Source organism: Diceros bicornis, chromosome 1, assembly GCF_020826845.1.
Source record: "Diceros bicornis minor isolate mBicDic1 chromosome 1, mDicBic1.mat.cur, whole genome shotgun sequence".
In the NCBI taxonomy this organism is placed as follows: domain Eukaryota; kingdom Metazoa; phylum Chordata; class Mammalia; order Perissodactyla; family Rhinocerotidae; genus Diceros; species Diceros bicornis.
This window is the reverse complement of record NC_080740.1, coordinates 60326664-60470842: the sequence shown is the minus strand read 5'-3', so window position 1 is coordinate 60470842 and position 144179 is coordinate 60326664. Positions and strand designations below refer to the sequence as shown.

The 144179-nt window shown below is 46.2% G+C and overlaps 1 protein-coding gene and 1 long non-coding RNA gene across 6 annotated transcripts; one reads left to right on the top strand and one right to left on the bottom strand.

Annotated features, from left to right (window-relative positions):
* Positions 1-25307: 25307 nt before the first annotated feature.
* On the bottom strand, positions 25308-112683 carry LOC131407022 (uncharacterized). Of its 3 annotated transcripts, XR_009220437.1 has the most exons (8): positions 112602-112683; positions 97147-97314; positions 94186-94269; positions 91867-92106; positions 90185-90287; positions 64871-64966; positions 60098-60419; positions 25308-25435 (listed from the first exon to the last, which is right to left on the bottom strand). It is a non-coding gene; the product is annotated as an uncharacterized LOC131407022 (long non-coding RNA). The 3 variants fall into 3 exon arrangements; XR_009220435.1 differs by lacking the exon at positions 60098-60419; XR_009220436.1 differs by lacking the exons at positions 60098-60419; positions 94186-94269.
* Positions 112684-112831: 148 nt separating this feature from the next.
* SPRY4 (sprouty RTK signaling antagonist 4) lies at positions 112832-126977 on the top strand. Of its 3 annotated transcripts, XM_058542981.1 has the most exons (3): positions 112832-113123; positions 115027-115176; positions 122400-126977. In XM_058542981.1, the coding sequence occupies exon 3, from the start codon at positions 122447-122449 to the stop codon at positions 123344-123346; it is 900 nt and encodes a 299-aa protein (XP_058398964.1). In that variant the 5' UTR covers positions 112832-113123; positions 115027-115176; positions 122400-122446; the 3' UTR covers positions 123347-126977. The 3 variants fall into 3 exon arrangements, with proteins under 3 accessions (XP_058398964.1, XP_058398957.1, XP_058398974.1); XM_058542974.1 differs by lacking the exon at positions 115027-115176 and having other exon boundaries at positions 112833-113123; XM_058542991.1 differs by lacking the exons at positions 112832-113123; positions 115027-115176 and adding an exon at positions 120820-121923.
* Positions 126978-144179: the final 17202 nt, after the last annotated feature.

The following is a 144179-nucleotide window of genomic DNA, read 5'->3' as shown; positions in this document are numbered from 1 at the left end:
CCCAGCCCTGCTAATAGGACTATCTGGTCAACCAGGCCTGAACCCTAGGGTTCTTCCCCTTTATCCCACATTCTTGCTGAATCCTCCTGATATCTGCCATTGCAATATCTCTGGCATCTGAATCTGTCCTCTCTTTTTCAATCCCACTGCTCCTCGTTGAGGCTCATCTCCTTTCACCTGGAATTTCATCAAAGCTCCTGGAATGTTCTCCCTACTTACTTTCTTCTGAACTGGGACTAAAATCAGAGATCAGGCTGCACATTTCATAGGGCACCTGCAACAATGTAGTCCAAGAAGTGGGCAGTCAAATTCTGTCACATATATATACAGAGAGAGCGTCCCTGAGGTCATGGGCCTTCGGTCAGGCAGAATGAAGCCTGTGCTGGATTTGTGACCCCGCCTATTTGCTGAGTTTAATTCTTCTGTCATTGCTACACTCACTCTGCTGATCACGCCAACATGTACTGTGAAGACCACGTGAACGGGGGCCAACCCATCTATCTCCATGTAATTCCACATCAAATGAGGCACACTACACATAGTGGGTACTTTACCCAGGCTGGTGACAATCTGGGTAACAGGAATATAAAATTCACTCTTTTTCTTGTTTTCTGCCTTTCAATCCTCCCATACATGTTACTCAATTCCCTCTCCTGACTTGATAAACACATCTGCCATAGCTCCAGCACTCTCCTCTGCTCCCTTTGGTGCGACTTTGGCCAAAATCCATTTGATGGCATCTGTGTTCTCTTTATTTCCTTCTCCACGTGTCTATTCTTTCTGGCTTGAGAAACTGAAGCAAAAATGTCCTGCCTTATCATAAGGACACAAATAGTATTGCTTAACTGGTCATTATAGCTAACATTTGCTACGCATTTACCACGCACTAAGCCTTTTCCAGGCATTTCCCTGTTTAGTCTTTTCAACAGCCCTAATAGGTAGGTACTATTTTTATCCACCTTTACAGGTGAGGAAACTGAGGCTTGGAGAGATTCTAACTTGCCTATAGAAAATGCCGGAGCTTGTCTGATCACAAGCTCTAGGATCTTGGCCATTCTGGTACCTTCTTTCCACACTGTTTGATGACTCCCGGTGATTTTCCCCACCACAGCTACCCGACATGAACTCCTCATGCTGAACGACTGTCCCCAATTCCACATTCATGGCTGAGGAAGGTCGACCCACCCTGACAGCAGGTTACCAGCTTCCCAGTCCTGGTCCTCAATCAACCCTCCGGTCTTTGTAGATCTCACTCTGCAGTCCCATTTGCCACGTGGTTCTGCCACATCAAGCAGACACTTCCTTTCTGAACAATACACCCAGTCTTCATTGGCTTGCCTAACAAGCATTCTTGCCACACCAAGCCAGGAGATAATTTCCCCCCAATATTTCTTCCATAAACATCATCTACTCCATCCCCCCCTAAAACCCTGCATCTTACTTTCACTCTAGCATCTGAACCAGTACAGACATGTCCCAGGGCCATCCCCAGTGACTCACAGTCCCCAAGACAGAATCTCTGTGGGCACTTAACAGTTTCTTCTTTGAAATCGCCTTCCGAAGACTAATTAGCCCTCAACCTCCTAGTGAACTGTTCTCTCTTCTCAGTAACTCTGTGTTGACTGTCTATTTCCTTCCCTTGCTTCTGTCTTTGTCCTTCTGAGCCTTTAAAACTGACCAACACTTGAGCCGAGGGATGAGGCTAATTATTTGGCTCTAGCATGCCACTTGTTTTGTTAAGGTATATGGTTAGCCACCCATTTTTCACAGGCCCGAGGCATCCCATGATGGTACTCTTCCCCCTGCTCGGAACCTTAGGTGATAGTAGCTGTCCTCCAACCCAAGCTTAATTTAACTTTTAATTTTAAGCTTGGCTTTCTAGCTATCTCGCTTTCCCCAAGCCTGCACATCTGGAACCATTCACAAAGTGGTGGTTGAAATTTCTACTAATTCAAATGGAATGCTAGGGACGGAGGCCATTGGGAGGCCCTCAGCTTCCCCCAAGTCCCAGAGCAAGTAGTTCTACTCTAAGAGATGCAGGCGTCAACAAACATCTGAGAGTGTGCTCTCACTCTCAGAGCAGAGCAGGGGTACTGGAGCAGCCCAGCTTTGTATCTGGTAGCCCTGAGGCATGTACAGACACCATGGACAGTGACGGACTGTGGACTGAATTGTGCCCTCTGCTAAAATCGCCATGTTGAAATCCTAACCCCCAATGTGACTGTATCTGGAGATAGGGTCTTTAGGAGGCAATGAAGGATAAATGAGACCATAAGGGTAGAGCCCTAACCCAATAAGACTGTGGCCTTAAAAGAAGAGAGATCTCCCTCTCGCTCCCTCCCCCCTCCCTGACCCTTCCCACTCCCTGTCCCCTTTCTCTGCCTCTCTCCCTTTCCACTATGTGCAGACACAACCAAAAGGTAGCCCTCTGCAAGCCAGGAGGAGAGTTCTCACCAGAAACCAACCAAGCTGGCACCTTGATCTTAGACTTCCCAGTCTTCAGAACTGTGAGAAATACATTTCTGTTGTTTAAGCCACCCAACCTGTGGTATTTTGTTACAGCAGCCTGAGCTGATTACCACAGATAGCAATCTCCTATGTCCACTTCCAGTCAATGTGGTTCACAAGGAAAACCAGGAATCCCAAGCCTTTACTCTCCTCATCTGCCTAGGCACTTTGCCTGGGAAGGGGACAGAAATAGGGAGGGCAGCAAGGAAACTGGGGAGAAACATGGGAAAACTGAGCCATCCATCCATTCATCCACCAGTAAGCATTTATTGAATAACAATTGTACAACTATAAACACTTGCAAATACAATATATTCATATTTGTTTATAAATGCATGGAAAGAACAAACTGATGAAAATCAAAATAAAAATCTTGTTCTTTGAAATGATCAAAAAAAAATGATTGGAAGAAAGATCTGGAAAGATATGCACTTAATGGTTAAGGGTCACATTTGAGGTAGAGAGTGGGAGTGGGGAAGGGAGGAAAGGGGTAAGGATAATGATGAAGAGGGGCTTTTTTGTTTTAATGTGTGCACTCGTAAAAAGAGAAACACACACACTTGCAAATATCTGCTGAATGAGGAAGAAAGGCAGTATGCAAGGCGTAGTGGGTCCACTTTGCTGTTCGACAGGCAATCCTACCCCCCAGGCCTTTTCTCTGGGACCTGGAATGTAATGGCTTTGAAGGTGCCGAAAGCTTGTCTATCCTGTTAATGGTTGTATCCCTGGTACCTAGCAAGGTGCCTGGCACACAGTAAATGCTCACACATTGGGTGCTTGGATGCATGAATGAATGAAAGGGAGAGGGGGCCCAGAGCCCAATAGGAAAGATCTGTGGGAAGGTCTAACCCTGGCTAGGAGACTTAGATGAAGCCTCAGAAAACAAATCTGGGAGAGTTTCTGTGGACTAAGGCCTGAGTATGGGGCAAACGGGGAAACTGTATGACTCAGAAGTTGAGATGGTTCAAGGGACTCTGGGTGGCATATGCCCCAGGAGAAGGGCTAGAGGGACTGCAGCTCTGGAAGTAGAGTCTAAGGTTCCAGCACTTACAAGAGATACATGTCTCCAACAAGAGAGTATGCTCCTGGGGGCTGGCCCCGTGGCTTAGCGGTTAAGTGCACACGCTCCACTACTGACAGCCTGGGTTCGGATCCGGGCAAGCACCGATGCACTGCTTGTCCAGCCATGCTGAGGCGGCATCCCACATACAGCAACTAGAAAGATGTGCAGCTATGACATACAACTATCTACTGGGGCTTTGGGGGGGAAAAAGGAGGAGGATTGGCAACAGATGTTAGCTCACGGCCGGTCTTCCTCAGCAAAAAGAGGAGGATTGGCATGGATGTTAGCTCAGGGCTGATCTTCCTCACAAAAAAAATAAATAAATAAAATAAAATAAAATAGCTTGAGTCCCACAAAGCTACTTAAATCAAAAGGAAGGACCTCCCCATTAAAAAAAAAAGAGAGAGAGTATGCTCCTCTGCTACCAGACAAGCAAGGCCCACAAGATCTCATGTGGTCCCTGTACAGACCCTGCCCTCCCCAACTTGTAGGAACTGGAATAGAAACGACTTGCTGCAAAGCCACATCGAGACTCAGCACAGCATAAAGGTTAAGAGCACAGGCTCTGGATCCAGATTGCCTGGGTTCCAACCCTGGCTCCATCCCTTAAATGAGTCAGTGCACTTCCCTGTGCTCCAGTATCCCCAGAGGAGTAAAATGAGGATGGTCAAAGTACTTTCTCTATAGAAGACACTTAGGATGGTGCCTGGTCCCAGGAGAGAAGTGGGAGTTTAATGAAACTCAGATTGATTTGAAGATAGCCAAGTGAAATCATGTGACTTCACTCATGCAGAACTCATCATTCCAACACCTAGAAATAAAGTCAAGTTGCATTTAAACCTGCATTTGATGCATCGTTGGGATGGTCTTTGGATGCATCAACTTGGCTAAACTAAACGACAAGGACAGAAGATGGCAGAAATCAATTTGTAGCATACACACACCTTTCCTCAAACACTAATGTAAGTGTCCTGGTGAAGGGGTTTTACAGATGTGATTAAAGCCTCTAATCAGTTGACATCAAGGAGCAACGGATTATCCTCAGGGGGTCCAACCTAATCAGGTGATCCCTTAAAAGGGACTGAGCTTTTCCTGGTGAAAGAGGATCTACCACTGTTTTCCCTTCCCTGGATTTTCCCTTTCTGACTGCCTTGGACAACATCTTCAGCCATGCCCATGGGTTCCAGCTGGCTTGAGATCTTCCCTTCCTGAGAGTTTGCCCTACAGAGTTTGGGCTCACTTAGCCAACCTCCACAGTTACATAAGCCAATTCCTTGTAATACATCTATTAGAATAAATATCTCCTACTGGTTTTGCTTCTCTGGTAAAATCCTGACTAATATAATTATTTCCCAGAAGGGTTAATTTGGGGGTGCAATGAAGCCACTTCCTTTTCCATATTAAGCACTGTTAAGGATCAAGGGGCTAAACGTAAGCACCAGAATACAGCTGGTTCTTGTCATTCACAGGAGGTTTGTTCTATAATGTCCCTGCAAACACTGAATTAACAAATACTAAACCATTGCTCCTAGGGGAAATACAGGGTTAGGTTCCTATGAGCCGTTGGTCACAATATTTTCATCAACTGATCAATACATTACCTTGTTTTATGTGTGTTTCTGTTTAAAGACACCTTATTTAATACACAATGTTGATTCATTAACATTGAACTCATGGTCAACAGGACTGTAACTCATGCCTGAAGGAAGCTTATCTGACACATGTTATTTTCTCCATAAGGCACATCACAGCTTTCCTGCGTTTAAGAACACTAGACCGCACTTCCACACTATGCTTGGGGGCCATTTTAAGCAGTGAAATCATGAAAAAAAACCCATGGAATATGTGATACAAAACAGACTGCAAAAAGGACATTTGTTTACAGTATGGGAGCTGAAAAAAAAGGGCAGAGCATTGCCCTATTCCACCTCAGCTGGGAATGTGCACAGCAGGTGACACAAATTTTTTGCCACTCTGAGCATGTCCATGAATGACCACAAAAGCATCACCAGTATTGATTTTGGGGTTACAAATAAATTTTAGCAAGTAGGTGAAATAGCAACTACAGAATCTGAGAATAATGACAATCCACTGTATTTTGTACTCTTTCCCCTTTTAACCCTTAAAGAAAGTTTTTTCTCTCCCATCCCAGGCATGAATTTCTGAGGTTTGGATCCACCCTCATCCACCTGCCTTTCTCCTGTGTTTTGTCCTCATCTTCAGCCCTTACAAGCCATGCTGGATATTCTCTGCTTTCTGCCCTGAGAATGGCAGAAAGAAGACTAGATCTGAGGCTGTGCCATGATCGAGGCAAGAAGCAACAGAACCTGAGTGAAGAGACTGGAGAGAAGACTGAGAGGAAAAACTAGAGGAGGCAGACTCTTCTTTGGTAAATGCTGAGAGGGCTGGAGCTTTAGGAAGGAGTTGAAGGTGACTCTGTGGTTTCTAATTTCATAAACCCAGTAAGTACTGAGAAACCGTGCTTGAGATTAAGAGTAAAATGATGCAGGTCTCTGAGGGAAAGTAATGAGTTCTATTTGGGACCCATTAAGTTTGAAGTGCCCACAACATCCAGATGGTATATGTATCAATCAGCGCTCACAGGTGCAGAGAAAAGAAAGCAACTCCAGCTAATTCAAGCAGATAAGGAAATTACTAAAGGATATCTGGCAATTCACAGAATTTCCAGAACAGCCAGAGAACTAAGGTTGGCACTTCTGCAGCCAGGAGCAAGCACCAAATTCACTCCAGACCTAGTCCAGTGAGGAACACCTTGTTAATATCACTGGAAACAGATTTGTAGTTCACACGTCTGACTCAGGCCTCTGCTTCCAGAATATTGCTACTGCCCCAAAAGCCTGGACGTGGCCACCACTGCCATCCTCTTGAGGATGGATTTTGCATGGGCCCTGCTTCTGATCAGAGTCAGGCCACATGCCTGTGCTCTGGTGGCCAGAGCAGGGGGACAGGCAGGGGGAGGTGAGTAACTGGCACTGGCTGTCTCTGAAGTGGGAAACAGGTCCTGCCTTATAAGGCAGGAGATTTCCCACACAGAGTAATGATGCTCAGACTTTGGGCAGCCAAACGGAAAAACAAATGTCTTACAATATATTTAGAAGGATTGAAAATGGGACCAGTAATAACAGTTCCCACTTTTAAGCACGTACTATGTGTCAGGTGCCATACAAAATGGTTAACATGCTTTTACAGAGTTTAAACCACCCAAAAACTATTAAGTGAGTATAGAGAAGAGATCCAGGGAGAGCAGAGCAATTTACTAGGGTGGCCAACCACACTGGTTTGCCCAGGACTGAGGGGTTTCCTAGTAAGCAGGACTTTCAGGGCTAACACCAGGGAAATCTCAGGGAAACCAGAGTAGTTGGTCAGTCTAGCCTGGTCAGACAGACCTGGGTCCAAATTCTGGCTTGTCCACTTGGGAAAAGTGATTTAACTTCTTGGAACCTCAGTTTCCCCATTTATAAAATGGGTTTAACAAAAGTATCCCCCTCATAGAATTGTTGTGGAGGGATTAGAGATGACATTTATAAAGTACTTAGCACATCACCAGGTATATATTAACAGCATTAAAAATATTAGAAATTATTCTTAACTCCCAGAAAACTTGAGTTTGCCAACAGCACAAATGGTAGAGCTGAGATTTCAATCTAGGACTGAACAACTCCAAGCTGTACTTTAAATCCCTAAGCATTTATAGCATCCCCATCCAGATGGTAGTTGAAGCTACAGGAAGATGGAGGAAAGGGGACAAACCAGGATTAGCACTACCAGCTATCCTAATATTTAAGGCAAGCAAAAGAGTTAGAATCAACAAAGAACAGAAGAAATCAATCACGGATGGAGGAGATATTATTGTGAAAGTGGAATAATTATAAAAAGTCAAGAGTGGTAAATCAGATCCAATGCTGCAGAGAAACCAGTAGGTTAGAAACACATTACTTTTGCATTTAGGAGGGGGAAAAAGTTAAAAAGAAAGAATTGAGGGATGTCAGCTTCCAGCCATGATGGAACAACAGAGACTGACTTACTCTCTGACCTTAAACAACTAGAAAAACACACAAAATTTATGAGACAACCATTTCAGACATTGGACAATAGAAAGCACAAGTTAATGATCCCCTGAGAGAAGGGAAGCGAATGAGGTAAGCCCTAAGAGTGCCCCAGCTTACCACCTGGAGAGAGTTTCCAGGCCGCAGTGCAGGGAGGGATAACAAAGTAGGTGGAACAATCCCCAGAAGCTCACATGGGGCCAAGAGTAGTTCATGTTCCAACCAACAAGAATGGAAAGACCTAATACACAGAGCATCAGGCAGGTCCCTCAGGAGGGTATTGCTTCAATACTGAGCCCAAATTGGATTAAACCAGATGTTGGCAAACTTTCTCTTAAAGGATCAGATACCAAATGTTTTAGGCTTGTGGGCCATACAGCCTCTGCCACAACTACTCACTTCTGCTGCTGGAGCACAAAAGCAGCCACAGACAATATGAAAACAAATGAGTGTGGCTGTGTCCCAATAACACTTTATTTCCCCAAACAGGCGGCTGGCCTGTGGGCCATAGTTTGCCAACTCCTGGCTTACACTAAAGGTTGTTCTGGACTCACCCTAACAAAGCTGAAAGGCAAGCCTCAAAACAATCAAACTAATTCCAAGGACCTTAACTGCATCCCAGAATAACAAAGCCCTACAGTATTTACAGGAATGCAAAAGACTCCAGCACTCAACAATATGAAATTCACAATATCTGGAATCCAATCAAAAATTACTAGTCATGCAAAGAAGTGAAAATATACCCCATCACAAGGAGGAAAAAAAAAATCAAAAGGAATAGGCCCCAAAATGTCACAGATGATGGAAACAGTATATAAAACATTAAAACAGTATTATTACTATACTTTCAGTTTAAGAAAATTAAAGGAAAGCATGAGCATGTTAAGGAGAAACATGGAAGATAGAAAAAAAGTTATAAGTCAAACTTGCAGAGATGATAAATATAATGTCTAAGACCTAAAATATACTGGATGCGATTAAGAGCAGATTATAGACACTGCAGGAAAAAAAAAAAAGATTAATGAACTTAAAGACATAGCAGTAGACACCATCCAAAATGAAACAGAAAGAAAAACCACAGGAAAAAATGAACAGAGCATCACTGAGCTGTGGAACAACATGAAGCATGCTAATATACTTGTAACTGGAGTCCAAGAAAAAGAGGACAGGAGTAGGGGGCATAAAAATATATTTGAAAAAAAAATAGATGAAAATTTTCCAAATTTGATGAAACCCATAAACCCACAGATGCAATAATCTCAACAAATCTCAAACAGATTGCTTATAACCAGTGATAAAGAGAAAATTTTTAAAGTAGCTAGAGGAAAAAGACAAAGAGGAATAAAGATTGACAGCAGACTTCATGTCAGAAACAATGCAATCCAGAAGACAGTGACATCTTTAAAGTACTGAAAGAAAACAGAAACTGTTAACCTAGAATTCTATGCCCAACAAAAATATTTTTCAAAAACAAAGGTAAAACAAAGACATTTTTGAACATAGAATGGAAGAATTCACCATGAATAGACCACCACTAGGAGAAATGTTAAGGAAGTCTTTCAGGCAGAAGGTTAATGATAGCAAATGGAAATTTGGGTCTACACAAAGGAATGAAGAGCACCAGATGTGAAAAATATGTGGGTAAATATAAAAATATTTTTTCGTACTTTTAAAAATCTCCTTAAAAGAGAAGCAACTGTTTAAAGGAAAAATAGCAATAATGCTTTGAGGGGTTCATAGCACATGCAGGAACAAAATGAATGACAACCATAGCACAAAGTGAGGATACTGTTGCAAGGTTCTTATACTAAATGTGAAATGGCATAATATTACTTGAAGAAAGACTATGGTAAGTTAAAGATGTACACTGTAAACCCTACAGGAACCTCTAAAAAAATACAAAGAGGTTAGCTAATTAAACCAACAAAGGAGATGAAATGGAATCATATTGACTGCAAATGGGCACAAGGAATCTTTTTAGGGTGTTAGAAATAGTCTAAAACTAGATTGTGGTGATGGTTGTACAACTCTGCAAATTTACTAAAAATCATTGAGTTGTATACCTAAAATGGGTAATTTTATGGTATGTAAATTCTACCTCAATAAAGTTGCTAAAAAAGGAAATCATAAGAAAAACACTTAATCCAAAAGAATGTAGAAAGATGAAAAAACAACAAAAAACAGATGGGATGGATAAAAAATAAATAGCAAAATGGCAGATTTAAACACATATTTAAAAAGTAGAGAGGTCTAAATAATTTTGATAAGGAGAAAGTTAAAGGATGATACTACCTGATTTCAAGCCATATAAAGCTAGAGTAATCATGACACAGTGGTATTGGCATAAAGACAGCCATTCAATGAATGAAACAGAATAGAATCCAGAAATAGATACATGTATTTACAGTCAATTGCTTTTCAACTAAATGGTCAAGACAATTCAACGGGGAAAGGACCATCTCTTCACCAAATGGTGCTGAAGCCTTTGGGTACTCACATGCAAAAAACAAACAAAAGACTTTGCTTCACAGCACAAAAAAAAATTTAACAAAAACTTAATCAAAGACTTCAATGTAAAAGCTAAAATTATTAAACTTCTAGAGGTAAACATAGGAGAAAATCTAAGTGAATTTGGGTGGGACAAATTTTTTTAAATACGATATAAACCATAAAAGAAAAAATTAAACATTGTATTTCATCAAAGTTAAACACTTTTGCTTTTCAAAAGACACTGTTACAAAAACAAAAAAGCAAGCTACATATCGGCAAAAAATATTTGCAAAACATATATCTAATAAAAGACATGTTAACAGAATATATAAAGAACTCTTATAACTCAATAAGAAAGAACTTGATAAAAATAAAACGGGCAAAATAGACATTTCATCAAAGAGCAGATAACGATGGCAAATAAGCATAATGAGATACCACTACATATCCACTTGAATGGCTAAAATTTAAAAGACTGACAATATTCAATGTTGACACTGATTTGGGAGCAACTGGAAGTCTAATACATTGTTGAGGGGGATGAAAATGGTACAGCCCCTTTACAAAACAGTTTGGCAGTTTCTTATAAAGTTAAATACACTTACCATATGACCCAAAAATCTCACTCCTAGGTATTTACCCAAGAGGAATCAAAACATATATCCACACAAAGACTTATATGTCAATTCTCATAGCAACTTTAGTCATAATAGCCAAACACTGGAGATCACTTAAGTGTCCATCAGTGGGTAAATGAATAAACATATCGTGGTATATTCCTACAGTGGATAACTACTTAGCCATTAAAGAATGAACTAATGATACATTCAACAGCATGGATGAATCTCAAAAGCATTATGGAAGTGAAAAAAGCCAGACACACAAAAAACTACATACAGTAGTCCCCCACTTATCTTGGAACACCTGATATGTTCCAAGACCCCCAGTGGATGCCTGAAACTGCAGATAGTACCAAACCCTATACATACTATGTTTTTCCCTATACATACACACCTATGACAAAGTTTAATTTGCAAAATAGGCACAATAAGAGGTTAACCATAACTAAAAAAAATAGAACAATTATAATGATATACTCTAATAAAAGTTACCTTAGATCTTAGCAACCTCAGCATACCATTTTGTTTCTTTCCTCATTAAGTCGAGAACTTTCACCTTTTCACTTAAAGGAAGCCCTTTATGGCTTCTCTTTGGCATATCCAAATTGCCAGCGTCACTCCTCTTGCACTTTGGAGTTATCATTAAGTAAAGGGTTACTTGACCACAAGCACTGTGATACCATGACAGTCAATTTGATAACCAAGACAGCTGAGTGACTAACGGGTGGGCAGCGCATACAGTGTGGATTGGCTGGAGAAAGGGATGATTCACACCCCAGGCAGGACAGAGCAGGACAGCAAAAGATTTCATCATGCTACTCAGAATGGCAATTTAAAACTTATGAATTGTTTATTTCTGGAATTTGCCATTTAATATTTTTGGACCACAGTTGAGCGCAGGTAACTAAAACCACAGAAAGTGAAACCGCAGATAAGGGGAGACTACAGTACCATGCGATTTACTTTATAGGAAATTCTAGAAAAGGCAAAATTACAGCGACAAGAAGCAGGTCAGTGGTCGCCAGAGGCCAGTGTGGAGGTAAGAGATTAACTGCAACGGGGGTGAGGGATCTCTTGGGGGTGACAGGAATGTTTTATACTGTGATTTGCGTAGTAGTTATGAGACCTTACACATTTGTCTAAACTCATTGACTTATACACTTAAAATTGACTTTATTGTACTAAATTATGTCCCAGTAAAGCTGACAAAAAATAGGGGCCGGCCCCGTGGCTTAGCGGTTAGGTGCTTCTCTGGCCGCTTCTCCAGCCATGCTGAGGCCGCATCCCACATACAGCAACTAGAAGGATGTGCAGCTATGACATACAACTATCTACTGGGGCTTTGGGGGAAAAAAATAAATAAATAAAAAATTTAAAAAAAAAAAAGCTGACAAAAAATAAAATTAAATATATTGGAATCAGTAATTAGACCAAAACATGCAGGAGACTATCCACTAGGGAAAATATTCAAAATTCTATATTTAAATCATCTTTTAAAATGTTTATTTTGGTTTATATTTTATAATATACATAATATATTTGTACATTAGCATATGTATATAATTTATAAATGATTATTCATATATTGAGACACATACTCAGTTTTTTTTCACTGACAGGATGAACCATTTAACAACATCTGAGTTGGCTGTTGTAAGCCTAGAAGGGCAGTCTCACTGGTGTGGGAGAAGCAGAAACCAGATTGTAATAGTTGTTGAGAAGTGGGGATAACAAGCAAACTTCTCTTTCAAGACGTTTGATGTAGAGAAAGGGTATAGCTACAGGCATAGTAGAGAGTTGAGGGAAGGTCATTATTTTTAGGATGGATCATTTTAATATAGGTTTAAAGTTAGGAGTTAGAAAAGATAGGTCAATAATATACTGGGGAGAGAGAGAGAAGGAAATATTGTGGATGAAGTACTGAGAGTTTGCAGGAGGAAATGGTTCTGGGGCCTCAGTGAAGAACAGAGAGAGAGAGACAGAGAAAGTTGTGAGGTTGACTGTTTCATTCTTTAACGAATTATTAAGCAAGATTATCAGTGCAAGGAAGAAGATAAGGTAAGGTAGGATAGGGAAAGAAGTCTTTTAAATAACCACCATGGGCAATGATATGCAGAACTGACAAGACCTCCCCACAACACCCCCCCCCCACATACACACACACATAAACAAGCAGTAGTGAAAAAGCAGCTGAGCTTCTATCATCGAGTTATTTTTATGGTGATGGTACCCACCACAAACACATTTCCATTCTAACCTTGAGATGGCTGACAGGAGTTAGCAGCTCAGACTTAGCCACTGAAGGAAATGTCTCTGCCTACGCTAGCAATAGATGGCCCTGTAAGTGGAAGGTGGTAGGGACTTAAGTGGAAACTGGTGAACTGATATCTGTACCTCTGGGCCCCTTTGTAATTCATCCACCACCCACAGAACCTTGGACCAAGATTCCATTTTGCCTCAGATGCTAATTTTGGTCCCACTGGTCAGTGCTAACCTGGGTGTGGTGGTTGTGTGGGTGGAGACCACCAGGAAGTGGAGGAAGTGGGACTGGTGAATCAGGCGGGGCCCCCACTTCAGCACTGCCTGACTCACCCAGAACCATGGGAATGGGCACTTTGGGGCTGGTGGCACCATCTCTGAGCAGCGCCAGGGCCTTAAGGGGCATCATTAGTGGTTGCGAATGCTTGCCCAGCACTTCTCACAAGGTGGCCTCGGGGCCTGCCCACATGCCATCTGGGTAATTACATCCTATGTACCTTCCGGCAGATCCAGATGAACTAGCACTTGAGCTCCTGACTTAACCTCTCTGACTGCTGCCTTGAGTGATACAGTGAGTTGAGCCTTAAAGATGGCGCTTCTTTCCAAACCTGTTCAACCTTCTCCCTCACTACTCCACGCTGGAGGATTCAGCAGGATTTAGAGGTACGGCCTCTGACCGCCTTCTCATTTCATTCATCAGCTGCAATGCTCTTCTCCCGAAGAAATCCAGACAGCTTCTATTCCCAGTGTAGACACTTGATATAGGGGCCTCTCTTATTTCTCTATTTACTTCTAGTAACTCTGCTTTTTTGCTCTAAAGAAACAACCCTCCTTTACTTTTCAGTCAATGTGGTTCAGGTAGTGCCAACTCTACCCCCAGCCACAGGGTGGGCATATGAACCAGTCTAGATTGTCAGAACATTGCAATCTCTTGGCCATATGATTGGTTCAACCATGAATATGTGACCCAAAAAGAGTTAACAAGACCCAGTTCTGAGAGTTTTGTGGAACTCTTAGGAAGAGAGAATCGCTCTTCTCTGCTGAGGCTACTGAGAGCACAGAATGTAGGTCAGAAGTTACTGGCAGCTTTTTTTCTTTTTAAAGATGAAATTAAATGAACCTTATGTGCCAAGAACTGACTAAAGTGTCTTTACATATATTATCTCATTTAATTCCCACATGAACCCCGTGGGTTGCAAGTTCTATCATATGAGGTGGTGTAGTTTGGAGGTCAAATAGTATTGACTCTGGCTCCATCATTTAGTAGTTGTGTAACAGGCAAGTTATTTAGGCTTTCTGTACCTCAGTTTCCTCATCATATAAAATGGGGCTAATAATAGTACCCACCTCATAGACTGTTGTAAAGATTAGTGAATTTATACATGTAGAGTGCTTGGAAGAACACCAGGTACACAGCAAGTGCTCAATAAATTTTAGCTTTGATTATCACCATCATCATCATTTCCAATTTAAAGAAAAGGAAACTGAGGCACAGAGATGTTAAGAAACATGTGTAAGCTCGTACAGCTAGTAAGCGATGGACTGGGGATTTGAATCAAGGCTGTTTCTGGCTCCAGGGAATGTGTTCTTAACTGCCAAACAACACTTCCTGTGCCCTGGCACCCCAGGGGAGAGTCTGCCTGAAACAGAAAGTTAACACACACAAAGCAGAGCTGAGTGGAGAGGGTAAAACAGAGTCATGAGGACATTGTCAGAGCCCCTTGAACCAGTTGTCTTAGTCCGTGAGGGCTGCTATAAAAAGAGACCATAGACTGAGTGGCACATAAACAACAGAAATTTATTTCTCACAGTTCTGGAGGCTGGAGAGTTCAACATCGAGGTGCTGGCAGATTTCAGTGTCCAGTGGAGACCCGCTTCCTGGTTTATAGAAGGCCTTCTCACTGTGTCCTCATATGGCAGGAGGGGCAAGAGCGCTCTCTGGGGCCTCTTTTATAAGGGCACTAATCCCATTCATAAGGGCTCCACCCTCATGACCTAATCACCTCCAAATACCACCGCTTTAGGTGTTAGGGGAGTTGTAAGATATAAATTCTGTGGAGACACGAATATACAGTCTATTGCACCAGTCAGTCCAGAAGTTAAATCCACCTTTGGAGTTCTCAATAATACTAATCAACAAAATCCTTCTACCTCAATCCAGTTTGAGTTGGGGGTATCTGACCCTTGCAGTTGGAATCCCTTGCAGACTTGACTAATACAGTAATTCAAATCTCATCCTCAAGACTGTCCTTGTATCCTGGGCCTCAATGGCCCAAGAATAGGAAACATCCCCATGAAAGAATCCACCCAAGGGTTACAAAAACAAAGCTGTTCATTCATTCATGTCATTCACACATCCTCCATGTGCCAGGCACTATGTTGGTTGCCAAAACGTTCTTGGTGGATTGGGTATAAGGCATTTCTGCATCAAAATATCAACAGTGTTCCCACGAGTGTATCAGTCAGGGCCAGCTTCAGCCTCAAGTGTGATCTCAGTTCTCCTCTTTCAGAACAGAAGTCTCTGAGATCTTATGATCTGTGCCAGATCTTTTCTGAGCTCTGCATATCCACTGCTACAGCTGGACTCCTAGCTTGTCTTTAAATGGAAAAGGTAATGGGGAATTTCTCCACAGACTAAATTATTCATCTCCATCGAACCACGTAAGCACCATTCAATCTCCCTCTCTGGACACATTTTTCCCAGATCAAAATATTCAATTGAGGTCCAAACAGGAAACGCAGATGCAGAATAGGTGAGCGAGAATGCCAGGGTAAAGCCCTCCACCAGCAAAGTGAGTTGTTTCCTTCTTTGCATCAGATCTACACACAGAGAACCCTTGAGGCCAGGGATTACTTTTGATTTTTACATCACAAGCGTCATAGAAAATATACAATGAAAAACTCAATCATTCCTTGGAGAGTTCATTGCTCTCCCCCATCTTCTTTGATTCCCCTGCCTCCTCTCCACATCCTTTGAACTTCTAAAGAGACACTTTGAAGGCACGACATAAAGCACTTTTTCATTCATGCTCCTCTCTTTGATGATCTTGCTGTCTGTCTGAACTGCAGCGTCCACAGGATGTCGGGCCAACACTGATGAGGAAGGGCTGAGCAAGGAAGAACCTGTGCTGCGCTTGTCAATAAGAAGGAAAAGAAGGAAAGAGCGAGACCAGAGGAGCCCAAGCAGAATTTCTGGTCTCCTTTACATGGCTTATCCTTCAGAGTGGCCACGGGTACCAGAGCCCAGCAACAGTTCACAGCCTGCAAAATGTTTTGTTCAGACCCTTCCCTCCTGTCTGGCCTCAAACACGAGAGCCCTCTGGTCACCCCCAGACTGCAGTAACCCATCTCCTACTGGATGAAAGTACTGGTTTTGATTTTCCCCAACTTCTCCTATTTTCTCTAGTGAATGATTCATTCATTTCAATGCTAACAAGACACCACAAGGTGGGGAAAGGAAAGAGAGAGAGAGAGAAAGTGCTAAGTAGGCAGGCCGGGCTGCAGACACACACCTTTTTTCATCTTGCCTACTGAATAAACGGTTGAGAACTAAGAATCTTTCTATATGACCCTCAAGAACCCTAAAAGGCTCAGGAAATAGCCAGTGACCCTCAGAGCAGGAGCCTGGCTCCCCTGGCCCGGGGATGGGTAACAATGGTGAGGGCAGAGGAGAGCCTTCCGTGAACCTGAGTGCTCTCAGATCCAAGGGGAAAATAAACCACTCCCTTCCGTGATGCAGTGGGTCTGCTTCATGCTAATGAAGTGGATGTGAGTGTCAAGGGTGGGAAGAAAAGCCTTCATCCAGTTATAAATATTAAATACATTAGAACCTATCACTCCAGAGGATTGTGGTGTCAGTGGGGAGGGTGACGAACTCACTCATTCATTCACAAGTGTTTAAGGAGTGTCTACTGAGCCCTGGGAGGACAACAGTGAGCAGAACAGACAGAGTCTCTGCCCTCATGGAGCTAACAGTTAGTGAGAGGTCAGACGTTCAACAGTTCCACTCATATGTGTGTAATTAGAAATTGAGACAGATGCCTTGAAGGAAAAGTATAGGGTGTTATGAGAGCATTTAACACAGAGACACCTTTTGGTCATGGGGGGCGGGGTGCTGTTCCTTGGAGATCCAATACGGCCCATCTAAAGGCGTGACATTTAAGTTGAGACCTGAAGGGGAAAGGGAGCTAGGCAGACAATGAGTGGGGAACAGTATGTTATGCAGAGGGAACAGCATTTTATACAAAAGGGACAGCATATGAGACGGTCTGGCTGAGGGGAAGACAGATGGGGGGGGTCAACAGTGGAAGCAGCGGACCAGTTAGGAGTAAAGATTCAACAAATGCGTGCGAAGCCCCATAACATGTCAGGCGTTGTTCTGAGTACCAAGAACACAGCAATGAACACAATTCACAAAGTCCCTGTCCTCCTGGAGTTTACTTCCCAGATGTTATCTCGTCAGAAACCAGACTCCAGCAGAGCTGCCCACAATTCAGGCTGCATGGCCGTGTTGAGGGAAAGGACAGAGCTCCTTCATACACTCAAGGGTTTTCTCGTCTGAAGGGCTCACAGCATGTGCCTCCAAACTTCAAGTGAGCAGCTACTCTCATTCCCTACCTTCCTTGATACACACCAGACCCAGACCGCCTGTGGGAATGCAGCAAGTGACAGGGCATCCGAATCAGATGAGGAGGTCATCTACCCTCTGTGCTGACAATTCTGGCCCACCAAGGGGTCTAGAAGGATCCCCAGCTCCTCCATCAACCTGTTCCAACTTCTGAACATCGTCTGGCACGGAGCATAGTGGTTGACAGCATGGGATTTTTGAGTCAAACAATCCTGGCTTCTTATCTCAACTCTGCCACTTGCCAGCTGGGCCCAGAACTTAACCTCTCCGATCCTCTGTTTCTTAGCCTATAAAAGAGGGTTAATAGGACCTTGACTACAAGGTAGTTGTTGGGATTAAAAGAGTTCGGGTGTGTAAAGTGCTTAGCCCTCTGCATGGCACACAGCAGATGCCCACTCAGCATCAGCTACGATGACTATTATGATGGCGATATATCCCGTTCTCCTGACTGGAGGCGCCTGGCTTAATGTAATTTTCATAAATCACAGATTACAACTCAAGCAATTAAGTTCAACACACAGCCCTCTCCCCTTTATTCACGCACTGCCAGGGAAACCAAGGCAGAGTTCAGCATCTCGCCCAGCGTAACCCCGGGACTTCAAAGTCAAGAATGTTCGTTTCTGACAACAGTGAAGCAACCACAGGAAGCATGCTGCAGAAGGAACAACTGGCTGAATTAGTCCCACGGGAATTACTCGGAAATATCTTCCATTCAAAAAGACTTTGTAAATTTTCCATTGCAAATATTTAATATCAAATTGGGTTCTCTCTTCCGCCTTTGTCAGTAGAGTGCTCAAAATAATTTTAATATTAGCCTAAGCCAAGTAAAATTAGGAAGATAAATCTGCAACATTTCCTTCCCCTTCCTCTCTCTCTCTGCCCACAGTGTATCCCAAAGCCAAACTTCAATGATTTGAAGTCTTCAACGGCTAAGCAGCACAGCAGCTAAGCAGCTGCTTTTACAACAGATAACATGACTCAAACGTTGGCCCTGCCATGATGAACTTTACGACTTGAGGCTCTTTAAGCCTCAGTTTCCTCCTCTATAAAGTGGGGACAGTAAGAGTACTTATCTCATTGAGTGACTGAGCACACGGGAAAAGTCCCACAGACAAATGTTAGTTGCTATTATTTCTACTACTTGTTCAAGTCCCACCCTATGATCTAGGTCATCCAGAGATGACCCAGGTACAGCTGGGCCAGCAGGCTCTGAGTGGGCACCAGCTGATCAAGGAGAAAAACATCACTGGAATGAGGTGAGAAGGCTTTGCATCCTCCTTGGAGATTGACAGGCCACACAGAAGGAAAGATCTGTGTGAAATTAAGAGAATCCACCAGCGACCAAGTCACACTGCGTTGATGAGGACAGAGCTGCCTTCCTCTGCTTCCTATAGTTTCCAACCCTCAAATCAGAGTTGACAGCAGATTAAAGGCCTAGACTTTTAAAATCTATTCAAGGACCTCTACAGGGTTTTCTTTTCTTCCCTCCCTCCCTTTGTCTTTCCTCCCTGCTCTGACCTCATGGAACTCGCAGTCTAGGAAGGAAGAAGACAGACCATAATGTCATGAATCAGGAAAACTCTATGAAGGAAATAAATGGGGCGATGAGATGGAGAGAAACTAGGGGATAGAACCTCGGATGAGATGGTCAAGGGAAGGCAGCCCCAGGAGGCAGCAGATGGCCCGAGGCTACACCAGTCACAAAAAACAGGTTATCTTGCTAATTCCTTGTTTTCAAGGTAAAACACAGGCCCAAGGAAAAAGTGCCTAGGCCAGGTGAAAGGAGAAGTCCAGACTGAGGGTCTTTCCATTTAATCCTCTCTTCCCTCCCACTAAACCAGGGGAAGGTTAGTGCAGGAGAATGTAATTCACCTCCCACAGACGGCCCTAAAGCATTACCAGAAATGCAGGTTGCTCTAAGCTGTGCCAGAACCTCCACTAGACTAATAACAACCAGAACAGCAATAACTATTTACCGAGCAGTGCTCCACGCCGGGCACCAGGTCACGTACTTCCTGTGCATTCCTTCATCTCACCCTCCCAGTGACGGGAATGATGATACTATCAACACTATCCATATTTTACTACTGGGGAAACCCAAGCACAGGGAGGAACAGAGAGCCAATATAAGGTGGGACAGGGATGCTGTGAGGTAGGTACTCTCACCAGCCCCATTTTACAGTTGAAAAAACTAAGACACACAGAGGTAAAGTGACCTGTCTGACACAGTACAGCCTGTGATGGATAAAGGGCAGACTTAAGCGTAGGGAGACAATGCCAGAGTTCGTGCATTTAAAGACTCTAACGTGTGTGCAGGGAACAACAGGTCATTCCATTTCTCTGCAAGAGTAGGTGTAGGAAGAGACATGAAGGAGAATCTACATTCATTCAATGAACACGAGAGAGACACAGAAGAACAGCTAGGCCTAGTACTGCCCTCCCAGATCTCCAGTCTAATAAGAAAGCTGGAGATGGACGAGTTTATACACAAATAATTCATTACCGCTGGGATGAGAGCCAAGGCGGAGTTTAGGGTATGATGAGAGCAGATAAGGGGAAGACTAGAGAAATCTTATCTGAGGCAGAAATATTTATGGGTAGCCGAGTGAACAGAAGGGAGACCAACAGGCCAAGTGTCAGGACCCTGGAAAGACCATGGCAAACGAGGAACTGAAAGAAAGCGGAGGGACCAGGGTGCACTGAGTGAGGTGAGGGGGGCAGGGGATGGCAGGAGATGATTCTGGAGAGGTTGGCAGCAGAGAAGACGGAGAAAGTGATGGGAGGCCAGGCTGTGGGGAGCTCATAAGGCCAGGCTGGGACACCTCCACCAGTAAGTCTGGGGGATCCAAACGTTGCCACAAGCAGAATTGCACCTTGGGAAGGTAGACCATAGATGGGTGTCAGGCGATTTGGGAGGAAGCAGGGCTGGTGGTATGGAAACAATTAACATAATCCAGGTAAAAGGTAATGAGGATCCTGGAGGATGGTGGCAAGAGGAGTAAAGACGAGGGACAGAATTCAAGAGAGACAGCAGAGAGAGGCAGGACAGGACCCGGACAAGGCCCAGGGGTCAAGGGAGAAAGCTGAGCCACACCTGGGGACTGGGAGCCTGGGGCTGTTTAACAACCAGCAAGAAGACCTGGGGGCTGTGACAAGTTTGGTTTGTGCCTGGTGAAGGTGAGGCCTGCTGGAGTGACAGCTCCTGAGCACTGCCCAGGGCACCTCAATGGGCTCGAAGAAACAATCGCGCTCTTCCCATTTCACACACTGGAGGGCTGAGGCTCAGGGAGGTGGAGTGATTGCACCATTCACACACTCATGCACGGGGCCTTTCCGGGCCAAAGCCCATGCCCCAGCACCACCCCAGGTAGCTTCCCTGCAGCTCTTCTTCGGGTTTGAATCCTTCTCTCATTGACACCCATTTGCTTGTGTTCTGCCATCTGAAGGAATGGAGCCTTTCAGACGACCCACGCTGCACTGGCTCAGGGATTGCTTACTCTCGGGCAAAATGTAAGTTACAGATAAGTTTTCTTTGACCCACACAGAGTTTTTCAAAACATGGGTTTGTTGTTGACATTTGAAGATTTTATATGTAAATCCAGACATCTGGCTTTTCTTGGAAACCCAAATTATCTGGTGACATTGGGTCCACATACTCACATGGCAATGACTGTCTTAAGTTGAGAAGCAGCTGCCCTCTTAGATGCCTACGAGCTCTCTGGTTCACCATAGTCCCCATCCCAAACATCTAACAATCAAGATGTGTGATCACCTTGGGGACAAAATGGAGGGGTGGAGACTGGGGCTAACTAGAGAATATAGCCTTCAACTATAGGAGAGCTCCACCTTGCTAGTCTTTGTAGACATTTGAGTCTCTGACCTCTGACTGTGCACTGTTGATATTTTATTGTTATTGGAAGGTAAAGGAGAAGGGCTAGTTAGGTACTAATGCTTGGATCTCAGTTTGGGACTATCTAAGAATAGCCCCTTCCTCCATGTTGCAACTACCATCTCTCTACCCAGCTCCTGAGTTATTCACCCACTGCCCCACAGATTCTAAGATTTAATTCAAAAGGATGTTCAGCGGTACATCCCAGGGAAGCGGGGACAGAGAAGTGTATTTGCCCAGCACCGTTTGGGAATAAATAGAACCCAAGTGAAATAGAGGCTCATGCTGAGGCTGGCTCAGGTCTTCAATAAAATGGGCCATTCTTTCAGATCAGTGTCCTAGCAAAGGAGCCAAGGAGAAAAACAATTCTGATTACAGAGCTTCCTCTCCCTGGCTGAGACTTGGCATAGAACAGAAAAATGAAACACACCTCTGCTCCTTTCTAGAAAATCCCAACATGGGGAATGGGAGCGAGGATGTAAAAGGGGGGGGGGGGATCAGTGAGATAAAGAGGGAGATGCCTTGTGGCCTGCTCTGAGAGTAAATGGGTGACTATTATTTCAGGTGTCCTGGGTTCTTGCTGTTTAGAAGGACAGGAAGTGCCCAGGATCTCCAAACCCTCTCTAATGCTCAGCATTCCAGCTCTCTCTCATTTCCATCTCACTGGATTCTCTGAGGTCTGCGGAGGATGTGTCAACAACAGACCACCGTGCCCACGGGAGAATGAGCCTTGCCTCCTAGCCTTCAGGAGCCGCCCGCTAGGCACCACGCTTCCTAAGCTTCAATCTGTAACTAGTGGTTCTCTGGAAAATCTAACTACTAAAGGGTTAAGCATAGGGTACATTGGGGTTACACGATGAGCAACCACAGACAAGTTCGTGCCCCTCGCAGAGTTTACAGCCAAGTAGGGGAGACAAACAGTAATCAAATAATCACACACGTACATACACACATTATTCAGAACAGAACTGTGTGCTCTGAAGGGAAGACACAGTCCTGTGCATGCCTGTAATAAGGTTATCAGGCATGGCCAGGGTGGTCAGGAGAGGAAGGTTTCCCAGGGTAGCAGTTGGCTGGTCAAGGGGCTGGAGCAGGAAAAGCAAAGCATTCTAGCAGAGGGAACAGCAGGTGCCAAGACTCTAAATAAGTAGGGAGCATGACATGTTCCAGGACCTGAGAGGCGGCTGCTGCAGCCAAGTGTGGACTGCAAGGGCTGGGCCCTAATCTGAGAAGCACCTCCCTGCATGTAGCGCTGCTTCATGGCTGTTCTAGCCACCCCTCGACTCTGGGTTGGGCATGCTCTTCTTTGGTGACCTCCCCCAGCTCCCAACCCAGTTCTCAGCATGTAGCCAGCACTCAGCAAGGACAGGCTGAATGAGTTTAGAAGAACAATGATGAGACAGACCTCGTGGAGGGCTCGTATGTGAATAAATTAATGCAAGTCTATGAATTAAATATATAACAACCAGCGTAAGGTTGGAGCAGACTAGCAAAGGTAACTTGAACTTCAGTGCTGCTAAAGCCTGCAAATGGGAATTCTTTCCTCTCCGTCTCTGGTTCTGACTGCTTCTGAAGCTTTGAGCTCATTGCAGTGTCCTTGTGGCTCTTCCGCACCCAGAGGACATGCTCCCTGGTGACTGGCACCACTAACAGTGCCTCCAGCTGCACCGGTCCTGCCCAGAACAGGCAGGTGCCTCGTTGTGCTGCTGTTCTGTTTCCTCTTAAGCTTTGGTTTGGTTCCAGTGAGGCTGACTTGAAGGACCTGAAGCAAAGGTGGGCGGGCTCTGGGAAGGGACATGGGGAGAGAGCAGGTGGGGCAGGAGCCCCACAGCCAGGGGTGGCAGGATTCCCCAGGCGCGCTAGCCCACAACCAAGTGGGCTGCCTGAGAGGCAACGGGACCACCGGGCTGCTTCTAGGTTGTGACAATGTCAGCTCCAATCACTGACAAACCAAAGACAAGAGGAGGAAACAAGACACGTCCCCACCAACCTCTCTGGAAGCCCAAGTCTACGCCCCAGAAATTACTCAGGTATAATATCAAATACAGAAACAAATCAGAATTTTTAAATCATCTTTTGTGATGCTTTTAAGTTCTCGCAAACAACACCATGAATTTATAACGTCCTCTTCAATTTGTGGATGAGATTTCATTCCCACCGGGCAACCACCCTCAGAGGTGCTTCTTTTTAAAATATACTTTCTAAAGTATACAGCAGCCGGTGATCTTTTTAAAGTATACCTCTGTTCATGAGGCTCCCCTCTTATCAGCTCCCCAAGGGCTTCCCACCGTATCTAGAGTTAGATTGAAAAGCCACACCATGCTCTGGCCCCTACCCACGGTTCAACCTCATCTCATACCTCCTGCTCCCTGCTCACCACCACTCTGCAGCCATAATGCCCTTCTCTCAGTTCCTCAACCAGGCCAAACACTTCCCAGCCTCCTGGCCTTTGCACATGCTGTTCCCTCTACCAGGAACACTATCACCACCACTCCACACTTGTGTCCAGTATCTTTGCTGTAAGCATCTTTGCCATAGACATCTCTGCCGCAAGCATTTTTGCTCCATAACTAATTAGCCATAAGGCAATTTTGCTATAAAAGATAAAATAACTAGTTGACAGTTTGGTTTCAACTGGCTGACAGTTTGACAATTTTGCCATAAAAGAAAAAATAACTGGTTGACAGTTTCATTAAGATAAAATAACTGGTTAACAGTTCACGTTCAACTGGTTGACAGTTTGGTTTCATTCCTCTATTGACGCAGTACTCCCATTTTTATATTATGTAAATCTTAGCTTCACATTTCCCATAGAACTTTGGAACACCTATCAACGGACATGTGACAATATACCAAGAACAGACAACAGTGTAGAAGGCTCTTCACGATGCAATATAAAGCTCAGTTATAAATACGCATCCTAGTATTTGGAAACTGATACCTCTCTCAATGAAGGAAGAGATTTTAGCAAAAAAGAAAAAGTGCAATGGATGCAGAACAAGGAGAGGAATCAGCGAGAAAAAAAAAAATGTATAATACTATGAACGAAAGACTTTGAAGAAAAGTGCTTAGGTGCAACCCACAAAATAAAATCAGTTATCTGCACAGTATTGTCATGAATCTACACACATTTTAAATATATTCAAATATTTTGTATTTATGTCGCAATAGACTTTTTAATTTTGTTATTCATTTGTCATGTTTCATTACGTCCTTTTTTTTCCCCCCAAAGCCCCAGTAGATAGTTGTACGTCATAGTTGGACATCCTTCTAGTTGCTGTATGTGGGACGCGGCCTCAGCATGGCCGGAGAAGCGGTGCGTCGGTGCGCGCCTGGGATCCGAACCTGGGCCGCCAGTAGCGGAGCGCGCGCACTTAACCACTAAGCCATGGGGCCGACCCTCATTACGTCCTTTTTAATGTCCCTCTTTTTCATTATTTTATCTTTCACAGCAAAATTGCCTTGCAGCCAATTAGTTAATGAGGCAAAAGTATCTAGAACCCGCGGCACCTGCCTCCTCATTGGCACTTTCTCATCCTCTGGATCTCAAATGTCACCACCTCCAAGAGAGGCCTGCCTCAGTCACCCCAACAAAAGCAACACTCTCCCCACTCTGTCTTATCTCAGGCCTATTTTATTTATTTTTTTAGAGCAGATACATGTCCAATCAGGAACTCTCTTTAGTCCCTCACAGCATTTTTCACCTTCTTGTAACTTGCTTATTTATCATCAGGCTCTCTCAACTAGACTGTGAATTCCAAAAGGAAGACGACCACGCTTGCCTTGATGACGACGTTCTCCTCTCACCAGCACCGTGCCCGGCACACGGGAGGTGTTGACTGCTAACTATTGAACAAATAAGCCTCGTAATCTGCAAAACGACTGTCCTGGACTCCTCACAAATGTCAACTTCTGAAAGAAAGGGGAAAAAATGGCCAGGGAGCCATTTTTGATTAAAGGACATCAAAGAGACATGATAGCTTAATGCATGATGTGTCCTTGATTGGACTTGATCATAAGGAAAAATTACTAATAATAAAGGACATGACTGAGACAATAAGCGAAATTTGAATATGGACCATACGTTGGAGAAGAGTATTATATCTTTTTTGTGTGTGTGTGAGGAAGACTGGCTCTGAGCTAACATCCATTCCCAATCCTCCTCTTTTTGCTGAGGAAGATTACCTCTGAGCTAACATCTGTGCCCATCTTCCTCTATTTTGTATACGGGACGCCGACATAGCATGGCTTGACGCGCCGTGCATAGGTCCGCGCCTGGGATCCAAACCTGCAAACCCCAGGCCGCCGAAGCGGAGCATGCAAACTTAACTGCTATGCCACCGGGCCGGCCCCAAGAGTATTATATCAATGTTAAATTTCCTGAGTTTGATAATCCCACCATTGCTAGGGAGGAGAATACAAAGAGGCATGCTGCAGTACCTTAGAGGGAAATGTCATGATGTCAGCAACTTACTTTCAAATCGTTCAGCAAAAATAAATATATTTGTGTACGTCTACACACATTCACATACTGCACTGTTTTCTTACAATTTTTCTGTAGGTTTTAGATTTCTCACAGTAAAAAGTTAAGGGGAAATAAACTAACAGTGGGATAAATAAATAAAAAGTCAGAGCTCTATTTGTCATTTTTGGTTGAAGTGATGTGATTTATCCAAAATCATAATGGATAGCCTCTGGCAGAGTCAAGATTATAACTGAAATATCCAAACTCCCAGACTTTTTGAATTTCCACTGCATGAAACAACTCACTTGGACACGTGACAGTCTCAAACAGGTAACTTTTAGGGCCCTGAATTGAATTACTGGTTGGATATGCACCGGCTTAAAAAAATCAAAACAACGTTGGGTGATTTTAATCTGGGACTCTTGCTTCCAGGATTTTGCTTGATAAGATAAAAGCCTTCTCATCTGCATATATATAGCCCAGAGACAGTCAAATAGCTGCCCTTTCTACCTGCACCCCCATGCTATGTAAATTTTACCTCTAATAGTAGTGAGCTAGAGAATTGGAGGGCTAAGGGGGGGACTAGCCTAGCACTAAAGTCTTAATTTTCTATTTTTATTAAAATTCTTAAGTTTAAGCTTTCCTTTTTCTTTTCAATCTTTTTTTTTTTTTTTTTTTTTTTTTTTTTTGTGAGGAGATCAGCCCTGAGCTAACATCCGCCAATCCTCCTCTTTTTTTTTTTTTTTTTGCTGAGGAAGACGGCCCTGGGCTAACATCGGTGCCTATCTTCCTCCACTTTATATGGGACGCCACCACAGCATGGCTTACCAAGCAGTACTTCGGTGCGCGCCCGGGATCCGAACCAGCGAACCCCGGGCCGCCGCAGCGGAGCGCGCGCACCTAACCGCTTGCGCCACCGGGCCGGCCCCTTCTTTTCAATCTTTTCAACCTCTGAAGCCTGTGCAACTGTGCATGGTCAAACTCCTATTCATCCTTCAAGTCACAGCCTAGGCTCCTCTTCCTCCAGGAAGCCTTCCCTGACTTTTCTAGGATAGTTTAGGAGCACTTCACCTGAGCTCCCACAACCCTTCTCCTTTCTCTATAAAAAATTAAACTTCATCACACTAATTTTCATTGCCTATGTTACCGAACCAAGTGGGCTCACCTCCTGGTGAGTTAAATAAGACTCGACACCAGTGGAAGTTGTCTCACAAAGTAAAGTGTATTTGCAGCAAATAGGAGGCCATGAGGAATCATTTCCAAAGTCACGGTGTCCTCGAACAAAGGGAAGCAGGAACTTTTATTTCAGTTGGGGAATGAATATTCAAAAGGGAGAGGCAAATACACTCAGATTATGGTAATGAGGCTTAATCTCCTCTTGAAGAGATCTTTGCATTAAAAATAAGACTAGGTCATGGGCGTAGCTCTTGTAGGGAGGCTTGGTTAGCTTCAGGGTGGTTGCTGGTTGTGTCTCCCTAACATAAAAAAACAACTTGGAAAAACAGTTAAATGCTTCCAAACCCACCCTGGGGTTCCTTGGAGTGGCACTAGTCGGTGACACCTACTTGCTTATTGGTCTCCATCACTGGATCACACCCTTCATGAGGGCAGGAGCTGGGATGTCAGTGCCAAGCCTGTGCCCAGGCCATAGAGGACTTGCAGTAATCCACTGAGCTGAACTTCCCTGCAACAGCTGGCCCAGCCCCGCTCCCTACCAGATCTGTGACGACTCGTGGAGGACAGGCTGAGGCCAGCTCTCCAGAAGCAGCTCCAGTGAGGCTTTTCTCCTGCCTGTTGTTTCAGGTGTCCTGTATCATACCCCCTTTGGGACAGGAAGTGTCCTGTGTCACTGTTTTCTTCTCTTGTTCTCATATCAAAGGCTGGACCAGGGAGTTCCTGAGCAAAGATAGGGGGCTTGGGTCCAGTTACCCACCAGCTGCTAGAACAGCGACTTGGCCGCATTGCCAAGTGGGAACAACACACGCTTTATTAAATAATAACAACATAATACATACTGCTCACTCCATCCGGTCATTTCAGCTCAGGGATCAGCTTTAAAGTCTCACCAGGGTGGGACAAACAGAATGGGCTTCACAGGCAGCAGGAGGGACAGGAGACTTGCAGGATGCGAGTGTTCTGGATTCTGTGGATTTGACTGTGGAACGGTTTTTCGCGTGTTCTGCCCCTTCCCAAGAAGACTCCAAACAGAAACTGTACCCTACTGGTATCCATGACAGTAACTGCAGCTCCATGTGGCAGGAAACACGTCGGTTTAACAGTCAGACAATGCAGGTTAGATTCCCAGCACCTCCCCTCCACTAGTCTGTGGGCCAGGCGGGTTATTTAACCTCCTGGAGCCACAGCCCCATTCTCTATGAATATTGGTCAACATCTTCCTCATGGGACTGTGAGTAGAACCAAAGAAGCCGAGCATGTTGCAAACCACATATTACATATCGCACAAAGTACTATCAAGTATGATAGGATTCATGACAACCGCTCCCTTGAATGGATCAGCAGCAGAAATTGGGAGAGGACGACAGAGCAGACTTGCCAGGGGGTTCCTGCACATAGACACCCGCCAGAAGTTCCTAACATAGTCAAGGACATCAAATCTTCTGGGGGCCAAGTGGATACATGGGGTAGGGGTAGGGGCAGAGGCTACATGTCTCTTTCTCATCTCCCCCTCACTTCTGGGCCCCAGGTTTCCAAAAGGCGAGCAGTTGACATGGTGACACTCTTCCTTGAAGGGTCCCACCAGAGTTGAGAAGACTGAATTTTTATACATCGCTGTCTATACATATTTTGCATATGTCAGCAACCTAGAAGAATTTAGCCCAAAATTCCATGTGTTTCTGTTTAAGGAAATGTTTACCAACATGGAGATCTCCTAGTCTTTGAACCAAACTCAACACTCAAGATACATCATCACCTGGGGGGGAGGGTAGAAAGCCAAGTCAGTGCCCACGTCCCTGAGCAATACCTTTGTCCCCGGTGTCCCAACATCCCTGAAAACCCATCTCCCATGGGATCTGTCTTCCATGGAGCCTTTCTCCACCAAGGCCTGCCCATATCACCTTCTAATTTTTCTCTAATCCATCCCCTCCTCTCCATACCAACTAATATAGCCCTGCTTTTGCCCTCATTCTCTCTCACCTGGGCTAAAGCTACAGCCTCCCAACGGTCTTCCTTGCTGCAGCATGCTACTGCCCCACCCATCCCCAAATCTATCCTCCACTCTGCAATCAGAGAGGTCCATCTAAAATGTTCATCGGACCACAGAACTCCCTTCCTAGGATCCTTCAGTGGCCCCGTGGCCTACAGGCTCCATCCCACACTCCCCAGGAAGGCACACAAGCCCTGTCTCTTTCTGTAGCTTCAGCCTCCACACTGTACTTTCCTCTCTTGTCTTATCAAATTGCTTGCAGGTCCCCCTCACTCTCCACATTGTTCCCCCCACCACACAGACACAAGCCTTTGCTAACTCTTGCTACCTCCTGGAAAGCTTTTCCCATCTTTGGCTAATGCTTATTCTTCATGACTCAATCAGAGATGTTCTCTCTGAAGCTCCAGTTTGGGCCAAAGACACTTCATCTGGTCCCACAGTCTCCAGTTTCACTAGTTTAAACTGGAATTATGTGTACATGAGCTTGGCTCCCCAACTAGATAGTACCTTCCTCCAGGTAATGGATGGGCTTAATCCTGTACCATATCCCAGCACCTAGTACTGTGTGTGAACACTGTGGATGATCAGTAAATGTTTGCTGAGTTGAAATGAACTTCAAACCCCCACACAAAATTGCCATGGGCAGTTCAACCCAGAGCCCCTACATCTGAGGAAGGGAAGAAAGAGAAGGCTTCCAGGTTGATGGAGCCCACACTTGGCCCCGCGGGACCCAGGACCTAGATGATCAGAGCAACAGGAGGACATCCAAGCATTGCCTAAGGAGGGAACCAGTGTTACTCCTGAGGCTGCCTCAGGCCTCGTCAGCTATGCCAGCCAAGCCAGTCTCAGGACTGTCCATCTCAAAATGGGATTTGCACATCTCTGAGGGCACGTGCACATGCTAACGGATGCACAAAGCCATAGGATAAAAAAGGACACTCTCCTGGAGAATCACTACTTTAAAGCTTCTCTTCAATAGCTAATGTTTACTGAGCACTTACTATCCTTAGGCCTTGTGTCGGCTCATTTAATCTTCCAAATGGTCCCATGAAGTGGCTGCTATTAGTTGCCTCCACTTTCAGATGTAGAAACTAAGGCCCAGAAAGGTTAAATAAGTTGCCTAAGGTTATGCAAACAGCGAGTAGTAGCAGTGGAATTCAGATTCAGGTATCTAGCTCCCGAGTCTGCTATTAACCATTACACTACACTGTCTTTCTTAAAACTACTTTACAGAAAAAGAGAGAGCTATGTTATGGAGTTAGCTGCACAGTTCATATGCTTTTTTTTTTTTTTTTGTGAGGAGATCAGCCCTGAGCTAACATCCGCCAATCCTCCTCTTTTTTTGCTGAGGAAGACGGCCCTGGGCTAACATCGGTGCCTATCTTCCTCCACTTTATATGGGACGCCGCCACAGCATGGCTTACCAAGCAGTACTTCGGTGCGCGCCCGGGATCCGAACCAGCGAACCCCGGGCCGCCGCAGCGGAGCGCGCGCACCCAACCGCTTGCGCCACCGGGCCGGCCCCAGTTCATATGCTTTTTTGAAAATAAAATACAAGACTCAATACTTGGGCCTTGCTTACCGCTCCAAGCTCATTTCTCTACCTCCCTCTCTCCCCTCCAGCCACTCAGGCCTCTTCTCAGTTTTGGAAAAGTGTCAAGTTCATTTCTGCCAAGGAATCTCCACACATGTGGACCCTCTGCTGAGAATACTCCGCAGACCCTGCCAGCTCTCCACCCAGCCGGCTCCTTATCCTTCACATCTGGGCTCAAATACCACCATCTCAGGTGGGTCTTGCCTGACAACCCTCTCCAGGTCTCTCTGCTTCTCCATCACAGCACCCCGGCCATTCACTCCGTGGCAGGATTCTCAGTAGGTGGGCATGTGATCGCTTTCTACACCTTTACTGTCTGTCTCCCCCACTGCACCGTAAACATCACGAGGGCAGGGATCTTTCTGTTTTGTTCACCTGGCACCTGGCAACGAAGTGCTTGACAAACACTTACTAAATGAACAAGCAAATGGATGAACTAATGAATGAACCAATTAATCAAAGGAAGAAAGGGTTGAGGGAAGGGAGGAATTGCTACTTCAGGCTTTTCAACTCTGGGAGATAACACATTCACTAAAAGTAGTGGTATTTTGGAGGAAAAATTTGAGACTAAACTTCAGGATTACGCACCCATGTCTTTGAAGAAAGTGACACACAGAGAACTCTAACCAATTCATCTGTTCTGGTGGTTCGTATGAATGTGAACTTTGCCTTCTAAAGAGGCAGTCCTTGAAGACGACCATGGAATTGCCCAAGGCTCCAAGGATGAGCCTGCGTGGCCTCAGGCAAGGCTGTACAGGCAAGCACCCTCATCACTGCTGGAAACCTTTAACCCAACTCCACAGGCCTGGAAGGACCTAGGATTCATAGAGCAACTCCCGTGGGAATGAACTCACAGAATTACTATGACCCTCAAATGCAAGAGCCAAACCTCTGAGTCCGTACCATCCAAACTCAAGGCTGCAGTTCACTGTGCAAAAGGGAGGTCATGGTGCAGAAATCTGGATGCTACAGCCCCTGGGAGAGGGCGGAAATCAGGCCTCAAACACAGCTAAGCTTGGCAGGACATAATGGCACACCTGAAGCTCTCCCACTCAGCCTTAGGAAAACGTTTATGAAGAGCAGCAGAGGGGAAGGGGGTGGGGTGGAGATTGTTATTAAAAAGACAACCAGAGTCAGGGAGAGGAAATGTCTCTGCTATTACTCCCAGCAGGTCACTATTGTTCAAGAGAAGTAATACCATTTTAAAAGTGCCAAACAGGAAGGAAGGGCAGGGGTGGAGGGGGGAATAAAGGAGATCAGAGCAGGTAAAAAAAAATTTAAAGCAACGAACATTCTTCTTGAAGCAAAATTGCTCTGTAGGGAGACACCTCACAGCAAGTTTCTCTCTCTCTGTTTTAGAACATTTTTTTCCTGGTATACTTTTTTTTTTTTTTTTTTTGGCAGAGAGGAGCAGGTCTTCTCTGCTTCTTCCCCTCTTTCTTTTTCCGCTTTTCTTTTTGGCCCCCTTACCAGGCCTCCTACACTTTCTGGGTTCCCAGAACATCCTGAGGATATTTACTAACAGGAAGCCAGGCGAGGAGGGAATTGACACAGTCATCAGGTGACATAAGCCTGCTGACAAGCTGCCAACTTGGCCTATTGAAGATATAACTGAAAAGCCAGCATTTCACTCAAACTAGGTCACCTCCAAGAGCTGTGCATGTCAGCTGGGAATGCACCACAGACCGAGAACTGAGGAGCCAAGAGGTTAGTGGTTTCCCCTGGGGACAAGCGGAGGTCATGGGGACAAGGGAAAGATGAAGACCAAGAGGGGCATTTGTGAGAATGGATGACGTGGAAGAGTGGGAGGGAGACATCAACGGGCAAGCAGGTTTCTAGAAGCAAGCTGTAGACATCTGGCTGTCAAGGCCTGAGCCGGCCACTCGGGTGGCATTTGGCAAACTATTTTCATGCTTTCACTTCTATTTGCTTGGTAAGCATTCTCTTCATTGAACTACAAAGTCCCCCTGAATAAAGCGTCAGGCCCTTAAGGGCAAAGACTGTGCCTATTTTGTTGGTGTCTTCAATTTCACCAAATACCACACCAGACGCAAAGTCAACATTTAATAAATGCCTGTGGACTACGTAACTGTGAAAAAAACAACACAGTGAATTGTTGAGCCTGTGGGCTCTGGGGTCAATCAAATTTGGGTTTGATACCTGGCCCCATCTCTTGTTAGCTGTGTCCCCTTGAGTAACTTGTCCAAGCTCTTAATGGGTCAGCTCTTCATTCATAAAATAAGGACACGAGTATTTCCCAATTCATATGGTTCCTGTGAGAGTGAGGTGTTACCTATGAAGCACAGAGGGATGTGCCTAGCACAGTAAACATTCAATAACTGACTTCTTATTAGAGTATTTCAATTACTATTATTGTTGTGAATGATGATGGGCTATCCCCCAGCTTACAGTTTTCCTGAGAGCCTCCTAATATGTCTGGGTTCTGCTCTTAACAGAACACCTGAAAAACACCCATGCAGAGTACCCAAGCTTCACCCGGCAGACTGAGGATGAGAACAGCCCCAGGAAAACAGTGTTCAGCTGACAACAGTCTCCCTTCTGAACAGATGATAGGCTAGCAAGATACTCTGGCTTTCAGCAAGGCATTTTACAACAGCCCTCCTTTTACCTTTGTGGTCAAAAATGGAAGAATTTGGGCCAGATGATAAGACAATTAAATGACTGATAACTGGTTAAACATCTACATGAGCATTTCTCACTCTATGCTCTCTGGAATATTTGTTTACAGATTATTATTAGGTGTTACATAACAGGGTAGTGGAGGAGAATTTAATGATCAAATATATTTGGAAAACTATGTCTAATAATCTCTTTTATCAGATTTTTTAATATACTCATAAGCATCAAGAGTCTTCGAGAAAGGGTTATGGTGTGAAGCACTATCCAAATATATTTGATTATAGGGTTCCATTTTTGAGGACCATCCTGCAGATTAGTGTCCTTCAGAAGGCACTTTGAGAAGTGAGCATCCATGTTCAAAAGGTATGTGACATTAACCCTGGCAGGAGTCTCTCAGTGGCATGCTGTGACTCTGTCCTAATGTTCAACAACATTAATTTGCTGGCATGCTGATCAGATTTGAAGATGACCCTAAGTTGGACAGGGAGGCTGATAGGGAAGATGGTATAATCAGGACTATAGTCTAACAAGATACTTCATAGGGATAAATATCAGGTCCTGCATACATGGTCCAAAAACCAAGACAAAGGATTCAGGATGGTGGAAGATGAGGCTCAATGTAGTGCATGTGAAAAAGACTTGGGACTCTGTTGACCGTGAAGAGAGAGAACAGGAAGCTGGGTCCTTGGTGAAAGTGTCTGAGCCTCTGGATCAAGCCTCACCTGAAGGCAGTACCACTGCCCCCCCAGGCCCTGTTATACATCCCAACAAATTCCCTGGAAATGTTAAGTTTTCTTCTTTTTTGATCTGCAACATAAACATTCCAAATTGATAGTACTGCCAAGTATACTAAGGTTTTCAAAGAAGATATTGCACTTTTAAGAAGAACTGAAAGAAGTCTCAGGTCAAATCAAGGAGAGATGTCTCACACTTCCTGGTCAGATGACTCCTGGAGTTTAGCTTGTTCATGGTTCTGGGGGCCAACCTTAGAGGGACATGGACAAACTAGGAAAAACTGGCAGGATGAACAAAGTGTCTGATACCATGTTACATGAAGAATTACACAAAAGAAAGGAAAAAAGACGCAGACAGACAAGAGACAGAGACTAGGAAGGGTCTGCCTCTTCCAGATAGATTTGTGAGGGACACAACATTCCATGAAGAAGAATCCAATGCTTCTTAATCTTCTAGAGAGAATAGACACCCTTGAAAAACTGTTGAAAGCTATGGAAACTCTCCCCAAGAAAATGTACATGCAAACAAAATTCTACAAACATTTTCAGGGGATTGCTACCCCCGCCATCACCACAGGGAAGCCCATCCATGGACTTTCCCCATAGAAGACCCCACAGAAAACCAGGTTAAAAGCCTCATCAGGATTCGGCATCACCTCTGTGATGTCCCAGGATCAATGGATGGTTATTACAAGGAGGCAGGCACCCCCTCAGTAAAAGACACACATTCCCATCCTGCCTGCCATCCAGAAACAGAAAGGGCTATCTGGCAAGTAGGGAGCTTGTGATCATTGGAAGTATTCAAGCAAAAATGGATGAGCATTTTCAGGGAAGTTGTAGAGAGGTTTCAACCATGCCACTGGACTCAATGACCCAAGGCCTTTTAGGACTTTGCCACTTAAAGTGCAGTCTGAGCACCAGTAGCATCATCTGGGAGCTTGTTAGAAGTGCAGAATCTCAGCGATTCACAGGCATGTCAGTGTTTAAGAAGCACTGCTCTAAGATATCTAAGATTCTCCAAGGGGAGAGAAATAAAGATATTCTGGTCCCTCAGCACCAGTCTTCTGCCTATGCCTTCAGAGAGCTGCCCTTTTAGTTTTAAGTAAGTTTGGGTTTTGAGGGTATAGCAGCGAGGGCCTTTCTCTAAATCCTCATCCCACCCCCTGCCCGTTGCATGAATTACTTCATCTTCTCAAAGGCTGTAGACGGAGAACTAAGAGGGAAGAACGGAATAATTCCCACTTTGTCTCTAATCTAGGTTCAGAATTTATAGAAAGAAAAAGTAATTTAGAATATTTATCTTCATGATCATCTCCTTTAATAATAATAGATTTAATTTATTGTGTACTCACATGTGCCATATATACTGCTAAGTGCTTTTGCATCCCCTATTCTTACTTAATCTTCACAATAACCCCATATTATTTTTTTCCTCCTGTTTTACAGATGATGATTTCTGAGGCTCAGAAAGGGTAAGTGACTTGGTCAAGGCCACACAGCTAGTAAATAGGGGAGCCAGGTCTTGATGCCAAAGTTCAAGCTCTTAACCACTAGGCCACATGCGTACCTCCTTTAGAGGAAATCTCTTGCCGCCTTCTCTTCTCAGCAGGAAGTAAAGGTAGCCTGTCAAGTTCCCACAGAGCTCATCCACGCTATCCAGGGACTCAGCCAGGCTGCTGGCCGGGTAGCTAGAGACCCAGGTGCGCCAGGGTCTCAGATCTCAGCCCTCCATTATATTCTGTTCATTACACAGGAAGACTTAGAGGTCATGCTTTCAAATCCTGGCCCCCTCCTCATTATCAGCTCCAGCATCAGAGCTCTCCCAGTCCTGTATTGACTTGTTTTATCTCCTGGCTGCTGTCCCATCTCCATTAGATCCTAGGCATTTGAGCAAGTACACAGCTATCCAGTTCTGGCTGAATGGAATTGACTCGCCATTCCTTCTCTATAATTTTGGGCATAATCTGAGAGGATTTAGAAGGTGTCATTGACTTGGAATTACAGTTCTTTGTTACAGAATGAATTTCCGGACTGCGCTGGAGAGACTAGCATTCCCCCTCGCACTTACACAAGCAGCTTTGTTCCTCTTCAAAGTGTCCCTCTAATTGCACTGTGCACATTCATTCTGGACTTTGCTGCTTCTCAAGGAGGAACTTTATCAAAGAGAACTCACACTTCCTCTAGGACTTAACATCTGCAGCCTTCATTTGGAAATTAATCACAGGATGCATATTCTCTCTTCTACTTATTATTAACTTTTTTATTTCCTATAGCTATCATACTTTTTGTATGCTTTTGTCTTATATGCCCTAACCAGGTCCCTCAAGGCAGGAACTACATTTCAGTCATCTTTGTTTCCACCCCAGCAGTCTAGCACACTGCCGTGCCTGTATTAAATGTTCTATGACCACATAATTGATTGATAACTAACCGATTGCATTTTACATATTACCATGCACATCTGTTGCTATGTCCAAAGTGAATTCACTCTTCCAGATACTGAACTTATTTGGAGGGAGGGACTCAGTGGGGAAAAAACTCTAAGTAAGCATGTTGAGATTCTGAAGCAGATGGTGCTATGTAAAAAAACCCTAGCATTATGGTTTCCGCCTTACAAGAGGTAACAGTAAGACTTGCTCCCATGAGGTAGGACTAAGCCACTAATCCTCCTGGTACAGCTGGAAACACAAAAGCTTCTTAAATAAAGTTCAAGGACCCTAATCCACCTGGTTAGACAACAACTAGGCCAAAACCTCATGTCTCAGCTGCTCTTGTTATCACTTGCTCCAACTCTCAAACCACTTAAAGAGAATTCTGGGAATTTTAAAATAAACTTGCCTGAGAAATGGGCCAGAATTGTATCATTTTCTTACCAAAAAAAAAATTCTTGGTGATACTGGCTAGAAAAAGCTGGGCATTTCTTCCAATAATAAAGGGGAAAAAAAGGTTCAGTAAATAAAATATTTTAAAACTTATACTAGGTGCCAACTGACTTTTTGAAATGTTGTCATATTTCTCTCCAAGAATAATTCTTTCTGGTCTACTTTTCATTCAACAAATAGTTCTAGAGAGCAGATTATTCTCTCTAGCTGTCTGCTCTGTGCACAGGCGAAAACAGAGATGGCTGGGAGGCTGACTTGGTCACACTTGCTTCCTTCAGTACGGCAATTTCTTCTGCTCTAATTATCAACTTTATCAGAGAATCTCTTATAGGGTTGGAGGAACCCCCAGATCCTAAGGGGAGGAGTAATAATACAGTAACCAAAGCATAGACCCTGGGGCGAGGCAAAGCTCAAATCTGTCTGTGTTATTCCACGTGAGTATTGGCCTTCTCCATGCCACAATGGCCTCACTCGGAAAATGGGGATGAAGATACTCCCAGCTTGGAGGAAAAGTGCCTGACATTTTTATAAATATTCATATCTATAAATATCACACAACCTTAACCCACAAGTTGAATATGGAAACGTCTGCAGGTATAAATAGGTATGGGAACTGAGTCAAGTGAGCAGGGACTCAGAGTCAGGAATGAGAGGGCCGGGAGGGGACGGGGTGAAGCCAAGACCACTGCTCCACCGCGGGGGGGCTGGTCTGACTGGGCGTCAGCCAATGGTTACCACAAGGGGATGCAGCCCCATGTCCCCGGTTCTTCTGATCCATCAAGAGAAGCCAGCTCTCTGGATTTTGATATGAAATCTCCCCGTTTTTACATATTGGCTCAAAACAATAATCAAGACACAATGTAGTGCAACAGTTCTGGCTCCGGAACCAGATGGGCTGGGTTTCTGAACCCCAGTTCTGCCCTTTACCTGCATGCGACCTTGAACAACTTAACCTCTTCATGTCTCATTTTCCTCATCTGAAAAACAGATAATATTAGAGCCTATTTCATAGGGCTAATGTGAGGAAAAAAAGATTCATATAAATTGTAATATATAATTTGATATATAGAGATCTATATTTATATATAATATATATTTATACACATAATTTGATATATTGATATACATATACACATAAATACAAATGATTAGAACAGCGCCTGGCACATAGTAAACACTACATAAGTTTTAGTTATTACCATTATTACTTTTGTAAACACCATGTAGAACAAACAAAGCATTTCTCCTAAGAGGGTCCTGTATAAGCCAACACTGAGATCTTCGTTCTGACACATTGGCTCCTAATGCACGCATGGGTCCACACACCTCAGCCTTGTACAGTTGTGAAGATTGGGTGAGAAAGCCCTCTCTGCTTCCACCTGCCAGTTGTCCCCAGAGACCCAGGGACGCTATGCAGCTAGACCCAAGGAGGGTTCTGGGTATTGCCATGTTAATGGCACATCCTTACCCCTCCTTGCTTATCCCCTCTCACCACACAGGTGAGAGTGGGCTGGGATGGCTCTGCCAGGCAGACAGACAGGGCAGCTCAGGATGCCTTCTCAGAAGCACTTTTAGTCACAGAGATGTTCTGGGCACAAGGAGACCACTGGAAAGCTTGACCCTGTTTGGGAATTCATGGAGCTTTTAGCCCCAGGGCTAGTGCATTGGTCCTACCACCACGTTTTCCTGACGAATTGCCCGCCCCCTTGGGAGCTACCAGGCGCATATGAGAAGGCCTGGCTTCCTGAATCACTGCAGTATCGCAAAGAGGTTTTCCAAGCCCCTTGCCGGTAAATGTTTTTCACCAGTCCATGCAATTCTCTTATCCTTCCTTACACTGCAAAATATTTTCTCCAGTCCTTCCTCCAATTCCTACTGAGCTAGCAATGATGCATCTGCTAGCACTTAGCAACAGAAGGCTTTAAAAAAAAAAAAAGGAGGAGTAGCTGGGAAATGGAGTTGTATCTTCCACTCATGTTAAAAATCATCCTTTTCCTCATTCGATCTCCTGTAATCTGGCCTCATTTCTTGCAGGTGCTGGGTTTTCCTTCACAACAGCAACAAGAATAACAAAAGCTAACGTTTATCAAGCACTACATTCATTACAGACCCTTTACATCCAAGCCTCATAACAACCCTAAGACACAGATACTACCAGGACCCTAATGTTACAGATGAGGAAACCTAACTCAGAGCTGTTAAGAATCTTGGCCAAGATCACACAGCTAGTAGGTGGTAAAGCCAGAGGTCAAAACGGGCCTCTGACTGCCAAGTGCGTGTGCTTACCCATCTGAAGGAACGAGAGCATCCTATTTCGGTCAGGTGGTAGCCGAGCTTCCCTAACGAGTACACGGGGCTAGGAGTAGGAGAACAAAAGCGCAGTCTACACATGGACACTGACTTGGACACAGCACCCACCCTGCCTGGACTTGAGTTCCGTGCCCACTCCAAAACATATCTGAAGGTGACGATAAGATCATAGGGTAAGAGCGGCTCGCATTTTAGGAAGATGCTACATAAATCTAAAATGTTAAAATTAACCTAAGAATTAATTTCATAACAATACATCTTAACACTAAGTCATAACAATAAATCTTACTGGTGAGGTATATATTTTTAATCTGTGTGGGTTTTTCAATTACTAAAGCAAAATATGCCGATAAATTCAATTACTGAAGCATACAAAGTTAAAAAAAGAGAGAGAAAGACAAGAACGTTTCCCCATCATGTTCCAACTCCCTGAGTGAATATCTTTCCAGATTTCCCTAAGAACATACTGACATAGTGTATATACAGATCTATAGGCATATACAGTTTTAAATCACGATCAGATTCTGCAATTTTGAAACTTCTCTTTTTACTCAATATTGTATTTATTTACATATTTCCACATCAGTTTGTACAGAACTCAGTCTTTTTAACCAACACAGAGAACACATTATAAGCATGAACTGAGATTTATTTAATCAGTGCTTTGTTGAAGAACATTTGGGCTATTACTATTTTTGGTGCCACAATGGTTATGTCTATTATAAGAATCTCTAGATGACAATATGTGTCCCAGTGACCCATCAGATGATTAGAGTTACAGCTGTTGATATTGTTGCTGAAATGGAGCATGTCTTCAGTCGAATAGAAGATCCAACTCACATACAAAACCATCCCAGCTGCTGAGATCACTAGCTTTTTAATAGTAAAACATATGACTGAACACCAATTCATTCTTTCACTCATTCATTCATCTATTCATTCAACTACTTGTGGTCTACCAAGCTCTACGCTAACCCCAAAGGATTTAAAATGAAACAAAAGGGGCTGGCCTGCTGGCGTAGTGGTTAAGTTCACATGCTCCACTTTGGTGGCTCGGAGTTCACAGGTTCGGATCCTGGGCGTGGACCTACACACTGCTTATCAAGCCATGCTGTGGCAGGTGTCCCACATAAAAAGTAGAGGAAGATGGGCACGGATGTTAGCCCAGGGCTAATCTTCCTCAGCAAAAAGAGGAGGATTGGCAACGGCTGTTAGCTCAGGGCTAATCTTCCTCACCAAAAAATAAATGAAACTGAAGATCAAGCTTCATTTTCTGCCTTTGAGGAACTGACAACTCAGTGGGCAGACATACCATCAGTGAATTCTGTATCATGTTGAAGAGCTCTGCTAGGTTAAAGCGAAGGAGCATCTAACTCTGGAGGAGATGGAGGTGCCTGAGAAGAAATATGTAAGCAGTGCCCTCAGCAGGAGGTTGACAGGATAAGAAAGCGTAAGAGGGACCGGGCAGCCGAGGCATAGTAACTGCAGTTGCAAAGCTTCGTCTTGTAAAAGCCCCAGACTATTCACGGAACTCAGAGCGCTCAATGTAGAGAGCATCTAGAAGGGAAACATCAGGAGGGAACGATGGAAAGAGAAATCGGAATTGATGTTGAACGGCCTTGAATATGAAGTTCAGAAATTTGGACTTCAGGTTCTCAGAAGGGAAATACCATGCCAGGGTCATTTTGGTTATGCCACAGTTTGTTTACCCACTCATCTGTAAATGCACATTTGTGTTGTTTCTGGGTTTTGACTGTTACAAATAAAGCTGCTATGAATATTTGTGTATGAGTCAGCTTGCTGCTTTCTTTTCTCTTGGGTAAACACCTAGGAGTGGAATGACTAGATCACATAGGAGGTGTATGCTTAACTTTTTTTTTTTTTTTGGTGAGGAAGATCAGCCCTGAGCTAACATCCGACACCAATCCTCCTCTTTTTTTTTTTTTTTTTTGCTGAGGAAGATTGGCCCTGGGCTAACATCTGTGCCCATCCTCCTCTACTTTATATGGGATGCTGCCATAGCATGGCTTGACAAGCGGTGCATTGGTGTGCACCTGGGACCTGAACCTGTGAACCCCAGGCCCCCACAGCAGAGCGCGCCCACTTAACCACTTGCGCCACCGGGCTGGGCCCTGCTTAACTTTTTAAGAAACTGCCAAACTGTTTTCCAAAGTGGCTGTACCATTTTACATTCTCACTAGCAGTGTATCAGAGTTCCAGTACCCACATCTTTGCCAACACTTAGTATGGTTGGTCTTTCTGATTTCAGCCATTCCAACAGGTACTAGTGGTATCTCATTGTGGTTTTAATATGCATTTCCCTAATGACCAATGATGTTGACCATCTTTTCATGTGTTTATTTGCTATCCACATACCTTCTTTAACGAAGCACCTTTTCACATCATTTCATTTTTTAAATTGGGTTGTTTTCTTATTATTCAGTTTTAAGAGTTCTTTACATAATCTAGATACAAGCCCCTTCTCAGACATACGCTTTACAAATATTTTCTCCCAGTCTGTAGTTTGTCTTTTCATTCCTTAACAGTGTCTTTTGAAGAGCAAAAGTTTTCGGTTTTGATGAAGTCCAATTTATCCATTTTTTGTTTTGTGGATCATGGTTTTAGTGTTGTATCTAAGAAATCTTTGCCTAAGCAAAGGTTACAGAGATTTTTTTTCCTATGTTTTTTTCTAGAAGTGTTATAGTTTTAGGTTTTAGATTTAGATCTACAATCCAGCTCCAGGAAGCATTTTGGACACCTGTGGGAGCATTTTTGTTTGTCACAGTGACTGGGGGAAGGGGTTCAACCAGCAATTGGTGGGTAGGGAAGGAATACTAGAAGTCCCACAATGCACAGGAAACACACACACCATGCCCCACATGTCCTGCCAAGCATTCATGTGGGCAAATGTTTATAATCACACAGATAGCTGTTTAGCTCTTATTTCAAAATACCAAAAACCCTGGTAAGGAAAAGTTTCAACAACAGAAGTGGAATCTTTCCTTAAATCCAGAGTTTTTCCTTAAAAACGTCTATTTCATTATGTCGTCTAGTATATTTGTGCCTGTGCATTTGCATATCAAATTACATATTTTATTATAAACTAATTTCCTTTCATTTCTCCTTTTTAATTCATTTATGGCATTAAATTAATTTTTTATCCTCTGTGTGTAGCTAGTTTATTACCATACATTAGCAACATGACGAGATTAAAAACATTGAGCTGAGTGAAAAAAGAATCAGAATGGCATCTATAACAATACTACTTTTATATTAAAATATTACAATTATATTATTAAGGTTTAGGTACTTGCACGCAAATTAACTATACAAATTTTCTAAGAATGCATAGAACACATCAGAGCAGTTGCCTAAAGGGAAGGAGGAAATGGGAAATCATAAGGAACATCGCAGGAGAGATGTCTGCACAGAGCGATGAGGATGGTACGCCTTACACTGAGGGATACACTCAACCCAGTGTCCTGTCCCTGAGGACCAGCTAAAACACAAAGTAGTATTTTTAAAAATTAAGTTGCCAGGGCCCCTGCCTACCCTAAAGCTCATTTAAAGTTACATACCTAGGAAGGTAAAAGACGCAGATAGCCTCAGGGATGCTCAGTGGTCAACAGCCAGCGCAGAAGGAGGTCCAGGCACTGCTCCTGCAACATTCCCAGTATCGTCAAAGGCCAGGGGTCCAAACCACTAAAATAAGACCTGACTCTGGAGTGAGGACCCTCAGAGACAGTGTACAGGAGACGGTAAAACGGCTAAAGAGAAATAGATCCGTGCAGAGAGAGAGAGGAAAACTGCCTATGTACAGAAATAAGGCAAAATGGTCCACTCATCGCTTCTGTTCTACATTGTACTGGAGTCCTGGCCACGGCAATAAAGCCAGAAAAAAAAAATAAATAAAAAGCATAAAAATTGGAAAAGAAGTAGTAAAACTGTTTTCATTTGCAAGCAACATGATTGTATATGCAGAAAATCCTAAGGAATCTACAGAAAAAATGACTAATACTAATAAGTAAATTTAGCAAAGCTGCAGGACACAAAGCCAAAAGAATTAATATACAATAATCAATTGTATTTCTATATACCAGCAATAAGCAATTGGAATGTGAAATTTGAATACTATTTACAATGGCATTTTTAAAAACCTAATATACTTACACATAAATTTAACAAAAGACATGCATGGCTTGTCCACTGAAAATTACAAATCACTACTGGGAGAAATTAACGAAGACCTAACTCAATGGAGAGGCGTGTCATGTTCACAGATTTCAAGATTCATTATTCTTAAGTTGAATCTACAAATGATTCGTCTATATGAATTTATTAATTCATTTGAAAATATATCTTAGCATCTCCTACGTACCAGACTCTGTTCTAAATACCAAGGATACAGCAGCGAAGAAGATAAAAATGCCAGAGTTTACATTTTAATCAGGAAAGACAAACAAAATAAACAAGCAAAATATGATGTCCTATGGTGATAAGTGTTGGGGAGGAAAACAATGCAGGGGAGGGGCTAAGGAATGAGCCAGAAGAAAGGAATGAAAATTCAGATGGGGTAGAGACACCTTAACAAAGACCTGATAAGATGTGGAAGTGAGGCTTACAGATACCCAGGGGGAAAGGACTCCAGGTGGAGGGAACAACAAAAATTCTCTGAGGTGGGAATAAGCCTAGAATGTTCTAAGAACAAGGAGGGCAGTACAGCTAGGCAGAGTGAGTGAGCAAGGGGAGGGTACAAGGGATGAGCTCAGAGAGGCAGCACACGGCCAGTTCAGATAGGGCTTTGGAGGCCACTGTCAAGACTTTGGCTTTTATTCTGAATGACATGTGCAGCCATAGAAGAATTTTGAGCAGAGTGACATGACACAACCTGGTTAAACTTTGGAAGGATCCTTCTGGCTGCCATGTTGAGAATGGCAGGGTCGGCTGCAGAAGCACAGTTAGGAGTTCAACACCATAATGTAGACAAGAGACGATGGTGGCTTGGGCCAAGGGCAGCAGTGGAGGTGTTGAGAAGTGAGAAGATCCCAGATAGACTCTGAAGGTAGAGTCAACAGGATCTGCTGATGCACTGAATGTGAGTGGGTTAGGGGAGAGGGGTCAAGGATGACTCCAAGGTTTGCGGCTTGAATACATGGTGGATTATTACATACTAGGGTGGGGGAAGAATGGAAAGGACAAATTTGTAGGGGAGAAGCAGACAGATTTGGCGTGGGTCTTGTCAATTTTAAGATGCCTACTGAATATTCAAGTGGGGATGTTGAATAGGTAGTTGGATATATGAGTCTGACATTTAGGAGCCAGGTCAGGGCTGGAGATGATAAATTGAGAGATGGTATTTAAAGCTAGAGTTGAGGATCAAGAGAGTAAGGGTAGATAGAAGAAATCCAAGGACAAAACCCTGGGACTCTTCGACATGGAAGGCCAGAAGGAAGAAGAGGAACAAGAAAGGAGTCTGAGGCGTTGCTAGGGAGGCAGGAAGAAAACCAGGAGAGGGTGGTGTCCTGGGAGCCAAGGAAGAAACCTTCTCAAGGAGAAGGAATGATCAATTGTGCCAAACGCTGCTGACGGGTCAAATAAGACGAGCTTTGAGAAGTGATCGTTGGATTTAACAACAGAGGTCCGAAAGATGGACAGCAGCCAGGGTATCTGGGGAGCTGGAAGGCACAGAGAAGGGATGCGGGGATCTCTCACTGCTCCCAGGAGGCCTTGACCCCTTCCCTCCCCAGGTTCTTTCACCACCCTGCCTTTGCACATGCTGTTCCCTCTGCCCCTCTTTACTGAGTTGAAGTCTACTCAGCATCTTGACCTCAGTTCCTCGGGGAAGCGTTCCAACCAGGCCAGATCCCCTCACTGTAGACTCTCATGGTACCAGGTACTTGTCTCCTTCCAGGATGGGTCCTGCAGGAATTGTCCTTTGGTGTGTGTGACAGTGTGAACAGCATCTTAGTCTAGTTGCCTGCACTCCAGGGGCAGGGACCATGTCCTTTCACTCATGGACTTACTAGCACAGGGACTGGCACAGAGCAGGCACTCAACAACCAACAAGTAGGCGGTCAGGGCAGGAGAAGAATTGCAGGTGCTAGAGTGATCAGGTACAGCTGTAAAGATGGTGAGATGAGACATGCATCAACTCAGATGGGGGAATGGGATCTGGATTTCAAGGGAAGACAAAAGGCAATGTCAGGAGAGGGAAAGAAGTCCTTCCTCCAAGGCATACAGCTGGACCAAGTCAGGCACTGAGGACCACTCCAAGAGAGAGCTGATTATAGGGACTGGAGGAGAGAGCAGAGGGCTCTGAAATCCCATCTGCCTAGTTTAGACTCTAGTTTTAGGCGGAGAAGACAGCATAGGGTTGGACTCTGTGATCAGAGGTTGGGAAACCCATCTGACCTGCACTGTGGTAAGACAAATATTAGATGCCCTAAACATACCAAGGAAAGAAAGGTTTTGTTTTGGGGGAAAAATCCATCATCCACTGCTGCAAATTAAAAACCAGGAGAGAGGAGATAAAATGCTCATCCTTGAAGGAAGAATAACAACCTTATCAAGTGCCTATCACGTGTGGGGTGCTGTCCGAGAGTTATCTCATTTAATCCTCAACTCCTGGACTGCCCTATGTAAGATCACTCTCTCCTATCGCCTGTTCATTCCCTTCAAAGCATTTTATCACTAGAGGTAGTTATCTTATTTGTATGTTTCTTTACTGCTTATCATCTGCCTTCCCTTACAATTTAAGCTCCTCAGGGCAGGAGCTTATCTGACCTGGTGCTACACTCCTCTGCTAGCTCAGCACCAGGCACACAGGAGGCAGCAAATATTTATCAAGAGAATGAGAAAGCTTTGTATATGTCCCACTACCTACCTCTTCTACAGATGAGGAGCCTTGTCACCTTTAACTTTTCCTACCTTAGTGTTTAAGGCATTTGTTTGTACCGAGCAGCTCTGTGCAATCTCGCTGCTCTGCTGCTGCTGCTGTTCTAGCAGAAAGGCTGGACTCGGCCCCAGATCAATCTGTCCCCTTCCTGTTTAAAATCCAAGCACCCACCACCTGACCATTTTAACAAGCCCATGCACTCTCCCCTCCCTGCCTCTGCTCATGCTGTTTCTGCAGAGATGACCTCCCCTTGGGGGTGCCCAGCAAACCACTCGACTGCCCTCCTTTGTCAAGTCTTCCATGGCTCCTGTATTAGATTTCTAAGGCTGCTGTAACAAAGTACTGCAAACTAGGGGGCTTAAAACACCAGAAATGTATTCTCTCACAGCTCTGGAGGCTAGAATTCCAAGTCCAGGTGTCGGCAGAGGCATGCTCTCCCTGAAGGATCTAGGGAAGAATTCATTCTATGCCTCTCTCTTAACTTCTGGCATTTGCCAACAATGCTTGACGTTTCTCGGCTTGCAGCTACCTAACTCCAATCTCTGCTCCCATCTTTACGTGGTGTTCTTCCTGTCCCTCTCCATCTCCTCTTATAAGGACACCAGTCACACGGGATTGGGGCCCACCCTACTCCAGTATGACCTCATCTTAACTCACTATATTGCAATGACGCTATTTCCAAATAAGGTCACAATCTGAGGTACTGGGGGTTAGGACTTCCTTATCTTTTGGGGGACACAATTCAACACATAACAACTCTCTAGGAAAGGGCTGGTCCCTCCTCTAGCTGCCCATGGCCTGTACCTCACTTAGTGTACTCATCACACTGCATTGTAATTGTCTTTTATTGAGTTCTCTCCTACTCCAACAAGGATGACAAAGATTTCATCACACGTACTAACTCAAATATATAGTTAGTGAAAAAATTCTTTGACTGACAAGTGATGTCTGTCACAGATGGAGGAATAAGGAGGGGCAGAACATGTGGACTCTAATGGGGGGATCTTGGGACAATATAAGCTTGTGACAATGCAAACTCTGATTCAGTAAGTTGGGAGGAGACCTGGGATTCTGCATTTCTAACAGGCTCTCAGGGGCTGCTGATGCTGCTGGCCCATGGACCATCCCTGAGGACAGGGACTGAGTCTTATTCACATTTATATTGTATATTGCATGGTCCAAGGTTGGAAGAATGAAATGAATATTAAAATGCTGGAATCTACTTTAAAAACTAGGGCAACTGAACTATGGATATTTCCCTCACTTAGTTGCCCTTTGGAAAGACCCTCTCTGGCAGGCACCTGACTGTCACCTGTTGGCCTGGAATGTAGCCCACCCCTATGTTTAGGGAGGATAGCTGTTCACCCCCACATACCAGAGGTCTCAACTGCGCACCCAGCTTTGTGGAGCTAAGGAAGTTCAGGTACAAGGAGGAAGCAAGTTAATCCCCTCTCTCCTTTCCCTCCTCTCAGGCCGGAAGGGCTTCCGGTGAGGAAATACAGTCTTGCTGTGTGCCTCAGAGGATGGCAGGGGACAGGACCCAGCATGTAATGAGGTTGGGGGGGTCATGCCATTTAGCAACCCCTGCTTAACTCGCAGACCTGCTCCCGCAGCTGTTTCAGACAGTGCTCCTGCGAATTAATCATCCCCACCCCAGCCCCAACCAGTGCAGCCCCTGGCCCCGGGAACACTTCTCCACCAAGAGTGGCTAGAAGCTTCAGTAAGTGAGGGCTTGGCCCCAAGTGCTCAGGCGGTCCATGCAGCCCACCAGGTAGTCTCACACACATGCACACATGCATGTGCACACACACACAAAACTGTCAGGTCAACTGAGAGCGGCAGGCACATCTGAGATTTCTGAAGTAGCGTGGGTGGGGGTCTAGTACAGCCCTGCTCTGCACTCCCACAGCTCCATGCACAAAATCCAGTAAAAGTCTGGGCAAAGCTACTTCAGGGGTCAACTAGATGGGGCCCCAATTTCTTAAAGAAACAGGAGGGTTGAATCCACATACCAGTTTTGCTTGGGGTGACAGGCCATGGCTGTGTCTGGGAGGGCTAGGAGGTGGCCTTTGTCTGCTTTGGGGTTACAAAAGTGCATTGGGCCGGCAGCTAAAGCTCTGAATGAAGATGGAAGAGAAGGCAGTAAAAGAGGCGCTGTCTGCGGTGGGGGTAGAAATATCTTTTCCTGTGGACAGGACTTCAGAGACATTTTATTTCCTGGATCTTCCCTGCACACGTAGCTTTTTCTCTTTGCTGGAGTCCAGGCCACTGGCTGAGAGGCACAGGGTGGGCAGATGGAGAGGCGACAGGCGAGTGGAGGAGTCCAGGAGGCTCAGCTCAGCCCACCACAGCCCAGGCTCCCCAGGGGCCTCCAGGAGGGAGCTGAGGGAATGTGGAGTCAGACAGCTGGAAGTCAGCAAACGTAGAAACAAACTGGAGAGTCTCAAAAGGTAACCAAGAAAATGAGAGCGTTTGTGGGAGAATAGGGCCTGCAGCCCTGGGGGCTGGGCCAACACGGGACACAGCAGATGCATCGCTGACTGGCTGAACGCCCAACTCGAGGTCCTCTCTAGCTCCGGCATTCTCCAGTCTAGAGGGACTCTGGAGAGTGAGGAAATGTCTGTGTGTGTGCCCGCGCATGCGTGTATGTGCACACACACACATACATAAACACAGGCCTCACCCTGAACTGCAACAAACCAGAAGACATGCTGAGGACTGTGGGGGCTCAGAGAGTGGTTCTTAGAATTAAAGGGGTTAAATCTCCGCTCTGAAGCTTACAATAGCTGTGTGACCTCATACAAGTGACTTAACCTCTCTGACCTCCATCCCTTACCTGTTGGAGTTTATCTCTCTGAGCCCAGGAGAGAGATCTGAGCCTTCTGCACTTAGAGACGCCTATGTATTTCACAGCGAAGAACTACCAAACTAGATTATCAAGTGTGATACATTTTAAGTGTTTATTTAAAAAAAATTTTAACATCAATAACAAACATAGAACCTGAGCTAATAGGAAATACCAACGTCAATTTCCTGGCTTTGACAGCGTTCTATGGTTATGTAAGATATTGTCATTGGGGGAAGCGGGGTGAAGGGTACACAGGAATTGTCTGTATTATTTTTGCAACTTCCTCTGAGTCAAACTATTTCAAAATAACATATTATTTTAAAAATTAATAAACACAAAAATATTATTATTGCATATGTAACCTTATTTGAAGGTAAGGTCAAAAATCTAAATTTGAGGTTTTATGTAAATAAGATACCCTGGCAAATATCCTAATTAGCTCCTCCCTAATTTGTTCCTCTGTAAGAAGCCCTAGTTATTATGAGAATGAAATTAGGTAATATGCATACAGCTCTCTAGCACAGCAACAAGCATAGAGACTTCATGTTTGCTATTTTTTAATACACTAATTATTATTACCCCAAATAGCCAGATAGGTTAATACCATTCCATGTTTGAGATATATGTATCACAATGCAGCCATTCTGAATAATGCTCTAGATGTTAAGGTTATTGACACTGAAAAGGATTCATAATATATTAAGTGAAATAAAGCAGGTTACAAATCGGTATGGATAGTTTTATCCTATTCTTTTGCAAGTTAGTACAGTGAGTAGCGAAGAGCATAAGCTCTGGAACCAGACGGCTTGGTTCAAATCACGGCTTGGCTACTTACTTCTCTGATCTTAAGCAAGGTTCCTAATCATTCTGGCCCTCAGCTTTCTCATCTGTGCAATGGATTTAATAATAAAACCAATCACTGGAATGTTGAGGATTAAATGAATCCATGCATATAAAGTGCTGGCAAATCATAATGTTCAAATGTTAGCTGTCATCAATTATTAGATTTTATTTTACATTAATATATACTCATAGGAAAGAGTCTGGAAGAACATACAAACACCAGAATAGCAGTAATGATTATCCTGAATGATAGTATTGCAAAGGATTTTTATCTTCTTAATTTTGCTGATAGTTTCTAATTTTTCCACAATAAATATGGGTAAAAAACAAACCTGAAATTCTTAGGATAAAAATATTTTAAAAAAATTTTAAATACATATGTTGTTTCCATGCAATACCCAGGAGAAGACAGGGAGGAGTCTATGACAAAACCATCAAACAGCAGATCATACTTTCATCTAGCGGACATTTTCTGAGCATTGCTAGCGTCTCAGAGTAGCTAGCTGGGCATTTCCCCCCAGCCTGTGGCTCTCAAAAAACATTGCATACCATGCCCATGCGGGTCACCAATGTAATGGGTATACATGTTTAAGCACACACGTAATCCACGTCCAAATATACCTCACACACATATGTACCTATTACCAAAGAGAAGAGATTATAAACGTAAGTTTACTCTAGTCATGGAAAGTGCCTTGGCAAATGACAACCAAGGGCACAAAGAATGTTCTGTGGGTTCCCCACTCTGTGGTTCCTACACAGTTCCCAACTAGCAACACTTAGCGGGCACCAGCGCCTTCCTTCCCAGAGCGGCTGCCTTCCCACGCCTCCCGCCGCCTCCCTCACTGGCACCAGCCATAAGGGGACCTTACGTTGAAAGACTGTGACAAGCCCAACAGGCATCCAGAAGCGGCCGGGAATCCTGCTCCCACCTTCCCCGCGGCTTGGGCAGCGGGCAGGAGGGCGGTCTTGCTGCCCTGGACCCAGGCACTCCTGCCTCACTGCACGGCAGAGCCCCAGGCCAGCACTGCTGGAGAGCTGCCCCTGGTCCACTCGGCTTCATTACACGAAAATAAAACACCAGCCTGTTCAGGGTCTGCCCGGCACATTATTGGGAGGAAGCTATAAAAGCTGCCAACATGGGTTACCTCAAGCATTTTCCTTCTCAAATACGTGGGGAGTGAGGCACTGCCTTTCCTTTTCTCCCCCGCCTTCCATCTTTTCGGAAAAGGCGTTCTGTGTCCCGCCTGTGTTTATTGACTACCGGCCTCTTGGCCGTTCTAGCTGCGCAAGAGCGATTCTCCATCCTTGCCATTCAAAGTGGCCCCTGTTCCGACCCACTGCCCATAACGTGTGCTTCCAGACCACACGGCGCACTGACTTCTCAAAGTCTGGCTCGGAAACCAAATAAAAAGCTTTTCATTTACACTCCAGTTTATGTGCAGCAGCTCAAAAGCCTTATTTTCATGTCTTACACAGCTCCCACCTGAATAAATTTATTTTAAGTGCCACTTTTCCATGTGTGGATTATGAAGCAGTGAGGAGATCTGAGGGACGGCCCCGTGGGATGCTATAGGCAAGCAGGGATGCAGGGTGACTGCTTAGGGACCAAGAAGACCGAATGAACATGCCAGGACCCTCAGCAGTGCACACCACAGCCCTGGGAGGGGCAGTCACAGCCGCAGCATGCAGCGACCTTCCAGCTCTGTCATAGGTGAAAGCATGGCCCTTAAAGTCCTGGCTTCAAAACCCAGCTAGCAGGTTCCTTGGTCTGTATCCTTGGGGCACCAGGCAGCCTTGGAGCTTATTTCCTCACCTGTAAGATGGGGACAACACCTTGGGGAGTGGACTATTGTAAGGGTTGAAAGGGCTGATAAAAGATGAAGCACTTACTACCACAGTGACTGGCACAGAGAATCCCTCCCCACCTTGATAAATAGCACCCATTATCACTAAAATTCATATTTAAATGTGTGAAGCACATACTCAATGCCAGGTGCTGGGTATTAGCAAAACAGACATGGGCCCTGGCCTAAAGAGCCTACAGCGCGAGGGTCAAAGAGACAAACAGTCTTAACCCCGTGCGATCATTGTGACAATGGCCGTGTGTGCACATGATGCAGACAGGGAAAGGAGAAGCTAATCCTGCCTGGGGAGATCTGGAAATAATGATTGTGTAAAATGATGATAAGGCCCCATGTCATCTGGTAGCTTCCATCCAGGCCCCATTTCCCACATACCCCTCCCCAACTCCCATGGGTCTTCTTGCTGTACTAGGTTCAGTCTCACCTCAGGCGCCCTCACGTCACTAGGGTCTCTGCTCACATGTCACCTTCCTGGTCACCCCAAAAGACTTCTCTGTCCCTTCCACTGCTCTATTGTTCTTCACTCCCAAATACTGCGTGCAATTCTATTTGCTTACGTGTTTATTGTCTGTCTTCCCCACTAGAATGTGACCTCTGTAAGGGTGGGGAGTTTGTTTTGTTCATCACTGTGACCTAAGAACCTAAAACAGTGCCACAATCAACAAATTAATGAGACACAGTTAGAAGGCGGGCATTTCTCGAGCGTGAAGCGTGAGGCTGAGAGCATTACGTACATCAGCATTCAATCCTTGCACATCTTTAGGAAGCGAGTGCTGAGATTACGTCAGCCGATGGCTCACAGCAGTGGCAAGCAAACATCTCTGGAGGGCAGGGTCTAAGGAAACAGGCCCTACTCTAGGGCAGCCTGATGTGAAAGGTTCAAATGGAGACAGCCCCTCCTCCCCCACCAGTAACTCTGGACTCTGCCCGTGTCTGCTGGGCTGGACTCCTTCAGGAGGTCCCACTAGGCCTGCTGAGCCCCTATTCTGGCCTCTCCCACTGGACCATCACTAGGAAGTGTGAAGCTGGACCACTCTGGGGATGCTGTACCCAGCCCTGGTCTCCTCTTCATCATTTCAACCTTTGGTGGCTGTGTTTCTGATAAACAGCTCCCAGGGACACATCCCAGGGTGAATAAAGCCAAAGTTCTCTCCTACATCTGAGAGACTTGCCCTCCAGAGTCTGCCCTCCCTAAGGACCAACAGGGAGATCAACTGGACAAGGAAGGGCCCAGCGAGCCCCATGGAACCACAGCAGCCAATATTTATTGAATGCTCCTCACATGCCAGGGCCTGTGCCAAGGCTTTACAGACATTCTCTCATGTCATTCTCACACTCTCTCTTGGAGTAGTGACAACTGCTTCACTTCACAGAGAGGGAACCAAGGATCTGAGAGGTTGAGCCACTTCCCAGGCTCACACAGCTAAGAAGTGGCATTGCCAAGATGTGAACCCCAGTCTGTCTGATTTCAAAAGACTCACTATGTCCTTGTGCCTCAGCGCTGCCTACACGCATTCTCCCCTAGGTTGGGTCTGCCTTCTTGGTCACCGAGGGTACACAGCAGAACAGAGCACATGGGCTTAAATCCCTGCCTTGCCACTTCCTGTGTGTTTGGGCAGGTGGTTACCCTCTCTGAGCTTCAATTTCATCTGCACAGTAGGGTGAAGGATACCTTAACCTCAGAGATGTGAGGAGCAACCGAGATGCACGCCCACCAGGTACACAGCAAACACTGCACAGCCAGGGAGAAGTGTCTCTGGACAAGCCGCTATTGGCCGCAGCTGGCCTGGCACTTCCCCGACCTGGGTCCTGCCCAGTGACCATCAAGAGCTGGGTCCAAGGCTCCCTCTCTCCCTCACAGGAGAGCTGCCCCCAGAAGGCAGAACACAGGGCCTCTGCCAGTATCTAATAAGTGCTGAACCCATTTTAAATACATGAGCTCCCGTCTCTACTCGCATGTCAGCATCATCTGTGGACAAATTACACAATTTATTAAAGCCTCAGTTTACTCTCTGTAAAATGGAGATGATCACTTCCCTGCCTCCCTGGGTTCCTGTGAGGATTAAATGGGTAAAGCATGTCAGCTGCTTACAGCAGTGCCTGGCCCAGAAGAAATAATAAAAGGGTAGCCGAATGATTCCATCCTATTTTATAGCCGAGGTAACAGACACTAGGAGGGCTCAACATCTCACAGGTGGTTCAGGGATTTGAACACAGCCTGCCTGATACCAGGCCAGCTTCCATGCTGACAGTTCAACACACCCACCCAAAGACCAGTGCTGGACATTCTAGAGAGAAATTTTATGCTTCAGTAGAAAACTGTAGCACACTTTTGTGAGTTATCAAATTCTGGTCCTGTTCATTGTTGTTGAGCTATTTTTCACCTCTTTGTAAATTATTTTTTACTTTTTAATTCGTTACCTACCTGTGAATTGAACTGGATCCTGCCATCATGCACATTGTCTCGTCCTTACCAAATTCTCAATTCTTCTAGTTTCCAATTTTTCTCCCATCTTCCTGACATGGCTTCACCGGGAACTGGAACCTGACTGCTCAGCTCTTTATTGGAACTCCAGGTTGGTTGTAGTTGACCTTCCCCACCAAGATCTAAAGAAGCTCTGCAAAGCTGAGGCTAGACGACTTGATGAAAACCTCAAAGGACTCATCGCCAGAGCAGATCATGAATCCCTCTCATTTAAATGCCTGATCGTTCACACCATCCAGCAAATATCGTCTACTACCAAGTCCAACAGATGGCTCAGCTGGCCCTTAATGAACAAAAGGCAACTGAACGAGAAATGAATTTATATGGTTCAGAGGAAAGAAGAATGTCTCTTCTGTCCTTGAACAAGAGGAGGGACCAACAAAGACTCTCTCCCTGACCAAACTTGAGTTAGGCTTCTCTGAGCCCTGAGCCCTCTTCTCGACTAGGCCTTGACCTTGACCTTCCCTGTCAGGTCTGCATAGCCAGTCTTAGCAAGAATCCTGTTAGGTCACTTTAGCAAGACTCCCCCTACCCTTGATGTCTCCTTTTAGTAATTTTCCATCCACCAAGCCCCTCACCCTGTTCCTTGGGGATAAATCCCCACTTGTCCTTGTATTCAGGGCTGAGCCCCATCTCTCTCCTCCACTGTAATATTGCAATAGCCCTGAATAAAGTCTTCCTTATCATTTTAAAAAGTGTCAGAATAATTTTTCTTTAACAATACTAAGGCTTGCTTCAAGTAGGAGGGCCTCCCCTTCCTGAAAATTCTCCATTCATGTCCCAGTCAAATACCATCCCCAGATCTCCTCCAAGAGCCACCTCTCTCTCCTGCTCACAAGCAAACCTCTAACAATGATTGCATTGGTTTCCCCGCCACCAGCCTGCCAATCTTTGCCTCTCACAGGCCGGCTGCCAGCCCCCCTACCTGCCCCGCCGGCTGCCAGCCCCCAGCTTCACGACAGTCCATTCACGCAGAGAACACGGCTATGAAAATACAGAAACGCATTTCCCATCTGGAAACGCCTCAGAGCTAAATATTATGTAGGATGTGATGGTGTTCGTCTACCAGCAAAAAAGCGAGGCTAAGAGAAACACTGAGACACGAGGAGCCTGCTAGGGAGACGGCCAGTGCGTCAGCAAGAGCTAAATTTAGCAACCAAAGCCTCTAACTTCATTCTTTCAGGAAAAAGAGCCTTAGGAGAAAAATGTATGAACATACAATGAAAGAACCTTTGAGAGAGGGAGAGAGCCCACATCCTAACTGACCTGCTGCTACTTCACAGACACAAGTGCGGAGAAGGAGGTCTCCTGGGGAGACTGGCCCCGAGGTCAGCGGAAGGGTTCCACCTGGCCCGCCCCACACCCAAGGAACCAAATCCCCTGGTGGAAGGTCCCTTTGGACCCAGTGACTGCACCGTACAAAGGACGCTGCAGACTAGGAAATTCAAATGATAATTGCTGGGGGTCAGGGAAGCAGGTGGATTCTGAAAAACTGGAAGTTCTAGAAAAACCTGCAACACAGCTTTCAAACAGATTTTGCTTTCTAGTAGAGTGGCTGCTATAAAAACACTCATCCAGGCACCAAATGCCTGGAGGGAGGTTGTGGAAGCTTGGGAGAGGAGACACAGCCATCCCAGGCAATGCAGAGTGTCGCATCTGAACACACACGGGGCAGGGGGGCCCCCAGTTCAAGCCCCAGGTCTGCCTGCAGCCAGCCCTGTGGGGTTTGCCAGTCATCCCTTTCCAAGCTAAAGATAACTGTCTGTGAAACAAAGTAACGACCGCGCATTTTAACATGCTAAGATATATTTCTGGATGGATGTGTGGGGAAGGAGGAGGGCTACATCAGACTTATGTCCCCTAGAATCAAGCCTTCTGCCTTGACCTCAAGAAAAGATCCGTTATTAAAGCATTTCATCACACTCTCAAAAATGTATTGGTTCCCACAAAGGGCTAATATTTTTACTATAAACAGAGTCCTTATAAATCAGTAAGAAAAATACGAGCGCTCCAACAGGAAAATGAAGAAAGGGTGGAAAGAGGGATTCACAGAAACACACAAATAACTATTAAGTCTATGGGAAAAAAGTGTTCAGCCTTACTGTAACCAGAAAAGGGGCATATTAAAATAAAAACGAGATAGCTTTCCCATGTTCCAATGGCAAGTTCCTAAAAATCCAGAAATACCCAGCAAGGGCCAGATTCAGAGAATTCTGCATCCTCGTGCACCACTGGCAGAAGGCAAATTGGCCTGACTTATCAGGGGCAACTCGGCCAGATGAAGACAAAAATTCTTAAGTGGACATTCCATTTGACCTAATAATTCTACTTCTAGAGCTTTGTCCTACAAAGTTATTCAATGATGTGCACAAAAACATATCTATAAGGATTTAACCACAATATTATTTAATAATCCTAAAAAATTGAAAACAGTCTTCTATCCAATAAAAGGGATACGTCTATATGGTGGAATAGAACAATTAAAAATCAGGCTGAAAAAAATGCGAAGATATAGGAAAATGTTTATGTTATATATTAAGTAAAAAACAGATTCTAAAGCTATATGTACAGGACAATCAAATTTTATTTATAAGCCATCTCTCATATATATAAAATATACATAGGCACACTGAAATAAATACTGGAAGGAAATACACAAAAATATTACCAGTGTTATCTCTGGAAGTAGCATGATGATGGGTGGTTTTATTTCCTCTTGTTTACTTTTCTGTATTTTCAAAATTCTTAAGAAGATAAGTGATTCTTTTGTATTCAGAAAAACTCTATATAATTTTTTAAAAGGAACAAAGGAAAAAAAAGTGTCTTTTCTTCTTTCCAATATGTAAAAGGTATTGAATAACTCCAGCCAGAAACCCACCCCAGACCCCTTGCCCAGCCCACCCTACAGAAAACTCCTTCTACACCCATATCCCTGACACCTATTTATATGCTTCCTCTTGCCCTCTTTTTACCGAAGAAGGTCAGATCACAGCCCAAGCCCAACAGACACTGAGGGTCTTTCCAGTCCTTGTCTAGTCCAGCCTTTTACCTTTAAGCAAACGAAGCCTTAGAGTACCGGTGGTTTTCATGAGAGTTTCAGAGACTGTCACCTCCTTTGAGCCTCTCTCACAAACCCTGAGGAGGCAGGCAGTCAGCACTCCTGTTTTATGAAAAGGAAAGTTAGGTTCAGGAACCGAGGGCAGGAGTCCAGAGCCTGCTCACAGGCCGGGGATCCCTGCTGACTCCAGGCCCTCCTCAGCCAGCCAGGGGCCCCCAGCAGGGAGGGAATGGGGCCCCATTTGGCCAGGGGCATGCCCATTCTCTCACCCTTCAATCTCCCTCATTCATCCCCATCTCAACCCTCTGTCCCTGCTCTTGCTTCCATAATAAAAAGGTTGAGAGAAATTAGGAGAACTTCCTCTCACAAGTCATTAATTCAGTTAACTGTCTGATCTTTTACTATTCTATCACCTCATAGATCAAGAACTTCTCATTTTCAACGTATGAGTCAGAACTTGCTCAGCCGTGACTGGTGGAAGCCACCAAAGTTGACATGGCTTAAGTGGAGAAAAATGGAATTAATTAGCTCATGTCACTGGGGAGTCCAGAGTGCATATCTAGCTTCAGGCATGGCTGGATCTAAGGACTCAAACATCAGGGCTCTATCTGTCCTTCATTCTCCGTTTAGTGAGCAAGATATTCACCAACAGGCTCACATTCACGTCCTACCAATTCCAGCAAAAACAAATCACCTTCCCCAAAAGTCCTGGCAGAAAAGTGCCAGGAAGGACTCAACTGGCTAGGATCACCTGCCCACTCCTAGGGACACAGGGCAAAGGTCAGCCCCATCTAACTACACAGGAAAGGTGTTCTCTTCCTAGAAGGGAGTGGGAGATGCTGGAAAGGAAATCAACAACAGATTTCCACCTAAACAAACCTCTCCCACTTTAAGAACAAATTAGTTTCTTGGCACAGGAATTCATTGGCAGCGGTATGCATGAATGACACCAGGCTGGGGTTACGTTGCCACCCAGGCAGAGTAAATTCTTAGCTCACATTCATAAGAAATGTCCAAATACTACAACCAAAATCTAGGTGAGGATGCAAATTTTTAGTAAAGTTTATTGAGGTACAATTTACATACAGTAAAATTCACCCTTTTTAGTAAAGAGTTCTACAAATTTCAGTAAGCGCATGCAGTTGTGTAACCACCACCACAATCAAGATATAGAACATATCCAAAGTCCCCCAAAATTCCTTTGTGCTAAGCTTTCCCTAGTTCCCAGCCCCTGGCAACCACTGATTTGCTTTATGGCCTTATAACTGAATATCATGAAGTTATTCAGTATGCAGCCTTTTGAGTCTGGCTTCTTTCACTTATAACGCATTTGAAAGTCATTTGAGTTGGGGCATTTTTCAGTAGTTCACTCCCTTTATTGTTGAGCATCATTGAAATATATACTGCGGTTTTAAAAATTCACCTAGAAAAGTTTGATCCAAGATATTCATAAGGTACCCTACCTGTATCATTATTCTATCTATCAGATCAATAAATAGTTAAGTTTCCTCTGCATGCCTAGGAGCAGGGGTTACATCAGTCAGCAAAATAAAGTCTTTATTCTCGTGGCACTTTCATTTTACTGGGAAGAGACAGAAAATGAATAAACATATATAATACGTCAGGCGGTGAGAAATGACAAGAAGCAAATAGAGCAAGGTAGAGGGTGGAGGGGATGGTGCTGCTGTAAGAAAGTGTCAGGGAAAGCCTCTGAGGGTATCAGAGGGATCAAGGGCTGCAAGCCTTGCAGTTACCTAGAGGAAGAGCATTGCAGGCAGAAGGTGCCGCCAGAACAAAGGCCTAAACGAGCATGGAGTGTTGGAGGACCAGCAAGCTGACCAGAGGCTGCGGGGAGCACAGCACAGGCAGCAGAGGGTGAGAGATGAGGTCGGAGGGAAGGCAGGACCTCACAAACCAAGGAGAGGCTTTTGGGTTTCACCCGAGTGAGACGGGAAATTATCTAATCGAGACATCCCACACCATCTGCCTTCTCCACACTGACATTCAGGAGGCTGGGTCCCGCGGAGACAATTCCACAACCTCACAAGTTAGAGCCACAACAAATCCAGTCTCTGCTCCTACCACCACCCCACTCTCAGATACTTCACTGAGGAAACCTCCTCAGGGCCTGTGACACCACCTTGCTATCTTCCTGTGTCTCCCCAGCAGGACTAGCTACATAATCTGCCAGTCCTAGTTAAGATTGCCAGATATAGTAAAATTTGAATTTCAGACACACAATGAATAATTTTTAGTACAAATACATTCCAAATATTGCACGGGACCTACCACTTCCTCTCTTTCAGTTACTTTACAGAGGAAACAAACCATCGGACAGGACGCTCAACTTCTCAGTCCCACACACTCTCCCACATCTGTGTCCTCTTTACTCTTCCCCACCTGTTCCAATGGGAGCCACATCCCTCCCTCAGACAGAGGCCCCTCTCCATCTGAGCCCTGGAACCCATCCTCTTCTGCCTTCTCAGGTCTCTGCACTATTCATTACCCATCTCTTCTCTGTATCTTCAACCTCTGGTCTACCAGAGGTCTACTTCTTGCCAGCAATTAAACATGCTCGAGTCTTCCCCATTTTTTTTTTTTTAAACCTTCCCTGGATCTTCACAAACCATTACCCTTCCCTTCACATCCAGATATCTTGAACGAGTTATCACATTCCCTCTACTTTCCCACCTCCCAGTGTCCTGTCAACTTACTGCTATCTGGCTGTCACCTCTAGCACTCTATGACAGGCTCCTGCTACGGTCATCAATTACCTTCTTGGTACTCACTGCAAGTCTTATCTTTCCCTTCTTCTTAAAGCTCTCTTTCCTTGGCTTTAGGGACACCAAATTCTCCTGGCTTCTTCCATTTGAGGCAGCTCCTTCCCAGTTTCCTCTGTGGGCCCCTCCTCCTCGTACACTGGGTTTCTGAGGCTCTGTCCTAGGCTCTCTTTTCACATGTTACATGCTCCCCCACAGCGGTACCCAGAGGTTCTATATGTTGAAGAAGCCCACATTTCTCTAGTCCAGACTTCTATCCAGAGTTTCAGACTCTAACGTCTACAGGACAGATCCATTACATCTCCTTGAACTCAATACGTCCAAAATCAGACTAAAAAAAAAGAAAAAAAAAAGTGAATTCATTCTCCCCACCCCGTCACCTGGCACCACCTCCTGTTTTCTATATCTGAATGGCACATCCACTAACCCATTTTCAAGCCATAAACTCAGGTGTCATCCTTGATTCTTCCTTCTCCTTCACTTTTATATCACCAAATCCTATCAATTCTGTTTCTAAATATCTCTTGATTGCATACAATCCCCTGCCTCTCCCCCTTTCAGCTACCACTACCTCTCCCCTACTAGACTCTTTCGACAACCTCCCAGCCTATGCCTGTTTCCCGTCTTGCCACCTCCTGTCTCCACCCAGCAGCCCCAGCTGCATACCCTCTCCAGCCCCATCCCAGCTCGCCCTCACACCATATACCCAAGGTTCTCTCAATATATTTCAATCCTCAGCTAGACCATGCCATCTCTTGCCTCCCTCCAGGCTACTGGACATGTTGTTGCCTCTGCCTCTTTCCACTCCTCTGTACTTCCTCACTCCCCAACGTGGCTAACTCCTACTCATCACCCATGGGAAGCAGTAAGGAGAGTGGTGAAAGTGGAGTCTACAGTTAGGCTTCCTGGCTTCCAGCCACAGTTCCACCACTTCTTAGATGTGTGACTTGAACCTTTCTAAGCTTCAACTTCCCCTTTAGAAAAATGGCAATATAGTCATGCACCGCATAATGACGTTTTGATCAACAAGGGACCACATACCTCACAGTGGTCTCATAAGATTAGTACCCTACAGCCTAGGTGTGTAGTAGGCTATACCATCTAGGTTTGTGTAAGCACACTCTATGATGTTCGCACAACGACGAAATCACCTAACGACACATTTCTCAGAATGTATCCCCATCATTAAGCGATGCATGCCTGTAACAATTGAGGAGATATCATTGGTTGAGTACCCAGCCATTTCCCTTCTTCCTCACTAACAGAACCTCAATTTTGTTCAGGGGCCATGTGCTCATTCAAGGGAATACATCATGATTGGTATAAGTTATAGAAACCAACCTTCTTTTTGACAGTGATTAATTCTGGCCAATGAAATGTAAGAGGAAGTCTGTTGAGAGCTTCTGGAAAATACAGAACTACCCTTAGAACCAGGCAAGAGAGGCCCCTGCCCTGGGCCCCGTGCTTCAGAGGGTCCCACCTATCACAAACGCACATTTAACAGCTAATGAACACATAGGCACCTTTGTCACTGAGAGTCACACAGCACGACTCACAACCCTCAACATCCACTTTGATGACAAACACCATTCAGGCCCCAGAGAAATACTTCACATCTCTTGGCCTAGGTCTGCAAAACAAAAGATAACTGCATTCAACTGAGGTTTGTGAATTGTGCTTTGGCCACCACCAGACACCAACATTGCTGTGGAGTGTGGGGAAGGTGAGTGGCAGGAACACTTAGGTAAGAGAGAAGACAAATGAGCCTGTCAGATCCTTCCTCTCAGCACCAACGCCACACATTCTTGCAAAATGAAGTATAGGAACTCAGGAGTGCAGAATATCCATTTTCTTCCTTCTGTTCCTATTCATAGTTCAACAAATTAGTGCTATATTATTGCACATGATGGCTGAAGAACATTCTGAAAAATATCATCTTGCATATATGTGTCATATGTGCAACTTATTTCTCACATATATAGGATATATATTTTATGTAATACTTCATGAATTACTTTACATAATTCTTTATTTTATAAATGAAATGGACATTGAGCACTGTAACTGCAGACATCAAATTTTTTAAAAATAAAACATTTAATTTTTAAAATACTAAATGACTTTCAGCTTTTAAATAATTTCGATTCAAATTTTTTTTTTTTTTGGTGAGGAAGATCAGCCCTGAACTAACATCCGTGCTAATCCTCCTCTTTTTGCTGAGGAAGACTGGCTCTGAGCTAACATCTATTGCCAATCTTCCTCCTTTTTTTTCCCCAAAGCTCCAGTAGATAGTTGTATGTCATAGTTGCACATCCTTCTAGTTGCTGTATGTGGGACACGGCCTCAGCATGGCCGGAGAAGTGGTGCGTCGGTGCGCGCCCGGGATCCAAACCCGGGCCGCCAGTAGCGGAGCGCGCACACTTAACCGCTAAGCCACAGGGCCAGCCCTCAAATTTTAATATTAATTATAAATTGTATTTTGCCTTTTACTTTTAACAGATAAATTTGAGCATTTTAGAAGAAAAATAGTTTGTTAAGAACATAATTTGAATATTCTCTCACTTGAATATAATTGTGTAATTTTGGTAATTTTGCACACAAGTATAATACTCTTATGTTTGCATTTAAAACCAGCCTTGCAAATATAAAGATAAATGGTAAAATTCATGCTAATAATTTAACATTTTAATTTTTCTTTACTTAGAACATTAAATAGCAAATTAAAAAAACACCATGACAAGTCAAAAGAAAGTAAAAAGCTTTACATTTTATTACCTCAAATGGCACTTTTTTCCTGCTTTTTGAACAAGGGGGCCCACATTTCCACTTTGCATTGGGCCCCACAAATTATGTAACTGGCCCTGACGGTAGAGCAGAAAGAAAGAATCTGAGTCCTTGATGTCACTGGTGAGCCACTGCCAACCCTGGGTCCTCCAACCCCAGATTTCTTGTTTAGTCAACAATAAATGCCATTCTGATTAAGGCTACTGTTAGGTGGGATTTCTCTTACTTGCTGCCAAAAGCATTCCTAACTAATAAAATACTATCCACCTCCGGGTTATTACAGGATTAAATGAGATAAGTCACGTGATTAGCAAATAGCTCAGTTTTGAGCACTTACTATGAGTCAGCACGATTCTAATGATGGAGCTCTTGGAGCAGTGCTCAGCACATAGTAGGGTGCCATGTAACTCACCATCCCAACCGAGCACCTTTCAGAGTCAAAGGGTAGAAATAAAAGCAACGCCAGGACCAAAGGACCATACTGGGCCGACTAAGTAAACACTCAAAAGTTAGCTCTTCTTATTCATGGATGAACTTAAACATCACTTCTCCAGGAAGGTGTTCCCAATTCCCCAAGTCTGCATGAGGGGCCCACAGCACCCTATGTCCTCTGCCACAGCACTTCTCACAGCGTGGAGCTCAGGAGCCTTTTACTAGTCCATCTACCTCACCAGACTATAGTTCCAAGAAGGTGGGGACTGTTTCTATTCTGTTCTCCACTGCGTCCGCAGGGTCTCACAAATAGTGGGCGCTCAATTAATATTTGCAGAATGAACTACTTTGGTCTATTGTGTGTATGCTTGTCTGACCCTGGTGATTCCACTACGCATTAAATGCTCTGATATTTGTATTGGGGTTCATGTGGGAGCAGGACCTGTATTTTATTCATTAACGTGTCCCTGAAGTCCTAACGCAGTGCCCAGTAGTTAACGGTACTCAAGCAATGTTTGCTGCTCTTACAGCATCCTGTCCAATGGCCAGATAATGCCTGTGGGGATTTTAACACAGAGGGAGGGAGAAGCTAGCACTCCCATCACACTGTATCTAGTTATCTCTAGTTCTGGAAGTTAAGAGTGAAGAATCAAGATGGGAGATCCCATCCTAGCTAGGCACATCGGCCATATTTCTCTCCTCTCAAGTGATTTTTAAACTGTCTTTCTCTCAAAAGCATGCATGTTATCTCACGGGATGAGAAGTCTGATTTAGTTCCCCCGACATAGCTCTCCATCTCAGCTGGAACCTGAGCATACAGCCAGAAGCACGTTTCTCTTCTCTTTGCAAGTCAGCTTTTGCCTCAGTAAACCGACTCTCCAGAACACCCTACAGAAACAGTGTGCCACAGCCAGGCAGTGGGACCGACACCCTACAGAAACAGTGTGCCACAGCCAGGCAGTGGGACCGAAACAGACCAGCGATCCTGGCCATCTGTCTCTTCAGCCAGACCTGGGAGCTAACAATCTCCTCCCAAGAAAGAAGACACAACCCCAACAAAGGCTCCAACTAGCACCAGAAATGACAGACAGTTAGAAGGAAAACACTGAGGCTGCTCTGTTCCTCCTGCCCTTTCCTTTTCACAGGCAATCAACCCGGGTTCCCTTCGGGGAACAGATAAAACAGCAGCAGGCAGTTTGGCTGGCCACCCTGGTTAATTACTGCCATCCGACTCCACAGGCAGAGCCCCCTTCCCGGTTCAGGGGAAGGAGAATCGTGCTCTGGACATTAGTCAGCAAAAAGGACCACCTGTGGTTTGGGGGCTACCATCATACCAGCCGTCCAGTTGTGCCAATACCATTGCTCTACCAGGCAGCCCACTGCATCCAATCAAATGTGTCACGGCCCACTTTACATCACCACTCCTGTGGTCGTCTCTAGTGCAATCAATCCAACAGAACAGAAATGGGGGTAAAAATCGTGCAAACATTTCAGTTGCTCCCACAAGGCGTTACCAATGTTGTTTTTCCCACATTGTGCACCCAGGATTTCAGAAACACCTCTTACCTTTCACTAATCAGAGAGCCTCTCTCTCCATCTGTTAGAGGGTCCTTTTTCTTTCCCCCCTCATTAACACAGATGTCACTGGAGCAGCTATTGAACCTAAAATGAAATTTTGAGTTAATTATCTATCTTTGGACTTAGCAGAAGTCTTTGCAATGAAAAGAGGGTTCTTTCTGGAACTTTGTGGATTTTTCTCCTTGACCCCTGATACCTTACTTTCCTACTCTACAGGACTTTTTTTTAACTTAACTTCACTAGGTGAAAAAAAAAAAAAAAAAAAGAAACATTTCTGGTTGGGGGAGGGGGAAGGGGGAAATAAGCGAATACCGTGAGGCCCCCCTGGCCCCCATCTGTTCCAAATCTTCCCCTCACAGGATGTAATGTCTAAAAAGCAAGAAAAATATTCCTTCCTCTTCCAACATTCAGCAGGATCTTGCATGCAAAGAGAAGAATGTCTGGTTACTCTGTGGGTTTTCATCTGCTTTTTAACTCACATGTTGCCAAATTACACTGGCCTCTCAATCCCATTTCCCCGTCCCCCCAAAAAATCCTGGTGCTATGCGGCCGGCAGGCAGCAGGGTTCACCACCAGTGAAGAACAGCCTGGTTCTGGCAAGCAGCTCCCTCCACTCCACACCACCCAACCCTTTGGCACAAAGGATTAGTTCTAAGCCTGGCCAATGACTTTTGCAGATTTCTTAGCTGAAGACATGCCAGAGGGATGCTTGGGCCCCCGGAGGAAGTGGCGCAGCCCCCGAGGGTGAAAGGAGTGGGCTCAGAATCCCGAACTTCTCGTTCTGCGCTCTCATCCCGCTTTCAGGCACTTTGCGCACGGATGTACACACGCAGCCAACTCCTGGACATCTAACAGGAAGGATGTTCCCCAGTAGCTCGCAACAGTTGTCACTGATGCCTTTCCAGGACTGGGAGGGCCGTATTTATAGGAAGGGCAGCTGGCCAAGCCAGACCAGCTCCAACTTTATTTCCACCAACCCTCCTTTCCCATCTTCTGTAGTTCTCCTTCCAGTTAAATGAAGAGGCGTTCCTCCCTTTATTGCTTCATTTTTAGCTAAGAACTGAAGCTCACATTAAAATGATTGAGAAACCCTGAATGAAAAGACGGAAAACGACCTGCATGATCTGCCACTGCCCCTTTGGCTCTTAAGCTCCCTCTCCTCTGCCCCCAGCCACCTCCACCTCCACCTTCTTAGCCCCCCAGGCATGCTCCTTGGCACATGTTCCTTCTTTATGCCAGGGCAACACAGAACCCCTCGCAGTCCTCCATATGAGCAAAGTTCTCTTATCCTAGGTCCAAATTATCCTTTCTTCCAGCCCTCTCACTCTTTCTTATCACATCCTACAAGGTTTTGTATGATCTCCCCTCACCCACGTCCTCCTCTGACCTTATTTCCTACCACTCTTCCCCTACAAACGACCTCCTCCTTGCTGTTGCTCAAACACCCCACAGGGCCTTTGCACCTGCTGTTTCCTCTACCTAGAAGACCTTCTCCTGGGGTGTTTGAAAGTCTCCCTCCCTCACATGATCTAGATTTCTGCCCGAAAATTACCTCCCTCGAGAGGCCTTGCTAACAGTGTCTACTGAAAAGCACCCCATCACTCTCTAGCTGCTCTGTCCCACACCTGCTTTATTTTAATTCACAGCACCTTTCACCACCACCAAAGACTCTCTCCTTGACCAAACTTAAGTCAGGCTCCTCTGAGCCCTCTTCTCAACTAGGCCTAGACCTTGGCCTGCCTTCAGCAAAGAATCCCCCTACCCTTGATGTCTCCTCCACCCACTGCCCCCCTCACTCTGTTTGTTGGTTATAAATCCCAGCTGTCTTTACTATATTCAGGGTTGAGCTCAATCTCTTTTCCCAACTGCAATAGTCTTGGATAAAATCTTCCTCACCATTTTAACAAGTGTCAGAATCATTTTTCTTTAACACCACTTGACATCATAGGATCTTTTCGTTCGTCTGTCTCCCTCCACTGGACTGTAAGCTCCATGAGGGCAGGGTCTCTGTGTTTTGCTCTCCTCTAGCTCCCTAGCTTCTAGAACAGTATCTGACACACAGCAGACCCTCAACCAATATTTGTTGAGTGAACACATCTAGCTACCCCTGGTCTCTTGGTCTCAGTTTACCTGCTACCCCCGCTGGGAAGTCATTCCTGAATCTTCCAAGGCTTGACCCTGTACTTCAGCTAGTGGTGATATCACAAAGGATACTTCTCTGGTTTGACTAATAAGCACTTTTAATTTGTTAATTATGTACAGTTATGCATCAATTAACAACATGGACACGTTCTGAGAAATGCATCGTTAGGCAATTTCGTCATGTGAACATCAGAGAGTGTACTTACACAAACTTAGATGGTATAGCCTACTACACACCTAGGCTCTATGGTACTCATCTGCTATAGGACCACCGTCAGGTTTGCAGTCGTTGTTGACGGAAACATTGTTATGAGGTGTATGACTGTAATACAATACTATATAAATAAAATCTAGAAGTGTGTCTTGACCATCAGCCCTCCCTCCCTTCTACACCTCCACAACACCTCACCTCCAGTCTGTTTTCTCTGTAGATACGTCCATGCACACATCTGTTCGCATGTCTGCACTCTTCCCACCCATCACACACACTGCCTGACCCTTAGCAGGGGCTTAATTAAAAAGAAGGAGAAAGAAGAGCCCTGGTGGGGCCAAGAGCCAGCTCTCTGCTCTCCAAAACCAAGCTCGGCTTTGCCTCCATCTTCCTGGCTTTCTCCACCCATAGGAGGAAAGACATGACTTCTGTCGGCTGCCCTGCGAGAGGGAGATGCAGTCCCCAGGACCAGCCACCCGCAGCTCACTTCTCTACTCCCGGCAAACTTACAGGTCAGAGGGAGGGGCCTGAGCCCTACAGCTCAAAGCTGTGATCCCGGAGGGCAAGAGGCCCGGAAAGCCACGGTGGGCCAGGGCCCTGGTGGTTGGTGAATTCTGGCCGCTTGAAAGCTGGGGAGAGCGGGGAGGAGGGAGGAGGGGAAGCTGGTTGTAGAAACCGCCCAAGTAGGTTTCCACATAAAGGAAGAGTAAACAGATGAAGGCTCTTCCCCAGCCCTTTGAGCCTCTCAGAGGAGAGCAAACCTTCAAGTGTTTGTTGAAAAGCTAATCCGATTTAAAATGCTTTGAAAGGGCTGGAAGAGGATGTACCGACTACTGACCACCCCCTCTACTGGCCTGCAGACTATGTGTGGTCACTTTCCCCTCCCTCGGCCTCTGTCTTGGGGGTACTGCACATACGGAGACCCAGAGGATCAGGAAGGTACCTGGGGCGGAGCAGGAACCAACCCTCGTCCACTGAGGGCTACTGACTCCTCTGCCTGCCTGGAAATAAGGCTTCTTGAGAGCAGAAAACTGGCCAGGACTGGAAAGATCCGGCTCCAAGCAGCCTTCACTTCACACACACCCTAGGAATCTGGAAGATACTGAAGTGCCCTGCCCCTGCTTCCTGAGAGGCACTTAATTATCTCCCCTGCCCCACCCCCACCCCACCCCAGGTGGGTCTCATTTCTTCCCTGAAGTTCCAGGTGAAATGAATTTCCAAGTGGGTTTGCCGAACAACAATTAAAGGAAAAGCGAACCCTTCTCGATTACTCCAGATTCTGGTGCTCTCTCCCTTGGACAAGTTTACAGATCCTGTCACCCACTACCATCACGCTAGGGTGACCAACCAACCCAGGTTGCCAGGGACTGTCCCGGTTTTAGCACTGAAGGTACCACATCCCAGGATGGTTGGTCACCTGTCACTGCAGCCTCCCCAGCTTCCTCCCCTTCCATCCCCAGTGTTTCAGGTGGGCACCTACTTTGGGAAGGTGGGCTTCCTGGTAGTGCCCCCTAATCCTGATGCCCTGGCTGGGTTTTAGAGATGAGGAAAGTGGTGAATCTACAAGTTGAATTGGTTTCTTTCAACCAGAGGCTTTAATTTAAGCAGAGGGAGACAGATAAAATAATACCAAACACTCGGCACTTTCTCAGCTGTATATACAATACCTTGTCTAATTTAATCCTATGAGGTAGACACCATTTCCTAGATTGGGAAACTGAGGCCCAGGATCACAGATAGTAAGTGGTAGGGTTGCGATCCCAATCTACGCAGTGACACCAGGGCTCAGAGACCAATTCCCTATCTTATACTCTGATCCTTATAGATGAAGAGTCCTTGTCATTTCGATCATGGAGGACAGAAACTATGTGAAGTTACTTATGCTAGACTGAAAAGGCATAAATTTACATACGTGGAGCAACTCACCAAGAAAACTGGATTGTTGGGGCCGGCCCGGTGGCATAGTGGTTAACGTCACATGCTCTGCTTCAGTGGCCCGGGGTTCACAGGTTCGGATCCCAGGCGTGGACCTATACACTGCTCATCAAGCCACGCTGTGGCGGCGTCCCACATATAAAATAGAGGAAGATGGGCACAGGTGTTAGCCCAGGGCCAATCTTCCTCAGCAAAAAGAGGAGGATTGGCAACAGATGTTAGCTCAGGGCTAATCTTCCTCACCAAAAAAAAAAAAAAAAAATGAAGAAAACGGGATTGTGAGACTGCGACCACAGGTTCTCCAATGGATGGGACCCCTAGTTGCCGTGGGGAGAGGGCCAGGTACATGCACAGTGATGGCACCACTGCCCTGGTGCACAGCCCCATCACAGTGCCCCCTAACACTGACCCTGCCCCCATCCACCTTCCCAGTGGCTGCCAGATGAATCCATTAAAACCCCAGATCTGATTGTGTCCCTCCAACCCTGTCTGACTCCCCAACAGCTGCACTGCACGATAAAGTCCAGGTCCCTCAGCCTGAAATTCTCGTCCATCGCCTTGAAAATATAAGTGGAGGCCAACTTTACAGGAACCAGTTTGGCAGGATAGGTCACAACCCTTGATAAATGCTCACGCCCTTGGACTTTATAATCTCCCTTCTAAGAATTTCCCCAAGAAAATGGCTATAACTGGCAGTGACTGGGAGAAGGACAGTGACATTTTACACATAAAGGTCTTCATGCATAGGGTTATCTGGAACAATGGAACCTGCAATAATGCCTATTGCTAACAATAAAGAAACAGTTAACTAAACTATGATGTATCTGATATATCCATAACTGGATATTATGCAACTATTAAAATTTATGTTTATGAGGAGTTGAAAATAGCATGGAAAATGCTTGGGCTACCATGTTAAGCGAAAGAAGCAGGAAATAAAATTACATAGATGGTGTGATCACAACTGTGTGAAAAGAAAAACACAACTTACAGTGAAAGGACTGAAAGGAAAAGAACAAGATGAAACAGAGCCAACACTTACTAAGCATCCCCCTAACTTCTTGTCCCATTTCATCTTCATGGCAAGCCCACGAGTTAGGAACTATTTATCCTCACTTTACCAACGAGAAAACTGAAGCTCTAAAAGGATAATTAAGCTGCCTGATGGTTGGCCACAGCTAACAAGGGGGAAAGAAGGGACCTGAACTCAGATTTGCCCCATTCGGGACCTGTGGCCCCCTCCTCCACTCTATACCACGGCCAGATGCAGACAGAAGCTGGATTTGGCCAGTGGAACTGCTGGCAACTTTCTTCCCTCTACTACTTTTTAATTTTCCAGATTGTCTATATATTAACCATTATCACATTTTTTAAACTTTTTTTTTTCCATTTCAAAGGTAATACAGTCTAATAACACTTGGTATGTCGTACTACTTTTTTTAATACAGAAAACAATAAATTTAGGACTAAACAACATTTGAAAACAACAACAACAAACCTTCATCTTAAATTCAAACTTCTCCACAGTTTGGCTCTTGGCTGTCCTTCTGGCCACATTTTCTTTCCTTTTTCCCACTCCTTTTTCATAGTCGTTAAGTCACTAAGTTATTAGGTGATGTGGTCAGATCTCCATTTTGGAAAGAACACCGCCAGGGGCAGACAGGAAGATGGACTGCTGAGGCGGAGGCTGGAGATGGTGGGGCAGTGGGGGCCTGCTCCGCAGCAGAACCCTGGAGATGACCTGGCAAATGGCCAGTGCGTAACATACACCTGGAAAGGTCATGCCCACAGTGTCCAAGGGAAACAAACTGTCCATAGAAAAGCATCAGCATTAAACAAAAGAAACAGCAGGAGGACCTGGAGCCAGGATCTGGGTGGGATGCCGCCCCACTTCAGGGCCTCCTGACTGCTCCTCCAAGGGAGCCAGGAAACAGGGAGGCCTGCGGATGCCACTCCCTGGAACACCCAGGATAGAAGTGACAAGGGGACAAGGACCACGACCATCCACACCGACATTCTGGACCTAGCTCCCTTGGAGTGGTCTTTTCTAGTGTGAGGGAGAGAGCAGGCTTTTGAGAAAACAAATTATAGACAGCTTGGCTGCAGCAGAGCAGTAGCAGCACAAAGTGTGAAAAGTTGCAACAAAGATGCTCAGATTTCACTCACTTTTCCCAACCCTTGCAATTGGAGGGCTTTCCAAGTAAGGAAGCCATAATATTGCTGGAGGAAATAAAATAAAAAGGAGGAAACTTTCAACAGTGGTCCTCAGCCCTCGAGGGGCCTCAGAGCCACCTAGGGGGAGAGGCTGTTTAAATGCAGGATTTTCGGGCTCACTCCCAAACTTTCTGATTTCATAGACTGCTCAGGCCTAAGAGTCTGCATTTTAATGAGCATTAACCCAAGTTGCTGCTGAACCCCAAGCCTACCCGTTAAGAAACCCTGACTCTCACTCACAGTCTCTTGCTAACGAAAGGACTGACATGTGGGGGACATTATTAATTACTTCATCTTTTTAAAACACATATTGCAGGGGGCCGGCCCAGTGGTGTAGTGATTAAAAGTTAGCACGCTACGCTTTGGCGGCCAGAGTTCGTGGGTTGGGATCCCAGGCGTAGATCTACACACTGCTCGTCAAGCCACGCTATGGTGGCGTCCCACATATAAAGTAGAGGAATATGGGCACGGATGTTAGCTCAGTGCCCATCTTCCTCACCAAAACAAACAAACAAAAAAAACACATTGCAAAGGGTTTACGGGGAATTTTTTGTATTATTTTTGCAACTTTTCTGCAAGACAAATTATTTCAAAATAAAAAGTTTTGAAATGTATATATTATAAAAGTAATGTATGCCTATAATAAAATATTTTTTAATAGTACCACATTAGGTAAAGTGGAAAATGGACATCCCCCTTCACTGTCCCTCTCCCATCACCACCAGCCCCATCCCACTCTCCAAACTAACCATTGTGAACAGTTTGGTATGTATTAGCAAACGAGTTAGACTTTTTGTTTGTGTATTTTAATTTTTTAACAATAACAAATGCCTGCAAGAATGTGATGAAAATGACACTCAAAATTGTTGGTCAAAGTGCAAATTAATAAAGCCCTTTTGAAAAGCAACTTAGCAACGTGTCTCAAAAACCATAAAAACATTTATATTCTTGGATCTACCAATTCCATGTCTAGGAATCTCTCCTAAGGACATCACTCTCCTGGAATAGTGTGCAATCATTTTTTTAAAAACCTTACTGTGATAGGGGCCAGCCATGTGGCATAGCGGTTAAGTGTGCGCACTCTGCTGCTGGCGGCCCAAGTTCGGATCCTGAGCACGCACTGACACACCACTTGTCAGGCCATGCTGCGGTGGCATCCCACATAGAAAGTGGAGGAAGATGGGCACGGATGTTAGCTCAGGGCCAGTCTTCCTCAGCAAAAAGAAGAGGATTCGCATGGATGTTAGCTCAGGGCTGATCTTCCTCATGACAACAACAACAAAAAGGGTTCATAAGAATCTTACTGGTAAGAACTTAACATGAGATCTACCCTCTTAACAAATGTTAAAGTATGTAATACATTATTGTTGACTATAGGTACAATGTTGTACAGCAGATCTCTAGAGCTTCTTCATCTTGCTTGACTGAAACTTTATGCCCACTGATTTAGGAACTCCCCATTTTCCCCTCCCCCAGCCCCTGGCAAGCACAATTTCACTCTTTGATTCTACAAATTTGACTATTTTAGGTACCTCATGTAAGTGGAATCATGCAGTATTTGTCTTTCTGTGATTGGCTTATTTCATTTAGCACGAGGTCCTCAGAGTTCATCCATGTTGTCACATATTGCAGAATTTCCTTCTTTTTTAAGGCCGAATAGTATTCCATTGTATGTATACACCACAGTTTCTTTATCCACTCATCCTCTGATGGACATTTTATATTGTCTCCACATCTCGGCTGTTGTGAATTGTGCTACAATGAACACAGGAGTGCTACTATCTCTTCAAGATCCTGATTTCAATTCTTTTGGGCAAATACCCAGAAGTGGGATTGCTGGATCATATGATAGTTCTATTCTTAGTTTTTTGGGGAACCTCCATACTGTTTTCCATAGTGGCTGCACTATTTTGCCTTCCCACCAAAGGTGTGCACGGGTTCCAATTTCTCCACATCCTCACCAATACTCGTCTTTTGTGGGGTTTTTTTTTTTTTTGGCTAACAGCCATCCTGACAGATGTGAAGTGATATCTCATTGTAGCTTGATTTGCATTTCCCTGATGATAGTGACATTGACCATTTTTTCATATATCTGGTGGCCTCTCTGTCCTCATTGGAGAAATGTCAACTCAAGCCTTAGCCCATTTTTTTTTTTTTTTTTTTTTTTGTGAGGAGATCAGCCCTGAGCTAACATCCGCCAATTCTCCTCTTTTTTTTTTTGCTGAGGAAGACGGCCCTGGGCTAACATCTGTGCCTATCTTCCTCCACTTTATATGGGACGCCGCCACAGCATGGCTTACCAAGCAGTGCGTCGGTGCGCGCCCGGGATCCGAACCAGCGAACCCTGGGCCGCCGCAGCGGAGCGCGCGCACTTAACCGCTTGCGCCACCGGGCCGGCCCCGAACCCATTTTTTAATCGGGTTCTTAGTCTTTTTTTACTATTGAGTTGTCAGAAGTATGCAATCATTTAAAATGACGTCATGAAGCAACAAGGAAGATAGTTATGATGATGTTAGTGAAAAAGGAAAACAGGGTATATCCTCTGATTACCAAGTTGTTATTGTTTTCATTTAGCTTCGTTTAGATAGATAAAACAAAGGAAATAAACCTAAATTGCTCACAGTATATTAGGGAGGTGGTATTGGAGTGAAACTTCTTTCTCTATTATTTCCTCTGTTGAATGCTCAGCACTTGGATTTTGCAGACAGACAGACAGACCTGGGTGAGAAATCTACCTCCCACTTTGCACATGCATAACTTTGAGAACTTGATGTAACCTCTCTGAGCCTCAGTTTCCTTATGGAAATGATAGAGATAAAAATTATCCCCTAAACTTGCTTGGAGAATTAAAATAAGAAAACACAATGCTCTCTGACTTGACACAATAGGTAGATCTGTTATGGTTATTTTTCTATATCGTCTGTGATAGGTCACATTTTACAAATCAATACTTAAACTGTGGGATTTAAAAATCGGGATTAAAATTTTGATAGCCCTCATCTTCGGCATCAGGCTCTCTCCTAAGTCCCTGCTTGGTTTAACTCTAAAAGAGATGTTATACAAAGTACATTACAGTGAGGAGGCACTATCCCCAGTTAATCGAAATCATGAACTGGGAATACGACTTGCAAATTGTAAAAGTACCTAAAAATGTAATGCATTGTGAGTCCATTTTTATGGGATGACCCTGAAGGGACAGTGATTAAACACAGGCCCAAGTACCTGGAGTATTTACATGAGGTGCAACAATGCATTGAGTGAACACATGAAATGCAGGGGGCGGGGGAGTGGAGATGGAATGTGGAGGGGTTGTGTGTCAAGAAAATCATCATTACTCTTCCAGTGTCTGGGCCAAGGCCTCCAGGACGAGGCAAGACTTTCCAGGGTAACAAGAATAAGAGTAATTATCTCAGGATGCTTTTCAGCCAATCAGAAGAACAAATCCTTGGACTACCTTCATCTGATTTATTCAGGGCTTGTCTACTAGGCTTGGCTCCACCTCTTTTACTTTGGAGTTAATCACAAGGGTTACTCTGAGCCCATGATTACAGGAAGTCTCTCCTATCTAAGGGACTACTTAGAAATAGAAACTAATTTATTATTTTTTATTTATTTATTATTGTTATCTTGATAGTGTGCTCAAGCTTAGTGTTTCTAAAATTCCAAAAGCATGTGTACATAAAACTATATGTAGTTGAAAGTAAAAAACTCCTCTTTACATGCCCCATCTCACATCCCTCCTTGGAGGGAAGTGCTGATCGGCTGTGTATTTTTCCAGACGTTTACTTTCACAAATATATGTGATATATTCACATGCACACATACACATACATTTTTTTTTTTAACATAAATAAGGTCACACTCTATTTCTCTGCTCCTTGAATTTTTCACTTAATAGTAAGTCAAGGGCACCTTTCTATATCTGTACACACGGGTGTTTGTGCGGTGGTTACAGATCCTGGGGCCAGCAGGCTGCACAGCTCCCCTACTTACCACCTATGTGAACTTAGGCAAATTACTTACCTCTTCCCTCATCTATAAAAATATTCTAATAATAGTAACCAAAGGATTGTTGTGAAGACTAAATGAGTTAATATTGTAAATACTGTAAAATACGTAAAGCACTTGGAATAGAGTGTAGAGTAAGTACCATATGTGTGTCAGCTATTGCTATTACTCACTTTGTTCTTTTCCTTAAAGGCCACACAGTATTCCATCATTTGGATGAACCATAATTTACTGAGCCAATCCCCTGCTGAGAGACACATAGGTGATTTACTACTTCTTGCCCCACTGAGCATTTTTGAACTTAGGTCTTTGTATACATGGACAAGCATGACTCTAGGATAGTTTCCAAGGCGTGGAATTGCTGCATCAAAGGTCATACTCATTTTTTATGAAAGATGTTGCCAAATTTCCCTCCAAAAGGCTGCACTAATTTACATCCCTGCCAACAGTTCAAGCATGCCTGACTCCAGGCATCTTTACAACACTGGCAGCCTGGACCTTTGGCATCCTCATTTCTACACTTGCCTTCCCTAAATGAAACCTCAATCAAAACCACCAACGATGCATTTGTTAAAGTCCCCAGGACACTTAATGCCTTTGTCTTTTCTAAATGGAAGGAGATGTTTTCGGCTCTGAAAGGCCTTCAGTTTCCTGGGCGCAGCCCTGGGATGACTTTGAAAAACACAAGTAAAACATACTTGCTGTTCCCTAACATCCTCCAGAGAAGCTCAAGGGGGCCCACGTGAGGCCCAGCCAGCTCTGCTCTCTATCACATGCAAAAAGATTTTCAATAGCAGCTGGTGTTTTCCTGGGTGGAGATCAGAGCCAGCAATTGTATATAAATATTATCCCAGGGCTGGAAGCAGAGATGGCAACATCCCAGTTGTCTTGTTCCTGGGGTGGGGGGGTGCAGCGCAGGAGGAGTGAGTACCTCGTCCTTTCCCTGAGCTCCACAGAGAAAGGGGAAGCATCCCAGGAACAGGCCCACCCCGTCAGGGCAGCTTGCAATAAAAGAGTGGAGGAAGCTGCTGCAGACCTCGGCTGGAAATCTGCGCCAGGCAGAGCAGAAGTAAGGCAAGGAGCGCGCTCCATATGTGGGGCCCAGATTGGAGTTTTGTCGCCTGCTTTGCGTGTCTGGCAGAGTGACCACCTGCAGCCACCTGGCTCCTTAGACCACAGCTCCTGTCACGTAATGATAACATGACCACTGACTGAGGTGGCCTCTCTGGCCTCATCTCCAAGGTTCTGTGGCACAGGGTGACTTCTAGCTTTGCTTGAAGACCGCTTGGAATTGAGGGGAGCTGTGGCGGGGTGGGGTGAGGGGCGCCTCTGGGGGCCTCTCAGAATGCTTAGGTAGGAATGTCAATAATTTCCAGGGTTGACCCTGCTAAGCTCTACAAGCCCCAAGGCCATTCATCTTCCAAACTTGTTTATCAGGATCACTATTTTACGGCTCAAAATCATTCACCTTTGTTCTTCCAACTGTCTGCTTGCCTCCCACCATTCCCAGGGACCCAGGTCAGGTCGGGGAGGGAGAGAAGGCAGGAGAGTCTCTGGAACAGTGGATTCGGTGGATCAGAGCAAATTTCAGGGATGAGTCCCAGGGACCCTGGCTCACATCCATAATAGAGGGAACAACTCAGATGATTATCTCAGGCACTCGGAAGTGAGTTAAGCTTCTCCTTCCTACTCAGCTCTCACGGGAGGGTCAGCGGGAAGGAAAGGAGGCCTGGAGACGGAAGGACTCCCTTGCGTCTGACTAGAGGCAGCATGTAGTACAGGAAAAAGACTTAAGCTCACTGTGCCTCAGTTTCCTTTTCTCTGAGAGCCTGGGGCTAAACACCCAACACTCTGCATTTCAATAAATCCACAAAACAGATATCTGTTGAGTGTGGACTACGTGTTCCAGACACCGTGGACACAGCAGTAGGCAATCAGACCAGTGCCTGCCCTCCCAGAATTTACATTACCGGAGAGGTAGTCACCAGTAACAGCATCATGCTTACTACTGAGGAGCCCAGGTTCATGGATGGAATTAACATGCCAACAAGGTCACACAGCTCCTAGGTGGGCTGCACGGCTCTCTTTCAAACACTGCTCTGAAGGACGAATGGTGCTGACAACAGCTAACCAGGTGCGCTGTGAAGCTCAGAGCTGCAGCTTCGGATCCCCAGCTTGCGGCAGCCCCTTCCAAAGGGGCCTGGAAAGAAACCTGTTCAGATGGTCTTGGGTTTCTGACTCTAAGCTTTGCCAAAGTAAAGTCTTCCCCACAACTGGAAAGAGCACTGTCTCTCCCCACTCCAGTTTCCCTTCTGGCACTGCTGCCCTCCTGTCGTGTGATGTTACAAATGGCCTCAGGCATTCAGGGAACGCCCAAGCGGGAGTGGAGTTGGTAGGACATTGAGTTTGCGTCTAGTGGGATGTATACATGAAGTTCACACTCCCCTCCAAGTAGAGTTGTTACTGCTTACCCTCCAGCGCAGGCAGAGCTCCCAGGAGCACTCCTGGACCCAAGCACCCACCACCCAGTTCCTGACTCCACATCAGATGTTGAGTGGCCGCCACACAAACACGTCCTCCAGGGCCCAACACTGAAGTGTGTGGTAGGGAAGAAAGAGAAAGGTTTAAAATGTAGTCAGATGCCAGCCAGTGAGAAATGCTTCCAACTACTAGAAGTAAAACTGTAAGTGGAAGGTTCAGTTCCTCTGGTCAAAATGGAAGTTCTCTTCCGTCAGAAATATACTTGATGTGTACAATTATAATGCACCACAGTTTCCTTTTTCACTTTTTATGGGAATCATACAAAATACAATTTACCAAAATTCCTGTTTATGGGACCCTAACATGTACTACTGCTACAAACAGTGCGTGTCTGTGTGAATTTGCTCATTTTCCGTGTCTAAACTGTTAAAAAAAACCAGAAATTTTGAGCAACTTTGCTAAAGAAGAGGCTGAATTATCTTTTATTCTTGCTACAGAAAATTGCTTTAGAAAATCGTTATCATATGAAGAAGTGACCAAAGAGTATGAAGCCAGAAAATGTAGGAATAAAAAATACTATAGAGGTGTGTCAGGCAGTTAGTTAACAAAAATGTTCTGTTATTCTTCAGGATTTTTATAGTGTTTGAGGTATCTGTTGGCTTTTAAAATATGTCAATTGTTGGAGCTCTTTCCTAATTCTAAATATTCACTTATATTCCTAATATTGGTTTCATAATTTTGTATTATTTCTCTTAAAGACAATCCTCAAATTGTACAAGCTTCTGGCCCCAATAAAACCTCGGTCCTCCCCCGTAGCCACCATCTCCCGAGAAGTTACGATGTGCCAGGAACTCTGAAACTCTGATAAGTCCTCTACATGGATTATCTAATTTAATCCACGATCAACCCACTGAGAACTAAGGCTTGGGGCATTTAATCGTGCAGCACCTCCCACAGAAGAGCTTTCTTTCTTTTTTTTTTTTTTTTTTTGGTGAGGAAGATTTGCCCTGAGTTAACATCTCTTGCCAATCTTCCTCTATTTTGTATGTGGGTCACTGACACAGCATGGCTGATAAGTGGTGTAGGTCTGCGCCCAGAAACCGAACGCAGGCTGCCAAAGCAGAGCACATCGAACTTAACCACTAGGCCACGGGGCCGGTCCCAGAAAAGGAGCTTTTATTACAGTTCACTGTCTCTTCCCTGAGCCCAAGTTTCCTCATATTTAAAGTTGAAGGGGTAAAAAGAGATTTAAATATTTATTCGTGCACAGAGGACATCTGTAAAGATACAGTGTTGGTAACAATGGTGCCTCTGAGGAGGGGACTGGGGGTGGGAGGGAGACACACCCCACTTGTACCTTCACATTTTTAAACACCTGAATATATGAAAATTACTTGGTAAGTCCTCAATAAATGTTAGCTATTGCTAGTAGGTATTGTTATTGTCAATTACCTAAATTAATTTTAAAATAAAGAGGTGGGCCTTAATGTCTAAGTCTCTTCCAGCTGGATTTGGTGTTTGCTTTAACTAACAGTTCCCAGCACTTGCCAGTGCCAGGGCTCCAAGGCACTGCCGAGTTAACGCTCCCTGCATCTCTCTATGAGCTAAGTACTATTCTCAGCCCCATTTTGCAAATATGGAAACAGAGGCACAGAGAGGTTAAATGACATACCCTAGGTCACACAGCCAATGTGGCTAAGGCTAGGATGAACACCCAGGCCAGGTGACTCTGAAGGCCAAATACAGAATGGACTCATTCAGTCTTGTCACATCATAGCTGCGTGACCTTGAGCAAGTCACTTGACCTCTTTGACCCACAGTTTCCTTCTCTGTAAAATGAAGATTATTACAAATTAACACGTTTCTGTACAATAAGGGATGCCTCCCACTCAACCCACCCTAGATTGCAGGCCTCAATGGACTCCCTCCTGGTATGTTACATGGGTGCCTCAGCATTTTTTCACTCTTAATGTGCACAGGGAGCCTAGAGTGTAGGATAGGGAAACGCTGTCATTGCAGATGTGAAGGCAGCGGGAGAGCCCTACAAGGCTTATTAACCAGCTAGAAATTAAGAGGGAAGGGAGGCAAGAAGGGAAGAGGAAGGAAAGAAACTTGTGCAGCATCTACTCCATGTGGGACAACGGGCTCACCGATTCTTCCCCATCCTCCCAACACTGCAGGGAGTCCGTGCTATCCCGATGCCCACTTCTGTGCTGAGCAGACAGGGTGGGAGAGTTCCCGGAGCTCCTAGGGGGTGGGGCCTGGAAAACCAAGGTGCTGGGACTCACTGCTCTCTGAGAGCAAAGAGCATCCCCCAGCCCTTCTCCCCCCTTCCTCTGCCCCTCCAGGCTTTCTTCCTCGGCTTGTACAGCCAAAAGCAAATATTTCTATACAGTACAGCTCAATTCAGCCAGCCCTGAGGGCCTCTGTCCTACTGGAAAATCTTGGGGGAGGGGAGGTCTCCTGAGTCTGCTGGCCAAAGCAGGGACCCTTCCCCAAGGGGAGAGAGAGGTGGGTGAGCCATGAGTTCTGCTCTCCAGGAGCCTAGAGACACCTTTCAAGGATAAAACTGTTTTGGAATCTCCTGCTCAGCTCAGGAGCACTGAGCACGTACCTTGGAGCACTTGGCACTTTGGCCCCTGTGCGACCTGTGAGGGCAGCCCTGATCTTCACCTGCCTCGCATGTAGGAATGACGTGGTCCACATAAGTGTCTCGGACTGCTGAGGGCTTCCAGCAACAGCTACCTACTAAAAGTCTTGTCACATCATAGCTGCGTGACCTTGAGCAAGTCACTTGAACTCTTTGACCCACAGTTTCCTTCTCTGTAAAATGAGGACTATTACAAATTAACACGTTTCCGTACAATAGGGATGCCTCCCACTCAACCCACCCTAGATTGCAGTTGCCTTGAAGAGAGGGACCAGTCTGACTCATCTTGCATTTCCCTCAAGGTGCCTTCCTAACAGGGTGCCTTACTCCCAAGAAAGGGCTCAGCACAAATTTGCTAATTTAAGACAGATGAGTAGTGCAAAACAGTATGTGTTATGGGTCATCCAGACGTGAATTCAAATCCTGCCTCTGCCACTAACTTCCTCTTAGGGAACCTTTCAGAGCTTGGTCATCACTCATAACTATGCCTCCAGGGCCCCTATGTGGCAAAACTCTAGGGGGAGGCATTCTCAGAGTGAGGCGCACAGGAGCCCTATTTCAAAAGGGCATTCTTAGGATTTAAGGCCACAGTGAGAGCAAAGTGGGCCAGCACACGCTTGGATCAGAGTGAGTGCAGATAAACGCAGTCTAGAAAAAGCACAGATTAAAAGAAGATGCTAAACTAATGTACAGCAGACTAGGTCCACAACACACTATCCGAAAGCTTGAAGAATTCTGCTAACATGCAAAGATAATACCATGATGTTTTATTTTCAGAGACTCACTCTTTTTCTGGTTGTTCCAGGAAAGGTTTTATGAGCCTTTTTTTTCCATTGTGAATGTGGAAATGGTTCCATTAGCATAGATATATGAATTTTTAACAACACCCCCCAAAAATGGTCTATTCACATAAATGAATCTTAATCTTCATTTTATATTGATAAGCTGCAGAGCTGACATAAACAATGTTTTTTTTTTCTTTTAAAACTGTCTTGTCATTCTAAGAACTTGATGCTGTTGGCAAACGCTCTTTCAAGGGACTCAGGTCTTTCTACTGTAAAAGAAAAATGTGCACTGACCACTGCTTGAACACGCGAAAAATGTGCACTGACCACTGCTTGAACACGCGAAAAAGGTGTTTCTAGCAGCACTGTACTTCTCTCGGCAGAGGCTGAGTGGCCTCTTTAAATCCTGAAGATTTAAAGGGGGAACTTTAGCCACCGCCTTTGTCCTGAGCCAACAAAACAAAAAATCCACCTTCTACCTGGGAATTTTTTAGGAAACAAGTTCTGGTTTCCTCTGCCAACTACTCTGCTCTTCTTTAGAAAGAGTTTGTCTGTGTGGGGCTGGCCCTGCTGGAGCATCTGTATCTAATCTGCATCTGCACACACAGGTTTACTTGGGGAGCATCCACGTGTATCGGGAGGAAAAGTGGTCTGGCTGAGACGAACCAGACAGGGAGAAACAAACGTTAGGTTGATGAGGAGAGAGGCGCCAGGAGTCAGAATGCCAATACTCTGTTCTTCATCTTGCTACTTCAGAGCTGTACTTTAAATAAAATAAAATAGACAAAAACTCCTCTCCTGTCTACCTCAACAGGATCAGTCTTTCCCTACCAACCATCCTCACCCAAGCAGAGCTGCTGCCACTCTGACCCAGCCCCACACCAATTCCCACAGCTGCAATAATGACCAAGTCCTAGAGGAGTTGCAAACTCAAGTACTTAATGTAAAAACGAATGATGGGGGTGTGGCAGTTCTGTGTGTTCCTCTCAGCTTCAGGGTGCTTCTGGTTCCAGCAGCCCAAACCTTCAACCCTCCCATGCCAGGTCCCTTTACTGCCAGCTCTGCTCTGCAGCCTTTAGCCAATGACCTTGCCTGCAAATGCCCAAAAGGAGAAAGCTGCTATACAATGATGGTTCAGGGAATCTTATGTTCCCATTTCAAACAATAATTAGGAAGACTACAGAGGAACATGGGGAAATATCTATAATATAATCCTGAGTGAAAAACAGTCACAAAAATCATGTCTATCACTAAGTTTGCTGACTTTGGATGGAATCAGACCTGGGTTTGAATCACAGTTCTGCCACCTACGACCACATGAACTTTCAGAGCCTCAGTCTCTTAACCAAAGTAATGGGGATAATAATTCTTTCTTTCTACAGTTATTGCAAGAACTTGGTGAAAAATACGTAAAAGCTTTAGCACAATCCAGGCCCCTGATGAGAGAGTTCACACGACGTGCACGTGTGCAAGGATAAAGACGAGAATGGAGCCCAGGTGAAAAGGCAGGGTCCTTTTAGAGATAAGACACGGGTGGTTTGTTTTTTTTCATCTAAGATTGTTATAATATCTTAACAAAATATACAAACATAAATGGGGACTTTGGACTAGAATAATACAATTAAATAAGATGTTTTGGATAAATGCTTAGAGCTGCTCTCAGAACTTCTGGACCTTGGTCCCGGAACCCTTAGACACCCTTCAGCAAACCATGAGACTATCCAGTAGGGTGTCAGCCACCCTTGAAACTGCATCTAGCCTGTGGGTTCCCGCTGCCTGGGCTTAGGAACCAGGTTCTAGCAGGACCGTTTGCAGCAGGCGGGACGTGTTCAATCAGAGGCAGATGACTGGGGCGGGACTTCATTTGTTCCTAGACAGTTATCAGTGGAGACAGGCTCAATTATTTTCATTATATGGAGTCAATAGAGACAGGACGAATAATGGGTCTGAGCCAAAGAAACAAAGGTTAAGGTTGGGGGAGAGAGGGAACCGAGGGGGGACCCTCCCAGGCCCGCCGTGCCCACTGAACCATGATGCCAGAGAGGGTGAGCAAAGATGAGAAGACATTGGATGCTTGTCTGGTCCTGCTCTGCTGCTCCCAGCATAAACTCCTCGAGGGCCAAGATCGCACCTACTGTGTGACTGACTCTACATGCCTAAGGCGGAAAGAGCTTCATCCAGTCCTCATCTAAATGGTCCAGTGATGCGAGAGATGCAGTAACTTGGGGCTCTGCCACTCCTACTCCTTTATCCAGCACAGCCCCCTTGTCCTCTCCAATAATAACAGCTCACATTACTAAGGGCCTCCTACTGCCAGGCACTGCGCTCAACACTTGGCATACACCATCTTATTTCACTTTCCCAACAACCTGTGAGTTAGGTACTATAATTCCATCTTACAAATGAGGAAACTGAGGCTCAGAGGGGGTTATGTGACTTCCCCAAGCTGGTAAGTGGCAGAAACACCAGACCCAGATCTGTCTGACACCAGAGCCCAAGCTCTCAACCGCTACACTCTTTCCCTCTTTTCTTCTCGTTTCTTTCTCCTCTGTTTATGCCAACGGCTTTCTAATACCCTCTCCCTCACCCCAAATCAGACCCTGTATCCTCTGCAGTTTTGCAGCTACGCAGGAGGCTGACCTCGGACAAATAAGATCCCTCAGGTGGAGGCGTTACTGTTTCTGAGATTTCTCAAGAACAGGAAACTTCCTGGGCTGCCTGCAATAAATCCAATCCTTCCTTCCTTTGTGATTTCACCCCGGGAGCAGCCCTCCAGGATGACTCATCTCCAGGCCGGCAGGAGATCTCCTCTGGGGACTGGAGGTGACCTTGGCTGGGCACTGACATCCTGTGCCTGTTTTCCCGTTTGTCAAGTAGGCAGACCGGCCTCCCTGCCAGGCTTGTTGTGGAATATCAGAGTGAACACAAAGCATGTCGAAAATAATTTTAAAAAGAGAATGCAAAATACTGGCAGTCCTGTAACTCCCACCCACATCCCACATACCAAACGCTTATCTAAATCCTCTCCAATCTTAATTCTGGCGTCAAGAGTTCCCATGCACTCCTGCCTTCTCCTTGGTGTATGGACAAACTGTGATGACCGAAAAAAGGAAAGGTGACGTGGATAATAACCCTTTTTTTCCAACCGTAATTACTCACTCCTCCTTCAGCCCCCATCACCCTATTATAAGCACGTGATACTAATAACAGCTAACATTCACGGAACCCTAATGAGGTATGTATCTTACATATTTTTTTCCTCACTTAATCCCTTTATAAGTGTCTATGACTAGCCCCACTTTACAGATGAGAAAAACAAAGTTCAGACCAGTTGATCACAGAAACTTAAAAGTCACACAGCTAGTAGGTGTCAAAGCCCAGATTCCACATCCCATCTGTCAGTCTCCACCCCACTACAGCCTTCACTTACTTTCTCTTAACATCACAAACCCAGCTCTCTCTGGCCACCTTCCCCACTTAATTTTTTCCCCATGGTTCTTAAGCTCTTTAGTAATGAATTGGCTGCCTTGCCCTCCTCCACCAGGTAGACTGTAAATCTATGTGGCAGGGATTTTTTTGGGCATCTTGCCACTGCTGTGTCCCCACAGTGCCTAGAACAGTGCCTGACACATAGCAGGTACTCAATAAATAATTATTGAACAAATGAATTTGGCCCCAAATTCTCATCAGCTATTTTCTACTGTCTTTTCTCCTAGACGGTAAATTTTGGCAGCATTTTGTTCATCTCAGTGCCCCGTACCCCGCATCCCTCTCAGAGTCTAGAATGATACTTTTAATATAGTAAAATATTCCATAACTATTTAGGGGCAGGATTTAACTCTTTCTATGTGGTTTTGAAAGGTGCATTGGGGGTGGTCTGCTGTTTGTGGAATTCACTCTCTCTGCTCCCCAGGGCAAAGACAGTGCTGAGGGGGAAACTGAGGAGAGCTAGGAAATGCATGGAGCTTCCTCTCTGCAGCCCTGGCTCCAGCCCTCCCCAGTCTGCTCCACGATGCCGATGCCAATGGACAGGCCGACTCACAGCCTGATGCAAACATCCCTCCTTGGCTTTTGTTTGCCATGTTTCTGACTCATCTTCCCTGGGCTGTGGGAAAGGATTCGGTATGTGGCTTCACAAACTCTGCTGAGCAGCAGGCTGAGCAGGCGTTGGAAACGATATGGGAAAAAAAGGATCTAATTAAGCAGAGTAGGTGATAGTGTCAGGAAGAAAAAGCAAGCAAGTGGCAATCTGGATATCTGCCCGCAAATAAAAGAGATAACTGTTGTTTTCTCCTCTGGCTCCTGTTTGCCCTATAAATCTCAGTTCACTAATCCAAGTGTTTTAATTATTGCTGTATAATACAACATGCTGTGTTGGGCCCATCGTGGGGAAATTAAAATGAAGGGGGAGGGACGGAGGGATTCAGGCTACCCCCATTCTCCCATTTCTCTTGTTTACATTAAGCTGAAGGTGTCTGTCCCCCTTCTGCCATAAACACAACATGGGGTTTTCCAGCATCAAACGTATTACCTTCTTCCACTCACGAAAAGGAACTTCAGGCCCTGAGCTCTCTCCCCAAAACCACGCAACTCAGGGGCTAGGAGTCACCTTGGTCACTGTTGACACTTATGCCCAAGATATCCAAAGAACCAGGTCATAAATTAAACATCAGCTCCAAAAGGAGAGTCCCTGAGTGGGAAGCAGCATGATGGTTAAGACTAGCATCTGCGTTTCACCTCAACTACCTACTAGCTGTGTGGCTTTGGGCAAAATCACTTAACGTCTCTGAGTCTCAGCTTCTTCAAATAAAATGCAGCAATCACAGAACTAACTATAGCTGAGTGTCGCTTAACGACAGGGATACATTCTGAGAAATGTGTCCTTAGGCGATTTCATCGTTGTTCGAACATCACAGAGCGCACTTACACAAACCTCGATATTACAGCCTACTACACACCTAGGCTATATGGTACTAATCTTATAGTACCGGGGTATAGGCGATCCGTTGTTGACGGAAACCTCGTTATGCAGCGCAGGACTGTACACCATAAAGCACTTAGCACAGAACCTGACGCACTATAAGTGCTACGCAACACGCTCCCATCTCCTGGCCTTTATCTTTGCCATTCCAACTGCCTAAAGCAGACTTCCAGAAAGCTGTGTGGCTCATGCCTTCCCTTCCTTCTCAAATGCCCCCTTAACAGTGAGCCTCCCCATACCACTCTAAATAAAATACGAGCCCCTCCTCTCCACACACACACTGAATCCCCTTATGATCTTCAGTTCATGAAGCACCACCTGACATTTTACATTTGTATTTATTTATATATCTCTATGTATTATTAGTTTAATTTTTTTGGTCTTTTTTGCTAAACGGTAAACTCCAAGAAGGCAGAGCTTCTGTTGACTGCTGTGTCTCCAGCACCTATAACAGAGGTGCCTGGCATATAGAGGATATTTAATAAATATTAACTGAATGAATAAACAGGAGCTCTTCTGATAAGGATGATGACCGGAAGGGCCATCAGAGACCACGTAGGCCAAAGTTCTTCAGAGGCTAGGAAACTGAGATGGAGAGACATCAGCTGACGGGCCCTCTGGTTCCTGCTCCCCAGAGCTGAGTGGCTGTAGGCTGGGGGCCCTGACTCCTGGTGTCTTGCTGTGCCTCGAGCCAGCCTGCTCAGACCGACGACTCAGCATGTTGGTACCCTGTGCCCCTCAGCTGGGGAATGGAAACAATTAAGCAGATGGCTCTGCCTCCCAAGTGCGTGGGACCCGGATGCCCCAGTGACTGGCAATCTATAAAAGCGAAAAGGACAGGTGGAGATACCGCAGCCGCCCTGGAAATCCATCAACAAATGTGCTCAGAGTTGAGGAACTGCAGACAGCTGCAGCACAAAGAAGCCAAACGCCACTGCATTTCTCTCTCAAAATCTACCAGCATCAAGGACCCTCTTGGCTTTCCACCCCAACTGAAGGCAAGCACTGCGGTCCCATTTCTGGGGCGCCTGGATGACTTCCTCTTGCACAGACACAGGGGACTCTGTGGGGAGGGATGCAAACCCCAGCTCCACCATTCCTAGGTGCACAACCTCTATAGAAACCAACTTGTTATCTCTTAGGATCCGTCTTCTTAGGATCAAATGAGAAAGCACATATACAGCACCTGCACAGTGCAAGGCATGCACATAGTGGGCACGCGATGACCTTAACTGTTCTCTAGGACACTGATGATACCGAGGCAAACAACCCTCCCTCCTCGGACCCCCATCCACCTCACCAGCTCTTGGAGCTTAGCATCCGGGGTCTTGCAAATGAAGGGGGCTTTTCAACTTCAGGAATCCAGTACCAGACAGGTTTTTAAAGGATCTCATTTTCCCATTCAAGTAGAGTGGAAAGAACTCAGACTCCACACCAGGCCACCTTCTTCCTCTAAGCCACTCAGGACCTCAGACAACCCCAAAAGGGAAGAGTCAAGCCTGAGAGTGTCAGCAACTCAGGTTCTCTTTTCCCAAGAAGTGGAATCTGGCCCAGAGCTCCCTGGAGGGTGAGGTGACAAAAGACCAAAAATATCCTGTGCTCCCTTCACGACCCATCCCCCAACAGAATAATCAGATTTAAAGCGCTAAAGAGGGACACCACCAGTAATCAGAATGTGGTGACTCCATGAGTCCTGTTGCTTCCACTTACACTGTGTGAGCTGGTCCAGGTCCTCAAGCTCTCTGAATCTCAGTTTCCTCATCTGTATAAGGGGAATAGCAATGCCTATCTCTGGGCTACTGTAAGGATTAAATGAGAGAATGTGGCTAAGCCTAAGCACAGCGCCTGAGACATTAGCTGCTGCTTTGAATATTCAAGCCAAGAGGCCCAGTGCAGCCAATGCCGGAATCACAAGCATTAATTGCTCCAAAAGAACACTCTGTACAGCAAAGGCAGCCCTTCCCTACACCACAGACCAGACTCGACCACTCCACCACGGGCCGCAGGTTGGGAGCAAACATTAACTCCACCGAACGCCTCCAGAAATCTTACAAAGCAATGGGGGAAAGGGTTGGGAAACGTAAGGGTGCAGAAAGGCACAGGAGGAACTGAGACCCAAGCTGCTCCTGAAAAAGGGATGCCCGGCTGGAAATGGTGGGGGATGCCCCTCATGAAATAACCTGGTCTGAGGTAATCGTTGCTTGGGACTTCTCAATGTAAACTGCCACCTTTGATGACTTGGGTTTTCTAGAATGTTCCGGCGGAGGTATGGCTCAAAGGTTACAAACATAAGCTCTGGAGTAAATCAAACCTAGGAAGGGTGTTTCAAGACCCGGTGACTTTCGGCTACTCATGTAACCCCCCTGGGCCTCAGCTTCCCCAGGACACTGGAGCTAATGATTACTGCCTCTGCAGGGAGGTTATGGAGTTAAACCGGGCGGGCAGGTGGCGCGCGCTAAGGTGCTTCCTGGGCAAGGCCCGGGGCGCTCGCGCGCGGGGGTCCTTCGTTCAAGGAGGAAAAGGCCGAGGAGCGAAGAGCGGCGCGCGGGTGCACACCGGCTGAGGCCCTGTCTCTGCTGCAGCTGTTGAAAAAATAATCAGAAGAAAGCAACTGGAACGCGAGCGGGGGCCGCGGGGGGCTCCTCCCGCAGGCGCCCCGGAGCCGGCCCGGGCCTGTGGCCTGGCCGGGGAGGCCGGGGAGCGGGCGCCCCGCGAGAGCGCCGAGGCCCCGCTGTGCCGGGCCGGGCGGGGGCGGCGGAGGCGGAAGCGGGGGCGGCCGGAGCGCGGTGGGGATGTTTAAAGGAAATTTACAATCATTTCCTCTCTGTGGTTTGGTGACAAATCAACAACATCCTGTTCTTTTGTGAGGCTCCGGGCGCCTGCGAGGCGGGGGCAGCGCTCCGGCTCTTAAAGGGACACACACAGGGCCCCCCGTCCCCCCCCCATCACTCCCCTGCGGCTCCAAAAAAAAATACAACCTCCCCAAGGCGCCACCTCCGGGGGCGCGCGCGGCCGGAATGCGGGGGCTGCTGCCCCTCCCGCCCCCGGGCCGCGACCCGGATCCCGTCCTCTCCCGGCGGTGCCCTCCCCCGTCCCGTTCCCCCCCCACCACGCCCCCCTGACGACGCGAGGAGATGGCGGCGGCGCACCTCTCTGATGGATGTCCCGGCCTCGGTCCATCTCCCGCGGACGGGGCAGGCAGGGGGCGGAGGGACGCCCGCCCGACGGTTCCCTTCCCTCCCCCCCAACCCTAGGGCAGCGCCGCCTGGGCTTCGGACCTCCGGGTAGTTTTTATCCCCCTCCCCCAATCCCCTCGCCTCGAATTTTCCAGCCCTAAAACTCTGGCTTTATGGTTAAAATGTCGACGTGCGCACACGAGGTTTATAAAACGCCAAAGCAGAGAGAGGCTTCTCGAGCTGTAGGAGTAATGAGAATCAGATGGCTAGGACCAGAAAAATAAAAAATACCCAATTGCCCTCCTGGGATTTGGTTCATTCAGTCATTTAATGAGTATTTTTTTACTAAGCTCTGGTCACCATTCTAGGCCCGGTCCAGCAGGAACATGACAGACACGGTCTCTGCCCGCAGGGGGCTTCGGTGCTCAAAATAAATAAATGAATGAAAAAATGAACAGGATTACTTCACACACTATAAGTGCTATGATAAAAGGGTCATAGTCTGGAACAGCAGCTTTCTATAGGGAGACCTCTCCCAGCAGGTGACCATCTGACCTGGGACCTGAAGGCGGAAAAGGCGCCAACCCCGGGAAGAACTAGTTGAGAGGTCCAGGCAATGTTATCAGGAAAGAGACTCGAAGTGGGGGCAGCACCTCTGCCCATCCCCATGACCAACTACAGGGCACCCCCAGGGACAGATTTCGCTTTTGAGGGCAAACCTTGGAGGTTGGCATCCAGGATAAGACACACCTGAGTCTTTCTGGTCTGGTTGTATAACCAGGGCAAGTCCTTTCCCGGCTGTAGGCCTCACAGTCACCTCATCTGGAAAATAAGAACACAACTAGATTCAGTAGTTCTCCACCATGGGTGCAAATTAGAATTCCCTTAGGAGATTTTCAAAAACACTGACTGCTTGATCCCCCTTCAGACCAACTGAGTTAGCTCTGGTAATGGAGCCTAGGCACTGGCATTTTTTTAAGGCTCCACAGGTGAGATTGGTGTGCAGCTGGGGTTACGAGCCAGCAATGTAGGTGATCTCTAAAGTCTGGGTTTAAGGAGCAGTGAGAGCTATTTTGATTCAGGGTATAATCATTCACATTGAGTGCTTAGCATCTACCATATAACACCAAATATGCTATGTGTATATTTTATTTAAGTTACAAAGAAAAGCCCTACCAAATTAGATAAGTACTATTATTATCCCCATTTTACAGATGGGGAAACTGAGGAACAGAGAGGACGTGAAATTTGGTCAAGTGCACACAGCTAAGTGGTCTTGCCTGAATCTTCTAAGCTGGAGTGCCTTTCCATGACAAGGAGCAAATTTCTACCCAGTAGAGTTGTTAATCACTCAGAGCAGCTACCAAGAGAAGAGAATGGGAAGCTTTACGCCTGGGCTACTTATACATCTTAGATGGAGGCAGGGGACCGGCCTGAACGACCTCTGGTCATTCTGACAGCCCCAAGGTGTGCACACCCAGAGCGCAGGTCCCAAATGATACAGCGTACCTCTAAGAAAACAGCCTTTTGTGTTTCTCTGCATTGATCCTCTAGGTCGTTTTCAAAGATGATTCCCATAAAACGTGCAGTTTTGCCTTACCCAGACAGAGGAACCATTTGGCAGAGCGAGGCAGAGAGATAAAACCTTCCTGTGTACCCCAGTATGGCCAGGATAGAATATACTCACCCACCCCCACAGTCTCCCATATGGGGCCCACCACTGCCCTTTTCATCTTTTGACCACCTTCCCATTTGTGCAGTTCCCTAAGGCAGGACCCAGAGGTGGGCGTGGTAAGTGGAAACTGAGACAGGTTCCCGAGGGAAGTAAAAGGTCTGTTAAAACAGAGACTAGAAAAAAAGGGAAGATGGTCCATTCTTATAGTGGAATACTGTGCTGCTGTTATAAAGGAAAAGATCACTGAATGGATAGATAGGAAGATGCCTGTGATATACAAGGTACAGAATAGGATCTTCTCACTGACGTTTATGTAAACACCACACACACACACACACACACACACAGGAAACCAGCAGAACCAACTCCAAACTGTTGCTAGTGAGGACTGGGCAGATGCACAGGGCGGTGGGGGTGGGGGGCACAGGGGAGGAGTGTGTTGTATTAATAGTATACTTTTACTTTCTCTGTGTTAACCTCCATATTATTTAAGTTGTTGACAACGATCATGTATTAATTTTTTAAGATAAAGGTACTTCTATTTATAAATAATAAAATAAATGTTAAAAGAGGGAGCATAAAAGTCCACCCTGGGCCCTGGGAATTCCATCCAGGGTAGACTCCCAGCAATGCCATCTTAGCAGATTGTTCCAGCTGGTGTTTGGTGCCATCACTCTTCCGCAGTTGCTTTCTCCTCAGCATGCCATTCCAGTGGTGGTCTCTTACCTGGTCAGCTGCCTCCCCTTCAGTCAGGGAGTATCCCATGGAATTTCTGGGGTACAGAAGGTAGATTTGAGAGCTGCCAGCTCCAATGGATATAAGAGATGACAAAGCTCATTTCAGAGGGAAAAATTCCCAAAGGTGCTACTTGGCGGTGGAGGTGGACGAAGGGAGCGGCATTGGCGTTCAAAGTTTTCTGACTTCCCTTTGTATCTCTGTGTTGTTCTGGAAGCTGAGAAATGGAATCTAACAGAGAAAACAATAGTTCTTTATGGTCAGAACTGTATTCCAGAAATCCCAAAGGCTAGGGGCAGGGATCACTTATAACATTATGTGCAGAACTGTCTCCTCCATTGAGGACCTGATAACTCAGCAAATTCACAGCCTGCATGACCAGCACAAGGTGAACTGTCATGCTCTAGGGAGGAATTGTTTGGCCACTGTATGCTTCCTCTTATTTACATTTTCTTAGATCTTTATAGTTTATAAACAGCATAATGTCATGGTTAAGAGCATGAGCTAAGAAGACAGAGAACCCCGATGGGATTCTCAGCTCTACCCCCCTCGCTAAGCCTGTTTCCTCTTCTCTAAAATGGGAATAATAATAGTACTTACCTCGTAGAGTGGTTTGGTGAGAATTAAATGAGATAATACAAGAAAAGTTCTCAGTCCTGTACCTGGCACCCTCAGTCAATGGTAATTGTTGGTTTTATAACCAACAATAACAAGATCCAAGGCAATTATTAACTGTACATTTCAAATGACAATAAGGAAGGTGACTGAGCTTAGTGGCTCACTGACATTCACACTAGCTTATGTACTAGCTTACATATGTACTAGCTTACATATCTCAGTCATAAATCCGAATGTTGGCCTCTGGAATTAGAGGTCTGCCAGAAGACCAGTGTCCACCAAAATCCTACATGGTTGAACTAGTACTGCCTTCAAAAATTATCACCTTCATCTAAAGTTATTCAGTAAGGCCCTATTTACATATGCCCTTGTGCTAGCTGCTGTACAGACAGATCAAGACAAATGACATTCGTTCCTTCCATTCATCCAAACCTGGCCATCTTTGAATCTTCCCAAAGCCTTTAGAAACAGGAATCTTTGCTTTCATTTTTTTTTTTAACATCTGCTCCCTCCTTCCACCGTCTAGTTAGGAGAAAGAAAGTTTCTGGGGGTAGGAGGTTTAAACTGATGGGCCATTAACAGCATAACAAAGCAAAAGGAATTTTCCAGGTCACCAGCCAACAAGTTTAGAGTGGTATTTAGAATTCACTTGCTGAGGGGGGGAGGGAGAGGTTGGTCAGGAGAGGGTGGGGAAGGATTTCTCCTAGCTGATGGGGAACTGGGGAACACCCTCTTTTATGACCAACAAAACCGGTAAACAGCATAATAAGCTGCTTGGTTTCTGGGCTGATCGTTTATTGTTGTACTTGAAATGCAGATATCGGAAAGAAAACAAACGTCTGTCTGCTGAGTCCATAAATAAAAGTTCTCCTTGGCTTCAGATTTAGGGAACACCTGGATCTCTTCTCTGGCTTCTACTATGATTTGCTAAAATATAATATACCTATAAATTTCTTCTGACCCTACTAAACAGACACATACACACTCATACACACCCTGCCTTATTCCAGCTATGGCAGAGTTCAGAAAGAGAGGGGCTATGGTCATGCTATTTCCCCCACCCCATGTTTGCATTTTTAAATTTATTTCTTGGCAGTCTGGAAGTCATTGGGGAAGGCAGCTTCAGCCCTCAATTGGTAAGCAGATCTCTTCTAGTAGAAATGTTCTTCTAGGAATCACCCTTGCTGTTGAAAGAACAATGACCAGCAGAGTCCTGCTGAAATTTGGAAGCTGGGCCTTCCCACCTCCCTCGACCACCCTCTCCTCTCCCCCAGTGCATTGCTCTGAACTTTCATACCACTCTGGCCACTACATAGGCCTTAAAATTCCTACAATCTCTTGACCCTGGGAGCTTCTGGGGGCCCCAGCAAATTGCACAAGGCTGCTTAAGTAGTATTCATACACATTTTTAGGTTTTTCTAGTACAATGCCTTCCAAACTCCTCAAAACTCAGCAGAATTCTTTTCAAAGGCATGTAAAACAGAATGAAAGACAGACTAAAACTGTTGTCTCTGGTTGAAGCCTATCACACTGTTGTTCAAAAGAATCCCTAGGATTCAAAATTTAAAAAAAGAAAATCACTATTTTAGAATATCATTCTACTATTACTTTAAGTAATTTTGTCATTATAATGAAATCAGAAACTCCTCACAATGCCTATATAGAACCCTTTTTGATCCAGCCCCTGCCTACTTGAGCTCCATGCCGTTATTCCCATGTTGTCTACTCTCTTGATTTGTTCCTTGGTTTTGTTGGTGCAGGTTCTCCACTAGCTTCCTGGGAAGAGATACATGGGAGGTAAATTTTTTGAGACCCTGAGTATCCAAACATCTTTCCTTTTATTCTTTCTTTACATTCTGATTGGTAGTTTTGCTAGGTATAAAATTCTAGGTTGTAAATCATTCTCCAACAAGCCTAGGCCTCTCCAGTGTCCAGGTCTTTGAACTAGAAGTTCCTTTTGCAGGGAACACATACCCCCACTCCCACCTCCTACCCTTGTGTAGCTAACATCTCATTATTCTTGTCAGGGAAACTTTCCTGCCCAGTCAGCTACCTACCCCTCTAAGGCTGGATAGATGGCCCTCCTACTTGCTCCCACAACACACAGTGCTTACCCCTCACTACAGTTATTACACTGTATTATAATTACCTGTTTACTTGTCTGTGTCCTCCACCAGTTTGTGAGCAATGTGGGCTAAAAATACAGAGCCACAGTGCCACTCAATACATATTTGTAGAACAAAGGAATAAATGAATGGTTTTGATGGTATTTTTTTTATTACAAGATACAATCTATAATAGAATGTTTGAGAAATGCCCTTACCAGTTGGTGCATGCTCCAGATTTTGGGGGTAGAGAACAGAATTGGTCTGGGGGAATAAATGCCACCTTGATACTAGGAACATAGAAGGAACCCTTATAATTTCTTGTTCAATATCTGCCTTCCATGACGACAGGGACCAGCTCTGCCCTGCTCACTGCTGTGTTCACAATGACCAGACCATGATGACAGCTTAATAAAGAGCTGTTGAAGGAATGAACTGGTCTAGACAAAAGGAGTCCTATATGTTATACCACCAAGAAAACTAAGAGAGAAAAAATCACTAAGCTGTCTTAACAGTCTTAGGAAAATGGGAGGTTTGGAATGAAAACTCAATTCATCGTCTCTTCCCACCCCACCTCCAATAGCAAACCAGAATGCTCTCCCAAGTCCCTGTTCCAAATATAGGCATTCCCTTCTTTGGACACCTGGATTTGGAGCCCTGGAATGATTTGGCTCAGACTCTCTCCTTCATAGTCTGTTTCTTTTTAATCAAGTCCTGTTGCCTCCTCTCCCTTTACAGCAGCTTTCACGCTGACCCTCCTTTTTCATTCCTCTTGCTAGTACCCCATCAAGGCCCCCATCACCCACTCCTAGGTTTTCACATGGCTGCCTCCTTCACTCCAAGTCACTTTGACACCTCTGTCAGATTAATCTCTCTGAAGCATCACTTTTCATAGTGTCTCCTCACTGCCCAAAACACTTTCAGAGGCTCTTAATTTCCTTCCACGTTAAGTCATAGCTCCTCTGCCAGTTTTCAACCTTCACGATTACTTCTAATGCTCTGTTTTCCCTCCCTACACACACCAACTCGCTCATCGCACACGCAGAACTCTCACTCTGATTAGGCAAGATGCTTCAGTGTCTCAGAAACAACAGAGCAGACTTCTGTGCAATTTGTGCATTCTCTTCTCTGGAATTTCCCCCCACCCCTCTCTTAATTCAATCCATCCTTCCAGACCTGGTTTAAATCTTTCCTCCTCTAAGATGCCTTCATTGACAACTTCAGGCCTTGCTGATCTCCCCAACTTTAAAATCCAAATAGTACTTACCATCTTTGCAGCCCAATTAAATCTGGATGGGTGCCCTATATAAGATACTATACAGTCTACATAGGTTAGTGTGATCTTCCCCAACTAGCCTGGCTGCTCCTTGATGGCAAAGATGTAAGGATGTCCTGTTCTTGCACCTGAGGACCTCTGAGAGTTCAACACATAGTAGTATTGAAGAGGTGGTAAGAGAGCTGCCTTCAGAAACAGACCAACCTGGGTTAATCCCAGCCCTACCAATTACCAACGGTGCGTATTGGGAGAAGTAATTTAGACCCTCTGAGCCTCAGTATTCTCATCTGTAAAATCGGAATAATAACAGTGCTACCTCATAGAGTTGCCATGAAGGTTAAATGAGATAATGCTAAGTAAAGAAATTTGTGCATTGCTTTGATACACAGTAAGTACTCAATATATGTTAGCTCTTGTTATAAGAGACTCCAATCCCTGTTCTGGGAGTTAAACTTTGGCCTTGATCTTGTTTTCAACTTTCTGTCACTGAGTCAGCCTTGCAAATAGTGATTCCCTGACAGTCCCCTACCTCTGTGTCCACTCTCAGTCAAAGCATCTCTCTGCAAGCAGTGGTAGGGGCAATGTCACCTCAGGCCCCATTCTGTTGCGCCCCCTAGCACTCCTGGATTCAGTGCTGAATTGTTTTGGTGCTTTTGGTTTGTGAACCTTCTTAAGCCTTTCTTTCTTCCACTTTTTCTTTACCGCTATGATTGTATGATAAAAGCAATATATGCTCATTATTGAAAAAAAAAGTACAGAAGAGTGTAAAGTGAAAATCAAAGTCTCACTCCCCACCTGAATCTCTATTCCTACTCCTGGGAAGTAACCAGTTAGCAATGTTGCACATATATTTCCAGAAATCATCCATGGCTGTAGGAACATATACACACACATACATTGTTCTGTGGCTTGCTTTATTCACTTAACAATCAGTCTTGAACACCTTTCTAGATCCACACCTGAGAGGTCCACCACACACTGTTTAATGGCAACCTCAATTTCTTTTGTAGAGAGCATCCTTGATTTCATCAGTCCCCTACAGATGGGCATATAAGGTTGCTGCTATATACTGAAACATTGCAATGAACATCCTTGTGCATATATCTTTGTGGACTCCTGAAGTCTTTAAGGCTTCTGATTGCCAGATAAGACCAGACTGGAGGGGATTCTTCAACTTTGGTTCTACCTCCCAACGTTCTCCACCCACACACAGCATTCAGTCCCTAGACCCAGTGACTCACTGGTCAGCAGCATGAGCACCTTCCTCCTCACCTCAAAATAGAAGAAAGAGGTCGCTGGACTGTTTCCTCATGATCTCGCAGGATAGGGGTTCACAGAACCCATGTTTCTGCCTTTCTCTGGAACCACAGGGGAAATCCCAGGCGGTGGGGAATAGGATTTCAGAATCCAGCTGTGTTCTCAGGTAGCCCTAAGGAAGCTCTAGAGAAGGAAGGAAACACGTTTTTGGTTCATGAGACACAATCTCAGCTGTTTTCAGTGGGGCAGGGAGGAATGTGAGTGTGACAGTAAGGAGAGGAGCTGAGACAGGCTTCAGGTGGTGGCTGGGAGGAGGTGAACACACCGGGCTTTCATCAGCAGTGACTCCGCATCATTATCCTTGCCCACATCCGTCGTCCCTTTACGCCGTGCCCTTTCTCAGGCCAAGGACAGGATGGAATGGCAGGAACTGGGACTGCTTATCCCCAGCTCGGCCTGACTCATGCAGGACCCCAAGCCAGCCACTCACTGTATCCCTGGAGAAGCCCCAGGGGCCTGGGTGAAGCTAGGGTGGGAAAAAGGTGCCCCTGGGCCATGTCCAAGTTGCTTACTTACAACTCTGTGACCCACGGAGACTTACCAAACCATCCCGTGCTTCAGTTACCCCATTCCCCTATCTGTAAAAAAGCAAAAGCAACACCAACAGTCCCTGTCTTATACTGTCCTTGAGAGCAGGAGGTACACCAAATGCTGAACACAGGACACGGCGTTACATAAGCAGTCAATAAATTTTTGATATTTGCTCCACTGATATCTCCCTCTTGCCTAGCACAGTGCCCAATTCGGTGTAGGTGCTTAATTAAAAATTTTTTTTCGATGAATGAACGAACAATCTCTTCATTTCCGGAGGGCAGACAGGAAAATTGCAAAATGACCCCCAAGGTCTCTCCAAGCTCATGTCACCCCATTCTCCTCTTTACGACTGTGGCAGCTTAGTGACAATGCGGTTTGGTTTGGTTTTCACTCAGTTTTCTCTCTCTCTCTCTGGCTTCCTAGGAGATAAGATGTTCTATTCTCCTTGGCTTGTCCTCAAGACCCAGCCACATAAGAAGAATCAGCTCAGGGCCAAGGTCCTAGAATGCAGTCTCCCCTCAGAGTTTCTAAAGAGAAACTTGTGGTCGAGTCCCAGGACCACGGAATATCAGAGGAGGGAGGAAGGGAGAACCATTTATTCCCAATATACATATATGGAATATCGACTGTGCCTAGAAGGGAAACCCAAAGCTTGCCGCTTGGCCCTGCCCCTCCACCCTCTCACAACGCTGGCTGATGCCTCAACCCCTCAAAGCCTGGCCTCACCTCTCCACTGAAATGACTTCCTTTGTAGGCAGCCCTCAGGAGCTCCCACTGAATCCAGGAGCCCTTTCCTCTATTCTTGCTCCTCACTACCTCTCTCCCAGCACCTTCCTCCTCCTTTGGTTTCTCTGAGTGACTCTGCTCTTCTGTTGTCCTCTTGTCTCCCTTCTCAGTTCCCAATACTTGCCTTCTGTTATGGGCTGCATTGTGTCCTCCCAAAATCCATATGTTGAAGTCCTAACCCCCCGTACCTCAGAATGTGACTGTTGAAGATAAGGTCTTTAAAAAGTAGTTAATGGGGCCATTAGGGTGGGACCTAATCTAATGTGACTGGATCCTTGTAAGAGGAAATTAGGACACAGGCAGAGGGCAGACCACGTAAAGATAGGGAGAAGATGGCCATCTACAAGCCAAGGAGAAAAGCCTCAGAAGAAACCAACCCTGTCGACATCGTTTGATCTCAGACTTCTAGCCTCCAGAATTGTGAGGAAATAAATTTCTGTTGTTTAAGCCATGCAGTCTGTGGTACTTTGCTATGGCAGCCCTAGCAAACTAATACACTCCCTGTATTGTTTAACACAGTCATTACCCCCAGAGATCTCATCCTCCTCTATTACTCCACCTCCATGGCTTCAACTATCATCCCTCCCCTCCCCGATTTCCCAGTCAGGTCAACATGTCCACACACTGAGATCTGGACTCTCATCTGGCTTCCAGCTCGAATTCCAACTGCCTGCCAGACAAATTCCTGCTGAATTGTTTTGCCAATGCTTAAATGTCAAGAGGTCTAGAACCACAGAATCCTTGAAGGTCAGCCCCACCACCTTGCTTTACAGATGAGGAAACTGAGGCACTAAACAAAGCAAACAAACAAAAAACAAACTCAGCTCTCTTCCTGACTTCCCTATTCCTAACAGTACCACCCATCTGGTCAACACTCAAAAACGTGGCATCATCTTTATTTCTGCCCTCTCTTCATCCCTCATAGCCAATCAAGGAACTTCCAGTGGATTCCAAAATCACTGTGTCTGTCGTCCAGTGTTTTAGTTCTATCTTCTTTTCTCTCCACAGATTAAATATTTCAGTGCATTTATTTTAGGTAAGTATTGAATTTTTAGGCCTCAGTAGCCTGTTCTGTTAGAAAGGTGGAATAGCATTGAGGGAAAAAACACAAGCTCCAGGCTCTGGCTTTGGTTCCTGGTTCCATCCTGTGGCCTTAGGCAGGTTTCCTGACCTATAAAATGGAGACAACAATGGTACCTACATGATAGGATTCTTGCAAGAATTAAATATGGATTTGAACCCAGTATGGTCTGGCCTCAAAACTCTTTGTACTACACCATGCTACCTCTTTCTCTGGGAATGTAAAGGAATCGGTTCAGTTTCTGACAGTGTGGTGGCCAAAATACCCTGGATGACCTACCCAAGGAAAAAAATTCCAAACATTGAATAAAATATATAATTAGTTAAAAAATGCATTGCTGAATTGGCAAAAAAGTAAGGAATATGCAGAAGCCAAAAAAGAAATGAAAAGGGAACTCTGGAACATAAGTGAGTGCCCAACACAGCTTTAGACTGAGGGTATCTGCCAAAACTTGGTGACTTGAAGCTTCCATTTTGATGAATACTAGGGATGAGGAGGACAGGAGATAAAGCTTAAACCCACACAAGGTAAGAAGTCTAATAGAAGCCCCTCAGAAGGGTCCACAAAGAGTTACAACCTCTGTGTAAGGGTGAATGAGAAATAAACCCATGGCACAGAAAGAGCATCAAGGAAATTTGTTTGACCAACCTTGATACTGGATGAGGCAAGAAAAACAATCTCCCCTGAAAATTCATAAGTACAAACCAGCCTTCACATGAGTTTACAGACTGAATTCATACTACCTGTACCCTACATAATCTGAAAAACTTCAAGCAGAAAATTTAATTTAAAGAGCTCCTGGTAGAAATAAACCCCAATAACTAGTAAAAGCAAATATAAATCCTCTCTGAAGGACTGCAATTTCAACCCATGCCTCAAGGAATGCCCATAAAGTTATAAAAAGTTGGGCTTAAAGTTAAACCACAAAACATGCAAGGAAACAAGGCACCATATGTGAGAACCAGTAGAAACAACAGACAACATAATCAGACCCACAAAAATATGAGACATAGAAATTATCAACTACAGAATATGAATAGGTATATTCAGGAAATAAATGTCAGCCTTACACATATGAGCCAGGAGCAGAAGACTATAGAAAATAACCAAGCCAATTTGGAAAAAGAAAATTTAAAATGGGGATGGATTAGATACTGTTAAAGGCAGAATTTGTTTACTGGGAGATGGATCTAAAGAAATCTAGAAAGTGATCTAGAAATACAAACAGATAAAGAATACAAAGAATTACATATGTGACATTGGAGGATAGAATAAGATGGTCTAGGGGCCGGCCCCGTGGCGTAGTGGTTAAGTGCGCACGCTCCACTGGTGGTGGCCCGGGTTCGGATCTCGGGCACGCACTGATGCACCGCTTGGCAAGCCATGCTGTGGCGGTGTCCCATATAAAGTAGAGGAAGATGGGCAGGGATGTTAGCCCAGGGCCAGTCTTCCTCAGCAAAAAGAGGAGGATTGGCATGGATGTTAGCTCAGAGCTGATCTTCCTCACCAAAAAAAAAAAAAAAAAAAAAGAATAAGATGGTCTAATATATATTTAATTGTATTTGCAGAAGAAAATAAAGGAAAGAATAAGGAAAATGAGGTATTTGTAGAGTCAGGACCAGGACTAGAGTGAGGTGAGTGAGGTACCTAGGGCATAAAATTTGTTTTAGACGCTCACTCTCAGGGCCAATCTTGCATTTGCACAAACTCAAGAAAGAGCACCTCCTTAAATTTGGTGCCCTAGGCACCTCACTGGCTTCACACCAGTGCTGGCCTTGCTGAGAATTTTTCCAAATTGCTGTAAGACACCAAACTCTGGGTCCAGAAATCCAAAGAGGAATAAAGAAAAATATATTCATACCTACTTATATCATAGTGAAACTGCAGAGGGCCTGGGACAAATACAGATCAATAACAAGAAACTACAATTAGACTGACCGCAGGCTTCTTAGCAGCCACAGTGGAAGTCAGAAGGGTATCTTCAATGTGCTGAGATGAAATAACTGGCAATCAAGAATTTTATTCAAGAATTTAAATATGAGGGTGGGGGCCTGCCCCGTGGCCTAGTGGTTAAGTTCAGTGTGCTCCGCTCCTGCAGCCCAGGTTCGGTTCCCAGGTGCTGACCTACACCACTCATCAGTGGCCATGCTGTGGTGGCGACCCACATACAAAATAGAGAAAGATTGGCACAGGTGTTAGCTCAGGGCAAATCTTCCTCAGCAATAAATAAACAAACAAATAAATAAGAGAGTGAAAGAAAGTCATTTTCAAACAAAAGGAGAGAATTTACTATCAAGAGACTCTTACTGAAGAAAATTCTAAAGGATGAATTTCAGGCAGAAGGAAGGCAATCTCAGATGGATGCTCTTATAAGAAGGAACAGTGAACAAAGAAATTGGTGGTCTGGAAGCCACCAGTGAACAATATTTGACTGTATAAAGACACAATAATAATGTCTCATGCATCCTAATAAAAAGATAGAATGAGGGCCGGCCCGGTGGTGCAAGCGGTTGAGCGCGTGTGCTCAGCTGGGGCGGCCCAGGGTTCTCCAGTTCCGATCTCCAGGCGCGCACTGACGCATGGCTTGGCAGGCCATGCTGTGGCGCGTCCCATGTAAAGTGGAGGAAGATGGGCATGAATGTTAGCCCCGGGCCAGTCTTCCTCAGCAAAAAGAGGAGGATTGGCAGATGTTAGCTCAGGGCTGATCGTCCTCAAAAAAAAAAAAAAAAAAAGATAGAATGAAAACACGGGACTACAACAGAATATAAAGGGGAGGGCAGAGATACAGACTTAAGGGTTTAAGTTAAAGTAGTTTAGGGTCCTTGTATTGTATTGTTTAAGAGGGTAAAAATCGTGATTAATTTTTAAATATCTAAGACATCCACTAAAAGAATAAATAGAGAGACTGTAACTTCCAAGGCAACCAATGGAAAAAAATGGATGATTAAAAAAAACTCAATCTGTAAGAAGACAAGAAAGTAGAAGGAAAAATAAAAATAAAAACCAGGACATAGGGGAGACTAGGCATGCGTGGGAACAGGCGGTGTATGCAAAATCTCTGTACCTTCCTCTCAATTTTGTTATAAATCTAAAACTGCTGTGAAAAAAAAAAATCTTAAAAAGTAAAAAACACGGATACCCAGGACAAACAGCACAAAATAAGACGGGAAGAAATCTAACTAATCTAGTAATTTTCAGTTCTCATATAAATATATGCAAACTGAAATGTGCTGCCCTGCATTGAAAAGACAAAGCTTGTCAGACTAGCTAGAAAGCAAAATCCAGCAACATGTGCCTGCCACAAGTGAAGCAGAGGAGCTAGGTTCAGTAGCTGCTGAAGGGTCCTCCTGCTTTACCCAGCCAATGAGATTTCTCCATAAAGTCAAGCAGAACAAATTGGGTCATTGGAGGCGAGTTTGATAAAGGACCTATCTGCAAACGTGTGGGCAGAGTGTAAGGCAACCACAGGAAGAGTGCAACACCCTGGAACTGGGAAAACAGGGCTGCCTTATCACCTCCAGGGCTGAAGGGCCAAGGAAGGCTGGGCAGTTACCAGAACCTGTTCTGGCTCCTTCCAATCCATTTTCCACACTGCAGCCAGAATGACACGTTCCTTAACACCCACACTCACACAAACACATCCACAGCTTTAAGCCTTCTAATAGCATCCCATAGTCCTTGAGAAGGATAAAATTGCATACCCTTAACACAGCCTCCAAAGCACTTTGTGATCTGTCCCCTCTGCCATATCTCTAGCTTTTTCTGGGACCAGAGTCCACCTCATTTGCAGCCCGTCAGTCACAGTGTCCTTCTCTTATAGCCTTGGATTCACCCATGCATGCTCCCTCCCACCTCAGGACCTTTGCATGTGCTGTTCTCTGCCTGGAATACTTCTCACTCCACCCTCCAATCCCGCTTAACATCATTTATCCTTTAGGACTGAGCTCAAGTGCCACTTAGTACAGTAACTTTCCCAAAGCCCTGGCCTTCACAATATACCTTCAGGGCATTAATACCTCTCCAGCAGAGCACTTACCATTGCATTTTCTATTTATATTTGTGCAATTATTTGATGAATGTATGTCCCACTAGACTGGAAGCTCCATGAGGGCAAGAATCGCACCCTTTTTGTTCACTGCTGTACTGTGCCTGGCACCTAGCACCTAGCTGAAGCTCAAATATTGATGAATGAAGGAATGAAGACATCCTTACTAAGAGAAGGGTACTTTGCCCAGAAACAAGTATTCTATACCCTAAGAAGCTTTGCCCAGTTTCATTACACAATTTGCAATCATTTATTCACAGATTATCTACTTGTCATTTCTCTGTGTCATTTCTCTGAGAGAATTAAAGGCAGCTTCCTTCAAAGACCTTTGCTGAACATAAAAACACTCCCAGGGCTGTTTATACAGCAAGAATATCAGGGGAGAGCCTCCAGGCCAGGGCATGGATGGCATCTCAGTAAACCTTGATAAATAAATGAAAAGCTATAGGATATATCGGAGTATAGCAGGAAGCCATTTGGTTTAAAACTAATTTGGCCTGACCTTATTGTTCCAAAAGGGCCTGACGTGGCTGTGGAGCATGCACTGTACATCTGCTTTAAATATTTACTATGTCCCAAAGACAAAAATGATGCCCCTAAAGATAGGGATGTAACCTCCCCCATATCGACATTTCCTTTAGGATAAGCGTCTCTCCCTAAACTAAGGATTAATTACTGACCTGCTGCGCTCACCTTGTGACCACTCACCTTGTGACCACAGGCCTGCTGACCACTGATCTGCTGTGCCAGCTAAGCATCGCATGATAATTGTAAAAGGAATATTCTTATCATATGTGGTGCATGCTCTTTGTTCCAAGAGGGTTTATAACCACTCTGTACACCCCACTTCTTTGGTGCCCTTCCTTCCTCGGGGAAGGAAGACCTCGGGCTAGTCCTCAGATCTGGCTCATAATAAACTCACCCCAATTTTGGTTTATAGATTGACTATGGATTATTTGCATTGACAACCTAGTGGACACTCAAGGTGGAGGACAGGGAGTGTCCCCATTCTTGGCCTATCAGACCCAGAGCAAAGGCAGATGGATTCAACAATCAACCATGAGCCTTTCCAAGGGCCCTAAATGGTGACCAGGGCCACAGCCAGTGGCACCCACGTGACTGAACGCTGGGCATTCTGGCAAAGTGGGCTGAAGGAGCTGAGTTTGGTTGGCTCCAGACAATTGCTAACCACAGAGAAAATCCTCTGCCTTAAAATTCCTACTTGGGAAAGGGACCAAAAGCATTTCCTTTGATTAATAAAATCTACATCCTGTTCTCTAATTTGATTGACTCTACACGTGGATGGTAATGGCTCTATGCCTTGGCTTCCTCATCCTCAACACAGATGAAAATTTTTAAGTTCTTTTAGAGCATCAGTAATAATAATAGCAGTAGCAACTAACATTTACTGAACATCACTCTATGCCAGACTCTGTGCTAAGTTCTTTAAGTGTCTATATATTATCTCTTCTAATCTTCATGTAAATTAGCTCATGTTGGTCCCCTACTTAAAACTCTCCAATGACTTCCATTGATATTAAAACAAAATGCAAATTCCTTACCATGCCTTTAAGGCCTTCCGTCACCTGGCCCTGCCTATTTCCACCGCCTTATCTCAAAGAGCTCTCCCTTTCAGTCAGTTAGCTCCAGCAATGTCAACCTTCTTTCTGCAACTCACACACACCAAGCTTGTTCCTACCTCATGGCCTTTGCACCAGCTGGCCCTTCTGCCTGGAGATCTACCCATGGCTGCCTCCCTCTGGTCATCTGGGTCTCAGCTCAGTCACTACCTCCCCGATTCCCCTACCATCCTCACCCCATTACTAGATCACAGCACCCTGTTTCATTGCCTCCATAGCATGTATTGCTATCTGAAATTATCTTAATTATTTGTTTGCTTCATTATTATCTGTCTCCCCTAACTAGACCGTACATCCCATGAGGGCAAAGCCTCATCTGTCTTGTTCACTCCTGAATTCTCAGTGCCCAGGACAGAGCCCAGCACACAACAGGCATTCCACAAATATTTCTCAAGTAAAGAAATGGGTGAAAGACCCTGTGAGATAAGAGCTACTATACTTATACCATTTTATAGATGAACTATATATATATATATATATATATATATAAGCATCACCTGAGTCTTAGTGACATTGGGTGACTTGCCAGTAGTAGGTAAATAGAGGAGCTGAGTAACATTTGAACCCAGGCCAAGCTGGCCCCAGGACTTTTGTTCTTAATCACTACACAAACTGAGATTCATCCCATCAATCATGTCATGTACCCTCCCACTACTACTCCCCTATTCATTCTTTGCACAGACCTGGCCCAAAAGCTAGGCAGCAAGGAGGCATTGAATAAAGCAGTGCAGAGAGTGTGAATTAGTACAACCACTTTGGATAACTGTTTGGAAATACCTGGTAAGGCTGAACCAGTCCTTAGAACATACCCACGGATATACAAACATGTGTTCAACAAAAGCCATGTACAAGAATGTTCACAGAAGCAAACACTGGAAACAATTTAAATGTTCATCAATAGTAGAATGAATAAATATATTGTAGTATAGTCATATAATGGAATATTATATAGCAATGAAAAAGAAACTACAACTGCATGCAACAACATGGATGAATCTCACCAAAAAATTCCATTTATAGAAAGATTAAAAAATGGGGTTTCCAGAATGCTGGTAATGTTTTGTTTCTTGACCTGGACGCTAGTTCCACAGTTGTGTTCACTTTGTGAAAATTCACTGAGTCGTACACTTCTGATTTGTGCACTTTTCTGAATGTATTTACGTTGAATCACATGAAATTGCCATCTTTGTATGTAAAAAGTGGTTGAATATCAGTAATTTCATATGGTTCAACTAATATGTTATACTTCAATAAAAAAATTACTTAAGAAAAGAGAAAAAAAAATCCTGCCCAGTTGAATTGCTTTGTACGTGGTTCTATAAAAACTGGTTTTGAGAAAGAGCCTGTGCCACCCAAGGGCCCCTTGGCAGGTGGTAACAGACTCAGGATGGTAGTAAATTCTTCCCCAGGGCCTGAGGTTGGTGCACTTGGCCATGTACTCCAGAGTCTGGAGCCTGGGCCAGCCCTGGTGTGGTGCAGGTCAGCTGGAGGAGGCCAGAATGTCCTCGAGCAGAGATGAGTAACTGCAGCCTCAGACCCAAGGTGCCAGTGTTCCTGGAATGCCCCAGTTCACGCCTGCCCTAGTCTTTGCACTCACCATGCCCTCCTTCCTGGGCATTTGCGTGGCTCCTGCTCCTCAGCCTTCAGACTGCCCAGAGAGGCTTTCCCTGACCTCTCTACAGGGGCCAGCTCCTTCCCTGGATTGCTGTCACATCCCTTTATTATTCCCTTCGTAGATTTGACCAACATTTGAAATTATTTATTATTTGGGTATTTACTTTTTATTATCTGCTCTCCTCATTAGACTAAGCTGTATAAGAGCAGGGGATTCCTATAACTTGCTTGCTATTGTAGCCTCAGGCCCTGGGATGGTACCTGGTACCTAGAACGTGCTTAAATATTGGTTGAGTGAATGACTGACCAAATGAGGTGGCGTGAATGGAGGCCAGGGGACAAAAGGTGGCCCAAAACAACAAGAAGGGTGCAGTCTCCATCCCTTTCATGGAGCATCCATCAAAGACAAGATCAGGCCTCTGGAAAGTTGCTGACCCCTCCAGAGTCCAGACATCCATTCTTCACCCCTGTGCTTCTCCCAGGTCCCCATTCTGTTATATGAAGGATGCAGACATTATGAGGTATTAACTGAACCACTATATAGAGTAGGAATCATCATGACCCTTATAAGGATAAGGTTGAGAGCCTAAAGGATCAGTAACTCACCTGAGGTCCACCAACAATTAAGTGGCAAAGTCTAAGTCTGTCTAGTCCCAAAGCCAGAACTCACCAACCACTGTATCACCTGGATTTTCAAGGTTACCAGGGAATTTCTGTGATTTGCTGGCAAGGACCAGGGGGCTACTCTTGGCCATTTATTTTCTGCTTTTCTTGCTCACTGCTCTCAACGGTTGCTCTGGATTTTGGCTCCACATCTGAAATGAACAGTGCACTTGCATTTTATGTGAATTTGAACTAACACAAATTTGAACTGTGCCATATAAATATATTCATAGAAATCTTGATTCAGTAGCCAAAGCTGATACAAAGCAAATCTGACTTTACATTCACACCTATGAAGAAATCACTCTTAAAGTATGTGAGGTCTTCAGGAAAGCTTCTTTTGTATAGCATTCCACTGCCCTGTTCAGCAAAGAGTGAAAGGGTCTTAGAGGAAGGATGGGGAAGAGGAAGCTAGTGACCTATATTATCATAACAAATTAAAATCTTAAGAAATTCCCTGTTAGAGCAATTAGAGGACCACAAAAATAGCTGCGCACTTGGTTCTGAGCTAAATTACTTGAAAAACATCATGTACTCTGTCACTCACAACAACCCTCTGAAGCAGCTACTATGACTATCCCCTTTTTACAATAGAGGCTTGAAGAGATTAAGAATTATGCAAAGTCACCAAGTGCATAACACCCCCTCCTCCCATACTGATACTAGAGAATCATCATTCAGCAAACATTCAGCATTCTATCACACGATCTGCTACCACCGAAATTCAAGCATCTATATTGGGCGTGGTTAAAATCAACTCTTTGGTGAGCTATTTAAGATACCCAGCCACACAGCTGAAAATACCACAACAAAAACTGTGCTAGTTAATGCAGCGATGACAGCAACAGTATTATTGTTGTAACTATTTATTAATAAAGAAATCTTTGTTTGCATTTTTGATTGTTTTTCTGAGGTTTTGATGCACCTAGATAAATGAACTCCTCTTAAAATTCTAACCCATTCCTTGCCTCAAAATGGCTAGGTGTGTTGAATGATCATCTAAACGTGTATTCAGCACTCACAGTGTACCATGTGCTGTACTAAGTGCTTATGTGCATTATTCCATTCGAGTTCCACTCAACCCTTTGCGGTAAGTACTACTATTAGTTTTCATGTTACAGAAGAGGAAACTGAGGCACATAAAGTTTGAAGGCTATGGAGCTTGTAAGGGTAGGATTGGACCCCAGCAGTCTGTGCTCAGTGTCTGCACATCTGTCTTTCAAGCTCTCCAGTCTCCAGAGCTGAAACAGCTGAACACACTGAGCTGGGGCTAGTGCCAGAAGAGAGTTCTAACCTTGGGTCTAACACGTCCCCCCTTGCTCACAGGATGAGGGTCCCCCTGCCTATCTTCAGTTGCTCTAGCACTCCCCAATGCTCCTTCCTGCCTCTGCGCCTCCGGCCACCAAGCCCAGCTTGGCTGAGCCTGCATTCTGCAGATCTGAGCTGCAGGGAAACTTCGCCAGGGCTCCCAGGCTGTGCCCCTTCCTTTGCTCTCTGCACTCTCTCATGCACCACTGATGTTAACTGTAATTAAATCATTCTTTGATCATTTGTTTAATGTCTATCACCCCTACTTGACTATAAACAGTAGCAGTTCCAGACTTTCTGTCTAGGTGGGGGCTGTTTGGGTTGGGGGGCTTGGATTCCACTGCTTAGTACTTGAAATCAGGTTGAGAAATGTCAATTGAATATAGAAACGATTGAGGGTGCTGATGAAGATTATAGGGGAAAGCACATCCCACCCCCAACCCTGCTCCCTCACCATGGTGTCACCCCTGACTGTAAGCTCTATAAAGGCAAAAATAGTGTCTATCTCTTTTACCACTGTAACCCCAACACCTGGCACTGTGCCTGATACACAGGAAGTGCAAAATAATTTCTTGTGGAATTAATAAATAATTAAAACAGAGCCTCTGACTTCTTATCTGAAAAAGAGGGATGATCAGACCCAGAACACAGCTTTTTAAAGCAATATTACGTACGAAAACATGCTAAGCACAGGAATGGCACACAATAAGTGCTCCATAAATGCCTGTCATTGAATTGGAATTCCTGCCTCTCCTCACTCCCACTAACTCAGCTCTCAGGTCCGGGCAAGGGCAGGAGCTTAATAAGAGAACAAAGCCCAGAACTGTACCCACTCTACTCTCCCGGCCACGATCTGTGGGGGTGAAGACATTGATACTGAGGTTGGGGTGAAAGAACTGTTATTAGCATGGGCAGGAAGGCAGGGTTGTTAGGATTTTGCCTCTAGCAGAGAAGTTGTACCCAGGGAAGAGATTAAGCAGCAGATTGAGCAGTTTTGGAATGAACAAAGTCAGATGAAGGAGAAAAAACATCCAGGACAGGCCTACTGGCCACCCAATCCAAAGGAATGACTGTGATGTCTCCAACCTGTAAAGGAGCAAATGTTCTGCATCCCCCCACCATCCTTCACTCTGTTCCCTCATCCCCAACCACTGGCCCCTGGGCTGCTGGAGAGGTTTAAAGCACAAATCAGAGTGTGTCATGACCCTGCTTAAAACTCTTAAGAGGATAATATCTGAACTCCCCACTAGGCCGACTTCAATCTTGCTTGCCAAGCTGTGGCCTCCCGTCAGCAGCTCCGTGTCAGGCTTTTCCCCCGCAGGGCCTCCACCCAGGCTCCCTCTGCCTGGCATGTCTCCTCAACTCCCTTAGGCTCACTCCTTCTGTCTTCAGTCTCAGCTCACAACTACAAGCCCCCTGTCAGAAAGGTACCCAAATTAAAATCAGGTCCTTCCCCACAGCTCCCCATACCCTCAGATTCGCCTTCCTTTTCCCTTCTAGCACTTATCATAGGCTCAAATAGTGTAGTCTGCCAGTCTGTCTCCCCAAAAGACTGTGAGCTTCACAACGGCAGGGAGGGCTGTCAGTCTCTCACCACTGAGTCCCTAAAGTCAGGGCAGGCCCTAGCACAGAATATACGAATGAATGAATGAATGAATGAATGAATGCATTTCTTATTAACAGTTGCCCCAAACCACTCTTCTCTTTAGGTTCCAAGTAGGAGTAGAATATGGTCCCCAGTGCCTCCCCAGACAGTGAACCACACTCTGCTTAGGCATCAGAGGCTCCTCCCAGCTCAGGAGTGGGGGCTCCTCCATCTTCCCACCATCCCACCAGGGCTGGGGTCTCCTCACCTCGTCCTTCAGGAAAGCTGAGAAAAGATCGAGAATGGAACCCTGTCTGTCTCCCGGCTAATTCCTCTAATAAAGGAAACAGGAGAGCAAACAGCACCCCCCCTCCCCCATCCTGCTTTTCTTCCACAGTTTAGAAGAGATTTATTTATTCCCATCCTTTAAATTGTTTGAGCAAGTTCATGAGTGAACGAACACTGGCTGGAAAATTACTGCTCCAACTTTCCTTGTTTAACGTGCTTCAATGACTTGCAAGAAACACATTTTTAGGTTTGTGATGCTGAGAAGGGCTGGTAGCAAAGTAGAATGTACCGGTTGCAAAGATCTAGAAAATCAGCACCACAATTTACTAGATCTTCCCCTTTTTACATCTCAATTTCTACACCTGACAAATGGGAATAAGGATATTGACCTTCCATACCTGTAAAGGGAGGTCCTGAAAAACTGTAATATACTCTATTGTCCTAGTAAAGTGTTTTTCTCATGGCTTTAAGGAAGGTCTCAGCCCTGAGAGGAAGACCTGAGGTTCCCTAGGGGAGGGCCTGCTCTGCCCCGCAGGAGCTGACTAAGTCAGTCACACTGCAAAGGTGCGTCTGAGTAGCGAGAAGGCATTTTAGACTGGGACTCAGTGTCCTTGAGTACTGCTCTGGGTTTGCAAAATGTCTTTCCGCTGCCTGTCTCCAGAGTCCCAGCCCTAGACCTCTGGCCTGGGCTGGGCGCTTTTCATCGGCTCCCCTGACAACAGCCAAGCGCAGTCCTACAGTGGCGTAGGAAGAAAAAGGCAGCCTCACAACCTCCCAGTGAAGCCAGAACACCAACACGTCAAACCTTACAGGGGATTCAGTGCCTGGCCCAGCTCTTATCCCCGCATCAAAGCCACCCCCCACCCTGTATTCCCCGGAGGCTACAGCCCCCTCCGTTCCTGGGCGGAGCTGGGCCTGCTGCGAAGGCTCCTCGCCTTCCTAGAGTCAGGCCTAATGGCGGGGGCCTTTCTTTTCACCGGCCTGGGCTGATGAGCTACCCCCGCCTCTCCCCCACCCCCCATCATTAGCTGCAAAGAAAGGATCCCCGGCCATTTCCATTTCCTCTGCGGCTCGAGCCCCCTGTTGTTATTTAATCCCGCGGCCACCTCAGCAGCATCCTCGGCTCGACCGGCTCCACCCATCCACCTGGCCAATTCTCGGCCGCTCCCGCTTCCTCCGAGGGGAGCTGGTGGGGTAGTCGGGGAAAGGCGCCTACAGCAGCAAAGAGCCGCGGCCTTCGGTGGACAGACGCTCCTCGGGCCCGAGTCCCGTGAGGGCTGGAAAACGCATGGGGCTGGAGAGGGAGCAGCTAGCCGGGGCAGCAGAGGGCAGGCAGACGCCGGGGCACTGCGGACATTACACTGGGGCGGGGGGAAGAGGGGCGTTTCAAGGCGAGAGCCAGGTCTCCTCTAGCTGAATAGCCAGCATCGCCCCGGGGGGTACTGGAGCCGGCAGATGCCTCGGCCCCGTCGCTGTCCACACCCAAGAAATGGGGGGGAGGGGTGGTCTGCACTCACTCAAGGGAGAAAGCCTCAGGAAAGGAACCAGATTCACACAACAATCCCCACTCCGCCCTTCTTTGATAATGCACTTTTGACATTTTCTTAATATTTGGTAAACGCAGCTTCAAGACCCTTCCCCCTCCCCGACGCCCTAGTCCAGAGAAAGAGAAGGCCCCCAGCAGGGGTCTTCCCGCACCTGCCCCCTCTCCCCCTCCTGCCTGCGGCGGGTAGAGATCCATAGATATAGGTGTATCCTCCCCCACCCGGCTCTTGGCCCAGGATCCGGAGGACGCAGTACCCCCCACCCCCCAGCAACACTGACGGTTCCTGCCCAGGCCCGCAGTGGCTTGAAGGTGGCCTTTACCTCCTCTCGCAGGCTGGGAGGGGGTACAGCCCGCGCAGCTGAGCCAGCTGCAGCAGTCGCCGCCGCCCTCCATTCATAAAAAAAAAAAAAAAAAAAAAAAGAAGGCAACAACAACCTCCACCCCCCTTTGTAAAAAGCGACGGCCCCTGGAGGAGCGAGAGGCAGCCCCAGCAATCACGGGTTAAGTTCTTTTCCGGCCCCCCATTCATAAAAAAAGGAGCGCAGCGCATGCGCGCGCGGGGTCTCTTGTGCCCACCCATTCATAGAATCGCTAACGGCGCGCGTGCGCACTGGAGCTCTCTTCCCTCCCATTCATAAAAAAGCCATTTTCCCAGGCAGTGGTTGCAACATCGCCGAGGAGGCAGCGAGAGGAGCTGACAGCGCGGAGTTGGCGCTGCGGAGCGCAGGGAGCCGTGCCGGTTCCTCCGGCCGGCGTCTGCGAGGACAGCGGCGTCTGACCCGCTCGGGTTCGGGGATTCACACAGACGTGGAGCAATGCTTGTGACTCTGCGGCTCCTCAAAGTAAGTCCCTGGCCGGTTTCGGGATTTGAAACTGCCCCCCTGTAAGCCACGACCTACTCCCCCTCAGGCTGGGGCAAATGGTGCGCTATTTCTAGGCGCGCCTCAGTGTTCCTTCCCTTTCTCTGCGCCTCCTTAAGCCGCTGTGCTGCGCCGCAGCTCCCGGACGCCCTCGGCTGGGCCGGCACGGCGCCGGGGGTGTTCACAGCCTGGCACTGGCGTTTCCGACCCCCGGGCATTGCCAAGCCCGGCTTCCCTGCTCTCTGCGACTCGGGAAGCCCCGTGCGTGTCCCAGAGTTTGCCTCTGGCCTGGCCTTTCCTCTTGCCGCCACCCGCCTCGGGCGCTGGAACGGAAGACTCCGGGCTCCGACAGGAGCCACCTTTGGGTCCGGCGGGCACCCTCGCCCACCCCCGGCTCGGTGCCCACGGTGCCAGCTCTGCCGTAGATCTTCCCAGTCCGCCGCAGCGGCCTATGCTCGACGTAGGTTTTTCTTTCCTCTTCGGAGCGGTGACGGACTGGGTTTTCTCCCCTTCTGCCTCCCCCTCTATGGTCACCGGGGGGCTGGCCAGGGACTGGGCATTTCTGCTCCCTTTTGGCGAGGCGGTTCCTCGCCGTCTGACCTTTGCTCTGCTGCCGCATTTTCTGCTGTGCAGCTGCCTTGCAGTTGCCTTTCCCTTCTCCGGCCTCTGCAGGGCCCGAGGCTCCTCGGCCTCCTCTTGCCTCCCTATCCCCGGGCACCGAGCTGTGCCAGGCCCCGGAGCCCCCAGGCCGTGCTGGGGCTGTGGTGGGGGCTGAAGGTGCGTTTACATAACGTTGGGCTTGAGGGAGCTGGAGGAAGAGGTTGCGTGCGTAGGAGAGATAAGGCTCCTGCTTTCCTCCTTCCTTCTTGGTGGTACCAGGCTTGACATCCCCGAGAAGAGAGAAGGATAGAGACGGTACGTTCTGAAAATTCTGAACCGCCAAGGCCACGGGGGCAATGAAGGGGGGCGAGGGTGGGTTTGGCCAGCCAGGACAGCTGGAGCTTGGCTCCATAGCTGGGACCAGGGCTGTGCCCAGTTCCCCCTCCATGCAGACGATCAAAAAACATTTAGACAGTAGCTGCTCTTGTGCAAGAAGACGGTTTCTCAATTCTCTTTGATTGGGTGCTGAGGGTTGTGGGCAGAGGAGGCAAGAAGGCGAAAAATGGTTGCATGGCTTGACTGGCTGAGCGATGGACAGGAGAAGCCAACTGGGCTGGAGGGGCTGGGTGGTGGGCAGAGGGGAAGCTGCTGGCTGCCTCATTCACCAGCTGCTGGATGGGCATCCATATTGCCAGGCCTGGGTGAGAGCAGGAGGCTGCCTCCTGGCGCATCGGGGTTCTGGGAGCCCCCCAGCATGATTAGGGCTGAAAGAAAAGGTATGGGTTCAGTGGGGTGCCCGGACTCAGTAGGAACCCCCTCTTTCCCGCCTCCAAATCAGTGGCGTGATTCTGTCCAGCTTGGGGAGGGGCAGGAGCAAGTGCATGTCTGTCTGATTAGCTGGCCAAGGCTCTCCAGTCTTCCTGACGAGCTTCTCAGGGATACCAAGCTGGAAGGTGAAGGCCCAGAGCATTTAGGAAATGTGGGCTTATCAATCTCTTAAACTCGGTCTGGCCTGAGGCCCTACCCATTATCACGCTGCTGATTTCACAATGTTTAGAGTTCTCTGGATCTTCACATGAATGGAGCATAAACATCTGAAATTTTCAGCTTTTTTCTCTCTTAGTGTGTGGGTGTGGGGTAGACTAGGAAAGGTGGGGCTGCTGTTGGCCCCTTTCTCTTTCTCTCTCTTTTTCTCTCCCTCTCTCTCTGTCTGTCTTTCAGCAGAAGGGTGAGAAAGAAGTTGTAGACAGGTCCGGTGTAAAATTGAATTTCCTCTTTTTTCCAGCCCTTGGGAGAGTCCTCACTTGCCAGCAGGCTCCAGATGAATGTGAGCAGTGCACACGCTGGCCAACTGAGCTGTGTGGCCAGTATCGGATAGAGGGCGTTGTGGCGGATTTCTGAAATCTCCTTGATGGACAAATGTTGGTCAGCTAGGGTGAGGAAGACTTTAAAGACATCTCTTGGTTATCTTCCTTTTTAGATTCTGAACTCAGAAGTCATTCCCCTTTTTGTGGAACACAAATACTCTATTGCTCATTCCCACGACCTTTTCCAGATTACTCTCTGAAGTGGCAACATCTCCTGAAAGCTTTGGTTGAGCTTGGAAGGAGACAGAACACAGAGACTAGAACGATTCCTGGCTAAAGCAGGGCAGAGGCTGGGGGCTGGTGAGCATCTGGAGCTCATAGATGTCATTTTTGTTTTCATCCTTCCAGAATAGGTGGAGAGATGAGGATCTTTGGAATTCCACCCCTGTCCAGTTCATACTCTTTACCCCTGACTCTGGTAAAGGTGACATTGCCTCTGCCCCGAGGTTAGGCTGACTTGAATAACAAATGAAGGCAGCCTTTCAGTGCAAAATTTGAAAGTTAGTGACTTAAAAATTAAGGGAGGAAAAAACACCCATTAACACCTCTAGAAGTGGCCTTTGAGGTGTGTTGCTCTGGGCTTTATTGCTGTGGGATCACATGTGGGGACTTCTCTTCTAATTCCTGAGGCTAAAAGTCCCTCATCTTCCAGCCCCCAACGTTGAAGCCCCCACAGCATTTTTCTTTGCTTGGGCCGTCCTCTTGGGTGGGACCCACGTGTTGGTCCCCGGGAGGCTTGGAAAGGTGCCTACTCTCCTTCAGGGAAGTTCAGTGTTCTTCGACAGTTGTGGCATTTAATTTGGTTCTGAATCCAGAGTGTGTGTCACCTGGCCTCTTGTGAGGTGGAGGTTCCCTTGTGAGGAACACATGGGGGAGGACTCTTGCACAACACACGGGATCTAGGGGTATAGTTGAAAAATTTAGATTTGGGCTGTAGACATGACAGTGTTTTTAAGGAAGGGGAATGGCAAGAATGGAGAAGGTTCCATCTCACGGCCAACCTGGATCTCTGACAGAAGGGAAAGCAGTGACTCATTGGAATATATTTTTGCTCTTTCAAAAGAACCAGAGGAAGAAGGTGATGAAGAGTAGCATACTGAAAGCTGTGTTACTCCTTCCAGACCAAACTAGGGGCAAAGATGGAGCAGATAGAAGGCTAGGAAACCAGCTAAGCCCGGGCCTTAGTCTCCCCATCTGCAAAGAGGGGAGAAGAAATTCTTCCCGAGGGGCCCGGGCCAGCATAGCAGCTAGCAAGGGGCCAGTGCTCCTTGTTAGACTGGGCGCCTAGGAGGAGGGCCTGGTTGTAAGGGAGCCCCTCCCTACACAGGAGGTGTAGGGTGTTGCATGATGTAAGAGGCGGGATATTCTTGGCTCTCAAGGGTCTGGGGCCACCCTGCAGATCCGGACAGCTGACAAGGCTGGGGATGTATCCGGGACATGTGGCTGGGCTTAAGAGGCTCCACCGTTCAGCTGTGATCGCGATTGTTCTTTCCAAGGACAGTCAGTGGAGGAAGCAAGGGCGCTGGGGAGGGAGCACAGATGTGCTGGATCTAGTGGAGGAGGGAAGGGGCCCCTCTGGGGCAGGTGGCCATTTGCAGAAGAGTGGTTTCCCTTGTCGGGGAGTCTTTCTGGTCAGGGGAAGGGGGAGTGATTTCCTGCCCCATCCCAGGAGTAAGCTAAAATCTATTATTGTAAGTTCATTTCTTAGTGGAGAGATAAATAAAAGGATCTTGGTGCCAGTGAGAGGGGGCCCTCCCCTGGGGGTCTAGGTTTCTGGTCTCCCCCAAACTTTGATGTGGGCCAGTAGTTCCCAAACTATGTTTAACAGGCTTCTTCCAGCCCCATTCTTTTCTCACTCTTGACTTCTAATCCCCCTCGAAGGGGATCTGAGCAGACAACAATTATGGGGGTAATACATTGAAGCTGAAATTTGAAGCCAGTTAGAATAGCCCAGAGCAAAGTACAGCAGACCTCTCCCACTCATCCTGCACTGGGGCTTTGGCTTGGTTGTGGAGGAGGAAGAGAAGAGGGTTGGGAACTGATAACTGGTGATGGGACAAAGTGATGAAAAGCAGCTGTTTTCTTTTGTGATCTTTAACAGATTATGGCCAGAGGTGAGCTCCTTAGTGCTGGGGCTAGAGTGGGGGCTGGGGGGAAGGAGCAAGGATTCTCAGACAAATCCAGCGGTCTAAATTCTTTATCCACCCGCCGAGGCGGGTTCTCAGCAGAGATGCAGACTGTCTTCCTCAGTAGGGTGTAGGGAAGGCAAATCCCTGGCTTCCCTCATCACTGCCATCCCACCCCTGCCACCGCCCGCCCCTTTTAAAGTCTTTTTGAAGCAATAAGTGGTTTTTTGGTTGGAGCTTAATTAACTAAACAGGGATGCTATCACAAAAAACCAAGCGACAGTGGTGGGCAGGCTCTCTGGCAGCCTAGAGACCTTTTTTTTCTGAGCTGTTAAAGGGTTAAGCAACCTTCGCTGAAAGAACCTGCCAAGACTGAATGGGGCAGTGCAGAAAGTGCCCATTCATTCGGAGCCTCTTGCCAGTTTGTCGTTAGCTGACTTGTAGTTTTCAAAGTATAACTGTCAGGTTTTCCTAGTATTTCCCCCCTCTTACTCCTCTCCCCCCGGCTAAGTCAAGGGGAAGAGGAGGGTGGGTGGTGTGGGTATTTAACATGCCTCTTGATTCTTTGCAACCAGCCTGTACTGCGCGGTCTGCAGCCTGATGCTCAGTCTTTCCTCACAGGTACAAATGCAGTGTCAGGCTCACAGACCGCCACGCTGCAAACACTGGGCTGTGTGCCCTGAGCTTTTCAGTGTCCTGCTGATTCAGTATTCTAGGATCTCTTCTTCTGGCTTCATCTAACCCTGGCTCTTCCTTCCCCTCCCCACAGACCTGGACCAGGAAGCACCATCTGTGAACATGCCCTAGGGACCCTTAAGTTCAGCTTTATAGGTGGGAGGAGAGGGGATTCCCTCCCACTCTAGGGTTTCATTTTAGAGACTGCTATGTGGTGAGATCCTGCAATTGAGACCCATTCAATTTTAAGAAAAATAAAAATGAAGATACTTAGTAAAATGGTGGTGTATGAGGTGACAGAAGGGATGACCAAAAAGAAACTGAATTGGAAATGAAGATAACTTGAGCTCCGAGCCTTCCTTTAGTGACAGATTTCAAACCCCCAGCCTCTGCTCTCCATACTGAAAACTCCCCTAATTGGGGGCCAGACTGATGAAAGCCCTGTTGAGCTTCATTTCCCTGCTGCTTTGGTTAAGAGCTGGCAGCGGATGGCCTGATGAGGTTCCCTGGGGGCTGGTGGCAGACTGGGGAGACTGGTAGAGTCCATGGCTGTGAAGTGATCACAGCTTTCATGCCTTTCCATGAATATCCAGAAGTTACTGTAAGTCAGGGCTGCAAGATTAAGGTTGCCACCTCTGGAGCCTCTGCTGTCTGGGTTTGAATCCCGCCCTATTCATTCGCCAGCTTGATGACCCTCTATTCTTCCGTTTCTTCTGCAAAATGGGTGTTATCCTCCAAGGTGATGGTGAGGATTAAATGAGAAAATCATTGAGGGCTTAGCACACAGCATGACACCAAGAAATGTTTCATAAGTATTAGCTGCTGCCATAATTATTATTTATTATTAGAAGGTTGGAGTGGAGGTAAAAGTTTCCTTTCCTTGTGCTAATCCATAAGACTGCCACCTACAACTCGATTGAGGACGTTCTTTGGCTAAGTGGAGTGCTGGCTTTCTTTCTCTGTCCACAGTCTTCCAAATTGGCCATCAGTCTTCCGAATAGCCTAAATGAGGCACAGCCTCCTCTCTCCTATTTATATTATAAATCTCTTCCTTCCTTGCAGGGGAAGCAGAGAGTACATATTAAACTGCACTTAAGTTCATCAGCGTTGCTTAGACTGGAGGGTAGGTGTGTCCCAATGAGTAGAGATTGATCTTCTAAACCAACTGAGGATTGGGGTTTCTTTTTGAGACTTCATTTAGCTGTGCTGAGGGATTATCAAACTGGCTGCTCAGGAGGTTGTTTTTCTTTGTCATCCAAATGAATTCAACCCTCCTGTAGAGGGTCCCTGCTAATGGGGAGGTGAGGCCAGGAGGCCTGACGAGGTTTGAGCAGTGCGACTTTGAGCCAGCGCTGGTTTGTGCTGAGCTGGTGGCCGGAAGGAATCCTACATCTGGGTTGTGATAGGGAAAATGCGTTTTAGAATATGCCTGTTGGAGCTGTCTTGGCTGCGGCGTGTCCCAAGAGAGCTGAGTCACCGTGGACCAAGCTCTCACTCCCGAGTCTGGTCCCAACTGCAGGCCCAGATGTTAACAGCACCTCTGGAGGTTGGTGGGAGCCTGCTAATGCCAACAGCCCATTGCCTGCAGGTGCTGCTCCCATCCTGGCTTCCCAGTGGGGCTTTTCCATAGAACTTTTTCCATGAATCTGCCCTCTGATTCCAGGGCCTATTAAACTCCCTGAGCACTGGGGATCTACAGAAAAGGTGGCTGTTTGTAAAGAACCCCAAGAATAGAATTGGGGAAAGGAGAGTGGATAATCTGCTTGGGGGAGAGTCCCCTTACTTTTTCCCACAGCGTGGCAACTCCCGATCTTGGTCCTAAGAGACAAAAGCCCAACTACATGCGGCAGTACAGCCTTCAAACTGCCACTGGCATTTTGTTGGCGGGACCCTGAGTATTCGTGACCTGAGCTTCTGGAAGAAGGGAATCATGTTGCCTTTGTCCGTCTTTGTCCGTGGTGGGAATCCTGGCAGAGGCAACACTTGGCTGGCGCTGGAGAGTCTTATCCTGTGCCTCCCTCAGCATTTTCCATTCTTATGCCTAGTCACACCTTTTCCTCCAGGCGAAGTCCCCAGGGCTGCAGCCTGGGGCTCCTAACCCTCTTCTGTTGACCCCAAACCCGTTTCTTCTAGAAGCAAGGCTTTGGAACCTCTGCAAAGAATAAGTGGGCTGAGGTGGCAGTCCCTGAAGTTCCTGCCCCATGGCCAGCCTGATCCATGGAAAAAGTCCTCTCTGTAGATGCTTACTGGACATTCCCCCATCCAGGCGTGACCACAGGATCCCCACAGGAGGCTGCCTTGGAGAATGACTACTACTTCTTGGTGGCTGACCTGCCAGATACTTAGGGCTAACTCTTGCAATGGGCAAGTCTCCCGTTTGAAGATGATGTTCTCCTTTCATCTGGAGAGAACGTGGAGACAGAAGGCAGGTGCTGCCACTAGGCAGACTTTCTCCAAGATGAGAATAACTGTGCACAGAAATACCATCATCTTTTAAGTAGGTAGGGCCATGGGAGCAAAGCCAATAGTTCTCGCCATATGCAAATAGGAAATATCAGTTGACTGAGCACTGAACCTTGTAGAAGACTTCATGCTTTTTTGCATTTTGCAGCATAGATGATATACAGATGAGAGCCCTGTGGATAAGCTCCCTTTTATTCCCTTCATTTGCATCCAGAGCTAGCTCTTTCTTTCGGACAGGCTGGACAGCATGGAAGGAAGCCCTTCCCCAACAGTGGAACCATTTCTGATCAAACAGTTGTTTCCAAGTAGGGGAAATATAACACTGAATTGTCCCAAATGCCTTTTTTCCCCGCTTCACTCTTTACCATAGATATTGATGAGTACAGGTGAGTTCCCGGGGTGAAGTGTCATTCTCCTATGATTGGAATATTGGGAGGGACCGACTGTCCCCAGTCTGGAGGGGTGTGGGGTTAACTGGAAGTGGAAACCTGTCCACATCTCCTTCTTAGGCATCCCTTTTGAGGCAAGATAAACCTAACAGTAGAGGCGCAGGGTGGCTCTCCTAGTTAGAACGTCATTAGCATTTTGAAAAAGGGTTTACCAAAACCCCGCCCCATAACACATTAAATACACGTTAAATCAATGGGTTTTTTTTTTAAAGGCAGTTATCTTCCCCTTCTATCCACACCCTGTTCTGTCCCCCACCCCTACCCCCTGGTGGAATCTTCCCAGAGTCTAATATTTCCCTTGGATTCCAAATCATGTCCCCTTGGGCAGAGGTCTTGGCCTGCTGCTGCTATTTCTTTAAATTGATCTCCAGCCGAATTCCGAATGTAAAGGTCAGCAGGCGAGGAAATGGCACTTCTAATAGAAAACAATGTGCACTTTCTAAATTTGAACCAAGCCGTTTCCGCTCTTTGATTTAAGTGACTTCCTGGGGTTCCGTGTCAGGCTCTGCAGTTGAATCTCTGGCCGGATTCCAGCTTAAAATTGCACTCTCTCGGTGAAATTAGAAACTGATCCAGGGTTGGCTTAGCTCTTCTAGTAAATAGCATTTAGGCTGACTGTTCAGCTCAGCTCTTGGGAATGGGTGATGTGAGTGCCCCTCGAGGATTTCCCATCCAAGTGTCAGAAGCACACCTACCCGGAGGTTATTAGCCACTGAGGGTTGCTGCTCTTAGAAGTGGTGGTAATAAGTCAATATCCTGGACTTGCAGGCATCAGATACAGCCCTTCTTTCTCTGGTGACTATCTGAAATAAAGGCTTTTGTTTATCCAGCTGATAAACTCCATGGGAGTACACAGAGCCTGTCTGTCATGGTCACCACATCCTCAGCACTCGGCACAATGCCTGGCACGTAATGCGTATTAGTGCTAAGGAAGTCTAAACTGTTGCTCTCCCGGGGGGTGATAAATTACTGAGTACTTGCTATATACAGGTATTGGATATAAATTTTCTTATTTAATCCTCACAAGAACCCATTTTACAGACGACGAAACTAAGGCATAGAGGTTAAAGAACCTCATTTACAGCAACACTGCTCGGGAGAGGTAAGAATTGGAATTTGGATCTAATTTCAGAGCCTGTGTCTGTAAGCCCTGAGTTGTCTATCTTAATAAGGAGCATATTTCACAGGATTACAAAAATGAACTTGAACGGCCCAGGTTTGAGTCCTGGTTCTGCTACTGGTAGTTTTGCGTGACTTTGGACAAGTTACTTTGAACATTAGTTTTCTGTAACTAGAAAAGGGATAATAAAATAGTAGCCATGTTTAGGATTATTGTGAAGAGTCAATGACCTAGGAGAGTGCCTGGCACATATTAAGTGCCAAATAAGTGTTATTTCTACTACTTACTATTATTGTTGTAACTATTACATCTCAGCCTTAATGCTGGAGAGCCCACTGAGAGAATCCAGTTCCCATTTCTCTGGGCTCCCAAGGACCTGATGGGGGTGGGAGTGTTAACAGGCTGCATATTGATGCCTGCAATCCATTCTCTCTTCCTTTTCCCCACCCCACCCCCAGGGCCCCTAGAAGCCTGTTTCTCAGCACAGTCCAGGACCTCCAGACCCATGGAGCCCCCGATCCCACAGAGCGTCCCCTTGACTCCCAGCTCAGTCATGGTCCAGCCTCTTCTTGACAGCCGCATGCCCCATAGCCGGCTCCAGCACCCACTCACCATCCTCCCCATCGACCAGATGAAGACGAGCCATGTGGAGAATGACTACATAGACAACCCTGGCCTGGTGCCCCCCACTGGCCCTAAGCGGACCCGGGGAGGGGCCCCAGAGCTGGCCCCGACGCCTGCCCGCTGTGACCAAGACGTCACCCACCACTGGATCTCCTTCAGCGGGCGCCCCAGCTCTGTGAGCAGCAGCAGCAGCACGTCCTCTGACCAGCGGCTCTTAGACCACATGGCACCACCGCCCGTGGCTGAGCAGGCCTCCCCAAGGGCTGTGCGCATCCAGCCCAAGGCGGTCCACTGCAAACCGCTGGACCTCAAGGGCCCAGCAGTCCCACCAGAGCTGGACAAGCACTTCTTGCTGTGCGAGGCCTGTGGGAAGTGCAAGTGCAAGGAGTGCGCGTCCCCCCGGACGTTGCCCTCCTGCTGGGTCTGCAACCAGGAATGCCTGTGCTCAGCTCAGACCCTGGTCAACTACGGCACCTGCATGTGCCTGGTGCAGGGCATCTTCTACCACTGCACCAACGAGGACGATGAGGGCTCCTGCGCCGACCACCCCTGCTCCTGCTCCCGCTCAAACTGCTGCGCCCGCTGGTCCTTCATGGGCGCTCTCTCCGTGGTGCTGCCCTGCCTGCTCTGCTACCTGCCTGCCACTGGCTGCGTGAAGCTGGCCCAGCGCGGCTACGACCGCCTGCGCCGCCCTGGTTGCCGCTGCAAGCACACGAACAGCGTCATCTGCAAGGCAGCCACCAGCGACGCCAAGGCCGGCAGACCCGACAAGCCTTTCTGACACTTGGGGTCGAAGCCCCCTGGAAACTTGGCTCCCTTCTGACAGCTGAGAAGACCACAGCGAGGCCAGAGGTTTTAGCATCCTGAGGCTGACCTTGCTCTTCTGCCCACTCCCCACCCCCAGCTTCTGAAGAAACAGAGACCACCATCACCCACCCTTTCTTCCCCAAAAGGATAAAGAAGCGCTTTGGGGTTTTTTCCAGGGTCCTGGAACTTTGTGTCAGACAGTGGCAGGGGTGTGGTGTGGTGTAGGGGGATTTTTCTTTCCCAGAAGACGGAACACAGATGTGCACACATCCGGAAGTTGCAGCTGCTTGAATGCCTTCCCAGTCCCTCCTCCTCCCTCCCTTTTTCCCCCCTTTTTTCCATTCTCTTTGGCTGCCTGGGAGGAATCGTTAACTGAATGGCCAGGGGACTTTTGAAGAAGACCCTTGGAGTCTTGACGTCTGTACCTTCTTCTCCTCCTCCCTCCCCCCAGTTTGCCCCAAGATCTTGGGGAACGTGTAGACCCTAGCAATCCCTGTTGTATATACTTGGGTTCCCCCTGAGGAAGGAGGATGGCTGGTGAGTCCAGGCCTCGTTCCTCACTCTGCCTCCCCGGAGCCACGGACGGATTTGGGAGCCACTGCGCAGTGCATTTCTCCCTTCCAGCTTCATCACTAACTCTTGGGGGTGTTCCACTCGTAGCACCGTCCCTCGGTTCTTTCCGAGTCACAGACTCACCTGCCCACTACGTGTCCCGAGTTCTCTCTACCCAGATCCAAAAACTTGATGGGTAGAGAAGGCCGGGCGACAAATGCGAGACCAAATATCATTTTGCCAGTGAGTCTGAGGCTGTGGTCTCTGGATCCAGTCATTATGTTTTTATAGAATAATTAACCCAGATGCTAATGGTGTTTTAAAAAATAATAATAAAACACTTGCTTCCTTTTGGGCCACCCCCAGGAAGGGCTGATTTCAAAATCTAGGGGGCGAGCAACCTCAAGGAACACAATCCCCCTCCCCACCAAGAAGAGGATTTTAACAGCAAAGAAGAGAGGCAACACCTCCCATTGGCAGAGGGACAGTTGAGCCGAGCTGGGTATGGGTTCCTTCTCTTCTGATTCTGCTGCTTGCTGTCATAGCCTTTTGTGTACAGTGATGTGTCTGTATCTTTAATGTAAATAGACAGATGATGAAAAGAGTCTATTTTAGTGTTAGGAAGTCCTGGCGGGGGAGTCAGAAGAGCACGAATTGGGGAGAAGATTCTCCAGGGGCTTCTTAGGATGGAGCCCTGCTTCTGTGCGTGGCCACACCACCCCCTCCCGACAGCCCCCAAAGACGTAGCAACTCTTTCTCTCAAGGTGCTAAAGGACTCAGAAAGTGCAGCACGTCCAGTGGGTAGGTACTTGTTGCATGCAAAAGCTGTAGTGTGTCTGGTCCTCCCCAGCTGTTGTGCGGGGTTTTTGCTTCTTGTAGTATTTTGTGTTCCCCCCCAATGAGAGGAAGTGGCCTGGGTCCGAAAAGCTACCCCAGGTGAAATTGGAAGTGCATTCATTAGGCAGCATTTCCAGTTCATTCTGTAGGAGGAGACCTGCCTCCAGGAAAGGGCGCAAAGAGGCAGGTAGCTGTGATTGGCATGCACCCGATGCTTCTCAAGGACTTTCTTTTTTTCCTTCTTGAAGACTAGTAGTAACATCTTATGATTTAGAATAAGTTAATTGTAACCATAGGTATTTATTGATCGGAGGAGAGGAGGGGAGGGTCTTATTATTTTAGGCTTTATTTATATAACATTTGCTAGCTTGTAAAAGGCAAATATGAAATATTGCATCTACGTTTTCTAAGGCTGATTCACGTAGCTCCCTTGCCACAGTTGCAACGGATGTGTGGATGTTCTTGCACAAATCGGAGGGGATAGTAGAAAAAACACATTCAGCCAACCACTTATGCTAATTGAATGTATCAGATGTGTACTGAAGGGACTGGAGATGTCTTCCTCAGAATAGCTCTGCAGAGGTTACCCCAAAAAGAGGGCACACGTCCACTCTTGGCGAGCCCTCGGACCCTTTCCCAGAGCCCTCCCTCAGATGTCTCCATGGGAAACTTGACCCAGTGGCAAGATGCACTTTGGTGATCTTGGTGTTCTACACGCCCATTCTGTGGAGAGTTGAATTACATAAGCTGTGTCTACACACACACACACACACACACACACACACACACCACCGACCCTCTATCTACATAGACCCTGTTTCCTGGCAAACAGCCTCCTGAACCCTGACTTTATGTGTACATAGTTGTAAACATGGATTTATCTGGGTTTCGGTTGTTTTTTTTTCTCCCTGTTTTGGCTTGTTCTTTTTGGTTTGCATTTAGCCTGCTAGATGATGTCTGCAGAACTCTCAGTGTCCTGTGTGCTCGGCGGGAAAGGGAAGGACTGAGGCAGCTTTGGTTCTCCCAGCTCTATTGCATAGCAGTCCTTCAGCATGTTTTTCTCAGCTTCTTGGCAAAAATCAAAACAAAAGAAAACTGGCTTGCCCGTGGACCCTGGGGGCCACTGAGGGACCAAGGCTCTCAGAAACGTGACACATTTCTGTGGCTGCTTCTGGCTGATTGTGTTCTCTGTCACCAACGGCTTGCTTGGCTGGATTATGCCTCGTCTTGACCTTTTTTGAAAAGTGCCAGCTGGTTCCCACTTCTGTTCAACCTGGGGTGGGGGGTAGGGTCCACAAGCCTGGGTCCAGGACACTTATCCTAGGGGGCCTTGACTGTTCCCCACTGAGGGTGGGTTTGTGAAGGCCCAACACTCCAGCAAGCACCCTGGGAACTGGGTCTAGGATAGCAAAGCCCTCCCAGCTAGATGATGGGGCGTGACCAAGGCTTCTCACGGTCCCCGGTTGGAAGAGGTGAAGACCAATCCCTGCTGTGGCTATGGACCCCTTCACAGCTTACAGAGATAGAAGACCTTCATGTGATGCGTCTGGTTCTTTCAGCGTTCTGCAGTCTGCGTGGGTTCCCATTGTGCATCAAGTGAGGCCCAGTTAGATAATGACTTGTTCAAGGTTGCACAACATGGAAAATGTTAGTTGGGACCAGCACCCAGATTCCATCACCTCGGAGCTTCATGTTCTCCTCCCATGCTGCCCCAGAAGATGTCCCATGGGTTGTGGGCAGCACACAACTTTGCACTGTACAACTCACTAGGGCATCCCACAAGCTTCACCGGCCTTCTGGTTCATGCCTTCGGTAAGCCTTTTCATGCCCTCTGCTTACTGTGACAGTTGATGACAAATCTCACGCTGCCATTTTTGCTGTGGCTAACTCCGTTATGGTGTCTTGTCTTGCTTTCTCTTGTCACCGCGCCACAGTTTGGTTTTGTGTTACAAACAGAAAAGCTGTTCAAGGTTCCCACTGCACCACATTCCTACTTCATTTCCCCTTCACTGTGGCCCCTTCTCACCCCACAACAAAGTTACCACAGGTTTCCTTTGTATAGAATATTTATTTTGAAGCTCTATTTTAATAGTATTTATTTTAGAAAGTCTACTATTGTAAGAGTTCTTCTGTTTGTGAAGAAAAAAACAAGTTAAAAACTGAATGTACTGATCTAGAAAATATATATAAATATATATTGTTAAATATACACAGGACTGCCATTTCTTGTGTGTTTGTGTGTTCACACCCTGACATCCTCACCCAGCAAGGCTTCAGGTTTGTCAAAGAACAGTCACCAATGGGAAATGCATACCCAAGCTCTGGCAGGACAAAGGGGCAGGGAGAGGGGGCTTCCTGGCCAGTCCCTTGTCCTGCCTCTAGGATGACCTTCAAACCATTGGAGGAAAGCTTCACTTTCTTAGGAAGCTGAATCCTGCCAGGTGCTGCTAAGTCCTCCTCAGGCAAGCCCTCCCCTCCTTGGGGCTATATTTGTGACAGATGGACATCAAAACTCAAACTGGGAAGTGTTGGAGGGGTCATCCGACCTGCTCAGCTTACAAAAATTCTGCAGCTCTTTCCTTTTATGCCCTGGTGCCCCCCAAAAAAGATTTCCATGCACATAACCCACATACGTGCTTCAAGAAGGCAAACAGAAAAGCCCTTGGTGGTCTTATTTTCACTAGATTGGTGGATATTACACAAAACCAGTTCCTTTAAAAGGACCTCTAAAGCCTTCCATCCATTTAGTGACTTGCCCTTCTAATGCACCTTCCATCTGCCTCCCCTATTTTCCCCAGCAAATACACTCAAAACTTGGTAGACACCCAATTACTTCTCTATGTAGCTGGGGCAACATTTTCATTTTTAATTCATAGGCCAATCACAATGAAAGTTGGACTTTTATTTTGGACATGTGAATACAAGCCTCTTATTTAATGAAAGAAAAGGAATTGAGGAGTAAAGATTTTGTTACCAATAAGTGGGCACGGACAACAATGGTCGGGGGGACAGGAGTTGAGGGAGAGATGAGGTCAGAAGCCCTGGGTCCAGTTCTTTGTTTCTCTGGGGTCGCCAGTTATGGCATCTTCCGATCTTTTGTGAAAGCCTCGGGTCCCTCCTGGAGACATCCAGACACATCCCAGGGATCCTCTGGTCATTGCCCAAGAAGGCACAAAGGGTGCTCTTCCTCAACGTGGTCTTGTCTGCTCTAGAACTTTAAAGACAGGCTCTGGCTTCCCTCTCTGCCAGGCCACATGACTCCCCTTCCCACAAGAGAGAAAGAGTAATTAGTGCTCCGGAGTCTTCCTTGCCTGACAAGGTAAGTAACTGGCACTTAGAGATGCTTTTCTTTTTAATCGGCTCAGTCCCAATTTCTGTACACCGGGCTTTGATTCAGTCTTGGGTTTCCTGATGGGTGGGGATGTGAGGAAGGCTTGTCCCTGGTTTTACTTTAATTGTTTCTGGTGTTTGGAGATTAAAAACAACAAAACCTATACAGGTTGTTGGGCGCTTAGAGTCTTACCCACTCAGATGCTCTTGGGGAAACAGGAGCTGAATGAACGTGTGCTTGTTTTAAAAAAATGTCCAGAGAAAAAGTTACACATGTGCCTCCTTTCTCTTTCTCTCCCTGACTGGCCCCTGTTCCTCCTGGTTCTCAGTTATAAAATGGCTTTTGAGTAATAGGAATGGTTGCATGTGTTAAGCGGTTTCTTTTTACCAGGTGCTGAACATACACGGCAGATACCACTGTTAGTTCCTCTTAGAGATGCAGAAACCGAGGTTTGGCGAAGTTGTCGCGTGCCTGATAAACAGAGTTGAGGGGTAGATGGGAAAAACGGACAGTTGAAGGTTTAGCAACTCAGTTTGGGGAGCAAGCACAGGATGGACTCAAAAGACTCCCCAGTGATCAAATTTAAAAATAAGGGGGAAAAAGCAGAACTTTAACCCTCTCCACACCCATATCCGCACACCCCGGTGAGGGCACCCCAAGCCTGGTGCTCATCCCACAAAGAATGAATGGTCCTGGGGGGGGTGAGGGTAGGGGTCCCCGCTCTGGTGTCAGACAACCAGAACCCGTTAGGCAGCTTTGTCATCTGGCCAGAAGGCCCCAAGCCACTCCTGCAGCTCCCCCGCTGGCCCCTCCAGCCTGCTGAACCTGCAACTTGAAATGAGCTCAACTTTCCGAAGTGCGCTTGTGAACGAGTCAGATGAACCCTGCAGACAGCTCCATGCTGGAGGTGTGTGCCAGATGAAAGCCAAGAGGACATTTTTAAGAGCCTTAAGTTTATTCATCGGAACTTTAATAAAACAATATGTCCATGGCCCGGGGCAGGTATAATTTTCATAATTTATGGGTCTCTGAGACAGGAAGAGAGCTCGGGATTTTATTGTGTTTTGCACGATAAATGGCATTCCAATTGTCTACATGATGTTCTTTCAGGACTCTTGTCTGGCAGGAACACAGGCCTTCTGGAGCCCACCTGGGCCTCAAGGCCCGAGGCAAGGGATAATTATGAATACATCTGTATCTGTTAAGCAGGAGATGATTGAAAAACTCCCTTGCTTCCTTCTGTCATTAGAAGACACTTCCTATGCCGACACCTATATTAACATTTAACTGCTGCAAGGTTTGGAACCCTCCCTGGTCCCTTCCTCTCCCACCTTCTCCTCCCCTGGGTCTGGCCTCTTTCTTTCCTGCACCTGAAGAGACTCAGGTAAACTTCTCCTGACTGGCGTGGTGAGGGAGTGGCTTCAGACTCTGAACAAAAAATGCGCCATCCACAAAACGAGACAGTGGAGCTCCTGGTGATGTTCTAACTGAAATCAGTAATTGAATACCTGCACAAGGTAACAGGTCAAGTGGCCTTATGAAATCATTACAAAAGCTGCATTATCATTTACAATCTTGGAAACAATCAAATTAGACTGATACAATCGGTCTCATTTTACAGATGAGAAAACAGGCTGAGAGAGGTTAAGTCACTTGCCCAAGGCCACACATGTGATAAGTGGTAGACATTCCTCCAAAGCCTATGCACTGCATGCTAAGGTCCTATTCTAACCTTCAACCCTATGCAAATATCGCCTTTCCTGGGATGCTTTCCTGTGTCCCTAGGAAGAGGTTTCCTTCCCATTTGTGCTTCTCTAGAAGTCGGAAGAGTAGGTGGTTTGTTTTAACCAAGATTACATAGATCGTAATCAAGATAGGACTTGAACCCAAGTCTAACCACCACACTACTACACCCGGTATGAAACCTTGGGGCCCCACGCTCATACTGATCTCAGGAAGGATCCTCCATTACCGCACGACATTGCTCTTGGCCAGCCTTCCTGATTTCCTCTGCAATCGAAAGAGGAATGGCTTCCCCAGACTTTTGGAATTATTTGGGCTGTGGTGGCCAGAGGCAAGGATCTTCCAGGGGAGAGAAGGAGCTGTGAGTTCCCTTGGGTAATTCAGAAGTCAGGGTCTGGTGGCTTCACGGGAAGAAATGCACACACAGGGTAAAGGGCGCAGGCCACCTTTCTGCGCTTCCAGGGGCAAAGCCACAGTCCTCTTTGTGCCAACCTTGGAGAAGATGGATGGAGCAGGGACCAGGGAGCCAAAGCAGCAGGGGTGGAGGTGGAAGGTACTGGGGACCCTCATGTTATAAGCAGTGCTCCTCTCAACCCCCAGGCTACCCCTTGACCGGTTTCCAGGCAGTGGTCCAGCCAGCCCTGGATTACCAAGGCACTCTGAGATGCCGGGATCTAACCGGATCAGAGAACCAGTGTCGGGAGAGCCTCTATTGTAGAGAGTGCAGCACTAGTGTGGAGAACTAGCAGTAGAGTGGGATAGACAGGGCCTTGGGCTCTCTGAGAAGCGACTGCCACTTCCACAGGCCACTCTTCTTAGGGCAATGTAGTGGGAAGAGCTCTGAGCCTTACGGTCCCACTGCTCAGGTCCCTGCTTTGCCATGGTCACTAGAGTGAGACCTTGGGAGAGTCATTGCTATTCTAAGAACAGCGGGAGGATTAGGTAGTGGCTGTGCACAGCACTGATGAATGTTGTTACTAATCTCTTAGAGATGACAACCTGACACATGGGAGAGCAGAGAATAGAAGAACTCGGGTCTCCTCTCCTCTGAGCCTCAGTTTCTCTGTCTTCAGCCCGGCAGTCTGGACCATGTAGGTGGGAAATCACAAACTGTTGGCCCAGATTGTTTTCAAAAACTGTTGGTTGTCATCATTTGAAAATTAAGAGGTTTCCAAACCCAGCCCCTTGGCCTCCATTCCACAGGGCAGCAATTGGCTGGAGCTGAAAGGCAGCTGCCCGTCCCAAACGGCAGGGTTCCCTCACTTTCCCACAGCATCCTGTCCCTTCCACTGCCCAGTTCCCCTGGCCTGAGTGCTGATTGGCACTGATCATCGTGTTTGCACCTTGATGTCCCTTACCCTAGCCTACTTCTCCTGTTTATATGACCTGCGTGCTCTCCGCTCCTGATGCTGGCTGGTGTCAAGTCGGATTGGCCTCCTTAGCCACTTTAACTCAAAACATGATGTCCCATCCCCCATCTGGGAGGCTTCCTAAGGATGCCCACCCTGCAGGCTTGTCACTCAGATACAGGTACCAGAGTCATAATCCCAGAAAGGACTTCTGAGGCCATGAAGGCAGGTGTCTTAGCCTAGGACTCGTGGGGGTTCAATGGGAGCCCTTTGACGTTGTAGATAAATTTCTGTGTGTTTGTGCTTTTTGTCTGAGAGACACTTTCTAGATTCTCTGAGGGGTATGTGACCCTCCCAAAATGTTAAGAATCACCGTTCAATCCACTCACCTCCACTCTATGGATGGGGATGTGAGACCATGAAAGTGACTTGTCCAAGGTCACACAACGGGTTAGCTGCAAAGCCAAGAATAGGAGCCAGGTTTTCTGTCTCTCTGGGAAAACTCTTCGTGGTTTTCAGGCATTTATGAGCCAATCTGTAGTGTCTCCTACAAAAAATGCCCCCAAAGTGACAACCACGTTAAACGTGCTTCAGTCATACCCCCACTTGGTCTCACCCTGATTCTCTCCGATCTGTACTTGGTTCCTTCCTGCCACTCCTGTAGAAGGCAGTGACTTGATGACCTGTTTACTTGTTCACAACCTGTCTGCCCCCCACTAGAGGATGAGCTCCAGGAGGATGGGAAACCCGGCCTCTTTTGTTCATGACTTCGGTGCTGCCTGGCCTTTGTCACAGCTCACATAGAAACTGTCCACTGAGGCAAACCAGCAAGGTGGCTTGTCAGCACTCCAGTGCTCCAGAGTTCAGGGGCTCTGTCCTCCCCAAGCCACACCCACTGCCCTGAGCACTGGGGGATCCGTATTTTGTTATACCCCACACCTGTCATGAAGCTTCCAGCACAGCATCTGGCATATGAGTGGCAGTCAATAAATATTTGTTAAATGTATTAATTAACTAATGATATACTGAGAGGAGAGTCAAAGAGGAATGGACAAGCAGCCTCAGACTTTATTTCTGTCCTAAAGCTATCCATGTGAGAGGATGTAGCATTTCCGCTACGTAATCATACTGATATGAATAATAGGACCGGCTTCCATCTCGTATGGCCAACACAGGAGCGTTTACCACGTGCCAGGCACAGTGCCAACCAAGTGCTTTTTACCCATCATTTCCTTTAATCCTCACTCCGTGTTAGTACTTTTGTTACATATGAAGAAACTGAGGCTCTAGAAGTTGAAGTCACATGCCTAAGGTCACGCAGGCTTGACTCCAGAGCCCCTGCTTTCCTACCCACGTGCCTGCCCATGGACCCTGGGAAGAGGCATCGGCAGGGTGTCTGGCCAGCCAAGTGGGATGATTGATGTGTGGGAGGAGGCCTGAACCTGGCTGCCTAGGAGGAAGCCCTGGCTGCACTGCTGTGGAATCACTCACGGAGTGTGAAGGTCTTCGGGGCCAGTAGTTTACAAAACTGGATCTGGAAAATTCCCAGCCCTCAGCTCCCTTCACCACTTGCCTGTGACAGAACACTCCAAGGAGAAAAAAAGGAAAGCAGTTTAGGAACTTATGCCATCTGGTTCTCCTGGCCCTTCTAGAACACATATGGTTACCAGAGCATTTACTAAGGGTCAATATTGAACATTCGCCTTGTAGACCAGGCCAGCATAAAAAAAATTATTATTGATCAGCTTCAGGAAAAATAATCAAAGTGGCACTTAGTTTTTTAAAAATATTTTTAAAAGTCAAATTATCACCCACCAGCTGGGAGAAAATATTTGCAAAACATATATCTGACAAGGGGTTAATCTCCATAATATATAAAGAACTCACACAACTGAACAATGAACAACCTGGTCAAAAAAAATGGGCAGAGGAAATGAACAGACACTTCTCCAAAGAAGATATACAGATGGCCAATAGGCACATGAAAAGATGTTCAACATCACTAATCATCAGGGAAATGCAAATCAAAACAACACTAAGATATCACCTCACACCCATTAGAATGGCCATAATCACCAAGACAAAAACAACATATGTTGGAGAGGATCTGGAGAAACAGGAACCCTCATACACAGCTGGTGGGAATGCAAACTGGTGCAGCCTCTATGGAAAATGGTATGGAGAGTCCTCAAAAAATTAAAAATAGAAATACCCTATGATCCAGCTATCCCACTACTGGGAATCTAGCCAACGAACCTGAAATCAATAATCCAAAGAGGCTTATACACCCTTATGTTCATTGCAGCATTATTCACTATAGCCAAGAAGTGGAAGCAACGCAAGTATCCCTCGACTTACGACTGGATCAAGAAGATGTGGTATATATACACAATGGAATACTACTCAGCCATAAAAAAGGACAAAATCATCCCATTTGCAACCACATGGATGGACCTGGAGGTATTATGTTAAGTGAAATAAGCCAGAAAGACAAACACCATATGATCTCACTCATATGTGGAATATAAACCAACACATGGACAGAGAAAACTGTAGTGTGGTTACCAGGGGCAATGGGGGTAGGGGGTGGGCACAAGGGGTGAAGGGAGACATGTATATGGTGATGGACAAACAAAAATGTACAACCAAAAATTTCACAATGTTATAAACTATTAAAACATCAATAAAAAAATGTCAAATTATCTTTTTTAAAAAATAGCATGACTGTTGCAAAAAGGAAAACAACAGAAAAAAAAAAAACTCTCCACCAAAGTTCCAGTCTCAGTTTAACGTTTTGGTATATACCATTCACTCATTTAACAAATAGTGTCTATTATGTGCTAAGGACTGTCCCTCCATCTTTAAAACCATACCTGGGATCACACTGCGCAAAGCTGTTCTGCAAAATGCTACTTTCATTCAATAATACGCACGGACTTTCTTTCGTATCTCCATAGCTCCACTTCCCCCTTTTTAATAGCTGGTGTTGCAAGGCATTTCATTGTATGGCCTTTCCACCTCCTCTTGTGATGTGGAGCTCTGCTCTCCACACCCAGCCTCAAACCTCACCTGGACCACACGACACACCCTCTGCTTGCCCTGCCCAAAGAGGCCAGTCAAAAACAGGAGCCTGCCGGGCCTGCGAGGGTGTGTGTCGTGGGGGCCAAAGGGGGCCACACACAGGGCAGCCTGTAGGGGCTGTCACTGGGGGTCACAGGAAGTTTCTCTCTCCCCAGAAGACCTGCCAAGTGGCACATCTCTGAGTTAGGGCAAAATTTTAGGTGGTATGGCATTCACCTTAAAGGTGACCACAAAAATAACAGGAGGGAACATGAAAGGCTATTGTCTTTAATAAGATACACAGCTCTCCCTGGGCCGTCAGCTCCAGGTTGGCACTACTTAGAAAAGTGTATTCCACAGTCGCCATCGTTTATTCATCCACTCCTTTCTCGTCACTGCTCTTCTTAAAACCCTCCAGTTTTTCCCTCCCCTTGAGTGTGGGCTGGACTTAGTGACTTGCTTCCAAAGAATAGAGCATGGAAGGGGAAAAATAGTAACTCTATAGTGGAGAAATCTAGCAGATGCCACCTTGACCGAGGGATCAAGGTTAAACATCAACAGTAATAAGTCACATTGATGTCATATACTCTCTAAAATCATGTGATGAGAGGGGCACGTCACCTCTCCTGTTCTTCACCAAATTTCATAGCCTTAATCGAATCATGAGAAAACAGCAGACAAACCCAAACTGAAGGACATTCTACAAAATACTTGACCAGTACTCTTCAAAAGTGTCGAGGCCATGAAAACCAAGGAAAGACTGAGAAATTGTCACATGCTAGGAAAGACTGAGGAGATGTGACGCTGAATGCAACATGGTGGAAAAACTGATGAAATCTGAATAAAATCTGTATAGTGTTGTACCAATGTTAATTTCCTAGTTTTGATAAATGTACTGTGATTATGAAAGATGTTAACATTAGGGGAAGCTGGGGGAAGAATACAGGGAATTCTCTGTACTATCTTCTGTAAATCTAAAATTATTTCAAAATAAAACGGTTTTTTAAATAATTTTTTTTTAATCTTCCGTTTCTTCCCATTGAACTTAGAAAGTCAAACTCCTTACCGAGTCCACAAGACCCTGCCTCATCTGGCCCGGCCCACCTCTCCCACCCTCATCTTGTTGCCCCACACCCCCGGCTACGAAGTCCCTTTCCAGTTCTGAGTCTTTGCACAGCCTCTTGCTCCTGCCAGAATACTCTTCCATTCCATTATGCAAGGCTCACTCCTCTCAGCTCTCAGCTGAAATGTCACATCCTTGGAGAGGCCTTCCTGGGCGCTCTCTGTTGTCATCCTGGTCTTTTCCTTCACTGTGCTTATTTTAAGTTGCAATGATATACACATGTGTTCATTTACTTATTTCCTATCTTTCTTTCCCCATCAAGGGCAGTTTTATTCACTGCTATATCTGCAGGGTCTAGACAGTGCCTGGTGCATTGGTTATCAATAATTTCTTTTTTTTATAAATGAACCCCTCCCCTATTGATGGACATTAAGTTGCTTCCAAATTTTTGCTCTCATAGCTACTGTGGCAGACACCTTGGTTGATACTCATTCCCTGTTTTTGTTTGCTGCCCCAAGTTTTTTCCAGGGTTCACCCCTTCGCCATGTGATTCAGGGAAAAGTAACTATTCACAGCTCCAGGAATAAACCCTCAAGAGTATAATCAAATCAAATCATGTTGGCCCCAGTCCCATTGCTAGTGATTGGTTCATGCATGGACATGTGATACAGTGATGACCAATGGGATGTAAGGGGAAATCTGCTGGGGGCTTCTGGGAAAAGCTTCTTCATTTTTAAAATGAGAAACAAGGAAGAAAGGAAGACATCGTAGTGTCTTGTGACACTGGAGCTGCAGCCTTCTTAGTACCCTGAAGGGGGCTGGTCTGAAGATAAAGGCCAGAAGCTAGATGGCAGAGAGAACACAGGGAGAGAACCTGGATCCTTTTTGACATCATTGATTTGCCTAACTAGCCAATCCTGAAGTCATTATACCTGGAGACTTCTTTTATATAAGTGAATAAATCTTTCTTATAATTTAAGCCAGTTTGAGCTGGGTAATTTTTGTGACTTTTTTTTTTGTGAATTTTTGTGCAGTCAAAGCACCCTCGTTGATAGAGCTGGTACATTTTCTACTTCTTCACAAGGCTGGTGTTTAGAAATATTGTAGGCTTGGGAGGGGCCTTAAGAAGTCATCTTCACTATAACCTCAACTGTGTAAGTATAAGATGTCATCGTTTTCAACCCTTTCTGAGATTTTCCTTGGAACTAATGCCACAAAGTCATGTCTCAAACGGGCCAGTGACTGTTTTGTAGAGGGCTCTGTCCAGCTCTATACAGTCGCCTGCAGCATTCAGAATTTGCCTACTAGACTGCCCGTAGGTAGTGGCTATTTCCACCCCCAGGTGAAGAAATGTAGGAGGAGTTCTAGGGTTTTTCAAGAGGTATCCTGTTATTTTATTTAACATCACCCCTTTTATTCAAGGCAAGGGTACCCACAGAGCTACAACTCTTAAAATCTTCCAAAGTAGATTACATGGAATATTGTCTCTAAAATCAAAATCATGTTTTCCTTGTAATTCCAGGAAGGAGAGGGGAAGTCAGATCTGAAATAAGTCCGGAATTAGAAACAGTCTTTTTTTCCCCCCGTTGAAGCTACACAGCCGGACAAAGTCTTTCTCTTGTGGACTTTCAGACTGGAGCACTGCCAAAAATGTGAGCAAGAATTTGGCCCATTGTTACTTTAAATATCCTGTGTCGCAGGCCATCTAGGAATGTCTAAGTATGGGAATTTTCCCTGTGAGGTCTAGGATGTAGATATAAATAACTCGTTTGTTAAATTCTGTCTCCATCCTGCCTCTCCTAGCTTCAGTGGCTGTGAATAAGCCAGCCTTGTAAATAATGGTGACCAGCCCACTCAGTGGATAAGGCCAGTAGTGAAATGCATCAGGTGCATTTTTTTCCCCTCCTCTCTAACAACAACTTCTCCATGCCAGGCGAGCTGGAGTAGCTATGTCCAAGGCTGCCCCAAACTTCTCTTGAAAATGTGGTCTGGGAGATCATGGTTGAAGTTGACCCATCCTTGCCTTTCTACCCCCACGTTGAAGTTTGAAAAGCTCATATTTCTGTTAGGATGACTAAGAAGAGAGTTGTATTCCTGCCCTTCTCATGACTTCTTTCCAGAAAAGGATCTGCTGGAGTCAGCCTTCCACTTGCATCTGTCACGGATGAGCTGGTGGAAGCAGTTTGTAGCGGCCTCTCCCCTTCCAGCTCTGACTTCCTCAAGTTTCTCTGGCCTTGCAGCCTCCCTTCTTGGCACCTGGACTGAGAGCAAAGGGGCTCCCCACTTCTGTTATCTGGCAGGACTCAGAGGCAGAGTGTGCTGGAGGGTGACGGCAAGGCGTGACCTCAAAAGCCCATCCATCCAGAGGCCACCTTGGCCTGTCCAGCCTTGTCTTCTCCTCGCTCCTCCTCTTTAGCGCTGCTCAGAAGCCTGCTGGAGCAGCGGACCTGAGATCACCACGTCCTCACAAGACAGCATTTGTTTTCTGTCAGAACTATGGTCTAGCACAGGGCGTAAGCATCAGAGGATCTGCGTTGAAATCCCGGCTGGGTCATGCACTGGGTGTGTGACAGACAAGTCACAAAGTCTCCTTGAGCCTCCATTTCCCCATCTGAAAAGTGGAAACAGTACTGACCTATCTCACGTGGACCCTTGTCAGGGGTCAGCGCGAGTTTGTGTGTATAGCGTTTACCACGAGGTAAGAACTCAGTAAATGACAGAAGACAGAACAAAGAGAGAGGAGGAGAGGGAGAGAAAGAGGGGAAAAGAAAGAAACAGAAAGAGAAATAAAAATAGAGAAACAGAAGGACAGGTAGGGCAGAGAGAATCACAGAGATGTGGGGGTGGGGAGAAACAAACTGAGGCCAGATCTAGAGAGAGATACGAGGAGGTGTGGTCTGGGTGGTTTGAGAAGTCCTGAGGGGAAAGGAGAGACAGAGTGGCTTCCTCTGCTGGTGGAGGGTCCATAAATCTCCATTGTCCGGGTCTTGTGCTGGGAGTTGAACTGAATATTTAACTCAGAGACCCCATTGCCTGATAAGGGTAACAGAGGTTCCACAGTCCAGAACGCAAAAATGATAACTTGGGGTTCCTCTCACAGCCAGCAGAGATCCAGAAAAGGGGCGAGACCACTGCTGGCTGGCCTTCCCCAAGGCTCTGCTGCCCTTTCAACCAACTCAGGGCCTCGTATGTGCCAGGCACAGGCCTGGGCTCCAGGGCTATGCAACGAGCAAGACCATCACAGCACTTACATTCCAGAGTGAAAGAAACAGACAAGGACTACGTAAGAAATAGACATTCAGGATCCTTTTGGAGAGTGAAAAATGCTACAGGGAAAAGAAATCAGGTGACCTGGTGGAGAATGACCCAGGCCGTGGTCAGGGAGGTCCTCTCGGGGACAGTGATGTTTGCGCTGAAACCCAGTGAGAAAGTTGAGGTCTGGGCCTTGGGATAAAGAAATGGTCTTCCCTCTCAGGACCCCCCAGGACCTGGTCCACACACACACTCACACACACACCCCATAAAAGGAAGTCAAAGAAAAATCGGCGGGATAAATAATTCTGCCCAAATAAAACATGGCTGAGATGAATTGGATCTGTAGTTTTTCAGAACTCAGCTGCCCGTCACAGGGCTGAGGCCTGAGCAGGAAGGGGCTGCCAGCCCCCAGGGGAGCCTCCATGGGGGCAGGAGGCAGCAGACAAATGGCCCAGACAGAGATGTCCCTGCTGTGGCTACGTGCTATTTTCCTTCCTAATGGTAGCGCCTCAGCTCACTGAATCACCCGGCTTCCTCTGACAGCGGTGGTGTGTGTGTGACGGGGACTTCACACTCCCCAGCCACCGCCACCTTCCCTGGGGCCACCAGGACTATAATCTACATACAAAAAAGTGCGTAGGGGTTGGGGGCCAGGGGGAGCCAGGGAGAGTTCAAGGCAGGAGGCCTCCCCTTGACCCCGAGTACAAGTTGAGCTGGGACCGCTCCACTCAGGCCAAAGCTGCCAAAACAGAGTGAAGGGTGTAACAACAGTGAGAAGGTCACTGACTACAGCAATGGGCCCCTCTTTCTCTCTGGAATCCAGGGGTGGGGTAGGGTGTGAAAAGGACTTGACAAAAACGCACCTTTCAACCATTTTAACCACAGAAGCCCCTCATCCACAGTAAAAGAGTGTGGGAAGGGCAGATCCGCAGCATCCGGCAGCCAGCTTCATCCACTCTGTAAACACGTATTTTTACGTGTTTTCAACCAGCCCAAGCCTCAACCTTCTCTCCCAACCTGCTCTTCCTGCAGCTTTCTCTATCTCAGTAGATATTTAATTTACCCAGGAGCTCAGGCCAAAAATCTTGGGCTCATTCTTGACTTCTCTCTTTATTTCCCGCTCCACATCTGATCCAGCAGCAAATCATGTGGGTTTACATTCAAATGTATCCAGAATCTGATCAGTTCTCACCACCACCACTATCCAAGCACCCACCATCTTCCCTCTCATTGGGATCATTGCGCTGGCTTCCCGGCAGGTCCCCCTGCCGCCTCCTGTAGCCCCTACAGTTCACTGATTCCCTGCGCGGTGGCCGGAGGGAGTTGACTGAGAACATTTACCAGCCAGGTGGCCTTGGGCAGGTTATTTCACTGTCTGCACTTCAGTCTCTGCATCTAAACAGGAGAGAAAATAATAGTACGTGCTTTGTGAGACTGTTGTGAAGATGAAATGAAATAAGAGTGCCTTGCATAGTAAGTCCTCGTGTTATGATTTGTCTGTCCCTTCACCACCATGCTGCGTTGGATTTAGTTTTTTAAGAGTCACCTCTTCACACTGGACTGGGGTGCTACTGGAAGGCAGGGACCGTACCTAACGCCTAGCACAAAATGAGAAGTCAGTCCTCTGCTCAAACCCTCCCCAGTAGCTGCTCATTTCGTTTAAAACAATATCTAACGGCCCCACTGTGGCCTAGGAGGCTCCATATGATCTGTCCCTGACTGCATCTCCTCTGACTCCTCTTCCTCTTCCTCACTTCCTTCCTGCCACATGGCCTTCCTCTAGGTTATTCCATCACACCAAGTGTGTTCGGCCTCAGGGCCCTTGCATTTGCTGGTCCCTTGGTCTGGAAAGCTCTTTCCCCAGATATTTGCATGGTTCACTCCCTCACTTCAGTCAAGTTGTTGCTTAATTTTCACCTCTTCAGAACTGCCTTATCTGACCTCCCTGTCCAAAAGAGGCCCCCCTTCAAAATCCTGCTTCCCCTTCACCTATTTTATATTTCGCCATTGCCTGCTCTTGTGTTATATATACATTTCTTGTTTATTTATTTATTGTCTGTCTTGCCCACTAGAATGTAAGCTCTATGAGGGCTAGGATGTTGTCTTGGTCACCACTGTATTCCCAGTGCCGAGGACAGTGCCTGGCTTATGGTAGATGCTAAATAAAAATGTGTTGGATGAATGAGCAAATGAATGAATGAATGAGCGAGTTTACTGAGCACTTAGGCCCCCTGGCACTGTGGAAGGCACTTTACATACTACACATCCTTTTGTTCAGTCCTTGCAATCATTTTACTAGTAAGTAGAACTTCATTTGAGACAAGGGAAACCAGGTCCAGCTCTGAACCTTCCACAGCAGGGGGAGCCCCAAGCAAAGGGGGCCCCACGTGCTGTTCCCCTGCCCCTGCTCACTCCTGCTTGGCCTTCTTGGCCTACTGGACCTTCAAGGTCACCTCAGACATCTCTTTCTCCATGCAGCCTCTCCTGCCCCAGGCCAGTCAGGTGCCCCTCTGCACCCAGTGTAGTTGGCCTGGCTTCCCATCTCACCTCCAACAGTCGGGTGCCCTTGGGCAGGTTACTCTACTCCTCTGCACTTCAGTTTTGGCATCTAAAAAGGAGAGAAAATAATAGTTCCTTCTTCATGAAATTATTGTGAAGATTAAATGAAATAAGTAATGACCTTTCAAAAGTGTCCGGCACATAGTAAGTTCTAGTATTACATTTTGTCTGTCATTTCACTTGCCATACTGCCTTGGAACTGGTTGTTTAATGGGCCATCTCCTCCCAGTAGCTGGGTGTTACTGGAAGGCATGGACCATACCTAACACCGAGCACAATGCACAGTGCATAGTAGGTTAGCAAGCACTGTGTGCTGAGTCAACAACAGTAGCAGTGAAAGCTTACATTCAGTAGGTCCTTTTTATGTGCTGGGCTGAGTGCCAAACACTCAACATGGATTCACTCATCTAAGCCTCACAACAGACTCATGAGGCGCTATAATTTTTGCCATTTTACAGATAGGGAAACTGAGGCTTTCAAAGTTTAATCCAATTGCTACCTAAATAGAAAGTGGTGAAGCCAGCATTTGAACTAAAAGGAAAGGAGGAAGAAAGGAAGCAAAGAAGGATGGAAGGATGGAAGGAAGGAAGGAAGGAAGGAAGGAAGGAAGGAAATCAACTTGACCTTACTATTGGCTTAGCCAACCCCGGGCTGAAAGGGATTAGTGCACACTTGTGTGTACAAGGGAAGGAGAGAGCTAATAAACTTTGAAATCTCCCACCCCAAGTCCCTAACCTCACTCTGGCTCCAGCCTAAATAATACAATGGCAGCTAATTGTTTCCTGCTGCCCAGATGCTATCTCTTTGGCAATCGAGCACTGGCTTGAGGTGAGGGTGCAGATCTGGAGAATTGTCATTGTTCACCTCTGGGTGAGGGTTGAGGGGAGGAGGGGACACGAGCACCATGGGTTTCCTTGTGTCACCACATCCCTCTACAACAAATCCCTGCGGAGGAATGTGTCTGCCAAGCCACCTGACGACTAAATCATCAGGCAGGAGAAGCCCAGCCCAGACGGCAGCCCCATCCTCCTGTTTCAAAACTGGGAGAGAGAGAAAAAAAATTCCATCTCTGAACACCACATTGGGGAAAGTTTCCACTTGCCCTGGGATTCAACCTTCCTTTGGGGACTGTTGGAAGCGTGCAGCTGAACGCTGCCAGCACCCGTCACATAGAGGGGTTTGGGCTTGTCCAAGGCTGGAAACCAACTCTGATGAGTTGGTTGGTCTTTCAAAAGTGGTCCTGCTAGCCTGGGAAATGGGTGCTGGGAAAAGTACAGTGGAGGTACAGTTTGAAAGCCACGGTAAGCCAACCCGGCCAATGCAGGAGGTATGGGGTGGTCCAAAGAACATGGGTTTCTGGGCCAGCCTTTGGTTCAGATCCCAGCCCCACCACCCACTGACTGGGGAATCTGGACCGGTTCCTTGTCCTTTCTCTGTCTCAGTTTGCTCGTCTGTGAAATAGGGGTCATAATTCTTACCTTACACGGCTGTTGATGGGATTAAAAGGAGTGACGGCAGTAAAATGCCAAGAACAGAGGACATAGTAGGCACATTGTAATATGTTAGTTCATTCCTCTCGCAGGATAGGGACCCCTGAGCCAGGAGGGCCGAGCAGAGCTGAGGAGAGCTGTTCAGACAAGGGATCCCCTTCCCTATTGCAAACATGCTCTTTAATCATCGTTATCCAGGTCTCACGGCTGTGACTTGGCTGTGGATTCTAACTCACCATCATACTCTTAAGGAGCATGAGTTTACTTTCAGAGACCTTTGAGATTCATAGCACGTTTCCAACATGCCCCCTGGACACTGACACTGAGTACAGCACTCAAGGCTTCCCTTCAATAATTAATTCATCCAACAAATATTTATTGAGCACCAACTATTTGTCAGGCCAGGAGGTGGGATGAGCAAGACAGACATGGAGCCCACCCTCGGAAGCCTGGCCATCTGGGTGGGGACACAAGACACAGTCATGGAGGGAAAGCTGAATGCAAGGCCGTAGTGTGATTTCTGCTGGTTGGCCCCCGGGTTATGGGTTTTTAGTGGAACCCCTTTTATATAGATGGCATAAAATGAATATACTATTTCTTGAAATGAAGAGAAGGAAACACATTGAAAGAGCACCCACGATGCTCCAGAAGGTGAAACATGTCATGGTACCAGGCTGTGGGTGGCTCGGTGTCCCCTCACACAAGGAGAACTCGATAAGCTAGGATTTGAACAATGGCTTTCCTTGACTCCCTAGCTAGAGTTCTTTCCACTGTGTCACAGGGAATTAACATAGTACGTCCCCCATCCTCTGAGCATTTCAGACCATCTGAAGATGGTCTGGCTGGGGGGAGTTTAGGATCACACCTTAGAGGGCCTTGAGAGCCAAAATAACATGTTTAGTCTTGGTTTTTTGAGCGGGGCAAATGACAAGTTAGGAGCTGTACTTGAGAGAGAGAAGCATTGACTGGGGGCAACAATCATGGAAAGAATATAATATCAGCTATGATTGGTGAGCCCTGAGTTCGCTCCAGTCCTACTGTTATCAAGCTCGCATTAGAGATGAGGAAAAGGAGGATCAGAGAGGTGAAGCCGTCTGCCCAAAGTCACATGGCTGGTAAGAGGGATTTGAACTCACAGCCCATGCTCCTGACCATTTCCTGGCCTGTCTGGGCAAGAGGTCAGGAACGAGAGAAAAGGCTGTGGGAAAGGAGAGGCTGGTGGTCAATGGAAGAGACCTACAGAGAAATATCAGAAGGCTTGTGCCTCCCCAAGCCCTGGTCCAGCCCAGAGTCGTTGTCCGGTGATAAGCTTTGCCTTTTCTTATGCTGTGTCCCCTCCTAGAACACCCTTCCCCTTCTTGCGGTCTCTTGAAAGCCGACTCACTCATCCCAAAAGTCACTCCCTTTCCTGACCTCCCGTTGCTCTTGGTGCCTCTGGCCCCCAGCCCAGCATTTGAACCAGATCAGGATCTGGACCTGTCACCTCCTGGCTGTGCAACCCAGGCTAGTCTCTGCCTCAGTTTCCTCGTCTGTCATTAAGATGCCATAAACCTATCTCACTGGAGCTC

Coding starts and splice junctions, on each gene's coding strand:
- SPRY4 (XM_058542981.1), top strand. CDS start 122,447: ATGGAGCCCCCGATCCCACAGAGCGTCCCCTTGACTCCCAGCTCAGTC.